Source organism: Gasterosteus aculeatus, chromosome 15 (assembly GCF_964276395.1).
Source record: "Gasterosteus aculeatus chromosome 15, fGasAcu3.hap1.1, whole genome shotgun sequence".
Lineage (NCBI taxonomy): Eukaryota > Metazoa > Chordata > Actinopteri > Perciformes > Gasterosteidae > Gasterosteus > Gasterosteus aculeatus.
In genome coordinates, this window is record NC_135703.1 from 9,504,628 (window position 1) to 9,646,999 (window position 142,372).

General features: G+C 44.6%; 6 protein-coding genes across 21 annotated transcripts; 4 read left to right on the top strand and 2 right to left on the bottom strand.

The window, feature by feature from the left end:
• The first annotated feature begins 16,207 nt into the window (after window positions 1–16,207).
• LOC120832433 (single-stranded DNA-binding protein 3) lies at window positions 16,208–44,140 on the top strand. 13 transcript variants are annotated; one of them, XM_040198694.2, is made up of 18 exons: window positions 16,288–16,645; window positions 22,384–22,456; window positions 23,041–23,102; window positions 26,655–26,739; window positions 33,922–34,011; window positions 36,222–36,305; window positions 37,452–37,511; window positions 37,630–37,696; window positions 38,300–38,364; window positions 38,482–38,543; window positions 38,704–38,749; window positions 39,065–39,100; window positions 39,189–39,243; window positions 39,471–39,541; window positions 39,903–39,981; window positions 40,091–40,119; window positions 40,211–40,312; window positions 41,141–44,140. In XM_040198694.2, exons 1-18 carry the CDS (start codon window positions 16,590–16,592, stop codon window positions 41,168–41,170), a joined length of 1,152 nt encoding a protein of 383 aa, XP_040054628.1. In that variant the 5' UTR covers window positions 16,288–16,589; the 3' UTR covers window positions 41,171–44,140. The 13 variants fall into 13 exon arrangements, with proteins under 13 accessions (XP_040054629.1, XP_040054628.1, XP_040054626.1 ...); XM_040198692.2 differs by having other exon boundaries at window positions 16,357–16,645; window positions 37,606–37,696; XM_040198687.2 differs by having other exon boundaries at window positions 16,357–16,645; window positions 37,606–37,696; window positions 41,430–44,140.
• On the bottom strand, window positions 43,436–48,397 carry LOC120832432 (ankyrin repeat domain-containing protein 34B). 2 transcript variants are annotated; one of them, XM_040198685.2, is made up of 5 exons: window positions 48,260–48,397; window positions 47,503–47,718; window positions 46,986–47,168; window positions 46,172–46,388; window positions 43,436–45,223 (listed from the first exon to the last, which is right to left on the bottom strand). In XM_040198685.2, the coding sequence occupies exons 2-5, from the start codon at window positions 47,713–47,715 to the stop codon at window positions 44,532–44,534; spliced, it is 1,305 nt and encodes a 434-aa protein (XP_040054619.2). In that variant the 5' UTR covers window positions 47,716–47,718; window positions 48,260–48,397; the 3' UTR covers window positions 43,436–44,531. The 2 variants fall into 2 exon arrangements, with proteins under 2 accessions (XP_040054619.2, XP_077945667.1); XM_078089541.1 differs by lacking the exon at window positions 48,260–48,397 and having other exon boundaries at window positions 47,503–48,220.
• A 1,148-nt stretch (window positions 48,398–49,545) lies between these two features.
• LOC120832435 (RNA polymerase II elongation factor ELL) lies at window positions 49,546–57,511 on the top strand. The gene is made up of 12 exons (XM_040198696.2): window positions 49,546–49,983; window positions 52,046–52,084; window positions 52,193–52,314; window positions 52,935–53,095; window positions 54,021–54,331; window positions 54,431–54,555; window positions 54,679–55,168; window positions 55,260–55,341; window positions 55,418–55,484; window positions 55,714–55,885; window positions 56,451–56,495; window positions 56,609–57,511. The coding sequence occupies exons 1-12, from the start codon at window positions 49,852–49,854 to the stop codon at window positions 56,711–56,713; spliced, it is 1,851 nt and encodes a 616-aa protein (XP_040054630.2). The 5' UTR covers window positions 49,546–49,851; the 3' UTR covers window positions 56,714–57,511.
• Window positions 57,512–57,729: 218 nt separating this feature from the next.
• Window positions 57,730–62,827, top strand: d2hgdh (D-2-hydroxyglutarate dehydrogenase). 3 transcript variants are annotated; one of them, XM_078089550.1, is made up of 11 exons: window positions 57,760–57,924; window positions 58,625–58,780; window positions 58,882–59,172; window positions 59,285–59,342; window positions 59,432–59,571; window positions 59,659–59,852; window positions 59,963–60,131; window positions 60,249–60,392; window positions 60,483–60,625; window positions 61,660–61,825; window positions 62,116–62,827. In XM_078089550.1, the coding sequence occupies exons 3-11, from the start codon at window positions 59,157–59,159 to the stop codon at window positions 62,376–62,378; spliced, it is 1,293 nt and encodes a 430-aa protein (XP_077945676.1). In that variant the 5' UTR covers window positions 57,760–57,924; window positions 58,625–58,780; window positions 58,882–59,156; the 3' UTR covers window positions 62,379–62,827. The 3 variants fall into 3 exon arrangements, with proteins under 3 accessions (XP_040054632.1, XP_040054631.1, XP_077945676.1); XM_040198698.2 differs by lacking the exon at window positions 58,625–58,780 and having other exon boundaries at window positions 57,730–57,924; window positions 58,838–59,172; XM_040198697.2 differs by lacking the exon at window positions 58,625–58,780 and having other exon boundaries at window positions 57,732–57,924; window positions 58,838–59,183.
• A 730-nt stretch (window positions 62,828–63,557) lies between these two features.
• acvr1l (activin A receptor, type 1 like) lies at window positions 63,558–71,327 on the bottom strand. Its single transcript, XM_040198699.2, has 10 exons — window positions 71,108–71,327; window positions 70,313–70,393; window positions 69,051–69,305; window positions 68,737–68,948; window positions 68,329–68,428; window positions 66,614–66,760; window positions 65,717–65,992; window positions 65,422–65,619; window positions 65,116–65,246; window positions 63,558–64,716 (listed from the first exon to the last, which is right to left on the bottom strand). Exons 2-10 carry the CDS (start codon window positions 70,380–70,382, stop codon window positions 64,585–64,587), a joined length of 1,521 nt encoding a protein of 506 aa, XP_040054633.1. The 5' UTR covers window positions 70,383–70,393; window positions 71,108–71,327; the 3' UTR covers window positions 63,558–64,584.
• Window positions 71,328–72,247: 920 nt separating this feature from the next.
• otomp (otolith matrix protein) lies at window positions 72,248–77,533 on the top strand. The gene is made up of 9 exons (XM_040198700.2): window positions 72,248–72,513; window positions 72,687–72,823; window positions 73,148–73,250; window positions 73,460–73,645; window positions 73,958–74,132; window positions 74,449–74,516; window positions 75,548–75,732; window positions 75,934–76,105; window positions 76,272–77,533. Exons 1-9 carry the CDS (start codon window positions 72,423–72,425, stop codon window positions 76,280–76,282), a joined length of 1,128 nt encoding a protein of 375 aa, XP_040054634.1. The 5' UTR covers window positions 72,248–72,422; the 3' UTR covers window positions 76,283–77,533.
• The last annotated feature ends 64,839 nt before the right edge of the window (window positions 77,534–142,372 follow it).

A 142,372-nucleotide genomic window follows, 5' to 3' on the forward strand; every position in this document is an offset into this window, starting at 1 on the left:
TGCTTTAACGCCAGTGGGCCTATAGCTGTGTAGGTGTGACCTTGGGAAATGATGACCTCATCATCCTCCCTGCCTGCAAAGCTAATCTGTTACATTCTGAAGGATGCTCCTACGATGGAGCCACCCATGAAGGTGACATTGGTGAGTGGGGCTGGTGGCGTGGAGGCACCGGAACCTCACCGAGGCGCGTCCAAACACATTTAAACGAGGATGCGTGTGCACGCATGCAAATACTCTGCCCTTATTTGACACAGAGGAAAGGATTCCTACGTGACGTTGTGACGGAGCACTGCCACTACATGGAACTTGATGTGAAACCTCCCAGATGCATGCAGCAGGTGTTGCATTACTATGGTGACAGATGTCAGCCTCTGGTTCAAACACACATGACGGTACCAACTTTCTGTGCAGCAGTTTTACGTACGATGGATCCGGTTGCAGGTTATAGCCAACGCCTTGCTCAAGAGTTGTAATCTGTCTTTCTCACCCTTAGAGCGGTTCTTGCCCCGGATGAACTGTTACCAATGGCGCTAATGTGTGTGACCTCTTCAGGTTATAGTGCGTGCGCGACTGTCTCCACCCCCCCCCCCCCCCCCCTCCCTCCGTCAACAGATGCCCTTGAGCAAGGCAGCTGATGCGCTGGAGCTGATCAGTGAGGAGCAGCAGAAGACAGACGGGGAATGTTTGTGAGCAAAATGAGTGGGAAGCAGAGCGGAACATGTGGGCCGCTCAGCCTATGTGCCGTTGCATAACTTTCAGAAGCAGTTGTGTGACAATGGTCCAGTTTACACTATTGATCCCCAGTAATCTATCCACCTATCTGTTTTGTTCTATATGTCCATGTGATACATGACAAACAATATGAAGTTCCATTTGAATTGGAGCACATTTGAGGCAAATACTGCTGAACCCGACTACCCCTCAATCATATTATGAGTCGCTTTTGCCTGATGGAAGATTAAAACGTGTCCATTCATCACATTCAAAGCGAGACGTGTGGTCTCCTGTAGAATAAAATGATACCATGTTGAACATTTCAAATGATTGAGGCTATTTTTTGTTTGTACAGAAAGAACACGTGTACTGAATTGACTGTACTGCTTTTACGGGTTTGTACAACGCGTCCGACTCTAAAGTGAGTTCATGGTGACCTTTACACTTTTAATGAGGATCTCGTATCAGGGCGATAATTCCCGCGTCCTTTATACCGTGACATATATGTTTCCTCAGATGACCGCACAGTGTTTTCGTCAAGTAACGTCGTAATTAAATGCAGAGGCTGCTGTTGTTCTTCGTTAGTGATCGGAGGCTGCCCGTTGTGAGCATGTAGCGCGGCCGACTGCTCTGTGTGTTCACTTCAACTGTGTTTCTCTCGGACTCGGAGGAAAGCACGAGTGGACGGTTTCAAGCTCCCCTCTCGCTGAATTGATTCTACTATGGGTCCTCCACAAACGCGCCGCTGCAACGCGGGGGAGCCCGGATTCAGTTATTCTTGAGGTGTTTCCATTTCAACACTTCGAGCGAGGTGCGTTTACGTGATTTGGTTTTAAAGTGCGGGCGTAGTATTTGTGATCTCGCAAAAACGTTTGGAAGTGTTAGTGACACCCGCTTTCTCGGAAAGGCACGTTTCCAGCACACCCCTGTACCCAAAGATGGTATATTCCACAATTTATTCCAGGGAAAGACTGACAGTTTTTTGGGTCATGAAGCAGCTGTTCAAGTCAGTGGTTCGCCCTCCCTCCGCAAGAATAAGGAATTAGTACATTTCAAATTAGATAACGACAAACGTTGGTGCAAGAAGAGAAAAAAAGTATGACATTGTGTCCGTGGCACAAAATAAACCATTTCGACGTGACCAAAAATATTTTCTACTGCTGAATAACAAAACTAAAATTGCCACGCTTCATTTCCACCACATTAATATGGACAATGCCATATGTTTTGTTAATATCGTTGCAGTCATGTTATTGCACCGGTGCAAATGGGTAGAGTAAATTCCATTTTTCAAATTCTTGTGGTATTAAAGATTGAGAGGTTAGATCTGCCTTACACACACACACATACACGCACACTTACACATACTGTAGCACTACAGTCGAAAGTGGAGTTGAACAATGGTTGAAATACAGTTGACCCTCCTTTTCAATAAATCCAGTCAACGTTAGGTTACGCCTTGGCCATCCGTCAGCCTCCTGTGTAGCTTTAAATGAGAGTTTCCATTCAGGCCTATGTGACAAATTCAAAAATGTGACCTGACTTGGCTACTGAATAGTTATTATAAATGTCATGATCATTACATCTTACACTGCCTTTTAGATTTATTCTGCATAGATCAACACATCGAGGGCATTCATTTACCTCAATACCATTTGTGTTTTTCAATGTGTTTACCAGGAGTAACCAAATTTGAGCGTATAGTGCAGCATTCGTGACATTTTTTTGTGTGTGCGCGCATGCAGCGTGGGTCAAGCCCCTTGGAAACAGCAGCAGAGGTCCTCTGCTTTTAAGTGGATTAAAACTCCAGCACAATCCCCAGGGCCTGCAGGCATTGGACAGACCGGGTGTAGTTTAGATGAGGATTTAAGACTGATTATCTCTCATGCTGCCTTTGTTTTTGCTGCTACGGCTGCATTTGCGGGTAACAGTGGACTGTATATGGAAAAGTCTACGCTGTCAATTTTAGCAGCGAGAGGGTTATTAGCTAGCAAGTAAGTCTCCAAATTAGTGTGTTTGTAGTTTTACCATCTGTGTTGAATCCTTTGCAGCCCAGCTCCACTCTGAACGCCACGCTGTTACCAACTTTGTCGCGGTGCCGCAGTGGAAAGATTCCTCCGCTCTGAATGTATATACCTGCAGTGTTTATGTTTAGTCTGCCGTCTTATCTACGCTGTAGCATGTGAGCTCCTGTTATGGTTTCACTTGGACCCAGCGTGTCACTCCCATACTTCTTGCAATGCGTCAGCACCAATTAACCAGGTCAATATTTCTGTGCTCCAGTTGTTGCAAGCCGGAGTCTGACACTGAGTCTCACACCACGAAAATATTTTATGTTCATCGACATACTTATAAAGTATAGTATGATATAGTATAAAGCGGCCCAATGTCTTGTGTAAATAACACCCTTTTTTCATCATTTTTTCGTATACAAACCCAAAAGGAGGAGTTCATTATTTAACACAAGGGTTAGCATACAATAACAAGGTTTCTAAAATGCATTATAGAACACATTTAATGTTATTGCCGAGCAATATGTCGTAATATATTGTGAATTGAGTTATTGTTTTTTTCTTTTTGTAACCCCACATGATAACCTCTATAATCTTTTTAGGATTTGTGAGGCTTAGAACCAATGAAACAAATTAAAAGATGCCGCTTTTTCTTTTACTTGCACACATGTCGGGACAGAGGTCTGCTTGTTTTATATTAAGTGAGCATAGGTTTTCAATATTAATAACAACATCAGTATATTAATGATAATAGTGAAGTGTGGATGTGGCTTCTGAAATCACATGATCTGCTCTCTCTGTGCCTCCGTCCTTCCCCGTTACTGTTACTCTCCACTCAATCCGACCCAACGAAGCACAGATGCTGTAAAATGAATGTTTGAGGAAGTAATGAGGGTCAAACTGTTTGTGTTCTCAGCCACACAGGCGGCAATGTGCTCTGCGAATCGGACTCAACGCTTTGTCTTACCGCTAAATGTGTTTTTGGACACGGATCCATTTTTGGTGTTTGTTACTTTGTGGCCTGAAAAACACAAAATCTGAAAAACTAGTGAATTAATTTGACCACAGGTTGTGTTCTAATTGGGTTCAAATATCGTTGGACACATATCAAAATAAAATACATCACAAACCTTCTCTTAAAGGCCAGTTTCATTGGTTATGTGCGTCTTTTATTTAAGGTTCCACCTTTATTGCCTTTATTGCTTGTTTGCTTACAAAGGTTTTCTCAAGGAAACGTATCAAAATGTCAGATACTGAAAACCAAGTATAGACTGTATTTATAACAACAATCAATTACAAACAAGCTCACATATGACAACAACAATATGCCGATTGGCCGATGGTCACATGTGTCATCGCTCCTGCGTTAAAATCACAGATTCCACCAGCAGCAATGAAAACTACTACAGACAGAGATATTAATGTAAATACATTGAACACAGTTGCTGAAAAAAAACACCTTACAGTTTATAACATTGAATCCCAATGAGAGGACTTTCCAATTCATTATTACTGACTTCTTATCACGGAGAGCACGATCCATTTGGACATTTCTTTAGACATTTCTCTTAATAACTACCTGCATGTGTTGCTGCACATCTGATCGAAAACTGGCGTCAGCTGAGCCGGTATTGAGTCGTTGTCACCATGACTCAGGCTCGTTTGTCATGTTTGCTGATAAGGTGATTCAGCAGCATTACGTGTTGCTGCTGTTTACTGTTTACAGCTAATTGCGACCAGGATATGACTTTCATTTAATGGTAATGTACATGGAATTTCTGACACTTAAAAGGAGGCAATAAGCGAAGTTAAAATAAGTTTCTTTGATATATATCAACACAGGATATGTGGAGAGGTGCTTTCAAAATAAGCAAAATAGTGTGTTCCACTGCTGTGTTAAATAAATGTGATTAGAACATTGGTTTTTAATGTAACCTTTGACTTGTCTTACCTACAAGGCTACAAGTCATTTAGAATAAAACAAACAGAGTGGCTCTAAAATATCTAATAATATCTCTGCTTAGATCGTGCAACATAATGTTATTTCCTTCGCTGCTGCTCTGTTTCAAGTGCAGTATTAAACATTACAAAATGCAAACGTAATCGCAACCCTCAGTACAAACACGACTCTTCTCTTCAAGCTATTGTCACATGTCAACCAATTCAAGTGCACCGACTTGTTCTACCTGTTCTACCTGTACGATTTCTGTGGTTGGGAGGAAAAGTGCTTACACATCCTGTTATTTTGAAAGTTAAAGAACGTGTTGGTGGAAACAGTGACTCAAACATGGCCGCCGGTATTCCTCATTCACTCTGCCTGTAATCTTTGACCACGGAATTGAGCCAATATAAATTACCTCCACTTGTTGACTATTTTTGTAGTGAATGATTTATTCCTTTGTTTTGTTCTTGAGAAGCTTCCGCGCTTTGACTTTCGCCACATTAAACTTGCGCGTCTTGAACTTTTCAGGCCTTCTCCAGAATGATGCTGCCAGCGACGCGTCGGCCTCCTCGGACCTCCTCATTTCCACCGAAACCAAGCCTCACAACTCTCCTTCCTGCTCGCGGCACATCTGGTTTCCTAGGACACTTGTGGTTGCCTAGGAATGATGTTAGTTTTTACACGGTGATGACATCACCCTGCACCGATCCTCAGGGCAGCGGCTCTGGAGAAGCAGGTCTAAGTGCCCGAAACAGGGTCGACTCAAACGTCTGGGAAACAGGGTTTTTATTTGCGATCAAATGTAAAGAAAATTGTTCAGAGACCGGTTCCTGCGCCGGTCCATGTCGCTGTGAGAGCCTAAAGGGGGGGGGGGGGGGGGAATGGGATCAGGCCCCGCAGACACACACACACACACGTGTGTCTGTATACCTGCGTGGACTTGTGTGCGCGTACAAGAGTGTCGCTCTTCATGTATATGAGTGCACGCATGAATTTGTGTGTGGGTGTGCATGAAAGCGTGTGTGTCTACTCCCGCCAGCCTCTAATGGGGATCATGTGTGGAGTCAGCAGCAGAGACACACAAAAACATGCTAACCCCCAACTCCCATGCACGTCCCGCATTAACACGCATGTGCACGCGCACACACACACACACAAACGCAGACATGCACACAAATACACGCACACAGAGTGTGCCTCAGTCAGCGAGTTAGGAACAACTCCTAGGGGAGGTAGAGCACCAGTTTGTGTGTACGTGTGTACGTGTGTGTGTGTGTGTGTGTGCGTGGCATAACACACACTCTGTTTCAGAAGGATGGAGGTCCGGGGGAGGGAGGTGGTGTAAGGAAGGCGGAGGGGGAAGGGAGGGAATGAGAATAAGGAAGGGGGGGAGAGAAAGGAGAAAGATATGGCCAGTGAGCACAGGCAAAAGGATGGAAGGTGTGTGCGTGTGTGTGTGTGCGTGTGTGTGTGTGTGTGTGTGTGTGTGTGTGTGTGTATGTGTGTGCGTGTGTGTGTGTGTGTGTGTGTGTGTGTGTGTGTGTGTGTGTGTGCGTGTGTGTGTGTGTGTGTGTGTGTGTGTGCACGTACAAGCAGGGGAAGAGAAGGAAAAGGAGAAGAGAGAGAGAGCGAGTGAGAGAGCACGCGATCGACAGGGAGGACCGGGTGAATGGCTGAGAGTAAGAGGAGGAGAGAGAGGTTGAGGGGCCCTGCACGGGGGGAGAGGAGGCCCTGCAGTTTTAGCCGAGGGGCCAGACAGTCAACAACACATGTATCCAAACCTTCAGAGAAACCCCTTTTTGCCAGACAATAGCGAGCTTAACAGTGGAGCTCGCGAACCTGCTCTGCATGGTTTGCGAGCTCCACCGCTTCGCCCTTTGTCTGTTCCTGCTCCTTTCTGATGTTGAGAAGGCTCTTTGTGTTGACCCCCAAAGAAAATTGTTTTATTCACTTGTGATACCTGGTGGAGATTCGGGTTTTTGTTCATGCACATTATCTTAGGCAAGAAAACAACAACAAGAGATACAGGTACAGTCAATGGTCTAAACAATGTGAATATAGGTGGAAAAAAGCACTTCTGAGTGTTGATCAAGTGTGTACGATTGTTGAACTGCAAACTCAGTCTCAAACACTTCATTCGTTTCTCGGTTGGCATTCACTTTTTTTCTGCATCTGCACATTGGCAGCGTACGCTGGTTAAGAAGATACATTCTTGTTTTATTCACAACCACTTAGTCAACTTTTTTCAAGCTATTTTACCAGCTACATGTTTGCATTTTATTTATGTAAAACAGTAATTCTCCAATAAAGCATTTATATAACGGACATTTATGCCACGCATGCCTCTATAACCCACAATGCACCTCGACCACTGAAGGTCTGGTGAGCTCACTTCTTTCTACTGCACAACACAAGATATTTTTTAATTTCAAAACCTTTAATCTTTAACCCCAAACAGAGTTGACTTAAGTGACATCACTGGAGGCAATTCATCAGATGCCCCTCCCTCTTTTGAGGAATGCATTCCACAACACGCCGCATGTCTAGCAACACTAGCAACCTGCTGTTTCGGCAACAAAACTATTTTATTAGGTTTAGAAAAAAAGATCGAGGGTTGGGTTATTATAAATGTTAAAGAAACTTTTTACATTATATTTTACATTAAATAGCTACGTTGGTCCTGTAAAAGTATTACACTTACATTTGGTTTCATACGGGACTCAAACAGCAGCGTCCTGTGTTTGTCGACCATCCACACCGACCTCCTCCCTGAGCGCTCGAACACTTAATGAGAACAACTTGTCACGTTAGGGAACAGTTTTTGATTTACAAATCCAACATACATGGAGCAAAATGATTAGCATCGGCGCGTAGCATCCCGCTGGGTTGTGTTTCTGTCCACCAGACCACTGTGATCCCAAAGTTTTAAGAAATGTAGAAACTTTATTTAAATGTATATTGGTACACTTTCTGATTTGGGGTTTGAGTGCAAAATGAGTCTGAGGCTTATGGTTGTTGTAGATTTTAGAGCAATAAAAACATGCTTAGAATGTGAATAGTTGCAGTAAAAACTACTTGCTTCAAAATAACTTACTTTGTGTTTATTTGGTAAATAGATATTCTTTCGTGATGTTACCATAAAGTATTCACATACTCATTTTACAGTAGCAGTTGTTAATATTCCAAAGGTCTTGCTTGACTGTGGACGACGTCACCACAACGCTCTCAATCTCACAAGGTGACAGAAAAACAGCATCTGAAGTTACTCTACTGGTTGAAAGAAAATAACATCTGTAGACTGTCTGCCCGGCCAATTATACCACCGCACACTCATGCTTGTGTCTCTGATAAAAATAAATAAAAAGGTCCTGTAACTATTCAAACGTTTTCAAGAGGACTCGCAATCTGGATCCAATTTGACATCCAAGTCAACATGTGTTTCTGTCGTGAGCTTTCACGCCAAATGTAAATAAAGGGCCGTGTGCATTTTGTGTTGTGAATTCTTCACACAAAGAAAAAAAAATTGTCTTAATCCAAACCAAATGTATAATTTATACCTCGGTGTTGTGTTTGGGTCTTTGGGTGTTTAGTCTTCAATGGGTTTACATGGTTCAAGGTACTGAATTCAGGTATTGTCAGAGAAACACAATTCAACTTTATTTTCGTCTGAAATGTTCATAAGTAGCTACATTTAGCAGAATATAAATTCCCATTTCAACACTGTCATTGTTAGAACTTCCAGTGTTTTGCTGGAATGAAGTAGAAACACTACCTTCAAGTCATTTCTTTTTTTAGTTTTGGCTTTTGTTGGCCACTGAAAATACTAATTTGAGCAGAAAAAAAAAATTGCAGTAAAACAGTGAATGGTTTTAGTGATCTTTAGCGGGAGACACGACAGGAAACTGAAACAGAATTAATATAAATTAAAGTTTGATTGCTAATTAATTGTCTCATCTCTGTTAAATATGCTGTATCTTCACAACAAACTCTCTTTAAAAGTGCAAACAAGGTAATTTCCCCAAATTCTTTCAGTGACATGTTGAATGTACTATTCCACAGAGAGTAAATATAAAAAAAGGTCCCTAAAGCTGAATAAGGTGTGAGGTCATTAACTTCCCTGTTACTGTGTAAGAAGTGTGTTTGTGTGTGTGCGTTTGTTAATAATAAAAAAGGCCTGTCGCTGTGAACGCTGGGAACTTGTGTGTCTGACTGTGAAGTCCTCAGTCCGGCCTTTGTCAGAAATAGGCCGGGTGAGGTTAGAAAACGTTTCATAAGCTCAGACTGACCTCTTTCCTCTGTGCTTCTCCCTCTCTGCCTCCCCCTCCCGCCTCTCTCTCTTGATGACGCCGTCTTCGTCTCACCCAAACGTTAAAACGGTCGACACGCAAACCTCTCGCACGTTACCTGTGAAGTCTCCTCATTTTGAGCCAAATCCCAAATTCTTCTTTCTTCGTTCATTAAATCAGTCAGAAAAGTCTCGGTTCTCATTAATATTTCCTGCATTCTGTTTGGAGAATAATATACTCCCTGATAAACTGACTGAGAGAAGTGACTAAAATACTTAAAATATGACACCACAGTGTCTGTTTGCAAAGATGTACGTGCGTGTCTCGGTGTGCAGGTGTGTGCATAAATGTGTGAGTCTGTTGCCGGCCTGCATGTGCATTTGTGCGTGTGTGTGCGTGTGTGTGTGTGTGTGTGTGTGTGAGAGAGCATGTAATTGCATGCATGTGTCCCCGTGCTTGTCTCCGTCTACCATTCGAATGCCATCTGAATCTGTGGCACGTACAACTGAGCTACGAGGTATCAGATAGACAGGACGGAAGGGGAGGGGGAGGGAGGGGGGGGGGGTGAGAAGGAATGAAGAAGTGGAGACGAGAACAAGTGAGGGTGAGGAGGAAGAGGAAGAGGGGGAGGGGAGGCGGAGAGAGATGAGGACAGAGAGCAGAGGAAGAGAGGCAGGCAGAGAGAGAGAGAGAGTTAGACAAATAGAGATACAGAAAGAGAGAGACTGGCTCAGGGGAGGGGGGTTGTGGGGGGTTGAGGGGGGTTGTGGGGGGTTGTGGGGGGTTGGGGGGGGATTGTGGGGGGGGGCATCAGCATACAGAGGCAGTCTGTGGTCTTCCAAGCAGCAGCAGCAGCAGCAGCAAGCAGTAAAAATAGGGGAGAAGAAAAACAACGATGGCTTGAAAGATTAAATTCCTGTTGGAATGGGAAGTGCAGAGAGAGGGAAGGGCCTCGGCGGAGGGAGGTAATGGGAGCGCTGGGTAAAGGTGCTGGCTGCAGTGCGCGTTGTTTAAAGGACAAAACAGCACTCAAACGCCGTTCTTCCCTTTGCAGCTTAATGGCCTTCTAGGGGTCTTCAAGTAGAAATCTGCAGTCTCATTTTTATAATTTAGTCATTTTAAAGTCCGTAAAGGAAGAACCCATTGTGGAAGACGCAGAGATGGTATTTATCATGTGAAATCACAACATAGCTTGTGATTTTAGTAAAGGACACACCTTGACAGGGAAAACAGGCTCATTTGCTTTCTTCGCGTGCACTGCATTTTTGGCAGGTTTAGACACAGTATCTACAAGTTGGCAAGGAGGATTCTGGGAAATAAAGGAAGACTCCTCAGTGGTTCCCACCCTTTTTTAACCAAAGAGAGATGTTTTTGATTTAATCCTGAGAACAAATGCCGAGGCCTTGGGAAGTAAGGTCATATAAGTCAGGGTTAGGATTCCATTTTGAAATTTTAATTTCTTACTTTTTTGTCAGATTCTTTCCAGACTGTAAAACCCCCTGAAAGACACTTTATATGATTATAAATAATTATTTTTTACTGACGCTTTCCCTGTTAATCACTTTGCCATTGTGAGATATTGACGTATGTATTATATCCAAAAGAGAAACATGTTGAAAGTTTGTGGCTGAATACTAAACTTTCCTATGGAGAAAAGTATTTCAATGAACCCTCAGCTGGCTCGATGGATAATAATCCTCCAAAATGTCAACATTGTTCTTAAATCATCAAATTTTCCATGACAATGGTTTGGAATTTTGATTTACACTTACAAGACACAAAGTGCATCTCCCTTTATTTAAATGCATTACTCGTAGCTCCAGTTTTTACAAAAGCACATGAAAGGGGAGAGGGAAGGAAGTGATTGCTAAGTGCTGGAACAGGTCCCACATCCCTCTCAGAAGCCAATGAGCTCTGATAGAGAAATTCCAACAAACTGACTGATTGGCGCTGCGAAGGATGCCATTCAATTAGAAACCAACATGTGAATGGAATACTTCTGAGAGGTATCTGGAGTGATGAAAAATACAGGTTTGGCATGATTGCGCTCGAACCTGTTTGGGAATTGCTCATGTGTGCCTTTGTGTGTGTGTGTGTGTGTGTGCGCGCGTGTTTGTGAGCACTCTCCCTGATAGGATAGGGGCTTCGTTAGGGTAATTACAGCTTTGCTATGTAAATAAGCCTGTCATAGAGGAGAGAGACACACCCACCTCTTTTTCAGACCCAATTAACCTAACTCCCCTGGAATTTACACACCTAACAATCTACAGTACACACACTCTCACACACACGCACACACACAACAAAATCAACTCCAACAGTTATCCATGCACACTTGTACTAAAGTGCAAATATACTAATATACTCATCTACGCATTCATGCTTTTCACTAAACTTTTGTTTCTCCATAGTGCAGTTTGTCAGTGTGTGTGTGTGTGTGTGTGTGTGTGTGTGTAAACATGAGTCATTTCTGTGTGTTTTCAATCCGGGTTGAGGCAGTAAATTACAGCTGGCCAGGTGATATCTGAATGCGTAAGGCATCACAGGGCTAACTGGCTGCTAGAGCTGTGGTGAGCAGCATCTACCATCTGAGGCCACTGATAAATGTCTGTCCTGAGTGGCTCTGTGGCTTAGTGAGGGGAAATGAGTCATGGTGGAAGGGAGGGGGAGGCAGGGGGGGTGCAAGGTGGAAAGAGGATAAAGCCAAGAAGTAGAGGATGAGTGAGAAGGGAAAAGGAGTGATGAAGGAGGAGAATGCCCGGGATAAAGATGGAGAGAGAAAAGCGGAGAGGACACAGAATAAGAATATGCAACGAGGCTGAAGGATGGAGATCCAGTGGCGAGGACATTCGTGGAAGTGTGAAGGTGCAGGAGAAAAGGAGAGAAGTGAGGAGACAGAAGAAGAAGGAGAAAGAGAAATAACAGGGAGAAGAAGGAGGGTGGAGAAGCGCAAAGTGGGAGACAAGGAAAGGGAGACCGGAAATGGTGGAGGAAGGGGAAGGAGGGAGCAGAAAGAGAGAGAGAAAGAGAGGGAGAGAGCGATGAAGGATGTGGGTGCACGAGGAAATACAGAGCGAGATAGTGGCAACAACGGCAGGGAAGTGGGTCAGAGGAGAGGACGACGATGTGGAAGAGGAGGAAAAAGAGAGTGATGAGGGAAGATGAAGAGAGAGATACCAGAGGGAGGAGCGAGAGAGGGATCTTAATGGAAGTTTGGAGGCTGAAAACCAAATAATAAACCAAACAGGAGTTTGCAAAGAATATGAGTCGGTGCTAAAGGTCTGCGCTGTGTTCAGGACGAAAGATGCATTTCATCAAACTGGGTGTTGAATAATATTCTGTATTGTGAAGCACAGCAAAGAAATCCTTAATGGAGGTTGTGAAATACAATCACAACGAGTTTTTAAAGAGGTTAGTGTCTCACAAGGTCCCAGCACAGATTGCATTATCAAGGGCAGATCCAGGGTCAGTAAATATACCTGTAATAAATTATTAAGAGAGTACAATGTGCAATGAATAATTGGGCTGAACCTGAAGCAGTTTCATGCAAATTCACTATTAGGCTGAAAATATTGGAGTCCAGGCTTCCATGTAAAAGTATTTCAAATTTGAACCAAATTTCCATAAAGAATTCGCAAAGGGAAATGTACGCTAAGAGGGGGGGTGGCTACAGCGGGACGCTATGGCCGACACGGCTCGGGGACCGGAGTCCGATTCCTTGGCGTGAGGAATTGTATGTGTGGCCGGAGTGCGTGACACTTGAGAACCCTGTATCATTTCCAGCTAAAAGACAGACAGTCCGACTGTCCAATCAGAAGGGTCCGTCCTCTACTTCTTGCTATAAGGCCCGACCCTTTCCGTAAGAAGTTAATGTCGTTGTGTTTTGCACTTCAGGGCCACCGTAGTAAATGCAAATTATTGTGCAATTATATATTAGGAGTTGAGATTAACAGCTTAAGTGTCATTGAACCACTGCAGAGGAAGAGGGCACAACAAGAAAATGTTAAAAAGGAGCGCCATTCAAACCTAAAATAGTGAAAGATGTAATAGAAATATAATATTAACGTTTTAATTTCATCGCTCTAATGCAGCATTTAAGTCACTTATCAATGTTAATACCTGCAACAGCTAGTGCCATTTATATTAATAGGCTGCTGCCACTTGTAGTGAACTTGTGTCTATTAACTATGTTTAGGAAACTATTTTCTACATTTTTTGGTCATTCTGTTTTAAGTGTAAAGCTTTTTTAAATTTCTAGTATTCACATTGATGCAATAGCATCTCCTCATTCATATTCATATATGAGACAAATAGAACCTCCTGACTTTCATTTCCATTTAAAATTATTTTGTGCACAAATTGAAAACGTGAATGAAAACAGTCGGACTGAAACAAACCTAACGTGTTCAACTTATTGCACAATTTCCTGAATCATTCATTGTGTTTGGTGCAAAGGTAATTGTGCAAATACAGTACAGTGATGCCCGGTGCCGTGTTTGGCTGACGGATGGACGGTGGGGAATGAAGTGCGTGTGTTTGCAAAGCGCTTAACAACTTGTATCTGTTCATCTGCATTGGACGAAGCAGAGAGGAAGAGAAAGCTCAGGGTGATGCTGCTCGTGTGCATTCGGTGTGAGGGAGGTAGAGCCCGTGTTTCCGGGATCATCGGGTTCTCGGATCAATACTGGTGCTATGATGAGACAGTGATAGAGTTTGTGGTCTAGAGCTTAAAAGATATGGCAACACCACCACTTTCTCTCTCTCTCTCTCTCTCTCTCCCTCTCTGCGAGTACGTACGAGCAACATTTCTACCGTCTGTCCGCACAGAATGCCGGTATTTTCACACACCCCCCAAAGAAATGCAGCTTCCGAAAGCTGTAGCTCAGACATGTCTGAAAATGTCTGCGTAACATTTTAGAGTGGATGAGAAAACAGAACTTTTGGATGGAACCCTCTGATCCTCAGTGGGAACACTCGTTGTGATTTGCAATCATCAAATTGTCATTTGTTCGACAGCGACAGGGACGCAAAATTCACTCACCTTGTTCAGAGGTGGATTTAATGTTTTTATTCTACAAATATCCAGAGGTTTTTTTGGCAACTGACAGTGTAATCGGACAAAGAAGAGGAAAGATAACCATTTTCTTTCACTGTTTGTAAAATGAGTGTGGAGGAAGATCATTACTGAAACATTCATCACGTAAACGCAAAGGAGCCTTTTTTAAATGGAGCCGGTTTGGAGGGGACGTAGCCTGAAACCCAAATATCAAAAGATTAAAATTACGCGATAATGCTCAACCAGACCAGTTGCTGCGTGTTGTTCATTTACTGTGTGTGTGTGTGTGTGTGTGTGTGACCATGCAGCTCAACAAGTACTTCCACATACAATAGCTTTAACTGTAAAAACAAATATGGCGGAGGCAAGAGAAAATGTCAGGGTGTTTTTTTGCACTCTGTCTTTCTCTTCATTTATGTTAAAGTGCATTTTAATGTATTGGAAAATAAACCACACATTGCATGTGAAACAGCTTTATTTGATCTTGGGTTTGTGTTGCATACATTACACACAACAGCTCAACCAGGTAAATTCTGGCCATGTGTGTGACCATGCAGCAGACAATGCTCCTGTTCTTTCATCATCTTCTTACTCTATTGTTGCTCCAGTCTTTTATATCACATCTGCTTATCATGTTGGTATTCTCATGTTTAAAAAAAAAAGACAAGCCCCACAACACAGAATGTATTTTCTCTCTCTCCCGCTTCCCGTCTCTTTCTCTCACGCACGCGCACACATGCACGCGCACGTACATGCGCTTGTCTCCACACACACACAAACACACACCACAGTGCGCACACGCACACAGACAGTCAGCTGTGCCCTTCCCACAACTAGTAGCACAAAACCAGAACACACCGCCTGTCCCTGCTTTCCACACACACACACACACACACACACACACACACACACACACACACACACACACACACACACACACACACACACACACACACACACACACATGTGCATGCACACAAACTCTGCAACTGCCCTCTACACACTCTTAAAGGGACATTACACAGAATTATGCATCGCTGATAAGAGCCGACAGCATACCTCAACAGTAAATGCACATTATCAACAGCTGCAGGACAGTATATAATAATGGTATTGATTAAAATTATGAACATAAACCTTGCAAACTATTTGAAGGCTTGACTAGAGCAGAATGTCAGGCGTTGTTGTTTGGGAGGAGATTACATTTTCGAATATTGAGAATGTAATCGTTCTAGTTTTTTAACAGAGAGGTAAAACAAGAACAACCTACACTGTGATTGCGTAAAGAATTTAACTGGTATGTATAACTCTACTTGTGCATCATTATTGCTACTTATTGTATTAATCCCTCGTTGGTCTAGTTTGTCTGAATGCAATGTACTACATTGGGAGACTGACTTATACAAAACCATGAAGATAGTGTAATGTAATTGACCGTTGGTTGTGCTGGAGTGTGATGTCCTGTATCCAAACCAGATAGGAAGATCCCTTTAAAATCAAGACAATGATTGCTGCTCCTAATCTGCTCTTTAATGAGGATAGAAACAGTTTGGAGCCACAAACAAAGATTAAAACATGTCGAGTGAGCCTTTGCAAGACTTTCAAATGATTTCAAGTCAGGATGAACTTAAAAAGAAAGATATTGACGAATCAAGAACTATTTTTGGTTTGTAATGTTCAGTTTCTCTTTAGGTGTTTACAGAGATTGAAAAAGGTCTGGGGACAGATTAAATAAAACAATGAAATACAGACATGGTAGTCCATGCACAGCAGTTTGGGAAGACAAACATTCATGAAAACAAACAATAAAACCAGTCATTGCTTCCCATTTGCAGTTCTATAATCTAGTAATTTAATAAAACCAATCAGTGGTTTGCATAGGCCGTCTGTGGGTCAAGTTATTTAGAGGCACTTTTTATTTGTGTGAAGTCAGGGGAAATGTTCAGCTGTCTTACGGGACCAAAAAAGTATTTGGGTTGAGCACAGGGGCGCCGGGAGGGGGGGCGGCACTCAGGTGATTATTTGGCCAATTCTACAACACCACTAGTGTGACATTAAGCAAAAATTGAAACACTCTTCATATACAATACAGGTACAGGGCACATTAAACGTTAAATAAAAATCTTTAAAATAGTAACAGCAATCAGTACAAGGGGGTCTGTACTGCACACCAACAAGTGATGTAAGGCAGAAACTTGAAGGGCCTCGAGAAGACAACTTGAACTTTAGCGAAGTCGACAAAAACCGAGACGCTGTGGCTTTAAGAAGCCCCCACCATCGCACAACAGGGGGGAGTGAGCTGCATCCAGGAACAGCGATTGAAAAAAAAAAAAGGAAAAAAAGCTCCACCAGTGGACGGTTTCAAGCTCCCCCCGGCTGAAACCCTGCCTGATTTGTGGGCAATGTTGGGGATGTAGAAAAAAAAAAGAAAAAGAAGGAAACCGGAGTGAAGAGAGCGCAGGGTAGAGACAGGGAGACAACACTAACCGGGTAGCTATGGAGATGGTAGGTTTTCCTGGTAGCTTTCTTTGACAGGTGTCGAGTGGGATAAAATTAAAAGTACCAGAACAGCCTCCAAGATGTACGGCAAAGGCAAAGGAGCCGTGGTCCCCTCCGACAGCCAAGCGAGAGAAAAGTAAGTAAATTATTGCACTGTCACAACACAGACCCAGTAAACAGTGTGCTAGGTGGCTAAACTTGCTAACTAGTGTGAGGCAGCCCGGTCCTTTTAGTAGGAGCACGCATGTTCGGCGAGGTCTTTATATTTTAAAATGTATTTATTTTTTTACCACACAAGCTTTCAAAGTGTGCTCGTGGTAGTTCCTTTGGGTTCTTTCTTTGCGTTGACCACTTTGCGTGTCGCGGTGCCCTGTTTTTGCATCCTCCTCAACTCACACGGGCTCGGATGCTAAGTTAGCTCCGGCGGCTAGCCCCACTTCCACCCCTCACTCCCGGTGCAAAACAAAGACTGGCTGCCTTTCTTTAGCCTCTGAAGTTGCACCACCTCTTGACGGAGGAAGCGTCGCCGCACACGTTGCTTTCGGGCGATAATTCATAACCGTGCACCCCCCTCCCCCGGTGGGGGGGAGGCTGAACCGTGTGTGGGGAGAGCATCGCCGGGGACCCCACTTTGGTCACCGTCTCGCCCCCGGTGTGAACAATGCATTTGCGAGCGAGGTGCTAGCTGACCCCCCTTTTTTAAATTTCGTATTGTGTTGCGCAGAAGCGGCGATGTTTAAAAACACAACAAATGTAGCACATCTGTTTGGGGCTCTGTGGTGAGATGGAGCCGTTCCACGGAGGCACCGGGGCTGTGGACGCGCCGGTTCCCCGCGTGTGCGGCGTGCGGGAGCGCGGCTCCTCACAACTTTTGTGGCCCCGCGGAGGTTTTCTCCACTCGAACCCCGACTTGGACAAAGTAGTGCCGGGGATGAAGCTGCTCGGAGAAGCTTCTCCCCCCACCTTATATTGTCAGGACGCTTTAGGCGCTGTTAGCTCAGCGAGGGAGGGAGGGAGGGAGGGAGAGGGGGGAGGCTGAAGCTCTCCGATCCCTTTGTCTGCACGCCGCCGTCTGCATGCCTGTTGTTCGCCGGGCAGATGCGCGCCGCGCGTTTATCAACTATTAAAACCATCCGAAAGGCTCTCAGCGGTGAATGTGTGCATCGGTTCGGGAACGGGCGTCGGCATCTCCCCGCCGGTGGTCACCGGCCAACAAAAAGCCAAACCGAGACCCGCACGTGCCTTCCTTAAACTTTGTTCCCAGAGCCCCGTGCGTCGTGACGGTAGTTCATGTTCCCCCACGGCGTGATCGACCTGGAGGTAAATAAGCGGTTAGATCCTCCCCAGAGGTGAATGCTCACGGCTTTATTCCTGCCAGGTGATGGGTTAAACCCTAGCAAAAAGCCCCCCACTCACTGAACAGGGGGACAGAGTTGTCAGACACCATAAGCTCCCGCTGCTGAGTTTTGGAACCCATATCATTTCTTTATGCTCCTCTATTGTCTTCCATCATCTGCTCCCTCGCTCTCACTTCCCATCCTTTCTGCTGCTCCTCAAAGTCCTCATCCCGCTGCTTCGGTGATGTTGAATTATTGAGACGGACTGAAGCAGCTGCTCTCAGTTTTGCATCAGAGTTTGGAGAGACTGAAGAGACGGAGACGGGGTGGGCAGACGTTCATCCATGTTTAAAGAAGGGGGTTTTGTCCCGAAGCCCGGGGCAGGATGTCAGGTGATTCTCCCTCTAGGGTAGCGTGTAATGCACGCGCTGATGTCCCGTCGCACAGCGTTGGAGGGGTCAGAAGGTCGCGCGGTGTGGGGGGGGGGGGGGGGGGGTGATGATGCTGGAGGTGAATTCTGTTTCCCAGTGAGAGAGGCAGGATAAAATGCAGAAGTCAAAAGCGAGTGAGTGGGCATCCTGCTAGATGTTGTCAAAAGTAACCTGGTTTCTCCAGGTAATATAACCGGGAAAAACTAGAAAATAAGGGTTGCTGGAGCTATCGTTCCGATTTGTTACCTTTTCCTATGAATATAATATGTCATTTTGGTTGTCAGAAACAACCTCTGCGTTGTCATTTCCCCCTCCATCCAGACTTGATATTCCCTCTGATCCCTTGTACCACCTTCTGTTTCTGCCTCTCTATATAAAAAAAGGTGGCATAACCCGTCTTATGTTCCAGTGAAAACTCTCCTCTTTATTTTCTTCCCTCTCCTACAGCTGCTGCTCCTTCTTCTTCTCCCCCCTCCTCCTCAAACTTCTCCTTTTCTATGCGCTGGCTTCTGAGCTTTAATAATGCAGCAGGCCAGGTGCACGCACACACAGCCCCTTTTCAACCTGCACAAGCACACACACACACACACCCATCAAAATTTCATTGAAGGCCTCTTGGGGGGGATCTGCAGTATGATCCTTGTATCCCCCGACACAAAACCAAGTCCTCTTACTATTCCCTTTTAGTCAAACTTCTCATGGAACGTGGCGCGTGTGTTAAGCAAGCCATCAAAATAGCAGTGACCAGGGAGATGCTGACGGCATCAATATTTGACACGTCAAGCCTCCTTCTTGAGTCTTTGCCAGACATTTTAAAAATGGTCAGACTTTGTTTAGAGGGAGGGAATCTGTTTTTAAAGTGTGTGTGTGTGTGTGTGTGTGTGTGTGTGTGTGTGTGTGTGTGTGTGTGTGTGTGTGTGTGTGTGTGTGTGTGTGTGTGTGTGTGTGTGTGTGTGGCCCCATACTAGACTGACCTGCAAATGCAGAGACTTACACTCTACACCAGCGGTCACACAGAGCTTTGTGACCTACAAATTGCCAGGAGCCGTACAAAGTGGTCAGGTTCCCTTGGCTAAAGTGGTGTGTGTGTGTGTGTGCGCAGATGCGTTTGCAGTTGAATAATGCTATTAACCCGTGTCCTTCTGGGCAGTTTAGACGTCGGGGCCACTTCTGCTTCTTTTGTTTCATCTGGTCTTGCCTACTTATTCAGGTTTTATCAGGGTGGCTATCTGGAAGAAGGGAACTCCCTCAGTTATTTATTACCCCCGACTTGCTGTACACGTACCGAGGCTCATGAGCTGCATCGCAGCGTCTAGCTGCTATGACTTTTATGAAGGCCGGGCGACTAAATGCACATTAGACTTGTGACTGAGCTGTTCATAGAAGACTGAAGTCACACTGAATCTGTGGTTCGATATAATGTGTATAAATGGAGTTAGACAAGTACCAGGCAAAGTTCCTGCACTCTAAATTTCTAAATAAACTTTTGTTCTTTTTCATATTTTTAACAGCATGGGGAATCAATTCAAATGTCAATAACTTTAAAAGAAACTCCCCAATAGCTGTTGTAACGAAACAGGATATTTGTGATTGCAGGTCGCCCATTCAGCCTCGGCGAGGGCCCGAAAAGTGTCGTTCCGTACAATGACCGGCAGTATTTAGTCCAGGCTGGTGCTCGATGCGCCGCCAGCCGCGGTACACGGGGAGTAAAAGCCGGATGTAAACAAGTCTATCCATAGTTGTTTCTGTGCATGTACCAAATGCCATTTGCTCTGTGTGTACTCACTGGCATGTGGGGTGGAGATTGCTTTGACATTCAAGCAGAACTGATCACGTGTCACACTTGAATAATAACTTTGTTCTTTCGGATTTCGATCTTCTGCTTTGTTAAAACCAAATTTGATCGCACAATTCTTAAGGAGCGCGTATGTAAATCTGCCAGCTGCCTCTCCGCCCTCCTGTGATGTTTAGAAAATGTCCCCTGACCATCGGCCCCGTACTACAGTTATTGTCTGTTTTCCTATTCATATCTTTTTACGGACGGCGTTTGCATACTAACAATGCATACTTTAAATACATTTGCATACTATACGTAGTAAGAACGGGTCTGACGTGTATCGTGTCTGCAGCGCACCACAGTCGCTGTTTCTGTTGCTCCGGTGTGCATCTGGGGCCTGATTTAATGCATCTCAATGGTTGCCCTCTTGCATTGAAAATGTTTTTGGGTTTTTTCGTAGCCATTTTTTAATTGTGGACTATTTACGAGATGGTCCAATCCTATTTACCATTGCATTAAAAGCGTCACCACTTAGATACCAACGTTCATTTAATTATCTATTTAACAGTTATATTTTAGGTCAAGAAATGGGGATATTTCCAAACATGTGAGGCGGTTATACGTTTATTTTTTTATGTAGTTATTCACTTTTGCCCAGAAATTGTATAGAGGAAGGATGGGTCAATCCAGCATGAGCTTTGTCACCTTATAAACACCTGATATCCTCCTCAAAGGGTCTGATCGCAGGAGAGACTTCCTCCTGACGCTGAGCAGCTATCGCCACATTTCCACTGCTTTGTTCAGCTCTGTTGAATCAACTCAACTGGCTTTTTTGCTACCAACTTCTTTCTACATTTCTGTGGTACCCCCTCTGTGCAGATGGGATTCTCGCGTCGAATCAAACGTCAGTGACTTTGCTGAATCCTTTCAGCGGTAAATGGAAGGATGTCATTGGGCGCAGCTTTGTGGGAGGAGAACTTCTGTTTTACTATTGGCTGTAGCTGTGGCTTGTTAAATCCGTCAGGTTTGAGCAGGATCTCTCTGACCAGCCAGTAGTCTGCAGGGTTTTATCTCCACCTTCCAGTAGTCGTGCTACCCACCCCTTTTCGCTAATGGAAAACCAATAAAAGGGGAGTGGCGATTAGTAAAGCCGTGCCGTGGAAACGCGCCATTGGCAGCCTTCTAGGAAGGGTTATTCGTTTTTTGAAACTGTGGTTTCTGGGATAGTGCGAGCCCATCAGCCTCCTCACTCAAACCTCTGTTGTCCAGCTATAAATCCCACTGGTCAACGATAGCAATGAAGTAGCAAATCGGCTGTCACTGCTGGAAAACCCCCCACAACAACCGTGTTATCTCAAAACCACGTGTCATTGATCAGTTCATTGGCTAATGATGGGGAATATGACACTGAGCCACCGTCCCTCTCATTAGGACCTCATTGGCCTGTCAGAGAAGTGTCCGCTCCGGGCACACGGACCACTGTCATATCCACGCCGCCGGTCGATTTGATGGTCCATCAACGGCCTATTAAACACAACTAAGCGACAGCGTTAGGAGCACGAGGTTGGGCCATCGGGTGTTCCCCTACTCCGCAGCACGCCGCTCGTGTCTGCTTATAGGCCCCGGTGGATCGGTGTTGTCAAGTGTAGCCCGTTATGCCCGTGATTAGAAATTCGAGGCGAGAGCTTCAGGCGTATCGTTGATATTCAGTGGGAATGCCGTTGGTGGTGGATTGGAGGTGCTTCAGCTGCATTTCAGCCAGAGAAACCGCTTCCTGCCAGTGTCCCAAAATCCCATCTTCTGTGGCGATTAGTTTCCGGCCGACTGGGAGCTGTCAGCGTGAAGGCGGCTGACGGGTCAAACGTAGTCCTCCAGGCAGCGGCGGCTTGTGTGCAGCACTCGTCCTACTGCGAGAACATCGGTAGCTTCTACTGTTAATATGGATGGGAAGATCTTTAATGTCACTGACGTTTAAATTAGACCTGTGGAGCCGACTTCTCTCGTTTATTAAGAAAATTATTTAGAAAAGTACTTTTCCACTGTTTTATTCTGTTATTTTATGTTTTCGTTTTTTTTAGATTTTGGTAAAAATGCAAAACACAAATTGTTTGAAAAACTTGAAGCCTCTGGAATGATTCCCGACCAATTAGTCATGCTCATAGTTTAATCTGTGGCTGTGTTGTTGTTGTTTTGTTGTAAATGATGTAGGCTGGCCGACTTAATCTAATTTTGCTGGAAAAATTGTGAGAATGAAGTGAAAATAGGAGGGATCTTTAGACTTAACCAGGCTAAATGTTGTGGCTAACCTTTTCTTCCCCTTCTATTCCAGGTTAGCATTATACGTGTATGAGTATCTGCTACATGTGGGAGCACAGAAGTCCGCACAGACCTTCTTGTCTGAGGTAAGTTGACATCAATCTCAGTAACCTGTCCATGAATCTGTGCCTTTTTCATGAGAGCTAAGGAGGACAGTTAAAGAATTGATGAAAAACCTTCAGCAAAGGAATCAAAACACATGTCGGAGAGATGACTTTTGGGTGTAAAACGGCTCGACTCGCTTCGTAGAAGAGTAGATGCCACAGCCCGGCCTTACCGAATGTTTACAACCACTTCTGCTGTCGGTGTAAACATCAGCTGTTGCATACATTTTTAAAAAAGGAAATCCTGTAAAGGTTGAAATCATGCTCCCTCTCCGCCAACAACGGCGACCTTCTTGTGTTTGTGACACGTTTTGCTCCTGACAGAGTCTAACTATGAATGAGCATCTGACTTCACTGCCTCCGAAGCACATTTTAAACGTGTAAAAAGTGAAATGGGGGAGATTCAGGACGACGGAGGTGGACGGAGTCAGAACGATGGGCATCTCCACGTCCGAGGCCATCGGCAGTTGGAGACTGACTGATTATATGTTCTTAACCCCCGGACCTGCACACATAATCCTCTCTAGTGGCCACAAGTGACTCCTCTCTCCTCTCCTCTCCTCCAGATTCGATGGGAGAAGAATATTACATTAGGGGAGCCTCCCGGATTCCTCCACTCGTGGTGGTGGTAAGCGTCACCTTTTATTTCTTCACTCAGCTGATCTGTGTGTGTGTGTGTGTGTGTGTGTGTGTGTGTGTGTGTGTGTGTATAAACATTTGAAGCTGCAGTTGGTAACTTTGAGCAAATATGTAACTTAGTTTCATTAATCTGCTGCTAAACTGCGGGAGCTTTACGTGAGGTATCTGTGATAATAATTCAGGTACCTCCAACTGCTTTTTAGTGCTCCAAATAGCTTTAAAGATTTCTGGGGGAAAAAAAGAGTCGAGAAGTCTCTTAACGCAGCTGTCAATCACCATCAAATCAATATGAATCAATATTTTAGATTTTTGTTTACTGTTAAGCTTTAAAATGGTACGGTTTGCTACAGTCGGCTTCGTTTTGACTAGACTGTTGTCAATATCCAACATTTAGCTGGTAAAATCAGAATTTTTTTTTCTAAAGATATTTGAGGCAAGAAATGGCAGATTACAATAATGGCCTTTTGATGGATATTTGATCACTACTGCTTTGATCAGTTTCAGAGCAGTGATTGACAGCTGCGTGACTCCTCGACTCTGATTGGTTGAAACCTTATTTCTTTTCGAAAAATGATCTGTTTTCTATACTTGTGTCTGACTGTAGAGACTCCTTCAGAAAATATAACAAAAGCAACTCTTATTGGTGTTGCCAACTGTAGCTTTAAGCACTGCATCCCCTCCCCATATACACACACACACTCATTGAAAAGTCTCGAGGGTCCATTGCAGCTCTACATTATTCATTACTTTATATGCACAAACAGTAGCTTTGTTTGAACGCCTGTGATCTGAAGCTCATGGAAGAGTTCAAATTCAACTTTGAATACATTAAATCCATATTTATTAGAAGCATCCAGGTGTGTGTGTGTGTGTGTGTGTACCTGCAGATTTTGATTTAATTGGAGGAACTCTCACGACGTTGTGATTAAAGATGGCTTCCGTAGGTGGGAGGTGTAGCGCAGTCCCAGCCTTGGGGTTGACCCGACTCACCGAGGGCGTGACCCCCCCTCCCCTCATGTCGTCTCCCCTCCTCCAGCTCTGCATCCTTCACCCGCGTTCCTGAAACAATAGATCCAGATGGTTCGGGAATGGACTACCTCCCCCCCCGGCCCCTCCTCACCCGCTCGTCACCCTTTGTGTGCCCCCAACCTCCCACTTTTCTCCTTTGTTCATGCAGGAGAGGGATTCTTAGCAGATTAACCCGTTGCATTCCATCTTCCTTTGTGTCACCTTCTTCCCGCTCCTCCTCCCCACTCCCTCCTGTCATTTCGGCCAGAGGCTAAGCTTTGACCCACGGGGTCGTCACCTTCAGCTCCGGTTGGCAGTTTCACTTGTTTCTGGACGTCACTGTCACCTTTAGACCAGTATGGACCAAAGAACCCAACAGCCCGATTACAGACGCTATAAATCTACGTTTCATTGTAATCCCCTTTTTATAAAGTCTCCACCTGGTTCAGGCTGGAATCCTTTTACGGATGAATGTTTCCACCATAGAAACCGGTTCTGCAAACTGTTCCTCTCTGTAAGTGTGTGCTGACAAGAACCTAACTTTTACGTTCAGTGTGATGCACCTAGAACCCAAACGGTTGGTTAAAAAAGCACATGGTTCTTGGCTGAAGCTGCTCGCTTTAGGAAGAACCGATGTGGAACCCTTATTTATTGATGTAACTGCACCGATGGACCCGTCTTGAGAAATATCTCATGGCTTTAAGGTAACGATACCGACTTTGAACCAGGCCAGCCGATGTTCTGACGAGACCGGGATTGGTTACATACTTAAAAATCAGCTCCCCCGCATACGTTTTATCCTTAAAATGAATTTTTTCCTTACTGTCAACAACGAAGAGGTCCAAACCAAGCCTCTTATAACTATTCTACACCTTGTTCTGGCGCACTACGGATTGAATAAACATTATTGGGGGAAAAAAACATGTCACCAAGCGCGACAATGTGTGTTCATTTATGGCAACAATGGAGATCTGTCACAGAGGAATATGGCATTAGACACACAGATAGCAAATGTTAGTAGAACCAATTGTTAGTTTTGATCTTTTCAGGAGATTTGTCTCCACTAATATGATATAGTTCATTGGCAGCCTTATCGTTTGAATCAAATAAAGAAATAAACTGACTAGAGACGTGAAAACCAAACCCCCTTATATCTGCTGCCAAAGTGCAATTTTACCCACAGCAGAGAACTTGAATGAATCACACTTTATGCCCCGTTTGTATCACATGGTCCCCACCTCTGTTTTTATAAACCTTTTTATGACGGGAAATACCAATGGTAATTGTTCATTATGTGACAATGTATTGATCCCTTTTGATGTCACGCCTTGGTACTTGCTGCTTCTCCGGAGAGATCCGAAAGTGCAGCTGCCGGAACCACCTCTGGATTCAGAATAGTTTCACTGTACTGATATTTAGTACATCACGCATTACATGAAGCGAATATTGAAGAACCTGTGGATGTAGAATTACAGACGTCTAAATATGCTCTTAAACAACCTTCTAGTGTAACTCTTGGATCTGCTGAGTCAGAAGAATGAACGTCAGGCTTATAGAACATCATCAGCAATATGAGACCGAGGATGTTTTTAATAAAAACGATACAATAAGGAACATAATAATATTAATAATTTGGAAGCATTAAATCTGTGGCAAATCTTGGGAGGAACTTTGTTCTGTTGTTCAACTTGGGACACAAACGATCATTTCTCCTTGTTGATGTGTCCTTGAACCACACGCTGGGATCCTTTCCTCCTGCAGCTCAACCATCCGACTTCGCCTTTTCTTGGAATGAGGAAGTTTGTAATCACATTTTTATAATTCCCTCTCAATGGGCCCTAACGACTCACAGTGGCACTCAGGATGCTGGGCCTCCCGCACACGACTGTCTTTTGAAGGCCAGAGGTGTGTGCAGAAGTCCAGATGTTTGGGCTACAACATTGGCGTGTGTGTCGCAGATTGCCAGGACATGTGGAGTGGCTGCCTGATTGGTCCTCCTCGTTAGCCACGTCGGCTTATTCCACTTCCACTAAATCAATGCACACAGACTGATTCGATGAAGGCCTCTTAGACAGTTTGCACACTAGCTGTAAGCTCTTGGCTGGCTTTGTTTGTTTGTTTTTTCCACTTGCACTATTCAAATAGAACTGAAACAAAAGCTGTCATGGAATGTGATTTTGTGAAAACGCACCTGAAAACAAATAATAAATATTTTGAACAAAAAATATGGTGTATTTTAGATTTAAATCTTTGTTTTATATTTGTATGAATATACTTCAGTGTTCGTTAACGTTTGGGATAGAAAGTGCGTGTGTGTGTGTGTCTGAGTGAGTGAGCGGTTGATTGAGGAGGTGACACTGGTATTGTGTCCCTCTTACAGTGATGCTCAAGTACATAAGCGGCTGTTTAAGAGCGCCAGGGAGATAGTGGGAGTGTGTGAATGGGTTATGAATAGCTGTTACACATGTGCTTGTATTGCTCTGTATGGTAACCTTTGACCTCTCTCCCCCCCGCCCCCCCTCTTGTATTTCAGTGTATTCTGGGATTTGTACTGTGCGGCTCCAGACCGAAGGGAGACATGCGAGCACTCCAGTGAGGCAAAGGCCTTCCATGACTATGTAAGTGACGGAGTATTTCTTTTCATTTTCACATGCAGAAAAACACTCACTCACCGTGGAATTAGTTTTGTTTACATGTCTGCCCGAGACATGCATGTAAACACTGCAAATCATGATCAGCCCCCTGCAGGGACAGACGCTTCACAGCGTGACGCACATTTTAGTTGACAAAATATTTAGGCATTTTTGTATTTCCAGGGACACAGAACGAACTCCAAGATAAGAGTTGTTCCCTTAGAACGATTTTCCACTTCAAAAAATTAAATAAAATAACTACTTTGGTGCCATGGGCCAAGGACTGCTGCACAGATCCTAAAGCGCCTTTAGGGATTTTTGTAAATCAGATTGATTTGACTCAAGGAACTATTTGGATACCTCCTAAAGAGAAATTCCTCGATGCTCTCCGAGCTCCGAGTCCAGGATCAGTTCTGAAATGGTCTTTTAGGACTTGGTAGAGAGTTGTGTTTTGCTGAAGCCCTCTTTGGTGTCTCTCCGTTAACAGCGGCACCACGCTGCCCATTAATCATAACAGTAATGTAAATGTCTTTCTCCAATAAAAGGGGAAACTGTTACTGTATCCACTTAAAAAAAGTCATGTTTCGTGATTGACACGGTCTGTGTGTGTGTGTGTGTGTGTGTGTGTGTGTGCGTGTGCGTGGTATAGTGTGGGGAGATAATGGAATAGAGTTCTAATCCAGTAATCCCAGCACTGGGCCGAGGCTAAGCCAGGGATTTATGTGTCCGTGTGTCTGTGGGAGCGTTCGTGTGTGTGTGTGTGTGTGTGTGTGTATTTTTGGACGGCGGGGAATCTTTGGCAACCGGCCCATAGATGGAGGTTGTGGGGGCTCACAGCGTGCGTGGTGCGTGTGTGTGTGTTTAAATGCAGATGGGTGTGCTACATGGTTGCTTGCTGTCTGCTCCTAACGGTGATAGAGCGAAGGAGACGGGACCGCTTTAATTTAGGCTCCGGCCCCCCCGATGCTGGTCTATGAGCACGGGTCCGTTTCTACTGGTTTCAAAAGAATGAGCAGGTCGAGGTATTGGAAGAAAAATAATATTTCACCGTACCTTTTTTAAAATTGCTGTAATGCAAACCAGCATTAAGAGGCGTTATCACTGTTCTCTCTGCTGGGAGTAGAGACGCAAAACGGGTTTATGGTTTAAGTCAAGGGAACTTTTTCAATCTGTTTGCTTAGTGTGCAGGTGCTTTACCAGAGAGGGAGTCGCCTTGCTGAGCATTTGAAAGACTGATAACGGCAACTTTTCCAACATATAATTCCTATCGTTATTTTTTTTTAATGCTCAATGATGGGCTTTTAATAAAGCCTTTTACAATACTTTTTTCACCTTTTTTGAATCGGCACTCGGTCAACTTGCGGTTATCATTTTCGGCCTTTAAAAAAAAACTTTTCTCCCGCTCCGGTTCTCCTCCCTCGCGCTGTACATGTCTGCCCACGTTTGTCTCTTCCACGCGACTGTCGCATTTGTGCGACTCCAGCACGTTCACGTCATGCTCCCTTTCTGCTGGTTTCTCTGCGACAGCTCCACATCCAACAGTCTTTTCCCCCACCTTCTCTCCTCGCAGCCTCTTGACTATTTCTTACGCTGTCCTTCGCACCGATAGAGCGGTCCTCCCCCTCTCGTCTCACTCGCTCACTCCCTCTATCCAATTCTCCTCCCCTTTTCCTATCTCTGCCCTGACCTCCTCCCTCCCTCACCACCATTACTACCGCTGTTCCCGGGAGAAGATTGATTGCCTAATCTAGCTGTTTACCCACAATGCCTAGTCGTGCCGAAGAGGACAACATGAAGAAAAGACAGTTACGGTATTTGAAAATGGAGCGAGTGGGCAAATATCAACATGACGAGACGGGGCGGGTGCTGGAATGGAGGAAATGTTTTCTTTTTAGTTTACTTCAAGTTACCACAGACAAACCTTGCCAAGAATCCAGCATATGAATCATGAACAAAATTATGAAATAAATCACTTTTTTGAGCAAGTTACGTGCAGTCGTCATTTTACGAGCACAAATTTCAGCGCAGGTTTTAGGGGTTGGGAGGGGGCGGGGTCAGCCAATCCTCACACTCGAGCGTTACTTTAAACCGGCGAATCGGCCAACCACAGCCGGAGTCAGGACAAATCCACATTTTGACTGCTCCCTTTTTCTGGTCCGTGAGGGCTTCACAAAGTAGTGTTCAACGTGAAACTGTGCATGCTTACTGTGCGCACACACACAGGGCTACCAGCCGGATCTGCTTTTGGCCTGATATCTCCATGTTTTATAGGACTTTGAGAGTTGTTGATTTAGTTTCAGGGGAAAAACACAAACTTTTTTTGTGTATTTTATAGATTTTATTTTATAATCGGTAACATATAAACATGTTTTTACACATCAGAACGCTCAGACGTTCCCCTTTATTCCCACAGAAAAACATGTCCACAGACAAAGAAGTTACAGTTATTACACGTTTTATCATGGGTATGCCATTTTTGGAGCAGAGGCCAAAAAACAGCCTCAGGGTGCAACTGTTGGACAAGCCCACATTATTCAGCGTGTAAACAACCTGCTATGACTGTTTGTCATGGTTTGTTACATCTGTTTCCATTGCTAGCTACCTGCTGTGGTTTTTACTAACGAAGGCCAAAGCAATATTTATTTCAGTTAAATCAAGAACTCTTATTTCCCCAAAACCTACTTGCTTGCAGGCCGCCTTAACCTCTGGTATGGAAACACTGCAGGACAGGCGTTGTGCTGAAGTTTCTTTAAATATAATGCAGGTTAAGTCAAAGTAATATTCTTGTTCTCATACTTGTATTATTGTCGTTCGGCCTCTCCGGAGTGTTGGCTGTGTGTTTTTTTTTTTTTTTTGTCACGTTGTGGTAGTTTTGAGGAACATCTGGGCTTTCAGAGATTGTGTGTGTGCGTTTGTTTGTGTGACGTGACGGTGAGCCTAGCAGCCCTATCCTGTCGCTCCAGAGCGAAACGCACTGTTTTGACTGGGCCGATAAATTAGCCAGATCGCCACAGTCAGCTACTCCTCCTCCCGTCTCCTCACTCACTCTCTTCTGTCCTCACTCCTTCACCCCTCCTCCTCCCGTCTTCTTTCCATCTCTCTGCGCGCTAAGGACAGCAGGTCAAGGAGACGGTGATGAGTTACATATCAGTGTGAACCAGAATGTAGATTAGTACCCTCTCCAGGCAGACACACACATGCACCGTCCCTTCCGTATCTCCCTCCATCCAGTGTTTATGTCTCTGTCTTTATCCCTGTGAAAGGTATCAGGCGGAGGTCAATAATGTGTTGAGCACTATTGATCCGTCCGGTAGGTCCTATGGGTGAAGGAGGGGAAATGGAGAGGGAGGGATCAATGCTATTCTGTACAGCCACCTGCATACTGTACTGTTCCAGCCAATCAGATCATTAGTCTTTTGTTCCCCGATAGATTGTTCATCAACATTGTGGGTTTCACTAAGGAGGGAACGCAAACACAACATGGCGTCCTCGCAGGGGGCCGCAACTGTGGATTAACACGTCACTGTTGGAATTGTTTTTGCCACAAAGACGCCATTGAGATGAGTCCGTCAGGGAGGTGGTCCAACTAATTACACGGTGCTTTGCGTTGTGTAAATGTGCACAAACAAGTCAGGTTGATTTTTGAGGTTGTTGATTTATGTAGCGTTTCTCGATTAAAATCAGGTGATCTCTTGGTTGCCAACATCTTCGTGTTGCTCGACCAAGAACTGCTAAGGGCGAGAAAAACCCCAACGATAAACAATTGATCATTTTAGATAAGAGATGATCTATAAAAGGTGAATGGTGCTTTTTAGGGCTTTTACTTTTCACAGTATTTTGGAGTCTCTTGAGACTGTGAGAACAGACCGAAACGGCTGCAAAGGTCACTAGCCAGATGTGGAAGTTGTGGTTACACAGCGTGTTATTTTGGTGTTTCTTATGTGTCATTGAAGTGAAAATGGGTGGAATGCTGTCTGAAAATATCAACCAACTATGGAGTGCACTCGTCAGAAAATCAGCCACACTGCGCTCTATTACAATAAGTTCTGTGTTTATAATGTGTGAAAGTCATTATAGATGTTGGTATATTTTCCACATAACCAATGCCAATAGCTCCATCTCTACAGGTTGAAGTGACAAAGTAGTTAAACTCTTATTTTAACTTGATGTTAATGCAGTTTTTTTTTTCCTAATGTTTTATGTTGAACAACATAAATCATTATAACGGCACATAGCTGGTGTGGCTTTTCTTTATATAGTGATCCAGTCTGTATATTATTAAATACAATTCTAGATGAGGATGTGTATTGCATATATTGCCATATTGATAAGCAGAAACACACTTTTTGTGGCTGCGGCGTGCTTTGGCGGCGTGTTTGTGTGCCGCTGCCGAGGAAGGCCATTAAAAGATGGCTTACAGTTTAAACGGTGTAAATATTCCCAGACATTTGAAAATGCGTCCCCTGGGTTTTTATGAACTTTCCACCAGCTCCAATGAAAGACCCGTATTCTTCCCCCTTCTCTCTGCATGTCAGGCATTAAAGCCCCTTTTCAAGTCTCGCTGCCACCCGGCGCTTCCTCCGCGCTATCCTCCCTTTGCAGAACCCTCTCCATACATTCAGGATGAATAATTCAGCTCAACTACCAAACGCTGTGTTCATTATATCATCTAATTAGTGCAGCACTGATGTCTGCTGTGGATTCTTCGGTCTTCAACTTTTCTCTTTGGACAAAGGTGCGGCCTGCCTGGGTGTTGTGAATGCATCAGGAATAACTGTGTTCCTGCACCAATGTCAACAAGGCAAATTCCTGTACATTTATCTACATTCAAGGAGGCGGTCTTATTTTTTTTGACGGTGTTGAGCGGAAAATGGAAAAGTAGATATAGACTATACTGCGGGCGCCAATAAAACAACTAAAAAAAGCTCTGTTTAATCCTTTTTGTTTTTCCCCAGGCCAGTTGGTTTTAATAAAGGCCGGCTGCATACTAAATCCACCTCTACCTCTACGCATGCGTTCAGTTTGCCTTCAGTCTGCAAAACGGGGCTTTCACGAGCAGATAGTTGATCATTAATAGTCTACGACTGTTAATGTGACCAAGTGATTGATTGTGAACAGAAATCTCCCTCCTTTTTCCCCTCGCATATCATTTCTTCCTCTCCGGCCTTCCTCTTGCATCTTCTCTCGCTCTTGTGCTCTCTCTCCCCTCGGTTTCGCTCTCTCTCTCTCTCTCTCTCTCCGGCATCTTCTTATTCTCTCTCTCTCTGCGCTCCTGGAGCGGGGGATGCCAGGGGGACAGAGTGCAGATAGGACCTGTCTCCATAGCAACAGCTTCTGCAAGCTGCTGACACCCTACTGGGGGTGGGTGGTGGTGGTGGGGGGGGGTGTAGTACAGGGGTTGGGGCAAAGGAAGGTGCGTGCGTGCGTGCGTGTGTGTGTGTGTGTGTGTGTCAGCGCTGGGAAAAATGAGTGAGGGGGGTCAATAAGAGGAGAAAAGTGTGCAGAAGACGAGATGATAGGGAGGAAGGGCGGGGGGGTCGGAGGAGGAGGAGGAGGAGGAGGAGGAGGAGAGAAAGAGGCAGCCGACCCGGCTTCTTCCCCAGGGACTCAGTGGCCTGCTCATGTTCACTAGCAGAATTAGCATAAAGATGGGGGGAGGTGTGTGTGTGTTTTCCTCTTGGTTTTAATTTGTGTTGGTTTTCAGATAGTCGGGAGAAGAAGGGCAGCGAATATGTTTGTGTACATGCGTGTAATTGGCAATGCGCTTCGTGGTCTATGCATACAGTGCGTGTCACATGGATGTTGTGTGTTGGTTAGGTGTGCGTGCTGGTGGAACGGTTTGTGTGTGTTTGGGGGGGGAGGGGGGGGACCCTCCCCTGGGTCTTAAACCCCTCCCTGTTCTGGTCCTGTAGCCTGTGGTTCTCCCCTGTCTGCCTCTCTGTGCTGCCGGGCTGCACTTTATGAGCCTGTGATGCAACTCTTTGTGTGTTCCTGTGTGTGTATGTTTGCACGCTTATGTGCATGTGTGTGTTTGTTCCGGCGTGCTTATGTAAGCACTCTGAACACGCGTCTTGGTCTGTGTGTTGACAAGAATACAGTTATATCATATTTAACTCCCGGGCTAAATCCTTCTCTACTAGTCGTCTAGTTTAATTCTTCTCATATGGTTTGATCGACCTGAAGGGGATTTGAAACTAAGTTAGTTTATGTGTTACTATGATCAGTTTTTGGGCCCTTATCTCAATCGGAGTCCTTTTTTCTAACATTGGACATCTGCCAATAGCAAGTCAGAGGCTATACTTATATTTACTTTAATGTTGAATCTGATACATTGAAATAAGAATTGGAGCCTTCCAAATTCCGCCCACATGATTTTTGACGAGCTTAATCAACAAAACAAATCACATTTCGAAAACTATAAAGTTGCTGAACTCTGAATTTTTGCCAGCATGTTTTTCTTGAGTTAGATGTGAAATGATCAGCTGGAGAGAATAAACAGCTGCATTTGTGGAAACTACAGAATCACTCTCCACTGTCCAATGTATTCCAGCTCACAGAATCTAGTTATTCGCTGATGACATGTTGCTTTATTTCTAAGTATTGTAAATCCATTGATCAATTTTAGTGTTGATGGTGTTTCCGCATCATCCAAAGATTTAGTTCTGATTAACCGTTTGTCGACTCAAAGTCACACTGATTTTATTTAAAAAAAAGAGAAATCTGCAGGGTTCAGTGAAAACCCCAAATATCAGAGGTAATACTTCTGCTACTTCTGGTAATACAACTGCCAACTTCTTTTCTTTTTCTTTTTTAAATGCGATGGGCCAAAACGGATACTAAATATAATCAGATGAATGTCATGGCTTGTAGATTCTTGAGGTTCTTGACTCGTATCGCTCTGTAGATCTCCGCTTTGTGGCGCTGAAACTTCATGGATGTTCCTTCCAGATGAGCTTCTCCTCACACTGGATGACACTTTGGGCAGAGGTTTGCTCCTATTGCAGGTGCAAACACTGCCCCCTATAGTAATATTTTGGCCAGTGCATCATATCACTGTAGAGCAGATGGAGGGGGAGAGAGAGACACACACACACACACACACACACACACTTTGACACTTTGACACACAAAAACACCACATTTAATCACAGCACTTGTGTGTTACAGAGCGCAGCTGCGGCGCCCAGCCCTGTGATGGGCAACATGCCGCCCAACGATGCCATGCCAGGCGGTCCCATGCCCCCGGGCTTCTTCCAGGTACGACTTACCCCCTTCTGTCGCCGTCCTCTTCGCCCCTCCATCCCCTCCGGTGACACCCATCTCTGCCGGTCGTTTGAACAGCATTTGCATTTTCTTAAAGTTCAAACTCCGGCACCTTGATGTGGTGTATTGTATCTGAAAGAACTGTATTCTTCTTTCACCCAGTTATGTTTTTAAAACAAAGAAGAATTTACACACATTCGAAACCATCAACTCTGAAAGAGACACACAAAGTTTAATTTTTTTTCTGTAAAAACACTCAGAAAAGGCAGAAGCTGTAGAACATCAGTGGATTTTTAATATATACACATCAATAGCCTGATAATACGTCACCTCAGTCAAGGTCTAGTAATGTAGTTCCTCATTCTAAAATCGACAATCGCGCTTCTTCAGATGTCCCCATCTCAATTCCTTTCCTCCCACTTGTTTTCCCCACATTCCTCCAAACATTGTTTATTCCACTCTCGCTGTTCACACCCACCAACGCCTCGGACGCTCACCCCGCTCACTCATCTGTGGCTCGCTCTTGTCGGGCCCGACCGACCTGTGATTCAACCATCCCGTGTTCATCGTCTCCCCACACCCCTGCGTCCCTGTCCCCTGCGTCACCGTCTCCATCTCTGAGCCGTCTCGGCTCTGTGAAGGGAAAGGTGTTTGTGTGGGAGACGGCTGTCTGAAGAGCGGAGAGAATGAGACGCCCCACAGACGCATACGCAAACACGGGCCGGCCTACCAGCGCCGTCCACAAACAAACCAACACACACACACACACAGAGACACACTCCTGTGAGGCAGTGGTGTGATGGACAGCGCTGGCATTTGGCAGGAGGCGCGATAAGGTGGAGAAGAGTTGGGGAGAGGAAAAAGCGAGTGACGCGATTGCGGGAGAGAGCGAAGGGTGGAGAGGAGTGAAGAAAAAAAAAGCAAGGGGGAATGTGAAAGATCCGTGGCACCAGGATCGTGGCCCAGTGTTTGTTTCTGTGGCTACCGACCACTCCATTGTTTGCTTGCTTAGAGAGCGAGGCAATGTGCTGAGAGGATGGGAGGAGGCCGGGGGGGGGAGATTAGTGAGAGTACGACTGTGAATAAGCACGGGGAAGGGCTGGGGGAGAGATGGTGAGGAGAGACACATGGACGTGCTATTTATAACATCGGTGGGGGAGTGAGATCGGGTTGAGGGTTTGTGTGTGTTTGTGTTTGCGTGTTGTGTTCAAGGGACCTGGTTGTAGCGGAAAGCTCTGATTGTTTGCTGCAAATGCGGCTCGTCTTAATGGTTCGTTGAGTCTTTTCTGTTGCCACACTGAAGGTGAGCGCTTGCCTCGTTGTGTACCGCAAACAACATATTGTTGGATATCCAATGATAACCTGTCGCTTGTTGCGTTCTTTTGAGAAAAGATGCTGCAGCATCTGTACAAAGTGACTACATTTTTATTTAAATCCAAATTGGTACATTCAACGCATGTTCTTTCTTAATCGATTTAAATGTGGTGCTTGCATTACTTGTTAAATTGTTCTTTTCTGGTTTTTAAAATTGTTGACATTTTATAGAAAAAGAGCAGCCGAGTTTACTGACCGCTATGAGGGCGGAAAAGACGCTGCTGCATAGTGAGTTATTTATTAGGGGTCGTTGACCTCTTGTCAGCGTTAACACAATTGTGTCAGAGGAGCTCGGGGGTTGCATTCTTTAACTGAATTCGTCTCACAACCACCAATAAAAAAAAAAGAAGAGGAAAAAAAAACTCCCGACTGTAATTTCATTGTGATCAGTAACATCTTTGTGGCCTTTTGGCCTGAAGTTGCCACTAGTGCCTGTCCTGCTGCTTCCTGTCCCGTTGCACTGAGGCTTTGCCAACACTGCCCCCACGTGGCCGATGAGCAAACTGCATCCGGTCTTTTGACCCGATGGTCCCAACGGTGATCTATTGCATCCGATCCAATGTCTTTGCAACCCAGCAAAGTAAACGTTTCTGTTCGGTGCTCTCGACCAAAAGGCAAATACAAACTGTTGGGCGTTGGCTTTTAATTCTGTTTCTTTTGTTGAGGAGTTGTTTAACTTGCTCCTCTTCTTCCTGCTGCGTCTAAATACTCCCCGCTGACCCCTCCTCCCTTCACTCTGCTATTTTTTATTTTGTATCGGGTAATTCCTCCAGGTGTAAAGCCCACTTTGGGGGCCCTCCCCGCTCTGATATCCCTCTTCTTTCTTAAAGGGACCACCTGGCTCTCAGCAGTCCCCCCACGCACAGCCCCCCCCACACAACCCCAGCAACCCCATGATGGGACCCCATGGCCAGGTAAGAAACTCTTTCTCTCAAACACCCTGCTCTCTTTTGTTCCCACTAAATCGCCCCTCCCCAGTCCTCCACACACACACACTTTTCCCTACTCTCACGCTCTCCCTCTCTTGCCTTCGAGCCCCATTAGCTTTACTTTTGTCCCAGCTAACTCCTCGTAAATTTGTAGGCCCCGCCGGTCCCTCCCAGCTTCTTCTTTCATGAAAGCCCAGCATCCAGAGGCAGCAGGGCCCGCTCCTCTCCCGGGCCAAGAGTCTGTAGCCCCTGTGTGGGATGAATAATTCACCCCCCCTCCCAACAGAGCAGCCTGTGGGGGGTTGTATCTGCTATCTGCTCCTCCTCCACTCGTAACACACACACACACACACACACACATGCTGAAATGCACAGTGTCCCTCCCTCTCCGCTGTTCACTTGTTCTTGCACCGTATAAATAAAGCAGGGGACAGGCGCTATGGCCACCCATATATGCATAGAACACAGGGGTACACGTATGTACTCCCACGACACACACGTATGGAAAAAGAGTTCCACACAAGCCTCCAACTAGATAAGAAAGTAATCAAGATATTCAGCAGTAATGAACTTCCATCCCGAGTTGGCGCGTGTTTCAGCGCTCGTCCAGAGCGGTAGCTACAGATGCCACTTAGGAGTTTGTAAAGCTAATCTCTGCCCATCAACTGCGGCGACACGGCTCTTCATTCTTGTGGTTTCTGGTTTCCGTCTTGTGTGCGCGGGAGAGTGTGGACATGCTTCCTCTAAGGCTCGTGGACGGTGTTGTTGGCCTGACCACAGGGCGAATCGGCTTACAGCGCAGCGAGAGCAGGCCGGGTGTGCGGGGAGCCCAGTGAGCGCTGTGTTACACACACACACTAGCTTTGTGTGCGGGCAGGTTAACGTGTATTGCACAAAATAATTATTGTAACGGCGTTGTAGAACAAATTGTATTGCTGGGCGGATCTGTTGATCTTTCAGTGTCATCTTCCATCCTCCAACTACACTGTGTCCATCTGTGTGTCCTCAGTGCGTCTCCGGTTTGAGAGCTCTTCGATTTACCAATAATGAAAACCTTGTTACCCCACCTCTTCCTCCTCCTCCTCCCTACACCCCCCGCTTCTCCCTTCCTTCCTCCATTTCCCTCTGCAGCCTTTCATGTCACCACGGTATCCAGGTGGACCACGCCCCTCACTCCGAATGCCAAATCAGGTACATGCAGTTTAAAAAAAAACATTTCTGAGACACTGTTATTGTTGAGAATCTGTGCTGAAGAAGTGGGAAGTTGAGTCATTTTTTCAATCAGTTTCCGCGTCTGGTCTTTCCTCAGCCCCCGGGGGGGATCCCTGGATCTCAGCCGCTCCTGCCAAACAGTTTGGACCCGACAAGACCGCAAGGTAATGCTGGTGCAGCTCTCCTGGTCCAAACCCCAGTTCCGTATTTTGAAGTATGTTCCTTGTTGTATTGTAGGGCTTGTCTATAATAGAGGGTGACTCTACAAGAGCTGTAACTAATGGTGCTCTTCATAATCTTGAGTAATTCTTCAACTAAGCGTTACTTCTAAAGTTTCACTTTCCTCCACACAGGACAGCAGGGAAGACCGTTTTATATAAAAAATGTATATTCATTTTCTATATAGAATTGTCAGACATATTGTCATCATACAGGTTTTTTTTTATGGCACTTACATTTTTTTGTTTGACACTGTATATTTAATGACTCCTATTATTTTGATAGAAATTGGGGGAATCTTTCCTGTTTGGGATGTAATATCCGTGGGTGTGTTCGTCTCAGTGAGGGAGGGGTCGTGGTGATTTGGCTGCAGATTACATCTTCAGGGTCCGGCTGGTTGCAACTAATGGGATGAGGATTAAGCGTTGTCTGCGGCCCGTCTTAATTCCTGCCTTTAAGAGAGTGGCCATATGTGGATTTACACAAACCGCGCGCTGTGTCATGTGCGTCACATTTAGTTTGTGACTTCTGTTTGTCTGCTCCGGCAGGACATCCTAACATGGGCGGACCGATGAGGATGAACCCTCCTCGGGGAATGGCCATGGGCCCACAGGTACAGACACGCTTATTTATTCAGCCTTGAATGTAAATTTGACTCTTTTGCTGCAAATAAAACAATCGGTTGTCTCGTTAAATGTTCGAACAATGCTTTTAACGTTTTGTCTTACAGAATTATGGAGGTATGAGGCCTCCTCCTAACTCCATGGGCGGCCCGATGCCAGGAATGAACATGTGAGTTAAAACGTCGAGCCTTTGTGTCTCATTGCAGTTTAATCTCTGCTTTTAGTTATTTATGTCCCCTTTTCACTTTACACCATTTTATCTCTACCCGTTTGTCTCATTTGTCTCTTCCCTTCATTCTTCTCTTCCTGCGCTTGTTGCTTTGCATCAGGGGTCCCGGAGGAAGAGGGCCTTGGCCAGGACCTAATGCTAACTCTGTGAGTCAGAAGGCCTCGTCCTTTATACATGATCACATGAAGATTGCAAAGTAAAATACAGATAGAATGCAGTAGATTTCACTCTGTAATTCGTTGTTTTGAGGCATATTTAGTCCATTGGTCAGTTTTATCAAAGGATACTTGTGACTACCGTTCCTCCTTCGCAAGCCAGTCAAGCGGCACACTTCATTGCCGCAGTTCGCAATTGTAACGGTTATTACAGGCGTGTTGTGTTAGCGTGTAGTGCAGCCTGTATGTGTTCCCATTCAGCATCCTCTGAGCCTCGGATCCCATTCTGTTTATTTCCCCCTGCAGATAGCATACTCCTCCTCATCTCCAGGAAACTACGTGGTGAGTGCAAATCTGTCCAAAACGAGAGCAGTTCTCCCGCATACATGTAGAACTGAACTCATGTTCTGATAACTGATTGTTCCCCCAGGGCCCCCCAGGCGGAGGAGGTCCACCTGGAACTCCCATCATGCCCAGCCCAGGTGGTGCGTCACCAAACTGTGTCCCCAGCACGAACACTATTTTCATAAATGGACATCTCATTTCTTCTCACAAAAACAAGCATGAGCCCCATCAGCCAATTATGTTTTCATGTCTATTTTGCATTTCACCATTTTATTTTTTCAATATTATCTTTGTAATTACTGATCAACATCATCTCTCTGTATCGTCCAACTAAAGGTTTTGTTTTGTCTTTTTTTTTCTCCTTAAGATTCTACTAACTCGAGCGAAAACATCTACACAATGATGAATCCTATCGGACCGGGCGGCAACAGACCCAATGTGAGTCATCATGTTAACAAATGGCTCCGTGACGGGGCTTCAATGATAGAACTTTCCAGGCTCGAAACGGTTTCAGAAAAGTGCAGATTGATTTCAGGTTTAAAATTATGAATGTTGTTGAAATGATTTGTTGCCCACAAAAACGAATCCACCTTTTAAATGATGTTTCAAACCACATGATCACTGGGCTGGTCTGCAAGTCTGCATTAGAGAAACAAAATGCTGCCAAAATCGACAGGAAATAACCCGGGAAGAATAAATGGAAGAATGTACTTCACCCCGAGCCGAGGAAACCACCGACATCAAACACCAAAACAATATTGCCCTCATTTACAAGGCTCGCTCTCCATCTTGTCACCAGTTCCCTATGGGACCTGGGCCTGACGGGCCGATGGGAGCTATGGGAGCCATGGAGCCGCACCACATGAACGGATCACTAGGTGGGTTTAAACGCACTCGGCTATCCAGCTAAAATGAGAAGAGCTAAAACTGTGTTTTATTATTCAGCAAGTAAACCTTGAAATTGAGCTGTTTGTTTCTCCTCCTCAGGGTCTGGGGATATGGATGGGTTGCCAAAGGTGAGTAAAACTTTCCATTTCCAGAAGCTTCCTGTTTGCCGACTGTTCTTGTATTTATAATCGTTTTTGTTTCTACACTTCACTCCTTCAGAGCTCCCCGAATAACATGGGGGGCATGAACAACCCTCCCGGAACGCCGAGAGATGACGGCGAAATGGGCGGAAACTTCTTGAACCCATTCCAAAGCGAAAGTGTAAGTAGAGCGAATGACTGTCATCTCACGACCCTTAACAGTTACCCTTGACCCCATGACAAACCAGTGCAAGAATGCAAGCAGAGGGTTCGCCTCATTCTCTTCTCACCTGATCTCAGAATAGTCGTAAAGCAGTTGGGACTAGAAGTCTTCAGTTTGTACAAAATATGAATCCAATTTGTCACTGAGCCATACGAGCCGTTCCCATCCAAGTCATTTTGAGAAAAGTAGACTCCATCAAAGGCACAAATCGCACTTGTGAATACGGACCTTAGCAGACTTTTATTCCAAGAGCGGCACTTCTTCTGAAAGTGGTAACAATCTAAAGAGAAAGTTCATTGTAAAAAGTAGAGCTGTAACGAACATCTGATGTTCTGCTTGCATTGAAGCCATTTACTAATCACTTAAAATGCATTTCACATGCATTGTATACCCTCTGTATCAGTGATCAGCTGATGGACACAAGTGCCTAGTCTGCTTTGTTTATTCGTTGTATCCCAGGAAAGGGCTTTCCAGCTTTACGGCTAAAGTAGTGGCTGAAGTTTTATACGCACAACAGGTGGAGGGCCGCGCTGTGTTCCTCCACCGGGGCCACAGCCTGCAGTTCAACCTGAGCTCTAATGACTCGATTCAACGAGTCAGCCGTAAAGCTGGTAGCCATTCAAAACATTTCAAAATAAGAGCTCTTTCTATTTCTGATGCTGTTGATTACTTGTATTCAGTGTACTGGAGCCTTGTTGCGCCCCCTGGTGTTTACATGTTGTCAGTTACATATCCACTCATCTTTTCCCTCCTCCCCCCCCCCCCGCTCCCTCTCTCTCTTTTCAGTATTCACCCAACATGACGATGAGTGTGTGATTTTATTTTTTCCTTTTTTGTATTTTTCTTTACCCCCCTCTCCGCCCCTATTTTGAATCCCTACACCTTATTTTTTTTATTTTGTATTATTTCTTTTTCCCCTCCAAAACAATCCTTATTTCACCTCGGATTGGATCCGCTCCCCTCCTCACGCACACACACACACACACACACACACACACACACACACACACAAAAACCCTCTGCCCCCTCCCCTCCCCCCTTCCTCTTCTGACTGGGGAACTCTATGGCCACTCAGCCCTCTGGCACGGCCCTGGAGCATGCTGGGACTCTAACCAAGACGGGCCCTCCTGGAGCATGCAAGATGGCCTCCGGTCTGAACAGGAAGCAGTCACAGGGCAACAGGAAGAGCCTCCTCTCTGACTCCGGCCCCGGCCTCCCTGGCTTCCTGTCAGGTTCTAGACAATGAGCGAGGGGAGGAGGACAAACTGAGAGAGCGGCGGGGGGGGAGGAGGAGAGCGAGAGAGGAGACTGGACAACGCAGCTGCCCCGTGAAGACGCAGAGTTAGTTCTTTTAGCAGCTGCCTGGAAATTTCTCAACCACGACTTTGGACTTTTTATCACGATCGTTTTAGTTGCCGTTCGTCCCGATGGGTTCAGTTGAGGGTTGGATGAAACGACCCCCCCCCAACCCCCCCACATTGTTTACTCTGTGTGTACATTTTTACCAGAGATGTTGTGATGATCAGTGAACTTTGTTCCCCCTCATTTTTTTGTGTATGTATTGTATCGATGCTATTTTTATTATTGTATAATTGTTATTGATAATAATGGTATGATTATTTTAAGGTTAGGTTCTAATTTCTGCTGTTTCTAAGGGCACATTATTATGATGAAGACAGCACATGTGCAAACAAATCAGAAATCATTTGCTGTGTAACATGCGGCTCCGTGTGAGCACACTGCCCCCTGCAGGTAAGATCTCATCATCTCGGTACTGATTGGCCTTCTTTTTTTCTTTCTCTGTTTTAGCAACCGTAAAACATATTTTTAACTCCTTGTTCAAAATCCAAACCAGAAGAAGCGCCTCCTGTTTTAGTAGCTTCCATGCAGTGAAATGCACAGCTCTATTTATTTATATACTTTAAATTTGTCTTATGAATAATTGTTACTTTTTTTAAAGTGTTATCCCTGTTATGTTTTTTTTTTTTTTTTTGTTAATTGCAGAACTAGTAGCAACTGTAAATATGCAGACCAAGTCAGCAGCGTCGTCTCATCTGTTTGACATCATTAGACACACTTTCTGAGCCCTAAAGGTGCTGAAGTCCCCCCCCACCTCCCCAACACACACACACACACACACACACACCGATTCATGCTGCTTCCACTAAAGCCGCCCACTAAGGTCCGCGTCCCCTCTGACATGCGCTCGGCCTGCGTTCTCATCTCTGCTGAGCTGTAGTGAGCAATTGTTTTCGTTGACAAGTCCTCAACACACTGTGATGTATGTCTGTGCTTTATGGAAATTTGCTTTTACACACCTGATGATGGGTTTAGACTGCAGACGGGCTGTCACTCATGCGGTGCTCCTACTGAAAGGTCGTCTGGCTCTCTGCTGATCAGTTTGTTTGTTTTTGTGACGGAGCAAAGCAGGAAGAAGAGCGGCTCTGTAGACTGTAACCATCGTCCTCCCTCTGCCTCTTTCTCAGCTTCCCCGACGGGCCAGCACGCCACCCTCTCCGATTTATTTTTTGTACAACTCTCACCTTCTTCACCATCTTGGGATTTCATTTTCTTGTAAATACTGTAAAATGCATTTTGATATCATTGACATGTTTTGATATTTTCAAATCACGGCAGCAGTTGATCAGAAACGTGCTGATTCGTGGCTGCGTGTTTGTTTGTCCAGAGACGGTGTGTCTTTTGATAAGCATCAGAAACTGAAGCTGCTATAGACTATTATGCTATTTCACCTCGTCACAGACGGACGCGGTCGCGCGTGTCAGAGCAGGATGGGGTCACGCCGGCTGAGGGACGACCATTTCTGAAGTGGGTGTGTTTGATCGCCTTTAGCTAACTCACTGTCACACACATTTCCTCAAGGAATCGTTTAATTAAACACGATTCTCGTTCAGATGTCTCTCTCTCTCTCTCTCTCTCGCAAATAAAGCCCCCCCCCCCCAAAAGAAGGGGCATATTGTTCACTGTTTAACAGGATTTGCAGGAACCAAACCAGAGTACCGTTTTTCGTAATCAAACTCACTCACGTCTCACTCTGATAAAAGTGCGTTTATCTTCCCTCTTGACCTGATTGAAAGCGACACACCAGGGACCAGAGTAAAGACTTTACTAATGAAGGATTTTTTTTTTTAATCTATTTAAAATGGGCTGAGGAGGAAAGTTTTTGGAAAGTAAAGCAGGGACAGGTGTGTTCTGGTGGCTGAGCAGAGGTAGAGAGGAACAGGCCTTTCCTTCCCTGTACTTTTGAAATACTGTTGTATAAAATGCAGTCAAACTTCTCTCTCTTTCTGTCCTGTAAGTAAAACCGTCACAACGTTGATCATTTCTGTATTTCTATTGTGCTGATGTATAATACTGTAACATTCAGGGGTAGGGAGGGTAAAGAGAGGATTTCTTTTGGGGGGAGTAAAGAGTTTTTCTGTTCAGTTCCAAATTTTTTCCTCTTGATGACAAAGCAGTATTGAATATGAGGCAGTCTGTCCTTGGGGAGTTGCTTTGTATCTCATGTTAGGGTAGTTTCAGATCCTAAATGTCTCGTGTAGTAAAATGAGAGGTTCCTTCTTCGTATGTTTCTTTATATTGTAAAGTTTCTTTAGACAAAAAAATGTTGCTTATTGGAAAAAAGGTGGGAAAACTGCATTGGTAATGTATTTTCTTTTTGCTTTTCTTTTCATTTTCATCAAGTTGTCAGTTGTTTTTGCCTGTGTCCCCCTTGTTGTAGATACATATTAAAAACAAATAAAATGACTTCACTCCTTTTGCCATGAACATGCACGTCTCTTACTGGTTCCATTGAAGTTATTTCTCAGCATGAGAATACAGACTATAAGCGCTCAATGTCCCAGAATTTGACCTTTTTAAAGACAAAAATTTGAATAAGCCTTCAGACTGCTGGGATATGAAAGCTCTGAGGGGTCATAGCTTACGTGCTTAAAGGTCACAGTTTTATGAAGCTGTTTACTTTTATTTATGCCCTTTTTAAGATTACAAATATTTACCTATTAATCAGTCAAAATGATTTAATCTGCACTTCTGAAATAGCATTCACAATGATTTGGGGATCTTTGGGATCTATTTGAAATCATTTCTTCAGCTGGAGTTTTCAAACCCGTTTAATGCTTTTGCCTGTCAGAGAACCACATTCTTGAGGGATGAGGGCCTAAAGGATTTCTCCTACTCCCATCTGCTCGAGCTGTACCGAGTGGCGACGCAGCGCTCGCTTGCTCCGGTCGCTGCCGGCGGAGGAGGTGAGCGACAGCCGGGGGAGCACCGCCGGTCTCGCGGACCCTCTGGAGGAAGAGGAGGGTGGGGAGGAGCCGGGAGGTTGAGGCAGAAACACCATTCTCCTGCTTTCGGAGGTGGAAACCCGGGTCGGGACCCGGAGGTGTGGGTGGTCGGCCAAGGGCGGCAGGTGGAGCGCAGTGACTGAAGGCAGGGTGTTCCTGCGAAGTTGGGAGTGATGGAGCAGTGTCGAACCTCCAGGTGCGAAGGACCTCTGGGGGTCCGGCCTGCTTTGGCCGCCCTGAGGCGACCTCCCCTCTGCGGGGGAGAGGACCGACTGAGAGAGCCTGGGAAGAAAATCCTCCCTGCAGGCGTCCTCTGTCTCTCCCTCAAGTCTCTTTGGCCTCCTTTGAACCCCAGACCGAGGACAACGTGGCTCCTCGTCTCCTCTCCTCTCCCTCCTTGGATCTTCTCTGTCCGCCTCCTCCTGCAGCCTCCTCTCCCTCATTCCCTCCTCGTAGGTCCGGTTCAGACAGGCCAGGTTGTGAACGGCCAGCCACGGTTCAGATAACACTCTGTGTCTGGCCGGTGGGAGGCTGCTGCTGCTGCTGCTGCTGCTTCCTCTTTGGCCTGGGTAAGGTGAATGAGACACAGGCAGTGAGTGACCGCATCATGCACATCTCTCAGTTTATTTACAGTATAAACCATTTAATGTAAAACAAGAAGCACCACCAACTAAAAGAAGAAAAACATCAGTCTGTATTTCATCAATATCGTTATATCAAATGTTAGCGCTTTCAGAGGACTGACTATTCCATGACCTGTAACGCATCCATGCGATTTATCACAAGTAAAAAAAAAAACACTTCAAATTCAAATTATTTTCTTGCCATAAAAGCTCCCACCAGTCAATCTAAGCGAAGGGCGACACCCTCATCATAATTCAGCACCACGAGTTGGCCGCACCTCACCCCGACAACACGTTTTCATCTCGTCTCCTTGGGACGGAGCACTCAGCTAATGACTTCAACCACGAGGAATTAATTCTCATCTGTCTGGACTTGTCTTTGTTAAGCATTGCTGTGGCGTATCCAGGAGGGGCACGCCGTCTGCATACCGAGTAGCCTGCTGTTGATGGTGCAGATCACACAACCCCCCCCAAAAAAAGAAAACCGGGCACAATGTTGCTCACCAGGTTCTTACAGGTGTTGTCCTTTTAAAGGGCCTTACTCGTGTTCTCTATGTAGTCAGTTTTCTGTGGTTTTGCATGTTTTAGCTAAATGACTTAAGTATACTTTCCAAGGTTTTTTGATTTATTTTTTCAAATGTTTTTCTCCTTTCTGATTATTTAGTACAGTGTGAAATTCAATAAATTCAATAAAATGCCTGCTTTTATTTTTCCTCAGTTGTGTGATTCAGGCTCTCAGTGGAATTCAAATCACGCAAAGACGGTGGGACTTGTACAAAAATGAAAGTGAACGTTATATTCACTGCGATCCGTTACATAAAGTCCCAAGTACCTCAGTTGGCAGCGTACTTGAACGGATCGAAGCCATACCAACAATCAGCATCGCTCACCAGCTGCTCTGAAGTTGAAGACGCTTTCTCCCTCGGGTGAGTTGGGCGATCCGGTCGTCAGGACGACGTCCGACGGGGACATGCAGGACGCCGGCGAGTTGTCCGGACACGGAGGAACGTTCAGGTAATGCCTGGTGACCGGCCCTCCGTTCCCCCCGATCTCTGTGGCGATGATGATGATGTCACGACCTCGGGCCCGGCAGGCATCCACCAACACCTGAAGCACACAGTGGATTTGGGGTTTCATGGGCCAAGTTCTGGTAATGAAACTACTGTTTGTATTGTCGAGTACCTACACATTTGAACTACTTTCATGTTAATCATTTGACAAGATTTTTCTTCATACCACTCAGGAATCAGGAATCAGGAAACATTTATTAGCCAAAATATGTCAAACATACAAGGAATTTGTCTTGTATGGAGGAAAAACAGTTTTTTTGAAAAGAGATACTTTAGTTGAGTTTTTATGTTACTTCGTACTTTTATCTTAATGTATCTCAGAGGGGAATATTGTACTTTTTACTGCATTTACTTTTATGATTTTTAAATATAAAACTCAGTTGATACACTGCGATGCCTTGGTCCAGATTGAAAAACCCCAAAAGCACATAAATAGGTTGAAATAATCTCCTTGACGTACTTCCCTAATTGAAACATTCCTAACAGATGAATGTACAATGTACCTCTTACATCACTTCTGGATTGATCCTGAATTGTTGAGTATTTCTGCGACATTAACATGCATGCAACATGCATCTTTATTTTGCACCACTTTTATTCTCCATCTCCACCCGTCTCCCCCAAATGCACCGACCTTCAGTGTGGGCCGGTGCTGTGCGTTGATGGCGTACACCAGCGCTGAGGCGCCGGAGTAGTCCTCCATGCCGGGGTCGGCTCCTGCTGCTATCAGGCAGGACGCCACCTGAGCTCCTGTCCGCTGCACGCATGCGTACATGAGGGCAGTGCGTCCAGCTCGGTCCCGTGCGTTTGGATCCGCCTGATCGGTCCACGCGGGAGGTCAGTCGATGGAAGACGACAACTGAGCAATGCCTCGGTCTGTCTCTCAATTTGGCTTGTTAGTGAATCATAAGCTACAGGTTACGAATAAATGTCATCTGGTTATATTGACGCTTTAATCGCACATGAGATATGAAATGATAAAATCAATAATTATATTGCCTTTGTGTGGTATTCTACAGGGTGGAGCACCCAAGCAGAGCTGGAAACATCAGGGACCTGTTTACTATGCACCGGTACCGCATACCTCTCTTACTGGACGATCACATTTATTATGCATTCGAAATTGCAAATGTTCCTCACTGCAGACTGACCTTGTTGAGGAGCAGATAGGTGAGGAGTTTCACCGCTTCACGCCCAGCAGGCTCCCCCCTCATGGCTTTACAGGCAGCCAGGAGAGGGGTCTCTCCTCTGGGGTTGCACCCGTTGACCTGAGCTCCACCTTCCACCAGCAGGCGGACCAGGCGAAGTTTACAGGAGGCTGCCGCGCTGATGAGGGGGCTGCTGTCGGAAAGGGGGTCTGCCATGGCCTGTCAGGTGAAGGAGAGTCCGATCATCATTGTCAACAACAACAACCATATTACATTATTCAAATCGCAACGGCAAAACAGCTTAAACCGCTGCCCTGGGCGTGTTTTGCCTGCTGTGTAAAGAATCAATAATAATGAAATTCTACTGACATTATTCATTTATCAGTTTTATACAATTCAACTAATGAAAAGACATGTTTAGGAAGACTGTCCGTTGTCTTATTTGAACCGGCAATAAAAAGTAAATGCATCATTATACTTAACAGGACTGGAAGCAAATGTGGTTATTTGATATAGATCCAAGTCACATTTATTGTGTGTCTGACGGGAAAAAAAACGTAAAGGCTGCAGATGTTGTTGAAACGTTTGTATATTGGAGACTTTATCATACCGTTACTGACATGGCAATAAAGACTCACATACACATCACTAGTAGTGAACATTGAACTCACCTTGTCAGTGCTTCCTTCTCTACAAACAAGAAGCAGTAATCCTGAATTTATTCCCATGAAGCCATTATCTTATTCTGTGAAAGGTTTACCTTTGCTCTGGAATGAAGTGTCCTGATATCGGTGGCCTGCAGCAAACAGCAGAACAGAAAGTAAGAGGATAGTAACTGTCATCTTCTCCCCCTGTCTCTTTGTGTCCCTTTGTCCCTCCTGTGTCCTGATCCGTCCCTTCCGTACCCGCTGGGTTGAGGGGAGGTTCAGTCCCACGGCGGTGTGTTCAAAGTGGAAATGGATTTGAGCCCAAAATGTCACCTGTTGCAGACGCGGCGCTACAAAGACCCAGACGCCCTTTGATATGAGTCAGCTTTGAACAGTTCTCATCTGCCTTGTGACAAACGTCAGCTTCAAACACTCGCAGATGACACACACACACACACACACACACACACACACACACACACACACACACACAGACACAGACACACAGTTCATTTTAAATAAAAAAATGGTGTATTTTTTTTTCTTTCAGTTTATACTTCTCTGCAAAGCACAGTCATTTCTATATATACATTAATACATCTGACGTATCAGGCTCCAAGCTTATATGAGACCAGGAAAACACTTCAGCAACCCTCAAATACCAGATGTGCAATTGAGTCAAATGTCAATTAGTGCTTAATCTACATCCTTAAAATGACATAAATGAGCATGAAACAAAGCCACAGCCACCTTGTATTCTGCAATTCTGCTACCGTGTTTGTGTTTTTGAAAGCACGTTTTATATTCAGTCATTTTACTTTTAGCTGAGTAAAGGTTTACTGTGGTGAACTGAACTATTTTTATATCTGTGCTCACTCTCATCATCAGAAAGTAATATAAAACATGAGTCCCACCTGTGTATAGCTTTCATTACAGTTTCCACATGGACATATAAGTAATAAGCAGCTTAAATGTAGACAAGATCATTCTTTTTTTCTGCATGTAAACCAATTAATCAAGTCAGTTTTTGTTTTTTGCAAGGAACACCATGAACAGGGAAATAGAATCAGTGCAATTGAATGTATGAATGAAGAATCCCAATCGGAGAATTGTGTTACCTCCACTGCATTTATTCTAATGCTTAAATTACAGATTGTGAACGCAATACAATGGTGTTGTGATAAAAATACATTATAAATGACACTGCACGTATATGATAAAGTATAATGAACATTGACGCATCAATTATAATCCCATCATATAATATTCTGCAAAGGATATTTGGTTTAAAGACCATGGGAATTTTAAATACATTTTTTATCATAAAGCTTTTGTACATTTTAAATCAATGCCTCATTCCTGTAACTGCTGTTTGTCAGATCAAATTCTTACTAAAACCCTTCACACTAACCAAAGAAATCCCCTTCCTGTGACAGAGAGACACTCCGCGCAGTGAGAGGAGGCCAGCGGGCCGCTGAAAACTTGAAGTGGTGACGTCAGCCCTACGTAGCCGTTTATTTACGTCTCTCTGCCAATCACGACTGCTCAGCCGTCGTGACGTAACCAGACCTACTCCAGAATAGCGCGCGGCGGAGGGACCAGTTGAGCCGTGTTCTTCCCCGCGTCCCCCGCGCCCGTAGTTCCTCCGGTTATGCGGCGTCGGTTCGGTCCGGAATAAGCCCGGTGGGCGGGTATCTGCGGCGGGATGTCGCTGCTGGAGGAGAACCGGTGTTACGGACTCAACGGCGGCGAACTGAACGGCGGGAACGTCTCCGTTTTTCACGTCAAACTCACTGACAGCGCGGCGAGAGCCATCGGCTCCTTCGCTCACTGGGAGGTAGGCTGCCGGTTTTTTAGTACAAAATGATCTTCAAATAACTCCCGGGCGTCCGGTAACGGGTGTTATTGTTACGTCGCTTCGTCAAGGGGACCTCCGCTTCAAAAAATATCTAAAAGTGGTAAAAAAAACAGGCGAAGGAGGAAGGGTTTGTGATTCCTTCTTTTCAGCCCGAAGTTCGGCAAAATCTTCCTCGGTCGTTGTCTCCCACGAGCCTCCTCTTTTTATTTATTTATTAAAGCCACTGGATGGAAATACGTGTTGCATAATTCAACATGGAAACCCCTCCATGTGCGCGGCTGCGTGCAGCGAGCTGCCGGCCAAGTGGTTACAAGCTGCTGGGCGAGTATTGTGAATGTTAACCAGCCGGGTGGAGAAGAAAGAACGCAGGCTGTGGGGGATGGAGGAGGAGGAGGAGGAGTAGCAGCAGCAGCAGGAGGAGGAGGAGGAGGAGGAGGAGGAGGAGGAGCAGCAGCAGCAGCAGCAGGAGGAGGAGGAGGAGGAGGAGGAGGAGGAGTAGCAGCAGCAGCAGGAGGAGGAGGAGGAGGAGGAGGAGCAGCAGCAGCAGCAGCAGCAGGAGGAGGAGGAGGAGGAGGAGGAGGAGGAGTAGCAGCAGCAGCAGCAGGAGGAGGAGGAGGAGGAGGAGGAGGAGGAGGAGGAGGAGGGGGGATTGCATTTAGGAGATGCATTGCTTCTACTTTTAAAAAATTGTTTTGTTTGTTTTGTTTTTGTTTTCCATGGTGCAGGCCCAGAGAAACACATACACATATTCAAACATTTGACCCACTTCTCAAAGGGATCGTTCACCGCAGGGAGTCTGAGCAGAGAACATGTGTCATGTCCACTTCCTCTATTTGGTAATTCCAAGTAATCCGGTTTGAAAACTCCTCCGGTGGAGAAAAGAAATCAGCCACCTATTTTCTGGTGAGAGGTGAAAAAGCGCACCGCCCTTCTCCGTCTTTTTCTCTGAATGAGAAGGACAGAAGGGAGAGAAAAAAGCACAGTTTTAACTAGCGCACAATATTGTTCCTCTGCGTGTATCTAGCTTATTCATTCAGCGTTTAAGTGTATTTATTTATAATGCACCTGGTCTGTTCACAGAAACCAGAACAACCACCTCTACATTAAACCGAGCTTAAACCGACTAAATGCTGGATTAACAAATCCTCTCCATGAACAGGGCGTTTTGATTTGAGTCATTGTTTCCGACCGAGCTGCTGACTTGTTACTTTTGGGAGTGTCATTTCTTCCGTTCCCCCCGTCACCGTCAGAGATGACTGGCCTGTTTTTTTTTTTTCTTCCACCCTGTTCACCATATTGTCACGTGACAAGCTGCTACCCTTCAGCAGCAGGTCGTGGTGACCTTGCCCTCCTCATATCAAATTGAATTTATTTAAAGGCACATCACTGGCAGGAAACACAAGAAGAAGAAGACGTTTCCGCTTTCTATTTTTTGTGTGTGCAGAAAGTATGATTTTTGGTTTAAAAAACTATAACAAAACAATAACAATGACACATTAGAGAGGAAAGACGGTCTCGGGCCGGACAGCAAACTGGTGTGCTGATCGGAGGCTGATCGGAACTATTCATCTTCATTAAGGATCCCCCAATTTCACACGCTGAATCAATAGCTATGCAGCTACTGAGATTACTGAGTGCGTCAGGTAAAAATATAGCTTGCATCAACCAAAAAACTACAAATTGATGGAGGAGAAAGTGAGATATTGTCTTTATTTCATTCCACTAAAGCATGTAATGTTTGTGCAGTAGTAGTAGTCAGAGTAATAGTGCTCTTTAATACCCTTCAATCTACTTTCATGTGTAAATCTGACTTCCCCCTTTTTAAGTTCACTTCAGACAACTCAAGCCCTTAAATACAAATCATTCCGATGTAGTTCTTTAGCAGTTTACAGACAACGAGTCGGGGCAATGAGCATCCTCTCTGTTATATGTCCTACAACGGGCTGCGCTGGTCTGCCCTCAGATCTGCGTGTGTCTGTATCTGCACGTCCAGCGGTGAGTCCATGCCGCACTGTAAACAACCATCTGTCTTTTGCTTCAGGGTTCCCGTCCCACCATCTGTTTCAATGGCAACAAAGGGGTAAGAGCAACCGGTCGACATACTAACTGCACAGTCTCATCTTGTGCGTGATTTTGAAAGGTGTGTAATTGAACCGCTCTGCTTGTCCCTCTCTCCCTCTTGTCCTAGAAAATCAGCGTCCCTCGCTCGGAGAATAAAGACGACCTGAGGGTTTTCACCTTTGCCGTGACAAACGTAGCCCGTGATAATCCGCACGGAAGCTTCAACTGCTTCCAACAGCGGGCCGCTGGGTAAATAAGCAAATACTACTCACAATACATTTACATTTTAGTATCAATTACATTTTTCGTTTTGCTGAGGCTTTTACCCAAAGTGACTTACACTAAGATTACATCAAATTAGGTCATTGATGGTTAGTTCTTGAGGAAAATGTTTGCAGTTGAAAATGTCATTCGAAAGCAAACCGGAAAGCAGTGATGTAATAAATATAGTGAAGATCACACATTGTGTTTGTCCCTAAGTGTACTGTCATTACATTGTTAGATGTTTACGAGTTAACTGAGGGCCTCAGTTTCAATGTTTTAAAATGTCTCCGCCCCCCCCCGCTTACTGCTGTGTGAAAATCCCCCTGCTGCTAACATCTCTCCGTCAGGCTCTTTAAATGCCAGAGACACGGGGAGTCCTGACTGTACAGGTCTACCAAGTCTGTTCTGCTGCCGTTTTGAGGACAAAAGAATTGAGAGCTGTTGCCTAAACAACACATGGGGAAAAAATAATCTATGTGTATTTGGTAGCAAAGGGGTCCCACCCATAGAAGATAATCACAAACAATCCATCCTTTGACATAGATAATGTATAGAAGACATCCTGAAAGCTCCTTCAGGTCCCTGTTTTCATGCTCTCCTCCCAGTTCTGCCGAGGAGCTGTCATGTCTGGGGGTGATTCAGAAAAAGATGACGGTCAACGCTACGGATGAGTCGTACGATAAGGCTCGCCAGAGCATGGCCCAAGCTGAGGAGGAGACGCGCAGCCGTGGAGCCATTGTCATCAAACACGGGGGACGCTTCCAGGGTAAGAAAGCGCCTTCCACGTGCAATCCGCTTTCTTACACAACGCGGAACCCCGGCTGAGGAACAAGACGAGCCTGCAGGCAAATTTGTACTGTGCTGTTTACATCCAACAAAAAGATAGTCAGCCATGTGGCATTGGTTGCCATAGCAACGCGCATAGTAACCAATGACATGGTAACAGTCAGTCTCTTTGGTCCTGTCTGTTTTCTGCTAGACTATACCTCTATGCTGCACGCACAGGCCCATATAATGTACGCAATGACATCTTTTAAAGGGACCGCAGTCTCCTCAAAACACGGCAAACAGGTTTTATTCTGGACGACCTGCTCACCAAAATAAACATACGCACAACGAAACCAGTGATTTAGCTTTTTTTTGTGGGGCTCTGTTCTCTTGCTTCTAACCAGCAAACCGCTTCCTTCTAAACAGATATTTCAGTCACCTCATCTTGTTTCAGTGAACATGCGTACATGCAGACACACCAGTTTTGATGATTTTGGCAGCTCAGAGGAAGCTTGTGCAAAAAAACCCACTTCCTCCCTCTCTGTTCTTGTTCCACTGTGTGGTTATTTCCTAAATTAGATGGCAGCTTTTGCTCACTGATAGTCGGGTGAACGCTTGTAACCGGAATGAGAAATTCTGAAGAGGTGAAATTAGGTATTTTCTCATTTTATTCACAAGTTTGACGACTATGTTGATCCCTGGTGTCTGACCTTGACCGATGTAGCCTTGAGAAGCACACTTTTCAAGTAGTGTTATCGCACATTAATAACTGGAATTAATGTTCAAACGAGGCACCTGTTCTAATGTGCAACAATTTAGAAATATAGAATATTGTTGTTGTTGTTGGATACCTTTTGCCAAGCATATGTTTGCTTTACATGGCAAGTGCTGCTTTCAATGTGAGATTTCCTGCTGCCTTGCAGGCAAGAGGGTGACGGTGCGAGCCCCGGCCCCCGCGCTGGCCGCCCTGACCAAGCCCCGACTCACCGACAAATCCCCGTCCCTCCTCAGCAACGCAAAGAGGGGAGTCCAAGTTGGCGTGTCCAAGCCGAAGAAGGGGATCTGCGCGTCGAACAGTAAGAGCGTGGGCGACGTGCAGGACAGACCGCTTAGGGAAAGAGTAACACACCTGCTGGCCCTGCGGCCGTACAAAAGGCCGGAGCTCATCTTGAGGCTGCAGAAAGATGGACTGACGGCAAGAGACAAAGACATCCTGGACTCCGAACTGCTGGAGGTACTGAAAACAACTTAAACGGATCAAGGAAATTGATTTGTGCTCTTGAGTCCCAATTGTTTTCTCATCTGCTTTGTGTGTGTTTGTACCTGCGTGCAGGTTGGCCAGCTCAGTAGTAGAGACAACACGTATGTTCTGAAGGACAGTCTGTATAAGGAGCTGCAGAGGGACTGGCCGGGCTACTCCTCAGGAGACCAGCAGCTGCTTAAACGAATCTTTGTCAGGTAATACGGACGACAAGCTCGCTGCCGTGTTCATATTACGACAGCATCTCAACAACATCCTACACGCAAAAAAAAGGGTCGATTTGATGAAGTTGTTTACTCATTCATTTCCCGTAACTGCAGGAAGCTGTTTCAGCCCCAGCGGAACCTCCTCAGCGTCCCGGAGGCGCAGGTCAGTCCCCTGCGAGATACTCCCAACACCTCTCCAGCGCACCGGCCTAAGCCTGCCCTGCCTGAGGAATACACCGACCCTTTGGCGTGCAAGAAGCTCAGGATATCGCGCTTGTCGAGCAAAACAGCCGGAGACAAGCCAAGAGTGAGGCCCGCCGAACAGGCGGCTCAAAAGGCCGCCACAGAGGAGACGGCGAATGGCAGTAAAAGGGACTCGCTTGATCCTCGACAGCTTTTCGAATCCTTGTCAGCGGTCTGTCAGCGGGAGGCAGAAGTGGCAAAGAGGCTCGAGCCGACTCACTGTGTTGAAGAGAAACCCCGAGTCACGGCATCCGACCGCCCTCTAACCAACCCCGATCGCCCCGCGGCCCCTCTGATGGTGCCTGATCTGAACAGACACACGATCAAAAGGAAGAAGAGCAAACACAAACGCCGAGATCAGGTGAGAACACCGTTTTGTATTCAGAGAAGTCTTTTTCTGTTTCGCGCGGTGCTTCGGTAATCTGGATTTGATCTGTTCTGATGTGGAGAAGGAGCGGGTGAGAAACCGGAAAGAAAGGAGAAAGGATCTCGGTTCAGAGGATGCAGACAATAAGGTCTCCTTGTTCTGCATAGGTGAGTGCTGACACTTATGCAGCTTGACAGGTTAAATATTCTCTATTTTTAAATGGTCTGACTTTTTTTCTTTCAGAGCCAAGCGAAATGTTCTTCGACTCAAGTGTGCTCAGAGTAGACAACGACATCGCAGACTATCTATTGTGAGTATACGTTACATTAGTTCTCCACACAGAAGCATCAAAGTCTGCTCAGAAGTGTTAACTTATTTTTCTGTATCACACATTCAGTATTTTTAGATTAAAATGATTAGTTATGTGTATTTTCAGTTTTTTTTTGCAGTCCTAGACGTCTGCAACTTGTTAAGTTCTCTGACGTTGGGTTCTTCGCTGGTCTGATCATAACGTCCCTATCATTATGTTCTCTGCACAGGAAGTACGGAGAGATTTTCAATCACGACCAGAGACAGAGCTACAAGCAAGACTTTAACACGGAGTACAGCGAGTACCGGGACTTACACGCTCGCATTGACGGAGTGACGCGGCAGTTCATGGAGCTGGACGCGCAGCTCAAACAGCTCCACCACGAGTCCCATAAGTACAAGGCACGGTCTGGTCTTCGCTTCCTAAAATACTAAATATCATAAACGCCGTTGTTGCACCAAGTTTGGGGCTTGAAGCATTTGTTTGTAAGAATAATCACTGTTGAGTCTACTGAGCAGAAGAACACATAATCCTAATCCATAACGCTCCGCTGGGAACAGTATGTTTCGCCACAGTTCACCTTTTTGAGGGATAACCAAAGAAACGGGGAAAAGTTTTGTTATTACATTCTGAAAATGTCAGCATAATAGTATATATATCAGTATTGGTCCATAGTTAATTCATAAAAGGTGCCCTGTGATTACATTTGGTGTTACTCACCAATACAGTGTTCAATCTTGAGGTCTAATTATGTTTCATGCATTTGCTTCCTCCAAAAATCATTTTTAGAGGGAAATGTTTTTATATAATATTTAAAGAGATGGTGTAGGTTTTTCTTTTTTCTTTTTCATCACATTCATGTTATTTAGTTTTACTACATTCAGCAAGCTTTAACATATTTAACTAACGTGATGGAAGTCCTGTAAACGTCTATCTGCTTTAATTAATTCTAGTCTTCTCTTACAGACGGTTCGTAATCAAATTCTTCAAGAGTATCGCAAAATCAAAAAGGTAACCAGTTCCTTTAAGGATATTTATCCCAAGGCTGCTCTACGGGGCAACTCCAGTCCTCCTCTCTATTGCTGATAAGTAATCCAAGTCTTGCATTTCTTTTGTCCCCGTAGTCCAACCCCAACCACAACCACGACAAGACCCGCTGTGAATATCTGCACAACAAACTGGCCCACATAAAGAAGCTCATATCGGAGTACGACCGGCAGCAGCTCTGACTTGAGCCACCCGGGAACCTGCAGAGCACAGAAATCACCCCGGGGCGGGGGAGGCTCGCGCTTTCGAGCTGAATGCCGTCAAGCTGCAAATCTGTTGTCTTCATGGCTTCCAAATGGCGTCTCGCAAGACCTGCTGGAGACGTCACCGAGGTTATGCGACATCTGTGCGCAGCAGCTGTGGACCCATGGTAAAAAAAAAACAGATGTCTAGTATAAGCTATTTTATTTTAAGAAGGGGAACTTGTGAAGAAGACCAGGGGTCTGGACACAAGTTCTTTTAATTGTTGTACATTTGTAGATTCCCATCCCTCTTCATCCTTTTGTTGGCTGTGGATGAAATACATTTGGCCATGTCAGCATTTACGTTTAAGCCGGAAGCTTGAGGTAAGAGCTGGCTGTATACGTACCCAGGGGGCTCACAGGATTACAGATGTGGACGCACTGAGAAGACATCTTTCCTCTGGGTTCCTACACATCAGTGTAGTGTTCTCGTCGGTTCAGCTCTATAATGACCTCTGAAAGGAATGCCGGTGCCTTAAGGGGTTTCTAATCTGGACTGGATTCACAGAATTTCATGGTGTTATGCCTGTTGTTCAACACGTTTTCAGCTTGAAGTTGTATTCAGAAACGTTATGTTCTGCGCTGTAGTAACAATGTACCTGAAACTGGATTTAATTGTTAGTCATTTATACTGAAGAACAAAGAAATAAAAAAAATGATCTGCATGCTGTGTACTTTACTGAATGCATGAGGAAGTTTTGTCTGTTTAAAATAAATTTCCCCTTTTAATACTAATAATAATAATAAGGCTTTTTTGTGAAGTGCTGGGAAAATCTCATGAATAAATTGAACTTTAAGTAATAAATAGGTAGAAACAAACTATATGCTTTAATTGACTGAAAAAAAAGTGTACGTTTATCTCTTAATTCATATATGAAGCGTCTTTGTTTTCCACAGTCGAAATTGGCTGAAAGTGACAAGGCGCTCAGTTTTGAAAAAGAAGGCTTCGGATTGGCCAGTTGTCATCTGCGTGACCTTTAAACCCCGGAAGTACCTCCGTGCTAGCTGCAGAGTTGTTGCTAGTTGTAAACACTAGCCTGCTTAAGTAACCAAATATTCTCTTAAGTCTTTGTAAGGGAATCTGCTCTGAGACATGACGTGAAAGAAGACACACCGTTATAACGATGCGGGTTATTAGCCGGGCGTTGGTCGTGAGTATATTAATATATTTAACGTTAATTCACGTTAGTTATTGTTGTGAAAACAGCGGTAAAAAGCAATGCCAGTGTGCTAGTAACTCTTAGCGTTAAAGGTTAACATTAATTGCTTCCTCATTCTCAGTAATGTCTTGACAATTGTATTTCATTGCCAATTGTATTAACTATTAACTACCCTAATACAAGGGCGACGTGACATTCAGAGATCACACGAGCACACAAACACAACATGACTGTTACCATTGACTAGTTACTTCAATGTAAAACATTATTAATATTGTGGGGAAGGATCCATAGACATGGAAGGATCTAGTGGTACGTGCCTGATTTGATCTAAAGGAATTTAAATGGACTTTTATGAGATGTAAAAAAGGTGAAATCCCACCTGCAAAAATGTACTTTTGTATTGTCTGAATAGAATACGAGGTATTAGTGACTTCGATTTAGAAATGCCTTTGAATATTGTTCAGGCATCTTCACGAACACACTCACTGAAAAACTAGCTTACTGTTGAGAAAACCCAAATAATGTTTCACCTCAGGTTGTTCAAAGTGGACTGTTGATCATTAGACTGCACAAATGAATATCACAAAGTTGACTGCTGCCTAGCAACTGAAACAAGCACTTTCCTTATGAATCGGGGACACCTGCGATTTTCATGTTGACACCAGGTTTCTCTCTCTTTTGATTCAAGGTTGTTCAAGCTTCTCAGTTATTCCTTTTTTAGTGGATAAGTTTCCCATGGACATGGATATTCTACAGGAGGGCAGAACTTTGAGACGACATTACAGCAGTGGCTTGTTAGCTAACAATCATTAGTCATGTAGTTCAGCCAGCTGCTCCATACCAGGTAAATAATAACTACAACACAGACCGATTTTAATAATTCAACATGTCTCCACTGCAGCCTGTTTGCGCCTATTCTCCAGTCATGATGGGGTTTTTCCTAAGAACATCGAGCCTGAGGACGGCTCTGAGACATCGGAGCCCTCATCGCGCCTTCTCATCGGCCGGCCCGACAGGGGGGTCCACTGGTGACCTCGGCAGTTCGTTTCGTACCGCCACCTCACGAAAGCTGCACTCCGGGGCGAACGTGCCCGAGCCGTCCCCTGCTGCCGCACCGACGAGGCTGCCCTTCTCCACGGTGACCGGGGACGATTTAGCCTTCTTTGAGAAGATCCTGCCGGGCAGAGCCATCACTGACCCGGACCTGCTGGAGTCCAGTAATGTGGATTGGCTCAAGTCAGTGAGAGGTCATGACTAGAAATGAATTCACCTCATTCCACTTTAAGATGGAAGTTGCACTGATTCACACATTGTGTCTTTCACATCTCTGTTCTCACATTCTCTGCAGGTTCCAGTGAAGTCTTACTGAGACCGCAAACCACAGAGGAAGTTTCCCAAATTCTCAAGTAAAGAACATATGTTGAAATGGAATGACAATCACACAAGTGCGGGGTGTAATACGGCGTCTTAACTTTTTGCGTTTCCCCTCCTGCAGGTATTGCAATGGTCGTAATCTGGCGGTTAACCCCCAAGGAGGAAACACTGGGCTAGTTGGAGGCAGCGTTCCTGTTTATGACGAGGTCATCCTCTCTACTGCCCTTATGAACAAGATCCTTACCTTTGATAGTATCTCTGGTAGGTCTTAAAAGGCTTTAGTTTCACCCAGAATTGGCCACAATCTCAGTGTTCTAATCCTTGAGGATTTTTTTTCCCATCTGTCAGGCATCCTGACCTGTCAGGCAGGTTGTGTCTTGGAGAACTTGTCCAGTCACCTGGAGGAGAGAGACTACATCATGCCGCTGGATCTGGGGGCAAAAGGCAGTTGCCACATTGGGGGAAACGTGGCAACAAATGCAGGTGGACTCCGGCTCCTGCGATATGGTTCCTTACGCGGCACCGTGCTGGGTCTGGAGGTGGTGAGTGTAGTAAACAAATGTGGAACTTTGAAAGTATCTTATAAAAAAAGACAAACGCCCTAATCTAATATCTCACATGTCTTGTGTGTACATCTATGTGGCATGTACAGGTATTGGCAGATGGGCGAGTACTGGATTGCTTGACCACACTGCGTAAAGATAACACAGGATATGACCTCAAACAGCTCTTTATAGGGTCAGAGGGCACACTGGGGGTCATCACTGCCGTGTCCATTCTCTGTCCACGGAAACCGAAATCTGTTAATGTGGTTTTTCTGGGTATGATTTTCTCATCGCTTCTCCCTTTTACAACCCGGAATCTCAAACTACTTTATAGAATTTCAAATTGTGTCCAGTTGATAAATGTTGAGTTTGTTTACATTTATTTCTCATTAGGTTGTGAGACTTTTGATCAACTCCTGAGGACATTTCAGCTCTGCAGAGGCATGCTGGGAGAAATTTTGTCAGCCTTTGAGTTCCTGGACAGTGAATGCATGAGGCTGCTGAATACGCACCTCAAACTCCCCAATCCCATCTCTGGTAGTCCAACACCCCTATATGCAAACAGTTCATAACACGCACACACACACACACACACACACATGCTGAACTCTTTCCTCCATCTTGCAGACTGTCCATTTTACATTGTAATCGAAACATCTGGATCCAACGCAACACACGATGAGGAGAAACTCCACAATTTCCTAGAGGAGGCGATGGCATCATCATTGGTTACCGATGGGACTGTGGCAACCGAAGACTCAAAAATAAAGGTCTGTTTTCAGTTTAAGTGTTTTTATATTCTAGAAATCTCCCAAAAAGCGAACTCACAAATTGAGATAAAGCTTATTCCTCTGTGCATCGGGGCTTCATTGTTGTCCAATATATTTAAAAAGAACATTAATATGCGACACCCTTTTACACTAAATAACATGTCCCTTTATTGCAATGGTTATAATTTATAGTCAATCCCAAACACAATCTGCTGCTGTTGAGACGCAATACAGAAAAAATAGTCTCCAACAAGTTTAGTCTTTAATTGATTTGGTAATAACTGCTGAACTTCAATGTGCTTTTTGTTTTGGGGAAATGACAACCTTCTTGAATAACATCATATAGGTGTGACTTGTTTTAAAAGAGTAGGGAAATTATTTAGAGATGGACAAAGACATTGTTGGTTCTTGTCTTTCAATAAGATTTATTGACAATGTAGGATATCACCTGCCTTAAATGCAGGATCGGTTTTATTGAGAAACTGGCAAACTAACACCAGATAAAAATGATTGTCGAAATGAACGTTCAATCCTGTGTTGCTCTTTTCCAATAAAAGACCAAAAGTCTCTAAATCTAGCATTGGCAACACTGACATTCCTTCCATTCGTGCCTCACTCCAAAGTCACTCCCCAAACGTATCGATATGCCCGTCAACAACGAGAATGACTGTTGTTGGTGCTCACAGCTGCTAAGCTAGAAGATTGTTGAATGAGTGCGACGTGAACGTCGGACCAAAAAGAAATGATTGGACGAACACCGGACTGTTTCTTGTTTTATCAGAGCATTTGAATAGTCTATTACCGTCATGATGTATTTCGAATTTCAACAAAAATATCAAATGTTTTTGAAGAAGATTACTGTCAGTTTTTTTTCTTAATCCTAAAAAAAACAAAAGTTGAGCTAAACTTAATCACTTTTACTGTGGTTGTTTTTAAATGACTTGCCTCTAGAATCGAGCTACACTGATTGGCAGCCTGAACTATGTCTGAAGTCCTGCTTGAGGTGATCTGGATGTTGTAATCTTCCCTTTCAGGCCCTCTGGTCGATGCGCGAACGTGTCACCGAGGCGCTGACTCACGATGGCTTCACGTACAAGTACGACATCTCTCTCCCGGTGGAGCAGATCTACCAGCTTGTGACCGACATGCGGGAGCACCTGGGGGGCCGAGCCAAGAGCGTGGTGGGATACGGACACGTAGGTAAGACCAGAGGTGGAAAAGGTCGTAATATGGGAAGCTGATATCTCTTTTATTACTGTACCAGCTATATTCTTTATCAACAGCTTGATTGTGTTGTAGTGTCCAATGTTATGCAGCAACCGCCATGTCAAATTCCTTGTCTAACATACTGCAATAAATGTTCCTGATTCCTGATTGTCATGCTGAGCTACTGAGCCAATTATACCCTCTGAGCTGCTGTCGCACCAAAACAAATTAAATAAATGCCTCAACACAAATTGTACTCTTTCTCTTTCCATCGGTACTTCTAGGAGACGGCAACCTCCACCTGAACATCACCTCTCCTGCCAAAGACCCTGGTCTCCTCGCTGCCGTCGAGCCTTTTGTCTACCAGTGGACGGCCCGCTGTCGGGGCAGCGTCAGTGCAGAGCACGGCCTGGGGCTGAAGAAGAGGAACTACATCTACTACAGCAAACCGAGGCAGGCCGTAGCTCTGATGGGGGACATCAAGGCCATGCTGGACCCCAAAGGTATTCTCAACCCGTACAAGACTCTACCAGATGACCTGAAGTGAACCGAAAGGTCTCCGTTGTGGGCGGAGTTCAAGCGGGAGCTCCATTGTAGCTGCACCGTTATTGGCACTGGTCTTTTTATTTAAAGCAGCTCATGCCTGTTCCAATGAAGCTTGTTTAGTACAGTAAGTAATGTCTACATATATTATAGTTTTAAAGTTGTTGTACACTTTGATGTTGTGTGGATTAGCTACCCACATATGAACTTGACTCTTGTTTAAATATATACTTAAAAGATTGTACTCGAACATCCGCTTCTTGCAGGTCTGTTTTTTTTAGACCTGCATTAGTTTGAGTGTTCGTCTTTCCAAACACACAATACGGGCTGGTTCATCACAGAAAACATACTAAAGACTATTTTTCCCTAAACAAACCAAGTTTGTAACCAAATACCCCAAAATGTTTAACTCTGTTTTGATTCGAATCTTTAATAAACTGATTTCCAAATGAAGATCGTTGTCTTTTGTTATTCAAGCAACTTGTGCAGTGTGGCATGAAGGCAGATAATTGAAGCCTGCACCACTTATTATCTCCTATTGACAAAAAGGGTACAGACAGTCCAGTTGATGCCAATTTTCAATTTTTCCACAGAGCCGTTTTACATCTACTGGAGATGTGATGCATTTAAAATGTTGCAAAACATTTCCCAAGTCGCACGCAGAAAATGCGTTCTTTGCTAGACTCCAATTCGACTTTTTATGGGCCCCCAATACTGTATTTCTCAATGCATGCTTCACTATGAATTATGCTAACTATAATTGCTTTTGGCATGTGAAACAATGACTTCTGCTGACTTTTTTTTCAACATACATGACTTGTCTTGAAATATTTTTTTAAAACAATCCTGTTCATGATTTTAGGACTAATTTCTTTTAAAACATTACTTTTAAAATACTGTTCTTCTATGACATCTGATTTCTTTAACATGGTATATGACTCCAGTACTAAACAACTTCATTTTGACGTGGTCGTGACTTTCCATATTGTCCTATGAATTTAATATTTCTGGAACTTTTATTATACAACTTTGCTTTTAGAATATTTTTGGAATTGCTACACTGTACCTTTTGAGCAAGGCACCAAACCCCAACTGCTTTGAGCGCCTGACCTTGGCAACACAATTGCATTCCTGTGTGTGCGAGTCTATTTCAGGCCAATGTGATGAACGAGGGAGTCAAAGCTGGCTAATCGCTATGCAACAGTGCGGTTTTATTACATATAAAAAGACAAAGTAATTTTTTTTTAAACACAAACCCAGCAATTGACAAATTCATTTGTAACCACACACAGAGGCCACTTACAAAAAAAAAAAAAGATTCTTGAATATGCCACTTTCCAGGTGAAGATTGGAGTGTTTTCTTGTCATTCAGGAAGCTTGTACAATGTGAGACGAGGAGGCGACTGCTTCTCTCTGCTTGCACAGAAGAGCTGCAGCCTTTTGACAGTTTACCAGGCAGGAGCATCATATTGCAACAAATCTATTGGCAGGTACTTTGTGCATCTTTAGTGTTTTATCCAACAAAAAATGGGAACAATTTTCTACTCTTTTCGATTCCCTCACAGTATTTCTCACGGGCTGCAATGGCGATATGGGTGCAGAGTTCAGTAGAGTTAATTCCTATGTATACAATCCTTTTCACGCAGTATCAGTGTTTGGTATTGGTGGACATTTAATAAATATAAAAAAAATGTAAAAGTTCAAAACATTTGATTCTATTGGCTGTTTTCCTTTAAGTGACCATATCTGTGTGGCTTGTTTGAGTCTTCGTAGCGATACTTATCACGTTCTATTAAAGCTAAATGAGTGAAACACTTGATTGTCTCTGAGCAGAATGCCACAAACACATGCCCAAAAACACCGGCTGGGGAACAAATGTTGAATTCTAAGAGAGCGGTCTTGCATGGGTATTAAAGCATTTGGATACAGTACTACAATATACCATCCAGCTCGGTAACAGTCTACAGTTCACGCCATGTGCGCGTTGGCAACCGGTTACTGTCCCGTGATAAAGGCCGACTCCATTCAGACCGCACAAGTCCAAACAAAACGCCTGTGGGCTTCAAGTAAGAAAGGGATGTCATTGGAAGGCAACCACAGAGAAAGTGAGAGGGCAGGTGGAGGGATGAGGCCGGATGACACTTCAAGTCTTTCATTCACTGGATTCTTCTCTCAGCCTGACGGCAGGCAGCTTCGCCCAAAGGCTCCTCTCAGGACTCCTTGCCCTTCTCCAGGGAGCTGTGAATCTTGTCCAGGGTTTTCTTGATGCGCAGTGCAGTTAGCCTCGCAGAGGGGTTCTGGTACCAACACTCCTTCATCAGTTTCACTAGAGCAGAGAGTGTCTAGGGAGGGAGGCAGTTGTTTTGCACATCATTGACTTGGGTCGATAAAATTGCCATTAGAAATGTCTTAAGACTATCACAACAATTCACACAAAAAAGAATATTACGGAGTAAAGCAATAAGGTACGAGAGGCTGCACTTTATCGTCCAATAATAAAAAATAGTCCCCGTACGTGCGCGTAAACCGCATCGGGTGCCGCAGCATCTCGTTCATTCACATCGCTGATGACGTCCACCTTAATTGTCCGGTTGCGAAAGCTCGCATTGCCCGAAAACCGATCATTTGTGGGATTTCCTGGTCTTATTTCCATAAAAATGCCATTGTACAATGCTTTATAAAAAGAAGCATGCCTTAAATAGATCCAGTGCATCCAGTACGGGTAGTAGATTCATACTTACAGGGTCAGAGAACCAACGATTAGGAATAAAAGGCCTCTGCTGCTCCACACACACCACCTTCCTCATGTCCTCGAAGCTGGGGTCATTTGGCACCTGATCGTAGAACGGCGGCCTGTATTCCTCAACAATACCTGCAACGTTCAACTTAGTTAATGAAGACATTGGGCCGAGTAACTGAATCGATGGGATGAATGAATCTCCTGAGTCCTGACGCTTATCTGAATTATACAATGGTATACAAGCGTACAAAATGAACTGGAATTGTTTATTGCGTAAATTTCCCCAATAAAACACACCGCCGCTCACCATTGCTGTATGTGCGCCTTGCGATCTCCCACAGCACCAACCCGAAGGCCCAGATGTCCACTCTCTTATAGGCGTCGAAGCAGTCCGTCTGGATGCTCTCGTCCAGCACTTCGGGCGCCATGTAACGCTTGGTGCCGACCTTGGGATTGTTGCCCACGTCCAGCAGGTTGTCGGCCTGCGAGTGGGTCACAGCCAGCCCTGTAACAACCAGCCACACGCAGCGTTTTAGTACGACTGCATCCGTCTGCTGATTTAGAACAGATCCTCGTTTCGGACGGACGGACAACAGACTGACCGAGGTCTGCGATGCAGCAGCGCAGTTCTTTTGTCACCAGGATATTTTTGCTCTTCAGGTCGCGGTGCGCGATGGCCGGTTTCCCCTCCGTGCCGAAGATCTCCGTGTGCAAGTGGACCAGGCCGCAGGCTATCGACGCCGCCATCGCCAAGCCCTCGGACGTCTCCACGGCAACTCGTTGCAAGTAGTCATAGAGCGAACCGTTCTCGTGGTAATGGGTGATGAGCCACAGCTGGGTGCTGGAGTTTCGAGAAGTCATGTCGGACGCCATGAAGCCTGGCAGAGGAGAGATAAGAAGTGGAATTAAAAATACAAGGCAGACGACTTGCAGTGGATCTAAATCTAAAGTCGGGAATCTGTTTTGTTCATTCATTATTTAGATTCATTTTCAGAGAGATTGTGCTCCCTGAGGCAGCTCATTGTTTTTTATTACAGAGAATGATTTTGCTGTTGAAGCAGAAACAAATTAAGTTTCAATTGTTTAAATCCGGTTCTGCTTTCTGGACTTTTTGTAATGACAATCATAATGCGTGTGATGCAACCGTTTAGCTTAAATGATCTAAATTCATCTAATTAACTATTTGCTATTCTGCCGGACTGAATTATTACACCAGGTCCTGCATGACTGCATTCAAACAGTAAAGGTTTAAGACATTTGAGTGTTACGTTTAACATTCAAAATGTTAGGATTAAAAACGTTTTACTACAACAAGGTGAGTCAAACAGCTTAATATTAAACAACTAAATATTACACCAGAAGAGCATCAAGTCAAAGATAAATCACAAACATGTTATCTCTGATAAGACGTCATGAATTGGAGACAATGGGGACAATACACTTTTATACATAGACATTATGTGTTTTTCAATCAACCGTTTTGCTTGTTAAACACTCACCCAGTATGTTCTCATGTCTTAGCAGCACAGTATTGTAGATCTCGGTCTCTCTGAACCAGGACTTCTCATCTCTCGAGGAGAAGATCTTTACAGCTACATTCTCACCCTGCCACTGGCCCCTCCACACCTCCCCATACCGCCCTTTGCCTGCAGAAAAGAATCAAGAGACATCCACATGTAGACATCCACACCCTACGTTGTGCGCAACCACATTTTTCCAATTGGAAACCGGTACAAACTGTTCTGTGTAGGGCTGCAACAACGAATCGATAAAATCGATTAAAATCGATTATTAAAAGTGCAACGAATTTCATTATCGTTTCGTTGTGTCGCGCGATTATTACGTCACTCAATGAGTTGCGGAGATGCGCGCGGAGCAAAAATAAAAATAAAGGCGCCGAGCCGACGTAGATGGAAAGAGCGGCCGGCAGTTGTTGTGAGTCACATGACGCAGGGAGAGACGTCTGTTCGACTAGTCGTCTAAGGTGTGCGAGCGTGGGGGGTCCCGGTCCACGTTGTCCCGTTTTCACGTGAGGGACGTAACAAGCCTCCTGTTTACTCGTCATCCAGCTGATCAAGCTAGCGTTAGCTCGCTAATAACAGCAGTAAAGCAGTTAGCAAGACTAAGACACGTTTTTATTTACTCGCCTCTATTGGACCATTCATTTTTCAATGTGTTGACATTTTGTGCTTTGTCCCATATTGGTTATTGTTGACAAATATATTTGTGTGTGTTGTACTTTTTAATGCTGTCATATATGGTAGTCCAGTGCGCTTGCGCATATACTGTGGGTTATACGGTAGTTGATGTTACGCCTGTAAAGGGAGACACATGGTGATCCATTAAATCAACTAAGAAGCCTCTAATGCATTTATTTACAAATGCCATTTTAAATTCATCTCATAGCACTTGGTTGTTTTTTAGCTGTATGCATTTACTTAACCTGCACTACAATGATGGTAATAATTTAATGAATATGCTTTAAGTGAACATGAGGGTGTGTTTGTGAGTGTAGTATAGAGAACTAGTTCTGACGAATTTGGGGTTCTGTTTTAGAATAAAGGGTTGGAAATTAAAGCTTTTTAATGCCGTTTTTGTAAAAATCTGATTCATCGATTAATTTGAAGAAATAATCAACCGATTAATCGATTATCAAAATAATCGTTAGTTGCGGCCCTAGTTCTGTGTGCTACAAAACAGGATCTCAACCCATGTGAGCTAGATACTTTCATTTGAATGCTCAAATAGAAAACAGAAATTGATATTGAGTAAACCATCCATCACCAACCTGAGACAAGTGATACAAAAATGGAAGGACAAAGAAACACATGACTTCTGCTTTGACAGTTGCTGTAAACAAATCCAAGCACAATCCAAATCCAATGACCTCCTGCTATTGTGTCCCTCACATCCTGTGTTTGACATTGCGGTCAGATCTGTATCTTAATACGGGTTACATCCCAGAATAACTAAGCGCAATCATCTATTACACTGATGGAGCCGGCAAACTTCAAGTGAGCGAGCGCAGGACTCCATGACAACAAGATCATAAACTACAATTCGCGTTTGCTCTGAACCATTTAGCTGAAGGTGCTATATGGTCCATACATATTTTCTTTGTTGTGACATACATTTACACCACGGATCTAAATCGATAAACTCGGTTGCTCATACAAAGAGAGCTGGCTGGTGGACTGTGAGAGGCTCAACGTACCGACTAACTCCATCAGGCTGATCTGCCTGGCCACAGTTCTCTGGACTAGAAAAGGAAGTCCGGAACCACTGCCTGATGTACACGACTGGTCCAACAGCTCCTTGAGACAGACACCAGATTAGATGCTTATAACATAATCATCAGAAACGACACACACATCACCTGAAGCTGCAAGGCTATTGGAATTCAGCATTAAGATCTGATAAATGGGCTTTTAAATAAAAAAATGTCCTTTGGATTCAGAGATTAGCCGTTATGTCCCCTTTGTCTTTATTAACAAATTGTTCAGCGGTACAGACATTTCGGTAATAGAGGAGTACACACTGTACACACTGTTAAAGCCGGGTGGGAGGAACACGTGTTCTCCGTGTCGTGAATCTCTTCACCCAGAACCTCTCTCCCACTTACCGCTAAAGTGCTGTCTCCCACGTTGGAGGTGATGAGGCCGTCGACGGCCCCCTGCTCCGTGTCAAACTCCTGCAGCCTCTGCAGGCGGCCGCGGTGGAGCCTCCTGCAGGCCAGAACCGACACCGCAGACAGCAGAGCCAGAACCACCACCGGGCCGAGGACAAAGAGAGCCACGGTCTCCACGCGGTACCGAACGGGCTCGCCTTCCGGGGCTGTGGATGAAAAGGGGAAAAATTAATAGCGAGACCTTTTTTGGACTAATTATTTAACAGAGAATAATTCACCACGATTAAATTAACGCCGTCACGCCAAACCTGTCGGAAGCAGCGACATCAGCGAACTCCTGGTGGTGTTGCCGTTGCACATCTCCTGGGAGCAGCAAAAAATGGCCTGGTGGAAAGATGGAGCCGTGGAGCAATGCAAACGGATTTTGTCCAGCCCCTCCAGGCAGCCGTGCTCGAACACCACCCCACTGCTGCTGACCTTCACGGAGGAGAAGCACCGAGTCCCCTGGCACTTTGTGGCCCGCAGGGACTGAGGGGTCTCGCAAAGACACTCCAACTTCCCATCTGTGGATGAGACGATAAACAGTTCAGCAGACACTCGTGTTGCATTGCTTGGAAACACAAAGCTGTTCACTTATTTAAGGCAGCAAGCCAACAGAAAGACACTCCTATCGAACGGAGACAGATGTAGTACTTCTAGTCACCCTCAAGTAGTTGTCACTGGGAAGGGGGGGGGGGGGACTTATATTTTTGAAAAGTAAAAATGTAGTAGCTATAAATATGCAACATTAGTGACTAACAGACAAAAATGACCTCTCTCGCTAACTGGCCTATTTACATGAAGTGGAAACTGAAATTTTATTTAATATGCATATATCCTTTAGAAATTAATAAATAAAAAAGGAACAAAGAAAATCCTCCATTTTCTACTTTGTACGCCAGCCAAGATTCATTTACATTATTAAACTGCACTTTTCCTTCAGAACTTCAGCCCTTTGGGGAGTCGTCACCGTATGAACAAATGGAACAAAGCTTAAGAATACTGGAGTGTGCCGAGATGTAGCAAATTTGTCACCTAAATCTACAATTTTACTGAGAAAAGATAGTCGACTCAGCGAACGTGTTATTTGGCGCCGATGTAACGGATCTAGCCAATGTCAGCTGGAGAGAAAAACAATTATATTTGTCCAAAGTAACTTAAGTTACAATCGAGATACAATCAATCAAAATTATTAGAGAGAGAAATTAGCTGAACAAATACTGCAAGAGGTTAGTATTTAAGCATTAGTTCAAGCTGTGTAATAAAAAACAAAACAATGCTTAAATTGTTGTACTACTTGTGACACGTGTTGTGATGCAAGTATTCTTGTGCCGCAGTGTAAATGTGCGTATGGTTTAATAATTTCATTCAAGCGCAACTAAACCCACGTTCAGCTCTGAACTCTATTCATTGCGACACTAAAGGTGGGGAATGTCAGCCCCTTTTTCAAAACAGATCCCACTAAAAATCAATCACATTACAGACAGAAAACAGTAAGACTTGACGTTTAAATGCAACAGCCGGACAGTACCAGAGCCCTCGGCGGATGTCTGCAGGCCCTGCAGAGACAGCAGCAGGAGGACGAGGACACAAGGACCCATGTTTCAGTGCACTGAGGGAGAGGAAAGGGAAGAGGAGACTTCCGATGAGTGCTCCCATGCAAGGATAATTACATTTACCCCCCTCGGTGTTCTCTGATTGTCCCCGAAAAGGCTTGAGAAAGAAAAGGGATAAAACTACTAATGTAATGGCTACATGCCAGCCGTCATGTTTGTCTTTGACTTTGTCAAAGCTTTATTTAAAACATTTGACCGATTGCAGGGGGAAAACACTCACATTTTAGAGACAACCACTGATAACATAGTTGGACTGTTCACTTAGAAAGTTTATATTAAAAAGGTCTTTACTATGACCAAATATATTCATAACAGCTAAGAAAACATAACACAGCAGGAGTAGCGATAGTTACTTTGCAGATCAATAACTCGCATCAGAATGCAAACACCGCTAAAAGCTAACTTAACACCTTTCATGTCAATGTCACAGCCTACGGTGCCATAAAGTTCACCACCGAGCTAAGCTATCTGCAATACCCCCCTGGCAAACCTAACGGGGGGGGGGGGGGGGGGGGGGGGGGTCGTTTGCTGCAGCTAACAGGCCACTAACGAGCGGTTTTATTGTCCGTCCACAGGCGCCAGTCAGACGGACGTCTGCCCGGTGCTGCTGCCGTTAGCCCGCGAGCTAACGTTAAGCTAGTTTACCAGGCACACGGCTCTACCGGGCGAGAACCATCAGAACAAAGAGATATAAAACAATATCAGCCTACCTTGCACGTACACAATGACGCCTCTAACTCATTATGGGATTTTTGTCTCTCTCGATATCGGGGTTAAATGATCGTAGCGGCGTTGTTTGCGATTTAAGCAGCAACAAACAGGATAACAACCCAGCCCACCCACTGGCTGGCTGTCTGTCTTCCCGTCCGGCTACGCATGACGTCACCACAACATTATCCTCGAGGTGCATTGTGGGTCAGCAGAGTCTTCCTACAGGTTGTTGACCAAAATAACCGTAATAGTGATATATTTATCTGCGAAAAATGACCTCAATGTGACAATTCTTTGTGAAGGAAACAAGTCGATCACTTAAAGACTCTTTTAAATTTACATTTTAAATTTTAAAATTATAATCTCGTTTTTCTGTCCACTTTGTGTTCTTACTGAAATGGGATTTTTTTTCTTTTGATTACTGAATTTCCGTTTTGTTACTTTTATTTGACAACGAGTGGAATTACTTAACATCACGGTTGCTGACACTTGCTGGTATACCTGAATTAAAGGTTATCACAGGGAAGTTCGGGCTAAATTTGGATCAAGGCACAATTTGTCATGAATCATAAATAATAACATCTGGCAATATGATCCGCTGCTTGTTTGTTGTTAGGGCAAAATGACTCACATCTCACATTACATGTTTTGACACTGTCTGATTGTAGTTAGCAATGTACAGCAGTTGGCTCTGTGGCTCTTGGGAAAATGTATGTCTTTGAGGGTGTCCAAAAAGAGAAAAAGGGACAATTGTATGCGGTAGATACATTTTCCCTCACGGGTCCCGTGTCTGCGAACAATAGCCAGTCCTGTTTTGTTATATCCTACCTGGGGCTCCACTACCCGGTGAACCAGAGCAAGACCCAGCCGGTGTCTTTTCTCCAACGGCACGGCACCAATACAGAGACACATTGTCCAGAGCTTTTTTAATTAAAGACATGGGTCAGGACTCCGCGCCAGGTGACACGAAGTGCTCCAAGTCTATACGTAAGTCTACTGCTGTCCTCTCCACTGGATAATTCCCAGTGGATAATTGGAGGTGAAATGCAATACTACTACCATGAGATGCAGGAAGGATTATCCACTGGAACTTCACCTCAAGAGGAGGAGATTGTGGAATAATACAACGTTTTCTTCTTTCCACATCCAGCTCTCTGCTTCCCTCTCCCACCTCTTAACCCCTCTCCTCCTCTTCCCCTCGTTCTCTCTCATAAGCAGGTTACAAGACATTTTATTCTTCAATGAACTCCACCTGCTCCTCATCTCTGTTGTATTAGAGCGATATTTTGGAGCAGGAATCCCACCAGAACCACCATGGAGCGCACAGAGGGAAGACTGGCTGTAGCTTTCCTCCTCCTTCTGCCCCTTCTGTCTGTCAGCGGTGTCCACAATGGAAAGACTACAGGTACATCCCAGATTTATTTAAACCGACTTGTTATTAATTCTTCTTTGGTGTGTTTGAGTGATGTTTTACGTGTCTTAGAGGGTGAAGTTCGGGGTGCAGTAATGACACATTTGCAAACCTATCCCAGCATTCATTATTTTAACTTAATTTGAAACTCTTCCCCACCGCTGCAGTTTCCTGGTGTGTGTTGTCTGACGCTGAAGAGCAGAAGTGTCTGGATTTGGCCGGGAACGCCACAGCTATGAACGTTAGAGGAACTTTACTGTGCGTCCGTGGACTGAACACCAGGGACTGCATGAATAAAATTAAGGTACCTGACGAGCAAAGGATGGGAAAGTGGACTGCCCAGTTTGCATTACATAATATGACTCTTTTAACCTCCATTAATTGCTAAAATAAAATGTTTTTGTTAGCAGGGGTGTAATAAACAGAAATCTTTCATCTTGTCATCAGCAGTTCTTCTGGGGGATTTATTGGTACACCATGTCAATGTTTTTTTGATACAAAATTTTAAAATTCGGCCCAAACAACATAAGATTGTTTTGTGAATCGTCCACGTGTGTTGCCTCGCCATATCTGGCACTTTGTATTAAGGCAGATTAGAAATTGACTAAATAAATTGTATCTTTGTCAGAACGGGACAGCGGATGCAGCCTCCATGTTTGCCGATGACATCTACGCCGCCGGCCTCTGCCACGGCCTGGAGCTGGCTGCAGGAGAGTCCCACAACGGAGTTGGTAAGTCACAGGTTTCAGCTTCAGCAGCTTAACTCATGTAAGTATCTGAAGACAACGTCACCATTATAAGTAAACAAGTATTTACGCAACATATTCAGATGTGGGTACAGAATAATGTGTGTCTTGTTCATTTATTAGGCCTTCTGTATTGCTTTCTTCCCCCTCAAGCATCGGTGACTTGATAAACGATTCCCACATGCTCTGTTCAGATGGTCTCAGCTACTACGTGGTGGCGATGGCGCGCCGTTCCTCCTCAGACCTGTCCCTGCTGGAGATGCATGAGCGCAGCTCCTGTCACCCCGGCATGCGCACCACAGTGGGGTGGACCGTCCCTGTCGGCTACCTGGTCAACACGTCCCAGATCAGAGTTGGGGAGCAGTGCAACTTCCCCAGAGGTGAGACGAAGCGCGCGGCTGATGTGTCGAAGCCACTTGAGGAGTTCAGTGGTAAGAAGGAGGAAACCGTGAAGTGAAACGAAGAGTAAAGGGCTGATGAGCGAGAGTCAATCAGAGAGCGTAAGTGTGAGAGTGTGACAGTGGACTGAAAGAAGAGCTCCTCAGAAAAGGGGGGCCGGCAATATTTAAATGCCGAATAAGTTAGTGGCTTATTTCAGAATTCACCTTTAAATCAAAAAGGAATTCACCTTCCTCCGACACCTCCTGTTCATCCTCCTAACGCGCTCTTTCTTCGTTTTGTTTTTGCACCAGCCGTCGGCAACTTCTTTGGTTACAGCTGCGTGCCGGGCGTGAAGGACGTCCAGCACGACCCGAGAGGCAACAACCCCAAGAACCTGTGCGAGGCCTGTATAGGAGACGAGGACGACAGACACATTTGTGCCAACAACCACAGAGAGCGGCACTACGGGGAAGCAGGAGCCCTGAGGTACGTCACCGAAATATGCCATAGAAGGAGTATTTAAAACCTCTTTGTCTCCTTAAATGAAAAAGAATAGTGATGATGGTAACAAATACAGTGATGATTAATGAATCTGATGATTCTTTAAAACCGACCACAAACAGAACATTCACATTTTCACATATACGAGTTTTTAAGTGCGTTTAACAGAGCGAATATATATATGGTCTCCAGAGTCATGCTGTTACAAAAGCACATTCCCAAGTGTACGAATTTCCACTTTCGTCATCTATTTACAAATTAAACGTGTGGGGTTATTCATGTTTTTGTGTTTTTCTCCCAGGTGTGTGGCAGAGAACCTCGGTGACGTGGCATTTGTCAAACACACAACAATCTTTGACAATCTGGACGGTGAGTTTTCAAATGCATTTTTTTAAACCACCACACGAGGTTGAAATGATTGAAATGGCGCGTGACGTGTGCGAGTACTTATCCGTGTCAAGACACAGGGTGTCAGTGTTTCACAATGTTTCTCTTAAGACCTGAAATGAATCCCGGACGCAAACACAGATCATATGTGTCATTGAGACTGAGATAGACAAGGAGACAGGTGGATAGCAATGAGCATTAAAGAGGATACGAGCGAGAAACAGATATAAAATGGATGTTTGTGGTTCAGACAATGTTTGTCCAGCAAAGAAGTCCTCGTTGGCTGCATCTGCTTCTCCGCTCGGGGCATCGTCCCAGATTAATGGCGATCGTTCTCAGACACAGATCCTGCTGGTGCGGCCGAGAAGGAGCAGTTTGACACCAGCTCCACAGTGTCACAGTGTGGCTGACTGATGAAGCGAGCTTTTTCATATGGTCGACTAGCGTCCGAGCTCGTAACAATTAACGGAGGCCAAGAAAACACAGGGCGGATCTGTGCAGTTGCCAAGGGGGAGAGAGAGAGTAGCTTCACGGACGTCAACCTTTTGTCTTCATTTTGTTTGGCTAAATGTTTTCTTTGTGTGGTTTAAAGGTTATTAGGTTGCCAAATCTCTCAGCATTCCAAAAAGTCTCGTTGGACTGTAAATTCCCCCCATTTTGAGCCACTAATAATGGCCAACCTTAAAGGTTGAAGCATCTTGACTCCCACCTGAACAGATCATTTTAATATAATAACCGAAACATTGGAAGCTAATTACATAAAGGTCTGTGGTTTATGTTGGTGCAAATTAACATGCTGTGTAAGCCATTCTTCACACTTGGTTTTGAAGAGAGCTAAATAAGACGCCCCCCTCAAACTTCTTCCCACAGCCGCCACATTATAGTAATAATAAAGCCCAGAAGACACTGGTTTGGCATGTGGACAAATCGAAAGCTCGACAGGCCTAAAAACATCGAGGGACAAGGTGTCAATCTGCTATTAAAACCCGCCTCTACCCGTCTTACCCGCCCAGGTAAGAACCAGGAGTCCTGGGCCCTGGATCTGGAGCTGGAGGACCTGAAGCTGCTGTGCCCCGACGGAACCGAGGCCAACCTGGACGAGTTTGGCCGATGCCACCTGGCAGCCGTGCCGGCTAACGCCGTGGTGGTGCGCATGGAGGACAAGTGTCGCGTCTGGAAGTACCTGGAGCGTTTACAGGTGGGTGCGAAGCATGAGCGCCATCGCCGGTGTGTCAGTTGTGTGGTCATGTCTGTGTTATTGATCAGCACGTCTCAGAGTGCAAGTATCTGCTAAGCTGTCGTCCTTCTTCCTTGTTCTTGTGTGTGGGAGACGCCAGCGTGACAGCATCCACGCATAACCTCATGCATTAAGTCCTGTCACACACTCTCATTCCTGCAGAATGCGTTTGCCAACTCCACCGAAGGCTTCCGCCTGTTCAGCTCAGCAGGCTATGGTGAAGCCGATCTGCTCTTTAATGACGCCACGCACCACCTGCAGAGGGTTCTGGGTAGCTACGCCTCCTGGCTGGGCCCCACATACACCACCATGCTGCAGGCCTTCGAGTGTGAGGGTAAGAGTGATGCTGTTCTTTTGCTTGTGTAAAATTATGTTGATGTGGATTGGTCACTGAAGAAGAGTGGCCGAGGGGCTGGTGGTTTTTTTTACTTGTGTGTGTGTGTGCGTGTGTGTGTTTGTCCACTGCAGCTGTTCTCATTATTGCGCTTCCCCACCTACAGGCTTCTGCTGATGGAGCCGGAGGATAACATCCAACATATCAGCTTCCAACCCATCCCTCCGTCTCCGTTCTGCCTTCCCTCGCCGCCATCTGCGCCCCGCTGCTCGCCATCTTTCCTCATCTTTGCTTTGTTCTGGTGTTCGTGTCTTCCCCGCATTTCACCACCCGTTCTCCGATGTCATGTCGTTGTCCTCCTTCAACTTGGTGCTCCCCTCTAGCGTGCTGGCTTGCAGGGTAATCAGCTAGGAAATACGACAAATAAAATAGATTTTAAGACAACATTGGGAAGAAAATGGTGGGAAATAGAAAAAAGATAGAAAAAATAATTTGAGTTGACACGTTAAAGTTCATGGTTTCCACAGATTGTGTGTCTTAAAAAGATGCAGACTTTAATGGAAATACCACATAAATAGGAAACATCTGTTCCAATATTGATTTATTTATACAAAAAATAGTCCCATTAAATGTTCCAATACTGTATGTTTAACAAGAAACAGTGTTTTGTTGCATTAAGCTAAGCATCAGTGCCATCCATTCAACCCAAACCCTCTTCCCACAGGGTCCGTCTCTGGCACTGAACAACCCGGTGCTATTAACTCTGAGCTTAGACGTCTCAGTTACTGTGTGTGTATTAGTGTGTGAGTGAGTATAGACTTTTTTTTCCCCACAGCCATTATTGCCCTATAATCGGCATGCTGGCGTATCACACTGAGAAAAAATGTGTGTGTGTGTGTGTGTGTGTGTGTGTGTGTGTGTGTGTGTGTGTGTGCATGTGACTGTGTGTTTATGTGCCTTATTGTGTTGGTGGGCTTGTAGCGCTGTTCTTCGGATCACTGCTTTCTCACGTCCGGTATGGTGGACTGTGCGATGCCAGCTCACAGTGTGTTGTTACACTATACCGTCAGGAGAAACTGGAATAGGGTTTGGGCTAACTAGGGTGCCCCCCCCGAGTGAGTTCATTTGGTCTAAAAGCTTTGATAGTTTTCTCGTCTGTGATATTTGCAGCCACCAAAACACCCAGTCTGTACTCTTCATGTCTTCTTGTGTGTCCTGCTTCTACGCCTTAAGGAACAGGTGGACGTCCGCTGCGTTTTTCTCATCATTTATACTTTGCTCATAATAGCGAGACCTTGACAACTAATTACTCATCGGAGGATGGTTTTAGAGGAAGAAATTAGTCAGTGAACTGTGTGATTTTATCAAAGAATAAAGAGAGTATTGCTGAATTAATAAACTTTAAAGAAATGGTGATTCTCAAAAAAATTCATTTAATTTTTTGATATGTTTAAGGAAGTGCAATTAAAGAATCAAAGTTAAGCCTCACTTGACCCACATCACCACGTACTGTGAAATGTATACGGAGCGTAATTCTGGGCTTCAATCCTCGTCTCCATCTTTATTATTCGTTTTAAGTTCTGCACCACAGAGCTCAGCAATAAACCGAAAAACCAGAACAAAGTTCTCCCTGTCAAAATGTTTTTTTTTACCTCATCAAAAACCCAACCAGAATAACAACAGATACAAATGCAGGATGTATTCCTTCTCTTTGAAATGAAATACTGTCACATTTCATAAATGTACGGGTTACATTTTTGCTTCGGCAAAAAAAAAAACTGTGAATGTGCAAGATGAAATGTGTCACATTTCTGGAGGGAAGCAATGATTTGCACCTCGTCAAGGGTAAAGGCACGACTGTGGCGCGGCTGATTCACTTCTGGTTTGTAGGTGCTGTTTCTACTGATGTCCTACGTGCTTCAAATCACAGCTTGAACGTTTTGCAAACCTTCCTTTTTTCACCCAATTAAATGAACAACTATAAAAAAAAATATCTCTTGTGTTTGCTATTTGACCAATTATCCCGAGACAGCTTCATGATACCTGAGTGAGAATGAATGATGATCGATCCCATCTCTCTTGGTACATCCATCACTGCCTCCTCTCAGTCTCTCTGCCTCTTGCACACGTCCCATCAGCACCAGGCTGCTTGCTCCGTCTCGGCCAGAGCCACACAAAGGCCTGCATTCAGGAGGAGAACCAGGTGTTCGCTCAGGTGTAGAGGAGCAGCCGCCAGGTAGACATGTGAATCGGGGACACAAAACCGTCATAGGTGGTCCCCGCGCAGAGACAGACACCAAATGCCCCTGCTGGCGATGCTTCAGCGGATTTACAACACTCCCCATAGGAAGTCTGTGTCTGTGATGGACGAGGACCATTTAGCTGCGAGCAGATACTGTAGATTAAACTGCATTGCAGCAGAGCGCTGCGATCGCTCTCAATCCTCAGCGCTCTCGCTGACCATTTGGCAGTAATGCCCTAATAAAAAGCAGTAATGGGACCTGAATGCAGCGCCTTCAACCCCGAGATGTGGGGCTTGAGAGTGTAATAGTGCTAATTGGCTAATTTAGTATTGTAGCACTTTATAAACTGCATCTTGAATCTGACAGTTGCATATTGAGATGTTACACCACCTATTACTCTCAAATTAAATATAATTCTTTTTCTTAGATGAAACAAACTGTATTTAAAGTAAAGCTAAAAGGAACAAGCTGAAAAAGATTACAACCTGTGAAAGGTCATTTTTAAATAGCACAGGTTGTAATGCTGCAAACCATTTAATGCATTAATAGTATATGACACTTAATGCATTAATAGTATATGACACTTCTTATTAGCAACCTTTATTTGTAATGTGGGCATTTTGATATTGTAGTTAGTAAACACTTAATTTAACATTAAAAACATTAATTTGTTGCGATAACCTTTGGGTAACCCACTTTGCCTTAAACCTCAGTACTAGTAGTCTTTCACACCTTGTGGCCAATGTGTCCGTCTGCGGTGAGAACACCGTGCAGAAGTGTCATTTTACTTGTTTCAGGGCGTCTTTATCTCCCCGGGAACGGGTGAGACGGCACAAGACAAGAGACAATTTGACCAAAGGTTGCGAGGCGCGAGCGGCAGAGAGGAGAAGGGACGACAGTGATGGAGGGAGTTATGAGGGGAGAGTGACAGGTAATCCATCAAATGTGTTACTGTCATTATTCAATTACCACCCATCCTTAGCACTCGCGATAACTCCAACACACACACACACACACACACACACACACACACACAAGCACACACACACACACACACACACACACACACACACACACGCACACATACGCAAGCAGTGGGAAGTTGCATTGAAGAAACAGATCCTCTAACAAAGGTGGGTGTGTACTGTGTGGGTGGCAAGGTGAGTCGTGACACAGGGCCTGGCGCTGGTTCTCTATATGCTTTTAGTGCAGCAGACCCTTAAATCCCCCCCACACTCCCCTCCTCGCATCCTCCACCTTTTTCTCCCCCACATCTCTCTTCCCCTATCGCTTCTTGCTCCCACTCCTTCTTCCTCCATCTCTAATTCCCCTCCATGTCCCCGTTCCCCTCCTCCTCCTCCTCGTCTCTCCCCTCTCCACAGTTCATGTCGTCTCCTGAGTGGGTAGCCGATAAGGAACATGGAGTATGATTAGACGGCGGTGACACCGGGCTTATCGCTCTGCTCCCACAGCGCTCCCCAGATCACTTGCACAATAAAAGTAAAAAGCAAAGCAGAACAAACACACACACACACACACACACACAAAGCGAGGCTCACGAGGCTTGATTTAATATGTATGTTTTTGCACCGCGCATGCTGCCTCCATAATGACACACAAGGTTGGAGAAAAAAAAACGACCTGCCAGCCGGAAGGCGGTTCTTGTGGAGCGGCGGGAGGAGGAGGATGTTCATGCATCACACCGCGCAGGTGACGGCGAGGGTGACACGAGGGGTGAGGGCTCAGGGGTGTGAGAGAGGTTTGGGTGACATTCACTAGGTGGCACTGTCTCCTCGCTCCCACCTCCATCCGTTCTGATGGGTCTGCTGTGACGCCACAGGGGGATCCATAGCACACTTACTGAGACCCCCCCATCATCCCCCCTTCTCATCTGGGGGTGGGGTGGGGGGTTCTGCATCCTCCGCCTACCTCCTCTTTTGTCATTTCTACTCCTCCTATCTACCCATCTTCTCCTTATATTCTTCCTTTTCTTTTCTGCAACCGTCCACTAACAATTTCCCTCTTTCTGTCCATTTCTCTACTTAATCTACTTAATTCCTCCCTCCTCTTTCATTTATTCCCTTCCTGTTGTCTCCTCTTTACATTTTCTCATTTCCTCATGTCCCCCTTTTGCCACCTCAGAATGTATTGCTTTTTATCCTCTTCCTCTTTTCCTTTACTTATCTCTGTAATATCTGATCCTCCTCTCATCTTTAAACCATGTATCCTTCCTCCTCCTTCTCTTTTACCTCCTCCTTCTCTTCTAAACTCTCATCTCCTCTTTTTGTAATTTCCTCTCCTTGCCTCTTTTTATCATTTCCCCTGCTCCCTTTCTCCTTGGGTCTCCTCTCCTATTCTCACTCATTTCCCTTTTTCTCCTCATCTCCTCCATTTTTTCTTGTTGCCATTCTCCTCGGCCGTTTATCCGTCTAGTAGTTTTTTCTTTTTCAAATTTCCTCCCCTTTTCTTTTCTCCCCTCCTTTCTCCTCTACCACTCTCTGGACCATCTCATCTTATTTTCCCCACATACCTACTCCTTTTTTCCCCTCCTTTTCCCTCTGTCCTTCCCTCATATTTGGCTTCCCCTCCCCTCTTATCTCCTCCTCCCCTCCACGGGACAGTGGCTCTGCAATGTTGTTAGGACACGCTCTCATTAATAACCTACACTCTGAGAGTCTTTGCTGGTGAAGCGTGAATCCATCGTATACGTTTGGGGACGAATAGAGGGTGTTTCACGTTGCGTGTGTGTGTGTGTGTGTGCGAGAAGACGGACATGGGTGCCATGTAGAAAAAGCATGTGTTTCCTCACGTGGTTTAATGGAGTCGGATCAGCTCGCAGGCTGCAGCACCGACGTGTTCTATGTGTGTGTGTGTGTGTTCTATGTGTGTGTGCGCTGTAGGCACACAGATCAGTACCAGACGTCCTTGAGTCTGACCCTGGTAGGGAACCTTGCCTTTGGGCATCCCACGGCCCACTGCTCATTACTGCCGTAATCGCGCAGACACTCACACGCACACACACACACACACACACACACACACACTTGTGTTCACCTGCTCACACACACAAGCACCCTGCACCACACACGCCGCCACAAAGGCGTCGCCTCGCATGCTAACCCTCACACCCAGTTGCAGGTGCGAGCGGCTGCAGTCCCCGAGGTGTGTGTTTGTGTGTGATTATCTGTGTACATTATCTCATAAGGTCTCGGTGAAAGGGTCAATTTGTCTGCAGCTCCTGTTGACCCTCATTAGGAAAAAGGGTTATTTTAAGTGTCACACACAAACACCGAGGGTTAAGGTAATGGCTGCAGTCAGGTGGTGTTATTAGTAGGAAGGGGGGAGTCAAAGGAAGTTAGAAAGTGAGTGTAAGTCAGAGGGATGTGTGCGGGTGTGCAGTATGCGTGCGTTAGATTTATGCTCCGGGCCCCACCTCTATCTGTTCCATGTGCTCCATAACGAGCCGACAGGTGTACGAGCCAGCAGGCTGTACGCTGACTGATGCAGTGACAATGCTCATGCTCACACACACACACACACACACACACACACACACACACACACACACACACACACACGGGTAATGTATTGTGCAATATTGTCCAACCTCAGCAGGACACTCGGCAGAGGCAGGAACAGAAAGGAGGGCGCAGGATAAATAGTCTAGTTAGTCCGCAGAGTGTTTGAGACCATTAAGAGCTCGGCCATTCATCAGTACAGCACACACAACACAACACAACACACACACACACACACACACACACACACACACACACACACACACACACACACACACATACACACTAATATTGATTAGACAAGTTGGAATTGTCTGAGTGGCGAGGCAGTGAATACTCGCAAAACAACGCACAAATTCCCCAAATTCTCATCTCCCCTTCCCTCTCCCACTTCCTCTCCCCCTCTGTCTCTGTCTCTCTCTCTCTTTATCTCTCTCAACATTTTCTGTCTCTCTTCATTTTCAATCACATAACCATCCTTTTATAAGCGTGACTATTTGCTCATTAAAACTCTTCAAACTCCCTCCCACGCTCCCACAGCTCCCCACCCGTCTCCCTCCCTCTCATAAACGGAGATGAGTCCACTGCTACGGAGCTGCAAATATACAGGGAGGTAAAACAAATGAGAGCCTGGAAGGATGAGTAAACAAGAAAAGATGGGTGAAAATAGGTGGCTTGTCATTGAATAAGTAGAGAAATTTAGGAGGGAGCAGGGAAGATTCCTACAAATAGGAAGACTGGTCAGATGGGGAAAGGACAAACAGTCGGGAATAGTATGTTGGGATGAGCAATACGAAGGGAACAAAAACAGAAGGGATGGGAAGGAGAAATTGGTGGTGTTGAAGAGGAGCAAAAATATTAAAGTCAAGGACAAACAGGGGAGAAAATTAGCTTGAAAAATGGAGAGGAAAAGAAGAAACAGGGAAAATGAGGAAAAACGAGGAGGACAGGATGATGAATAGCAGGGTGATGGGGTTGAGGGAGAAGACAACAAGAAATTATGTAGCAAAACGAGGCATTTAAACTTGGTGATTAGCAAATAGGATGAACTGGGAGGTAAAGGAGAGGAGGCAAGGACATCATAGGAGGGAGGAAACAGCGAGGGAGGAAGGAGAGGAGCGAGTTCTCCTGCTCCCAGTAATTACCAAATATGCAGTCGCTTGTTATCACTGTTTAGTATTAATCTTCGGCCTAACAGTCTTTTTCATCACCAAAATGATGCTGGTTATTACCTCTTCATCACCAGGAATATCATGATGGATGTGTTCCAATCAACCCCGGCATTAATACCATCAGCGTGGGCATTAGCACAATCAGTCAGCACGCCGCTGATAATAACTCATGATTGTTGTGGTTTAGTCTCAACGCCCCGGACAGCTGGAGCTGCATTTAAGGACCATTAGTTACAAAGAGATGAGATGTGAGGGAGGGAGGATAGTAGAGGAAAGGAGACGAGGAGCTCGAGAAGGAAGCAGTTCAGGAGGAAGTAATGGAAAAAGGGAAGCGGGGAAGGAAGAAAGGGGATAATGAAGAGGGTGGTGGTGACAGGTGGTAAATACAAATTAAAGCTGCAATCAAAAGTATGTTTGGATTCAATGTCTGCTTTTAGTTTGTTGATATGAGCAGGTGGGAAAATACAGCTTGTCTTTCAATAGAAAATGAACAGTGGTGAACTTCCTTTTTAACAGTGCTCAGTAATCTCCCCGAGCTGTTTGTCTGGGTTGACATCTGGTGACAGTGACGTTCATAGCAAGTGATTCTCTTCATTGTTATGCTCATCAAACCGCTGAGTGACCCCTTGTCCCCTAAATGTCCCCCCGCCCATTTAATTTAATCATGATTTTCCCTTAATTTGTTAGCCATCTGTACATCTCAGAGTCAGCATTTACTCCTGCAGCACAGGCGTAGTAGAACAAAATGAATCAAGGACATACTAATGTGCATATTCAGCTATTTCCTTATGTGTTTTACATCGATATGACGACCAGTAAAGGTAATTATAGCAAATGCTGTACTTGAATTACAAAAAATGTAATTCAATTGGTTTCGAGTCCACTGTATTGCCTATAATTTCCAGGAAGGCAGATTATTAAAACTGCTAAAATATGAACTATTTGTGCTTACAAGCCCCGGCACACAGCTGTCATCCACCATTGAGGACATAAAGGCAGATTGCAGGAATACAAATAAGGGAACTTTGGTCTATAAGAAAGAAAAGCAATCACTGCCCATCTGTACGTCTATACACTGGAACGTGTGTGCGTGGACGTGGAAGAATAATACTGTAGCTCAGCAGGAACAAAGCCTCCCTGCAAAGTACACCCAAAAACTTTTTCTCTTCCCTACAGCTTCCAAGCCCCCTGCTGTGAGATACGACAACTAACAAGCTCCCGTCCTTCCGCTCAGCGGTGACACGGGAGAGCTGTAACGCTGCACGTGCGAAATGGGGCAGAACAAACAACACAAGTTAGAAGCTATCTCACACATCTGGCATTAATAATGTATCAGACCGCATCACCAAAGGACCTGATCAGTGTGGCTCACGCACACTCGCCAACCTCTTTTACGCAGTAAGTGGAGCACTCCTTATGAATATTACACACTTCTCTGTGTTAAAAGCTTTCCATCTGCGTGACATCGCCGGCGAGCCGCAGCGCAGCTGTCAAACCGGTGTTGGAGAGTGAGGGAGAGGGTGTGGAGGTGCAGAGGGTAACGGCGGATGAGTGTTTGTATGAGACGGCGGAGGGGTGGGGGGTGTTTTCTGGACGTATTTCGTCATCATCGCACAGCTGCGAGGGACCGGGACGACCAGAGAGCGCTTCAGGGGGAGAAACGGGGGAGCCATCTCGTAGTATGTTCATGCACATCTCACATGCTTTCAATTGAGATCACGTGTGATTATTCAGTCATCGGCCTCTCCCATATAGACGATGTTCACAGATGTGTACAAAACGCGTGTTCCATGAAATAATGAACAGAAAAGCTATGTTCATGTATCAAGTGGTGTCTACCAGAATTTTTTTTTACATAAGCTACAAGCAAGTTAGATTTTGAAAGATAATGTAAGTTTCCCTTTTTTGTAGCAATGGAAGTGCTACATTAATGTACAAGTGAGGGGGGGTGATGGTTGAGGAGGATTGTGGGAGTTCAAGGACCTACATAAAATAATTAAACAAAACTATAGTCATTTGTCAGAGTGTAGATAAGAACATTGATACCACGTTCAGAGCAAATAAGAGACTATCATAACTTTTCTGACAAAAATATGGAAAGAAGTTCATATATTTATGAGAGCAACAGTAAGTTAAAATTTGTTTCTTTATTATCATGATTGAAAAGGTAATTTATTACTTTTATTTGCATTTCATTCATAACTTGTTGGTAAATGTAAATTGGATGATGATTTTGACACAAGTTTGCACCCACACACACACACACACACACACACACACACACACACACACACACACACACACACACACACACACACACACAACCTTTGACTATATCCCCAAAACTTTAAACTTTAAATCAGCTTTTCACTAATGAGGTCTTGAGCATAGTCCTCACCAGTGACTCACCCAAGAGTTCTGTTCTTGCAGGGTCTAAGTGTCCCTGCGTGCCTGTTAAAAACACCACTTATTCAGACACACACACACACGCACACGCACACACACACACACACACACACACACACACACACACACACACACACACACTCTGCTCCTCACCTCTCCCTGGCACTGCTCCTCTGAGGCCTCTGAAGGCAGCTGGATGTGAGAGCAGGTCTCTGCTCTATTAAAACCAGCCGAATCTCATCTGCCATCTACTCCACTGTAAATACACTCTGTATTTTCACACTGTGCTCTGCTCCCCTGGAGTGTCCCGACCCGCCGTCCTCTCTGCACTGGCAGCGAGGCATATATTAGGTTCTTCAAGGCTGAGTATCCTTCAACCATTATAAAGTGCCGTTTTAGTGCTTCCTGTGCACATATGCAGCAGCTCAGTTCACTGAATGAAATACCGGCCATAAAGGACGCGCAACTCTTTATTAACAATTCTTATTTAATAATTTTAAAATGTCAGTTTTATCACCTTGAATATTACAGTAATTTTAGATTCTTCAAATTAATTTTTCCCCCTTCGATAGATGTCTCTTAGAAATGCTTTTACTCCATTAGCATTTCTAGTGTTAAAAACCTTATTTCATTTTAAGGTTATTGCATGTTTCTTTTAGTAGATTCCACGGTAATGCTTGCACCACTGTTACACCTGTTTCATGTTAAACCTCATAAACCCGAAGATCCCTACAACAAAAGGACGTGTCTTTTTTGGGACTGTAAAAGGAATGCTCTACATTAAACAAGTCATCTAGTATGACCGTCAGATTATACACAAGGATTAAAAGGATGAATAATATTCAAAGCACATCAAAGTCTGGTTTGATGCGCTGGTTGCTTCTAGTTGCAGATGGATATCCATCAACATACATGCAGGATAAGTGTTTCCCAAAATGTCAAAGTTTGACATTTCCATTGTAAGATTTTATAAACGATGACGTCATGACTGCTAAAGTTTGAAAAGGAAAATTGGGACTAAAGGAGTCAACTAGATGGTCCAAAATGCCAAAGTAAAATCCATGTCAGGATGCACCATTCGCCATCCCTACAATACATCTGACAAATACCCACCATGTGTACTTTCGTAGCTGTTTTAGCAGTGCGGATTATATGTATATCAGTCTGTTGTTCACAGACTGAAATAACTCAACAACTATAGGATAGATTAATCTATTGACATTTCATGCCATGATGAGATTGAAATGTTATCTTGTCTAATGTGATCGTTTATGAGCAAATATCTGTAAAGCTAAAGGCATTGGCATCATCTTCAGCTGTGCTCTGTATTTTGTGTTAATAAGCAACCGTTTAAGTGCAAAACGAGTATTTGGTAGAGTTTTTTTCCCTCTCATTGCCTCTCAACGTGGCGACAGTGTCACGGTTGAGGTGGCGGAATTAGGACCCAAATGAAGACTTGAAGAACAAAACTACTTTATTTAACAGAATATAAAATGGCCAGGGGGCAAAACGTGGACCAGGAACACGAGCAAACACAACTCACCGACATAGTCCACTTAATGTACCGACTAGAGGGGACACACATGGTTTAAACACACTGGAAAGGGGCAGGTGATTGGACACGGCAGACAACCACAGGGGAGAACACTACAGGGCAGGAAGAGCAGCTAACCAAGGTCCAACTAGAGGCAGGAAACTACAAAATAAACCTGGAAACAAATCCAGACCGTGACAGCCGGCCGGATCAACTCTGAACATGGCAATAGATAAAATGTTGAAACAGGGCTAACAGAGACAGTGTTTACCGGTGGGGAAACCCGAGGGAGGGCAGACTTTAAAGACGGCGCTGTTGGATCCGCAGTATGAGCACGGTGAAGATTAACGGACCCCGCAATGTAAACACAGCAGTGAGAAGCTCAGAGACACAGAGGTAGAGCTCTCTGCTCAGACCGCTCTATGCTATCTTTACATAATAAGTCATTGTTTGCTGCCATTGGAATTTAGCAGCTACAATATGATCCTATCTTTGACTGTTTTTATGTAAAACAAACAAAAATCTCAATGTTTATTAATATGAAAACAAAGGGAGTAAAAGGGAGTAAACTAGAGTACGCGAGAGGGAGAAGCTGCAGCCAATTAAATTATACTAAATTATGTAATGTGTTTTCCCTATATTTCAGTTTAGGAAAACATCACACTAACATGCCACATTTCGGTTGTTAGCAATCATAAAGAAACAAGGAGCAGATTTTCTGAACATCTGTTCAGAGTAACTCACTAATAAGAGGTTCCCCTGGTTGGAAAGACTCATTTTACAAACAGGTGTTTACACGAGGGAGAGGGGCTGGATATTTATTTAAGGGCGTTGTGTTAGCTTTGCTGAACGAAAAGAAAATGTTGGCGTCTATTTAAATAAGAGGCAACAGTGTTAGTCTTGGCACACGGTGATTAACATTTTGAAAGGGTACAAAAAGAAAACGTAACACGGCGAGAAAACAGCGCAACGTTTTTATCCTTGAACAACAGAATGTGTCCGATTTTTAATGCAGTCAAATCCATGTTGAAATGCAACACATGTTTTGTTCAAAGCAGGATAATTATTACACATTTAAACAGGGGTATTGGACGTTAGTTCCTCTTAAAGCTTCTCTATCGGCTGAAATAAAAACAACCACCGTGGCAAATTGAAGCTTAGAGTGCTTCAGAGAGATTGAGACTAATCCTATTTTACTAGGGGACGTAAACCCCAGAGGTCTGCGGCCGTTCCTGGACGATTTAAAGTCTAAGAGCCCCCTATAAAAAAGCAGGGCGCCGCATTAAGTTTCCGCTCAAGATGAGGATACACGAGACCCTTGAGCGTTGTCGGAATGTGTCATGTTGCATAAATTCCCCGACTTAATTGACAGCGATTACTCCCTAATTAGTCTGCGGAGACAAAAGAGGCGGGATGAGAGTGAACCATTTCTGTCACTTTTAACACTGCGGTGCCGTTGTGATGCTGCGAGGTGCAACCTACTTGTGTCAGAGAGCCTACCACTTTTTGTGTGTGTGTGTGTCCTCGTCGGAGCACAACACAAATTAGGTAATAATTTCACATTTTTGCTTCACGCAGCCACTATGCGTAGAGGGTCTATGTCGTCATTGCATCTTTCAAATAATTCTGGGAGCAAAATATTCTCTTTGTGGGAGAATTAAACCACTTCCTTTGCCACAGTGTCGTTTTGGATATTACCCCTGGGGTTGTCCTTTTACTGATTAAAGGAAAATTAGTTAAGGCTGGTTCTCATGTTTGTAGTTTTTGGCAATTAGCTGTTGGTTATGATAACATTTGACAACCAAAAAAACGTGGTAATGTTACTACATTCTCAACAGGCGGAGAACCACAGGTGGAGGATGAACAAACCATCTGTTCTATTGGGGAGAGAAAGGAAGGCAAATTTATTTGTCAAACAAGACAACCAGTCTAAAGTTTTGCTGAGAATTTTGTAATTTTGAAAACCATCCTTTGGGGTGAGCATCATTCTTTTCAGTGCCCTCAGAAACCTTTTACGACTGGCTGTTAAAACGGTTTGTGACTGTTTTCTGATACGGCTCTCGTAAAGCTGGAGCAGTAAAAACAACATTGCTAAACATGAAACAACAGATTTGTGCAAATGGGAGCATACGCAGCACCGACACATCGTCCCCTTTTAATTCATTCCGCATGCTGAACAAGTGCAAAAGATTAATGACCTTCTTCTGGCATTAGTTAAACCAGGCATGGTCTTCCTCGTGTGAAGTTAGAAAAGCAAACTCCTGCATCTTCATCAGTCTTTACAGTAATTCTAACACAGCAAATGCAATTTGTTACTTCCCACTTTTGGGCACAACATTAGCATTCATTTGTGGGTGTGTTTCTGGCCACCTGGTGCTCGACAGACCAGCTGCACTGCTGCTGGAAAACTCTTCTCCTGTGTCTCTCCGCATTTTCCTTTAACTCTTTCAGGCTGCAACCCTCACAAATGTTGCCCATGACAAAGGGCCTTGAAAACAAACAGTGTGTGATGAATTGAGTTCTCATTGGCATCGTCATTTTATTATTAGAATAAATATTCAGGCACTCAAACAGACTTGTAAATGTGGAAAATACGCAGACACATATGCAGTCAGTAGGTTTCTCGGTAACAGACACAAACACAGGCTTCCAGTTCCGCTGCTTCTTCCATCTCCCTGGTGGCGCCATCAGAGGGTTGATTCTGTATTTGTTCCCTGCAGCACCACAACAGCTACATCGCCCTCGTAACGTGCAGCACACACAGAAGCCTTCACGGGAAGTGTCTGTCGGACACTTAGCCTCAGACGGACGGAAAATCTATATGAAGAAGAAGTGAAGGGGAGTGAAAAAAGAGAACGCCCTTAAACGCACTGGAGGCCATCTGCTTTGCACAAACCACACACACACACACACACACACACACACACACACACACACACACACACACACACACACACACACTGACACAGAACACACTGAAAAGGGATGATGATTATTATTATCCTTCTCCTTGTAGACGTTTGGGTTGACCTTTTTTTGTCCGTCCTCCAGTGTGCTGCTGCTGCTGGGGCCGCTGGGTTGAAGGAGCCTGAGGGCAGCGCGGAGCCCTCTGAGGCCCCGTGATGGATGGACCACGCTTGTTTATGGGGGGGGAGCTACTGTACTGCTGTGTGCTGCGTTTGGTTTGTTGGATGCAGGTAAAAAAAAAATCAAAAAAGAGTGCGACGGAGGAAGAAGGTGTCTCTAACCTTGACCTCTGTTGTGGACAGGGGGAGGCTAAAGTGTGAGTGTGTGTATGTATATGTGTGAGTCGTAGCAGAGCTGACCGGGTTTTAAAGGCCAGAGGATTGTCTAACCTTGGCAGGCTGGACTCCAGCCAGCCTCATCTTCACCTTTACACCCAGAAAGGGCTCACTGAATATCGCTTAGAGCCGGTCAGCGAGCAGCACTGCCCCGCCTGCACCTGTTGAGGGCACTATTGAGCTTATGTGTCCTCCAGCCATCAGCATTCAGATGAAGGCAGTAACAACCACAGTGCAGCCCCCTCATACCAGGATCCTCCATCCCCTCTCGCCTCCACCCGCCCTCCCCCGGAGCCCTGATGGATGTGCTTGCCTGCAAAACTACTTATGAAACACTTAACAATAATAATGTTGTTTCTCATTCACTATCCTGCAAAGCTTCCATTTAGCCACTTCACCTGAAGCAAAAGGTAAAGGATAAAAACCTGCACGTCACAAAATGTCATGCAGCTAATATAGAATGTGGAAAACATACAAACAAACCGATTTACTGTGTGCTTCTAAATGGCAGCCTTGGATGTGCACAGTTGAGTGTTTGGATATGAGTAGAACTCAAGACTGAAATACATACATACATTTAAAAAAGAGCCGGCTACAGCTCAAGGGCAAACTATATAATGTCTTTTTTTTGTTTTTCTCTCCGTCAGGTGTAGATGAGGAGATTATGTGTACAGTCGTGTGTGTCTGTCTGCATGTGTATCTTTCTGTCCGTCCCTCCGGGGATAATCTTGCATGCTGCTGGACCGATCAGTCTTATGTTGGAAGGAACTAAACACACAGCGGCGCTGAGAGATTTTGTTCAGAAGAGGCGTTCAACAGTCAACGCGAAACGTTAGCTGCAGTTTAGCCGCATGCAGTCGGCGACAGCTGCAAAGATTAAAATGAGAGCGCATTAGTTGTGTTTGGCGTGAAGGTAAAATACTGCTGAGAGGCGCAATTGTGGTTTGAATTGTCGTTCAATCAAGGCACACCTGGCCAACATCTGCATTCTACTGATTGCACTGTTCTAGTGGTGCCCGTTTGATCCATCCAAATGGGCCAAATTCATACATCTACTTTTAATGTTCTGACTAGACTTCTACATTAATCAGCATGTGCAACATTAAACATGTATAATTTTCTGGAAAACACAAAGAACAAGAAGAAACGTTAGCTTTACCTAAGCAGTGCAAAGGAATTCCGTTCCCATTGCAGCCCAACTACAACAAATGACCTGATCTAATTATTGGAAATTCTGCTGCATTGGTGCGTATCAGAAGACTGTTTTGTCTGGTGTAATTATATAGATCCGCCCTGGCAGTGGATGCCAATGCATTATTAATATCTCCATATTACAGTGTTCTGTCGCGGTAACCAGCAAAGTTCCGCCGCAGAGAGGAAATCAAATCTGACAAATATCTTGTTTGTCACTGAGGCGAGCTCTCAACACTGACTAATAAAAGATGCACGAGGCAGAAAAGCTGGCTTTCATTCCAAACAGGCAATTTTCCCTTTGCCTTAACCCTTACCCTGACCCTGCGTCTAACCTCCACCCCGTCCAGCCCCACGGACAAAGAGCACATATTTCACGTGTTCAATCATTGCCGCTGACGTTATGGCCATTGGCTGTGCTGTCAGGCGTGACTACGGCATATACTGGATAACCCTTAGGTCCCTGCCAGCACCGCGACAGCAGCTCCTCAGCCTCCCACGGTGACGGCTGCCTGGGAAATAGAAGTACAGCCTCCCTGTGATCATTCCAGGAGCCATCCTGCCTAACAGCTCTGGGCTTTATGGCTTCGCTGCTTCTGATGATTCACACTCTGTCGTATAGTGCAAGCACAGCTACGCGGACGGACAGATTCATGGGTGCACACACACACACACACACCAATAAAGCTTATTTACAGATACGCTGGCAAACTAGGCACATTCCTGCACACACAGATACACACACACGCCTACTCAGGGAAAATACACTGGTACATAGTGTACACCGGTATAATGAAACTTTCTGCCAAAAACACATTTTGCTTATTAACAACTTGGGTCTTGTGTTATAGGTTTGGATATCGTTCCTACTAGTTTTAATTGCTGAAATCTGGGAACTTGGCAACAAGCTCAACAACACATGAAAATCTACGGATCTATTTCCTGCGTCAACTTTAACTGTACTTTCCCATCTTTAGGTGTGCACACAGTTTTGGTTTTTACCCCCAAAGAAAGTTGTTGATCCTTTGTACATAGCGTGTCTAGTGGTCTGACCATCGTCTGTGTTTCCTGCCTCTTTGCACAGCAATCTTGTTTCCCGATAATCTCAGGTAATGATCTAATGAGTTTAAGGTTATCAGAACCGATGGAAACGATGAAAGCAGCTTTTAAATTGACACCCAATTTGCAATAATCATTTGATGAATCAAATGAGTTTGATGAGTTTAACCATAAACCTTAATTAAAAGATATAGAAGTGGGTTTACATCAAATTGAAACAAAGGGTTGAAAGTGTTTCAGTTTAAAATGTGCACATAGCCCAGGCTTTTTGAAACAGCACCAATAAATAGAAGGGTGGTAAAGTAGAGGCTGGAGGGAAAAAACCGGACCAGAACAGCTGTCAAATTTACATGAATGATGCGAGGGAAAATGGGTTTTGCTTTCTGTCTAAACCCCCTATACAAGAAATAACTCTCAAACAGCCCTTTGACCGTCTAAGAACTGTCCAAAAGGTCCTCTGCTCACAAAACAATGGTATGCTAAAATGAGTCCTCAGAAAGATAGAAGTACAGGAACCACACACACACACACACGTCTGCATAACATCATAAAAACAACGCACACACCTCTTGTCCCACGTTCTTCCAACACACCCACCACACACACACACACACACACACACACACACGCGTCTGCATAACATCATAAAGACAACGCACACACCTCTTGTCCCACGTTCTTCCAACACACCCACCACACACACACACACACACACACACACACACACACACACACACACACACACACATCTGCATAACATCATAAAGACAACGCACACACCTCTTGTCCCACGTTCTTCCAACACACCCACCACACACACACACACACACACACGCGTCTGCATAACATCATAAAGACAACGCACACACCTCTTGTCCCACGTTCTTCCAACACACCCACCACACACACACACACACGCACACTGTATGCATTGACAGATGCAATGGCAGACAGACAAACAAGCCACACGCCTGCATTGGTCTGTAAACACACACTGGTGCTCACACACACTCACATAAACACACACAGAGCCGGATAATCCCCCTGGCCCTTCTTCTGCACAGATAACAACGTCCCACCGCCAGTCCATCAATGTATTTTAGTTGCCTAGGTAACCTCACACTAACTTTAATACCCCATTAAAATCATTCAGCATGGAATAAAAAAACAGATCTAACAAAATCCCTCTTAACCTACCCCAGTCCTCCCCCCTCATCCTCTCTCCCCCACCTTGTCCTCTCATCCACTGTCTCCCCAGACTGCTATTCAAATCCAGATGTACCCTTTCATCTTGATTAACCTGCACATTTTCCTCTGTACCGAAGGACCGTTATAACTTCTCCCCTCATTTCTTTGCTTCCCTAATCCTGTGGCTTTGCCCTCCCCCCCCCCCGCTCCCGTCCTGTTAGTCCCTCGGCTCACACTCTCTAAATCACAGCTCTCTCTCTGCTCCCTTTTCATCTCCTCCTTTCCTCTTCATTTCTCCACATACTCAGAGATGGAGTTGATGGACCTTCCGCGTCTATCAACCCCAGCACTGACATTTTATCCCTCTCATCCTCTCCTCCATCCCTCTGTATTACCATCCCTCTCTCGCTCTCTGTCTCTCACTCTGTGAAGCCCCCCCCCTCGGCCATTTCCCCTTTGAATGCAGATGTGAGCCACTGCATAAATATATTGTTACTGAAGCTCCCGTGATTGAAGTCCAGCCATGACCAGTGCATCACTTATCCCCGGCATCCCTTATCTCATCCTCTTGGCTGTAAATGAACAGTATCCTTCACTTCTGTGTCTCTCTGTGGATGCAAATGAATATTGCATGGTGATCCACAACATCAAAGTTGTGTTGTTTTATTCATACATCTGTATCATCTGGCTGCCCTTGGCGTGGTGTCAGCAGAAAGTGCTGCGGCGTCTGAGAGCGGTGCCGACACCCCGGCCACTGTCACGCTGACGTATGGCGACAAATTACACCAATAAAAGCCTGACGCTGCGACTGTTACCAGCCGCTCGAATGCACTTACTGCGGATTACTGAACGCACGCATGTGTTTCTTATTTTGAGTTGGAAACTGTTCAGTTGTCGCTGTCCCCTTCGGGACGCCACCGGGACGTAAATGTATGTACCTACAGCTGTCAACGTGTAGTTGCAGTTAGTGTGTCGTGTGGTGGGGAAATAGGATGGTTGCTTGAGTGAACTTTCTACCGTCAGTGAGCAGCGTTTTGTCAGATGTTGCTGATTTGAGCGAAGTGTAATTCTCAGAGCGATGACAGCACAGACCGGGAAGACTTTGAAGAGATGGGGGAGAGGGGAGAGAAGACGGAAGGGGGAAGACGGAGGACAGGAATGAGACGGGAGGGACAGACAGGAGGGATTCACGTTGGAAAACGTGGAGCTGAAGGAGTGGATGAAACAGGGAAAAAGGGAAATAAAGCTGAATAAAAGACGCAGGCATAAGTGAAAGAATAAGAAGTCCTCGTTTGAAGGGGCAGGATTCATGGAGCAGGTTGCCAGGCCCCTTGTCCCCCTGAAGGGGCCTCGCTTTGATAGAGTTCAACACAAATGGCACTTCAGGAGCTATTACACTTACAACAGCCGCTGTCTGAAGGGGAAACCGTTTTAATTGTTGTAGAACCTTTGTGATTTGGAAGATTCTATTGAACAGAGAGATGCAACAAGTCCTCCAACCTGAGCGACGCGACAGAGAGATTGTGAATGCAAATATGGGTCATGATTAAGCTTGTTTTTAAAACTACTTGAATGATGGTGGTTAACAGCTACAAGAAATGTGAACCTATAGGTGGAAATCGCCAGAGCAAGTGCTATAAAGAACGACTAAATCCATCCAGGGAGGCGAGTGGGATGGATGGATGTGAAACCAAAAGTCAACTTTGACTTATTTAGGTGGACTTTTCAACCTATATTTGGTTCATAACTGGATTGAGCTGCCTTCAGTCTTTATATCAAGGAGGCTAATCACCATGCAGACCCACCATTGATGCCTGATCAGCACAGAGATGCAGCCTTGTACGTATTTGGCGATCAATGCTGCATTTTCTACCAGTACAACGTAAGAATTAGTAGCTATATTGTTTCCTCTTTTTTTCCCTCCCTGAAGATCCCTGAATAGATGGAGTCATTTACCCAGAGATTCTTTTTCTAGAATGATAATTTATCCTCTGAAGAGTGTGTGAGGTAGTTCTGCAAACTTCTATGATTTCTATGTTTTAAAAGTGTCTGTCTGCATTCATGAATGTCTGTGGCTGTGTGTGTGTGTGGGGGGGTGTGTGTGTTTGCAAGGACGCATGTATGTGTGTACACTATTTTAGCCTTACCACAGTCCCTGACCGTTAAATTGATTTTTCCTGGCAGTCTGTTGGGATCCTATCTGGGTTTCCAAATCGTTTAATTTTGCTGAAATTACAGCCTGATCCCAGAGACAACAGCCAGAATGAAAATAATCCTCAGGATAAACCAGGGTCTTTCAACCTAAACACAACTTGGAAGCAAACAGAATCCATTTTTCTGGGGGACGACTAACAGATAAATCTTACGTTCATGGCACAGACTGCTTAATGAGCGCTTCCTCGGCTAACTAGATATTGGACCTAATGGTGTGGTGGCTAATTGTCTTTCTATATGTAGCGGTTCTTCATCTGTGGAATATTAAAGACAGTGTGTCTGTGTGTGTCTGTGTGGTTTTGCTCTACAGCAGCAAAGCCATTTCTTCTTAATGGCCCGTGTTCTTTCTATTTTTCACTTGTTGAATGCACGATGGGTCTATGTGGCAGACAGGTGCAGAATACCAATGAGAAGAGACGTTTCCACAGGAATGGTGTTATCAGGCCACTATACTGCAAGCTCACAAATCAACCTCTATCTCTGTGCAATTTTAATGTAATGGAATCAATTGGAATGAAAGGAGCAATATTGCCAGAGCAATTATAGTTAGTGTATCATTTTAATAATAATGAGATACGGTAACAGAGAAGGTTTGTGTTTGACGTAGTGTGCGTGTGTTAAGGGCCAAATTACAGGGGAACATTTGAGGAATCTGAACAAGTCGCTGCACATTGTAGGTATACAGATTACGTAACGTTAATTTGTTAATGTGTACAGCACTTAACATGGGACCTGGAGAAAAAAAATGAAAAAGATGATTGAGAGTGCAATTAAAGACGTGCGTTGCTGAATCTTTTTTTTAATGTGTGCCTTAACTTATGATAAGTGTATGTGTACAAAGTTCTTCTTTGGATATATTTCTACTTACATGGTATACATAGCAGTACGTGCTCAAATGTATGTTGCTGTTGTTGAAAAGAAGAATTTGCCCTTGCCTGCACGCAGTGCAAGTCCAATGCAACTGTGTTGTAGGAGACTGTGGAAATGCCAAGGCTGCTAGGCCGTTTGTTTGTTTGTTGTTCCAAGCAGTCTGATATCAGAATGTCTGTAACGTGGCCATTGGCCCCCACCGTTGTGCTGCTTCTGTATAAAGACGCTACGTCCCTTGTGCGTGCTGCTCCTTCCTCACTGTTTGCATTGTGTGGGAGGTTGGAGCCTTTTCTGGGCATAGGGTAAATATTCCAAACAATTTTTCTCTATATTTTGTATTTCAAAGGACTTACACAACGCGGGTTTGAGGCTTTTCAATGCAACAGTGATTGGACGTTTTTTTTGTAAATGAAGTAATATTTACGTTCTCCACCTCACGAAAAGAGAGCTGAGCCGGAGTCTGAGTTCAGCATCAGAAAATTGCTGGACATCACGTTTTACTGTCAGATCAACAGATAGAATTCAGTATCGTCTGAATAACAATGGAAGTTTATGCAGTGTTTTCTGATAACATCGCCTAAAGGAAGCATATACAAGGTAAATAAAATCAGTCTGGCCGCAGAACCTTGTGGGACTCCGTGACCATCGAGGATTCACCGTTTACAAAAACTGGGATCGATCTGATAAACACAACTTAAACCGGCCGAGTGAGGTTCCTTTAATACCAAACAAATGTTGTAGTCAGCAACAGGACAATGATCAATGGTGTCAAACGTGGCACTGAGGTCCAGCAAGACAAGAGAGACGAGCTAACTTGAAGGAAAAACTTAGGCAAGAAGGTTTAGACTTAGAAATTGTAGAAGTCAGTTGATCTAGGTTGATGGAAGATAACCGCCGCTGCATCCAAGGTTCCTACATCCGAGGAAGGCAGGAGACCATCAATCTTTTCTCTAATAGTCAGAGGCATTAAAGAAGTTTCTAAAGTCGTTACTACTGAGGTCCAACCGAATACACGGCTCAACAGAGCTGTGACTCTGTCAGTGTGGCTACAGTGCCGAAAAGAAACCTGTGGTTGTTTTTATTTTTCTCTATTATTTTCGATTTTAGGTCAAATGAATGAACTTGACTTGAGAGAATAAATGAACTGCTCATCAGTGGAATAATTTGAATTGTCAAGCGGTTTTCTCTCTCCGAGAGCTGCATTTCTGACTCACAGACACAAACAAACCTTTACTCTAAAAGCTTTTAAAGCACATTGTATTTTTTTGCCAGGTAAGAGACAGCTTCTCAGAGAGAGAATCTTCTGGGAGCAAATTAAACCCTCAACAAGGAGATTTATTAAAGACTAGACAGCTGACGGAGGTCCGGGAGAGATCTGACTCCATCGGCTGAGAGACACAGGAACAGACGCACACACACACACACAGGCGTGCGATTCTCCTTCTATGTGTCTCTCTATTCCTCTTCCCCTTCACACTCGTTGATTGCTTTCATTCGGTAATAACCTCTCGGTGCCACCACCGCCAGCTGATTGCCATTGTCTCACTTTCTCTCTTTGCTCTTCAATCCTCCAATAACTTTCTTTTTTATGCCTCCGGGTGCCAGCAGCAGCCACGGACAGAGGCATCGCGTTTGTGCGTTGTCCTTCTCTTCATCCGGCCTCGAGGGTATTGAGGCACACCACCTCAAACATCTGCTGAGTCTCCCAAGGATAGTCTCTTTCTTCAGTGTTGGGGGTCCAGTCCAGTCCCTGAGTGGGCCTCCTGCTCCTCTGTACTCCACCACTAGATCAGGGTTTTGTTGATTCTGTTCTTTGGGTGATTGTCGTTGTAAAGCTCTCTATTAGTCCATCTCTACTAAAAGTAGTTTCTGTGTGAAGATTTCTGGGATCATGTGGCAATAAAGGGATATTCTATTTTGCTATAAAAAAAAAACTTAATACCTCCACATTTTTTATCATCTGGACAGACATTGATGTGAACAGCAACTTGACGAGTCCTTTGCTGTGGGTTTCCCTCTCCCACTACCTGCTTCTCCACATAAACCTCTCCCTCCTCCTCCTTACCGTTCTCATCCCCTCAGCTCTTTAAACCTCATAACCTCCCACCATTTCTTCGTTTTCTTCTCTTTTCCATGGCCTTTTCGACTATTCTCCTTTGGTTTCCATCTCTCCCTCTGCTTCTCTCTCTGTTCTCGGTGTTGCTGTAAAGGTCAGGTTAGCTCCATGAATAAGCTGTGGATTTATGATGCTGCCATCTACCAGGAATCACTGTGACCAGGGCCAAACAAAAACAACGCTGCAATAGAGCGCAATAGATCGCTGGAGCCCCGTTCAGCAAACACAGGGGTTATTAATGAGGCCACGGGCCAATGCTCTAGAGGTGGAGCAAGTGGGTAAAGCCATTGGTAGGCGCGCACACACAGGGATTCACATACAGTAGACCTTTAGAAAGAAAATACAGTATACAGGTGTGATTTTCAACCAGCATGCAGATCTGCCAAAGGTTACCTGGAAAGCTCATTGGATAAAATTGAGTAGGAACAAGCTATTATTATTTGAGACTTTATTATTTGAGACTATTCAAGACTTTCTCATTAGTATGTCATGGTTTTTAGCAGCCTTTTACGGACACTTATTCCCCTGAGCAAAAAGCTTTGGGTGTTCAGAAAGAGAGGCGAATACATCGGTGAGTCAGAGGCCTGCGCGTGGTTCAGACCTGTCTGTAACCACAGCATGTGGTATGAACCACGTAGGAGAACATGCTGCCAACGGTACCAACCTGCCTGATGCGGGATTGCATTGCATTACAGATGCTGAAAGAGCAAAGGTTTGAAACAAAGTAACAAAGTAAGATAAAAAGATAAAGCAGTTAACACAAAATGTAATGAATGCATATTTGAAACCGAAATACAATAAATAGAAATCAATGGCTAATAGCTACATATTAACAGTTAGAATGATGATGGGTAAGTTTAACATCACTAATTTGTTAAGCAGTGAAAAATGTGCTGATTATAACTGCTAAATGTTTGAAACGGTTACAGTGAATGGAAGCAGAAGACAGTTGACTCCTCCAGCTTCTGCTACTTTCAAGTGGTTTGCAAACTGGCACATTTACAATTCAATTGTATAAAGGACTACTGTAACAATATCCACTTTATGGTCAAATATCATGCAGTTTAAATCCATTAGAGTACACATTTTAAATAGAATGGGTGTTGTCAGTGAAGGGCCAATTGAGCTCACTTAATAGAACTTTGTGGGAACATCAGATAATAAAGGTTGAGAAACAGTATAAAGTATGTTTAATACCTGCACACAATTTATTTTAGGCCTGCAAACTCTCAAATATATTCACATAAACACAGACCCCCTGTTAAAGTGCAGTAATGAATACCAATACGAATAGGGACACAATGTCAAGCATCAGAAACAACTCACTATAAAATAATAAAGAGAAAAAACATACAAAAAGCATAATTAATATAAATGATCCTTTTCATCATGTGCAGTCAAATCATTGTCTGAAAATATCAACATATTTCCCCCCAAAGAACACTCTGTGATAGGCAGAGTTGTTAGGACATGGTCGAATGTTTAGCTTGCTATATGCACAAAGGGATTGTGTATGCGTGCATGTGTGTGTGAAAGCTTTTTTTTTATCATAGCACAACAGATTAAAGACCTGGTGCTGTTTTCAGGCTTTGGAAGATAATTGCTTGCGTTCCCTTTGAACTTTTCTCACTGAAAAATATGTGATTTTTGTGGACATGATTCCCCTTCAACCGGTGCCAAAGTGGAGTCGGCTTACACACTCCGGCACGTGTCTTAGGTTGTGTGTTACGGTGTTTATTTCAAGGAGAGCTTTACAACATGTTCTCTCTTCACATGCACCATATGTGGAGGATATTCTTTCAGATTAATTCTAAAGAGCTCTTGCAGATTCCCTGCTTCTTATACAGTTAGGGGCCGCTTAGACATTCAGACAGGCAGCTAAAATTGCCTGTCTAACCCTCCAGCCAGCCAGTCATTACTCCATTCTCCCTCACAATTCCTTCCCCTGCTCCTGCACCCCCCCCTGCACGTCCCTCTGTGGATATCTTCCCTCCTGCAAGTGTCGGGTCACTACGGGGTCAATCTCCAGTCAACAGTGTGGATTAACATTTGATGCGAGGCCTGATGTATATTTCATTATTCGGTGCCCTGTATCCATCACGCTATATACCCTTCTGGCTGCCCTGTTCTGTACATTTCTCCATCTCCACGGTCTTAATTATACTGGTTAGGTAGCGGTGACTGACATGCGGGTAGCCATTAAGAGACCCTCACTGTCACAATCTCAAACTGTTGTCAGGAAGATTTTCTATCCTTGTTTAAAAAACAAATAAAGCACCAGATCTTGTAGCAACAGAAGAGCTCAAGAAGAGAAACTGATAACCGTTGTGAAAGTAGTGCTAACTCCCATAAGTGTGAACTTTAAATAGAGAAGATGTACTTTTGACATTTTGGAGTCAAAGAAAAAAAAAATCTTGTTGAGATGTTTCGAGAAAAAAAAAGAAATATAAATCATGTTTTTAATGATCAAGTGGGATATGACCAATCCCACTGTCAAAACATCCAGAATATATGTAAGAGTTTGGTCAGTGAAACTGCATTAAAGATTTCAGGCCAGGGGAAGGTGTGACGACTCAAAGAGACTTCCTGTTTTATTCTTTTGACCACACATCGATTCCTCAAGAAGCACTTTATTTCCTGTCTTTGTGCAGTTTCCCGCCCCTTTTCCCCCACAGCTGAATTCAGGTTACCATCACGCCACCTATGTTTAAGCCCCAATCCCTCACTCGTTCAACTCTGGGATTGCATGTATCAACCAGTATTCCCAGTGTTCCTTGTATTTATTTTTGGTCTTTTTCTCCCTCCCGCTACCTTTTGATTTGTTTTGTAAAGTTGAGTTTTTTGCCAGCAGGGATCCCAAACCTTGAAAGAAGTATTTTTAGTTTCATTCCTCTGGTCCTGATCCTCTACAGAAGGAAAAACAACTTTGAGTAAAGTAAGTCTGTAATAAAAGAAACACCAACAAAATGTTTTTCCATTCAGTGTTATTATAGGTGCACAAAAACGGTGGGATTGCAATCAATAGCAAGTCTCTCGGTCCCTGAGTTATTCATCAACTTTCACGGCTTCATGGTTGCAGGTCACATTTAAAATACAAAGCCAATCAGTCAATCAAGACAATAAATGAACCATCAGTCCCATTGAGCAGAAGAAATACGCTGTGGTGCTTCAGCAGAATAGACAAATGATATCGGCTGCGGATTTTAAAGGTAAGCAGCAAGGCCGACTTGATATTTCATGTAATCAATAATAGTCTCAAAATATATTACTCATGGTTGCTCAGAAAGAAAAACAAAAGAATGAGGGTCAGAAGACATCAAAGCCCACATGCCAATGTTTTGTAGGATTGCTGCATTCAGAATTTACCGTTAAATGCATTAAGCAAAAAGAAACGCATGGTATTAAAGTAGCAGCCATTGAAACAGTAGATGACCGCGAAGATTCACGCATCCAGAACTAAGAAGAGACACAGAGGAGTTTTTCTCGTCTCAATTGAAAAACTGAAACGACGGAAGGAGCTGTGAAACGAAACATTGACGACAATCAGCCTTTTCTCATCGAGGCTCAGTAGGAGCTGGTGTCTTCACTTCGCTTTTTCCACAGGTTCCCATGGCGAAGAGAATTTAATGTCACGCTGGTAAAGAGCAATGTTCTGCTTTGTTTTGCCGTTCCTAAAGGAAGCGGTCATCTTTGTACTTTAATTTCCTAGAGGATTAGACTTCCCATGGATTTAATTGCCATCCCCCTAAACCCCAGCCTCCTGTCTAATTCACAGTCTGGGGAAATTCCCCCTCGGCGGTCTTGTCCGTCCGTCTAACTAAGTTTGTAGCGTCTACCTGACCTGCTGCTGCTGCTTTCTATCTTCTGTGCTGCTGAACTCCGTCTGACCCGACAGTAGGCTGGTTTAACCCAGCGGTAACCCCACATCCACTTGTCTCATCACCCCCACCGGCCCCACTCACCCGTACCAAGCGCACACATCCACGCAGCTCATTCCCTGGAACGCCACGGTTGGCTTGGTCGCAGCGAAATGCCTCACACTAAATAAAGTTCTCATGCAATTTTAATCGCGTTTCCAAAAGCAGCAGAGGGGAAAAAGGAGGCAGGTCGTATGAAAGTTTTCGAAATACAGTACGCACGCAAACAAACAAACATGAAAGAGTTTGTATGCGAACGACTACCTCAAAGCAGCATGAAGCGACTGTATGTGGCTCCAGGTAAACATAACACATTCTGCTGCACTGGGGGCAGCATATGGCTCCTTGGAAAGTGAAGGCTTATGAATGGAAATGGAGTCTGTGTGGTTGTGCACAAATCACTGCATGGAGAGTGTTCACTGGACCTGTAATGTGGTCTTGTTTCTGATGAGCAGTTATTATGGTGTCACAGATTCAGTCCTCGCCTCTTTGACGAAAACGTCCAGCTACGTTTCTAAACATTCAAACACTTCATGCATCTGCCAATCACAGCTTTCGCTAGGTCGTCCGTCAGCTTCCTATAGGAGGCTACGTTTTTTTTCGGTGTTGAAAGCCCACGCTGGAAGGTTAAAACATAATCAGTCCATCAATCCGTCACAGTTCGCATTGAAAGTGTGTTCTTTTCAACAGTCGACCCACACATTTGTCACGTCGGGGTGACGGAAGCAGAACTCAATCGTGTAAACAAAAGTACTTTAATCAAAAGCCGACAGGGATCCGGGACTCACAAACAGGGTGACGACATTCAATGACGCGACAAGGGACAAGACACATGCATTGCTTAAATACAATGGGACGGTGCAGGTGCATTGGACACAGGTGGGGTCAGGCGTCGGGGTGCAGGAACCGGCGAAGGCAAGAATCGGTAAGCCGGAGTCGGGGGCAAGAATCGGGTGCAGGCGTCGGGCTCGAGGAAAGCTCTTCGTTACCTCCTTGGACCAAAAACAAAATCCGTCTTTCGCAGCCAAAGTAAACAAACGTAAGTTAACTACGTTAAAATATTTTGTTGCATTAATCTCGGCCACATTAATCGCATAGATTAATGCGTTTGTGTTGACAGCCTTAATTTTTTTTATGTTACTGCGCCTAACTGAGTAATGTCTTTTTAAAATAAGCCTTGTAAACACAGCAAATCTTTAGTTTATGCTTATTCCATGACAACGTCTCTTTTCAATATAAACTTTTAACATAGGTTTACTTCTCTATTAGGCATCAAAAGAGCTTGGCTATTGGTTCATTGGTTAAGTGACTGGAATACATTAAGTGACAAAAGAACGTCACAAAAAGGTAACTTTTTTTTTCCCAATGGAGATCGTTGTAAGACTCAGTCTCATAGAGACAATAAAAGCGTTCTTTACTGCATCGTTATACGACAGTGATGAACACTGACTAAACATCAACCGTGGACCACGTTAGATCTGTAGATAGAAGAACATAATGCTCTGCAAACAACACAAAAGACAACGTAATGGCACCAGAGACATGCATTAAATAAACATTAAAGCAAGATGGCTTTCAAGTACAAACATTAATGTGACACATGACAGGAAATCTGAATGAATCACCCATTAGTTGAGTGCAGCATTTGCTTCCTCTTTATCAAATAAAGGGCCCGGCAGAGGAGAGGGAGGACAAATGATTGCTGCGCAGTAATGTGACGCAAATAATTTGCTGCGAGAGCACTGTAGTAATGGTGTCTGAGTGTGTGTCTGAGTTCACAATTTGTGAGAGGCATTTGTCAATTTTAAGAATAGGAACTGCATCATCTGGCTTGTCTTGGTACAGTAGGTGTGTGTGTGTGTGTGTTGTACTAAAAGCATTACATGGCTGACTGTCCACTGACTCCCAGCAGGGCTTTTAGACAACTAAGTGTCCATTGTTTGGTGTTGTAACACAAGACACACACACTGACACCTTCCATGGGTCATTGTAAGGTTACCGTTGTGATCGTGTGTGTATTTGTGGGATTGCAGGCAGCCAAATATTACGTTTGTAATGATGTCTGTATGAATGTCTGCACAAGTCAGAAAAATGTGCTGTTTAATCAACTCAATGAAATAATTGTTTTACAGTAGTATAAGAAAAATAAGTGGTCCATTTCATCCACATAGCAAGCTTCAACAGAAGGAGTGAGACCTGCTCTGCCAGACAAGATAACTCACATAAATAAATTGTTGTTTCAAACGATAGAAGGTGACGGCTTTGGTCGCTAACTTTATAATATTCTGCAATTATCTAATAAAGAACAAAAATATCTTTTTACAAAGAAACCAATGAAAAGAAGATGCGAAAGAGCAATGTACAACCCAGGATTACTATAATCAACTCATGACTTGTTGCCCTGCACCCAAAAGGGACCGAACACAATAATCCATGCGGGAGCCACATTTAAAGTTTGTTAAAGTGTAAAGTAATAGTAGGAACAACATTTCCAAAGTCAAGAATGCACTGAGGGATGCAGCTCAGAAACAGAAACTTCTTGTTTACTCTTTTCTTTATATGATGCTGTCACCTTTCTTCCGCCTGCCCGATAAGAGATCGCTTCTTTTCTGAACTGTGGCCCCAGATGTTAGTTTCACTAAATACTGTGGATGAACTCTTCTCCAGAGCTGTCCATAGTTATTCTTCAAACCGATTTTTGATAACAAAAGTGTGTTCATAGTGGAATCGACGGTTTCTTTCCTACCTTGTAAACAACTTGGAAGCAACATGAGGCTGAATTTCAAATAGCCGAGTTTGTAATATCGCTTGAGGCCACAGATAACACCTAGGGTCAGAAAAGCCAGTTTCACAGTGAAACAAATGGTATTCAGGGAACCTCCGAATGATATTTTATGAATCCTGCTCTTTAATCACAGCACACAAAAAAACACCTGATCATCTGTATTCAGAGCCATATGAATATATTGATGGGGCTGGTTTCAGAGGAGTTAAACTTCCCCATCTTTGTGCGTATCCCATTGTGAATTGATCTGAGATCCAACAGATACTCTGTGAGCCAAAACATGCTCTCTGATACGTCAAATCCACAATTATATTCATTCCCCACCCTGAAAAGCATCAACTGACGCCTAATGAAATGGAATACTCGAGCAATGCGGCTGTCACATAAAGCAGGTGGCCCCCTACAGATGAACCCCCACCAATTACCGATGGCATCAAATGCAGATTATAACCCAGCGAGACTCCTCTGTAGCACAGCAGTCAATGCAGGGCCTGAGAATGGTCCTTATTATAATGTGCAAGCCAGAATAGAATGAATAGATAAAGCTTGGCCTTTGAATTCTGAATAAAACAAATACGGAATTGCTTCTCCGAGCGCGCAGAGTAAAATCCTCAGACTGTACCTGTTAATATTTAAAGGCAGCTGTATGAAATCCAGATCCGTGGGTTGTTGAGGCAAAATGCTATGAGATAGCAACGGGGGAAGAGGCGGGGGCCAAGACGGAAGCAAACGGCACAGAAGATCACGACTGCTACAAGAAAGAGCCAGAGTGATACTTCCAGCCGCTCTTATTCGTTTTCCTTTTAACCCCTGAACCCCAAACGTCGTCCCTCGGGTACAAACGGCTTGTCAGCGACGTGTGGGCGTTCGCGCGCTCGTGTGTGTGTGTGTGTGTGTGTGTGTGTGTGCACGAGAGTGAAGGGAAGAGTGTGTCCATGCTTACATCAGCACTTCAAACCCCTCATTTTACCGCCTCAGCACCCCTCACTATTGCACCCCGCTCTCTTCACGCCCGATCACTTCCCCTCTATTTCGCCTGCGTCGGGCCACCGCCCCTCTGTGTCACCAAGTTTCCCTTTAACTCTCCTTGGTTCCTCTCAAAACACATATTGCTCTCTTTTTTTTACCAGTCAGCCTCCTTTGACTTATTTGACTGGTTTCTTGACCGGCTGTCAATCAGTCAGCGGGTTGGTTACTCAGTCTGTCCGTCTGTGTCACATCCGTCAGGCTGTCTCTTCGATACCTGCTGGTGACTCCCCTTGTTGGTTTTCCTGTGATTTTGCCTTGTTAAACGCACAATGGCAAATATTATATATATATATATCTTTTTATTTTTTTCTTCAATTGGATTCTTTGTTTTGGCCCCTCGTGTTTCCATCTACCTGAATGGGCCGATTAAACACAAGTATATATATATATATATACCCAGAACAAACAATACTAGCTTAACTACAAATAAAACTAAAATTAGACACGAAATCATTTAGCAATATCCAAACTATTTAAGTCTAAACAACTCACTTCATATTAGTTGTTAATTGTAAGACCTCTGCTGTATCTGCTGTGTGACGCTGAGACACATTGATATAAAATATTTCAATCTGTTTGTTGTAAGTCAGAGTTAATATTGAGTTTACAAACTATTTATTTTTAGTTATTTACATGACTATTTTATTCACTTTTTGCATCCGCAACTGAAGCAATGCTTGCGAGAAAGAACTGCATCCCAAGGAGAGCGTATCAACCCGACCTCCGTTAAGCTCAATCCACACTGGGTAATAAGGAGAACGCTGCCCTGCATCCGTTGATCCACTTACATTACTGTTATTACAGCGTTTCAAGGTCGAATCCCAGTATTTAGAAATTACATTTGCATTTCCGTGTTAATGAGGCTCGGAGAAGGCATCTTTGTTTCAGTTCAATAATCCTTATTATGCACACAGCTAAAATGTGTTCTCTTGATGAGAGTTCCCTTTTATTAAACTTTTTTTCCCTCATCATACAGCATGAAGTGCTCTTTAAGTGAATCGGTTAACTAAGCTGCTTAAACTGCACAGCTTGAGATCTCTTGTTGACGCAATCCAGGACGAGTCGTCAAAGACATTCCTCCGATACATATTAATCAAGCTCCCAACAGCACTCTATCTGTCCATAGTCTGAGCATTCGACCGTCTGAATAATTGGATTCCAAATGCTAATGTTTTTCGAGGTGTTAGCCGATGCTTCTGCCTTGTGCGCGTTCCTGCTTCTGCTCCTCATACGTCTTTATTTTACACTCATAATTAACAATCTGGCTTCATGGATGTTCATCCTCTGTGACAAATGAGGTCTGTGTTGGCCTTGACCTAACCAAGGTCTGTTGTCTGCTTTAATGCTCCGGGGGACAAGCTGAGAAATGTGTCGGCAGAGAGGGAGAGAGAGAGGGGAGGAGGGAGGGAGGAGGGGGGAGTGCTTGTGCTGACCTGTGCGGGTTATCAAGGCCAGGATTCATGTCGGTGTAAACCTCAGAGAGAAAAAAGCTGGGCTTTGATTCAGAGGACTCTCGGCAGGTAAAGGAGGCCCTCAATGTTTCATCCTTTGTCAATGTTACATGTGCCAGTAGACAATATGGTAAGTTTTTTAAATATGCGTTCTGACCTCCCGTCAGGTTTCATTTAATCATTTATTTTTATCTTCCTCGTAAGCGAACACCGCTTCAAACATGCTGTGTTTGGCGAACACATCCAGGGCCGACGAGTCACGCCGCGCTTCTCCTCCGCCACATTGATTGCTTCTTAATGCATCGCAATAATGGCGAATAGATGAGTTTGTCTGCGTTTGGAAACACAATGCACCACCTCACAGCTCCTGCAGGCCTCCCTGTTCCACTCAGCGATGCCTAACTGCGCGTTGTGAGTCGCTGACCCTCACTAATGAATGTCAGAAGATGGAACTTATCATGAAAAGGAAATGTAAGACGCGGGGACGTAGAGATAACGGGGGGCACTTCTCTCCCCCGTCGAGAAACGTGTCAGTCTGTAAATGAGTCTTCCTGTCTCATATGAAATGAAAGCGGGGCCATTATCACGACTCCATCATTCTTGCATTACAAGTGAAATTACAGCGGGCCCCGAAAAGAGGGAGAGGTGGAGAGCTGACAACATGAAACCATCAGGAGAATACCACCCAATTCCCGAAATATTGTCCCCTTAATGTATGCGTATTCTATATGATCTCCAAATAGAAAGGGGATCTGATCAATTATATTTCAATTCTTTACAGCCAGAGTCATTTCATGGGGGGGGGCGTTTCTCGTGTTTCTTCACAGTGCGAATGGAAAATCCATTATTAGCAGCAAAACTTTCGTCCTGGCTCCCACGAGAAAGATCAGGAGGGGAGATGAAACTTTGCCACGTGTTATTACCAGAAAATGTGAACTGTCATTCACTAAAAATAGGTATTGTCAAAGTAAAAAGATATGGATTATTTTTTTGACAGCCCCAACTATAAGTGGAGGGAACATCGGGTCGGACATTGTTTAGCTCTTACGCCTGGCGGACTCTCCTCGGTCACCACATCATGGGTGTCAACATGATTTGCGTTAAAATAGCGGCGGGCTTTGATCACAGACGCACTTTCTTTAGCTCACGATGATGGAACCTACAAGAAAGTCATCAGTGGGACCGAAATGAGCAGCTGTAATCACAAGGTCACAGAGTGATCTTTTTTAATTTGACAGAATTTCTTTCCAGCTAATATCATTGGACAAAGACATAAGAGGGGCTCACCCTTAGGGAGGGGGGGGGGGGGGGGGGGGGGCTTGTTCCTTTCATGGTCTTAAGACAAGAAAAAATGACAGAAAATGTGTTGGAGAACAAAGAGTGAAGTGTATAAGTCTATTAAGAGGTGTTTTAACACAACTTACATCTACTGTACATCTGTAGTTTTTGATAAATAAAAAAAGTAAAGGTGCAGACCTCCCTGCCCCCGCCCCCTCCCCTCCCCCAAAAAAGGGATTAGCCCTGAGTTTTGGGACACTGGTGATGGAGCCAGAACCCCAGCAACTGAGTTCACACTCCAGCAATTAGCCCAACCGCTGTGCATTCCATGGGAGGCCATCAATCACGGCACTTAGTCAGAGTCGGAGTGTGCCTGTCGCACTTCGCCTTATCGAGCGCTCACGCTTATCAATCAAAGATGTGTTTTTTTGTGATGCAACCAGGAGACAAGTTTAAACTCTGAATCACTTATCACGCTGGCATCTACCTTGATGCACGGCAGCGCTTGGGGTGGCGATGCATCACTTCTAGCTGTGTTTTTGGCGTCCCGTTGCGTCTGTGTTTGTGTCATCGAGCACACAGACAGTTCGCTGGATCGGCGTGCAAGGAATGCAAATCCGCACAAACTACATTCCTGCTTGTAAAGGGGGGGGGGGGGGGGGGGGGGGCTTCTCTGCGGGCTTCAGAGCTGGTTTAGCTCTGTAGCATTTCACTGCAGACCGAAATGGAAGATGAAAACCGACTGAGGCTGAGGGGCTCCAGGAGTTGGTGGTGTGTTTAATCAGGTTCCTTCTTTCTTCTTCCCCTGCTGTGATGAGCGGCGGGCTTAAATCCTGCTGCTCCCGTCTGCTCTGGCATTCGTCTGTTGCCATGGCGAAGACACACTTATTCTCATTCCACTGGCATTCTGCTTATCCCCCCACCCTGCAACAACAACTCATGGACGTTCGCACATGCACGGATGCGACCCCGCGTGAATTCTTGAACGCATGCCTGCTGAACCGCTGACTCTCAAAATGCACGATGCAACGTCCACTGGAGCGCATGCACATTAACGCACGCTCACACGGACCCAATAAGCACGTCTTCTGTTTATCATGTGCAGCCACGAGGAGCGTAAAGCCTCGAGCCCTCACCGACTTGAATGCAGATTCGTGCTTCAACCATCTGTCGGGTAACAGCCCTCCGTGTTGGCTGCATGTGTAATATAGACATTCGCAGGCTATTATGGCATCATACATCTCACAGAGGGAATGTATATGTCCAATTAAGTGGACACATCCGGGGGACAGAGCTTCTGCCATCCGCACCCTTGGATTCTGAAAAATGCTGGCAGCAGCAGGGTTGGGAGGAGAGGGGGGACGGGTAAAAGGCGGGCACAAAAAGATGGAGAAGTAAGGAAGAGAAATGGCGAAGTAGAGATGTGGGATTTGTATCAACTGTGTTGCACAAACAAGACGAGGTGCAGAGATGAGATGGAAAAGGCCACAAGAAGAAAGTCTTAAGGGGACCCTCAAAAAGTGACTACAGCCTTCCAAGATGCCGATCTACAAAATGCATTCAGGTGCAAGTCAGACCTGTATACGTTATGTCCGATGAAGAGCACAAAATAACAGGATGAAACTAAGTGAGATGCAGATGATCGATCGATGTTCTGCAGACTTGTATTCACATTGTATTTGAATACATTTTATGTAACAGGATATTTTTATTGATTTGTTAAATTTATTTTATTTTATTTTTATTATAGTCTATTTTGATAAAATAATAATTATGTGCCATGTAAAATAAATAATTGCTTGCTGAAACTCTTTCTCCTTTCCATTCTTTCACATCCTTCAGTGTGTCACCCCGTCTGCTGAGAAAATAGCGTGCAGGAAGAAAATCTAGCAGCGGACCCTCTGCCTCCGTTGTCACCCAAACATTTGACATGCATTACAGCAAATGCACAGTAACCCGTATTGACTGAGGGAGAGGTGCTTTGGGCTCCTGTAGCAGAGTGTACGTGTTTTTAGAAGCATTATACTATCTGAATACTGAGAGCTTTTCACCACTTTTTTCTGCGGGCTCAGGATAGCCATGTGCCAAATATACAGCGTTCGTTGTTGTGTAGATATTTACATGAGCCGAGCAGATTGGAAGCTAACTGCCAGTGTTTGCTTTGAAATTATTTACCAACCGGCCATTAAATCTAAAGCTTTTGTGGGTGGCATCCCAGTTCTGTGTGATCTCTGCTCCTTTTTCATCCAAAACGTTGGATGTGTTATGCTGCGTGAGTGAAGGCAGGAGATCATCATCATCTCAGTTGTGATTATGATGCCTATTATTAAAAGGAATATGAAATGCTGGATCCTCATATATAAATGGTAATGTTGAATAGTTGTTTGGACCTGTACGGCGCGTAAAGCACCCTTTGATTCTATGTCACTGCAGCGGTTCCGGCTGGGTGATTTTGTTTATCTGGCTATTGAGCTCACTGAGGAAATTTGCGCACCAAATTAACATGATGACTTACCGTTGTTAACAAGCGCCATGTTGGCAATCAATCTATTATCTTTTGTCTATACTCAACAAAACAAAAATCAGAGAATGCAGCAGGGGCTCAAAAGACACATCACGTTCCTTTGATTGGATATACAGGAGTCAGGTAAGTGTGTGAGTCTGAAATAATACGAAAGAGGAAGTACTTGAAAAGATAAAGGACACAAAGGGTGAGGAGCAAAAAACAAGGACAGAGGAAGATGAGTCGCGAACAGGAGCCGAGACCAAGGGATAGAGAATGATGACAGTGAAGACATAATCGTTTCTTCATATTATCTCTTCCCTATATGCTCTCCTCTATAGTGATTATCTGTGTTGAGACGTGTCGTGCACCTTAACTGTGAACAACTTCAAATTCTCAAAAAATCCAAGCCCAAAAAAATCCCCTCAGGCGAAACACTCACATGAAGCTGGGACTCGTGTGAAGCGCTCGATTTGATTCAATGTCTAATATAAATCCACGACGTGATGTACAGCTTTCCATAAGCGTGGGCCGTTTGTGTCCAGGGGGCCCAGTTATGCCCATGTGAGGTTATAAATAGCTAATGTACACGCGCTCTGTTTGCCTGCTGAGATGGATATTCTTTAAACAAACGCACACTGTTGTCCTGACCCATGCTGCTGATGGATGGATGCACGCCACAGGGCGCAGCGAGCAAACAGGCGCCTTCCACAGCCAGCTTAACCACGCTTACCATATATAATCTTACACAGCGAGTCAAATTACATTAAAAATTCCCGTTGACCTCCGGACACTGACAGTTTCCGTGCGAGTGCATTAGTTCAACGCAAACACGCGTTTGCTTTCTCATTATAGATTGGTCGATTATTTGATAAGCTGAAAAAAAAAAAAGAAAGCAGGCAATTTATACTTGTAATTGCCAGCAACACGCACAGTGAGCCGATATCTGTAACAGGTCTGTCAGCTCATGAATACAATGATAATTTGTACCACTAGAGGCCTCGGACTATTGAGCGGACACTCATTTACCCTGCTGCTCTGACCGAGAGTGTGTATGTGTGTGTGTGTGTGTGTGTGTGTGTGTGCAATCACGCATCTGTGGGCAATAGGGACTCACTCATCTGCCAAGGTCAGAAAAGGCAGCAGTATTCATTAGCCGGAGCATCTAATGAGACAATTTAGATGAAGATGCGGGCGAAATGCTGGAGATTGAAGACCATCAGCGAATCCATTGAGACCCAAAACGTTTTGTTTTTCAGTGCAGACGCGAGTCTCTGGAGTCGAACACAAAAAGGAACGAAGCTGTAATTGTTGTGTGTTTTCTTTCTGGACTTAACAGGAAACCAAACCAGAGCAGTGACCTGACTCCTAAATTCTGTGCCAATATGGCGCCCGGGGATTTCACGGGGCACATGTTCAGCTCCCTTGTCAGAGGGAAAATTGGCCCATCCAGGAAATTGTGATGTGAAAACTACTTCTGTAGAACGGACTGTGCCGCATTGCCGTAGGAATGGATGGAAGGGGAAAGAAAGCCTTATAACAATCTATGAGGTCCATTGTGGGCAGGAGAACGGGATGAGAGAGAGAGCTGCTATCGGTTTATCAATCTGCAGCTGCACACGCGCACGGAAATACCACAAAGTTGAACTAAACCGAAACAGGGCTCCGGCAGATTAGAGATTGCACAAGAATCTGGGCAACGCGATAGAGAATTGCTCGTTCTTTTTCATCAGTCTTGTTCGCCGCTGAGTGGGACGGGGGGAGGTTGGGGAGAGAAAGAGGCGACAGAAGGAGCCGGGAGAGAGAGGAAGGGTTGATGGGAATGAGGCCAGGGGCCGACAGACGGGGAGGTGGACGAAGGCAAAAGAGATGAATAGGGCGAGAAAGAGGGACGGCGTGCACTGCTCGATCTCTACTACCAGATACGGAGATTGGATGCAGTTGAGGCGCCTCAAGGTCAAACTAACGGAGGGGAGGGGGGAGTAAATTACACAAAAATCTTTCAATTCAAAAGTAATCCCATCAAGAGTTGATTTCAAATGAAATCTCCTTTATACACTCCATTGTTTCTCACATTTTTCCCCATCACATATCTCGTTTGCTATGGCGTAACTCTTTTTCCCACACTTCTGGAAAAAGCGTCTCTTCTAACCGGACTCAATGGCTCGCTTCACTCTTATCAGTGTCCTTTGTCTCTGCCGTGTCTCCGCTGTGAAAGCTCGCCGCTGTTCTGCTTCGTTGGGACCGCAGAGGGGGGCGCGGTGGGGAGATCCCAGGTCCTCTGTGCCTTGCCGCCCCGTGCTGCCCTCGGGGGGTAAATAGGCTTTCTGCCGCCCAGGCTTTCAAACAACGCCTGCAAACAACCAAGGCCAGAAAGAGCCCTTTTTCACGAGGCCGCTTTGGCCCTCCATCAAAGGAAAAAGAATATCAGTAAATCTCTTTTTTTTTCGAGTGGAAGAATGAAGAGCGCTTTTCTGTTTTTGGTCCGTGCGATGGACTGATGTTCAGAGAGCGGGAATGAGGGTAGAATGGCCTCTAATGATAAGGGTGTGGGGGGAGTGCGGTGGCGGTGGGCATGTTGAAGCTGATTACTTGATTACGTGACGAAGGCCATTTCTGAGCAGTCTTTAATTTTCTCAACCGGAAAAGGAAAAGTAATTAATCTCCAACTTGCAAGACCTCTTGGGGCCTTCAAGAGCTCACAACAAACGGCCTTATTGTAAAAATTGTTTTTTTTAGCTAAATTGGTTGATTGTCTGAGAGGCTTAAAACTGGGATTTTTCAGGCTAAACAATATTGAGGATTTTCTTTTTCTTCTCCTGAAGCCTTTATTTGCCTCTGCTGCTGTTTTCACGCGCAGTCAAAAACGGGAGCTCTGTTGTAATTTCCACAAAAATGTGTTTGACATTTCCACAGCGGTTGATAACTTGTCAAAAGTGTCTTTTGATCAACTGATAAAAAAGTGGGCTTTCCGCGGGAACTGCTCGAGTTGTTGAGATGGAAATAAATTGCAGGCATCTCCTCCTAAATTGTCATGCTCTGTGCTTCCCTGCCGGTTACAAAACAGTCAGTGTCTCTGATCGTGAATGGCATGAAGGAAAAGAGGAAAAAGGATGAGGCGGGAGGTTGCGAGACAAAAAGATGGTGATAGTAAATTGTGAAGAGAACAATGATCTGCGTTAGAGAGAGGAGACGAGATGGAGAAAGGTTACAATAGGGAGGGACGGAGCAGGACACGAGGGGAAGCGTGCCCCCCCCCCCCTCCCCCCCGTTGTTTCTGACCAGTAAAGGTTTCATTACGCTGCTGCGCGATAACAGCAGCTGGAGATCGTCTGTGAAATCTAGACCGCTCCTTCGTCCGTGCGCTTCCCGTACGGCGATGCCGTCCCCCACTGTATCGCTTTACCCCGACAGGAACCCACCTCTTCAAATTACACTCAGCAGGACACAGGCCACAACTGATACACACCAACAAGCACACACGCACACACACACTCTGGAACACACACGAGTGCGAACCGTACTATTAACTATTACTATTGATCAAATTCAACAGCGCAATGCTTCATAAACCAACACTTTTATCAGTTTTATGCTAGCGTAGCATTACTGTAAAGAACAGTGGAATTTGGCACCCGCTCTATGAGCAATGTAACGTTGGCTTGCTAGCTAGCTAGCAGAAGAAAAATCATTAAATCATATGTATATGTTTCTTAGGAAGTCTGATGTTTTAAAAAAACATTTTAGTAAAATGAGAATATAGTCTTTTATGCTGTTAGAAATGCGTGAGAGATTAACATATAGGCAAAATAATTTTGGAGTTGTAGCTACAACAATTTTGTGAGGTCAAGTTGAGCTTTGACCAGAAAGTTCTAATAAAAAAACCTGATCCCAATGAAGATTCGGACCAAATTTGAAGCATTGTGGTTTACATTACATTAAATGTCATTTAGCTGATGCTTTTACCCAAAGTCACTTACAATAAGTGCATTTCAACCATACAAATACAAACTCGGAAGAACAGGAAACAAGAAAGTGTAATTACATTAAATAGGCGATTTACAACTTGCTATAGATAAGAGCCATTACAAGTACAATTTAAGTGTTACAATTTGTAGTGTTTTTAGTCAGCGTAGAGTCTTTAGTGTCTTTAGTTTACGACGGAAGCTGTAAAGACTCCTGGTGTCATCGAGGTTGGACCACATTCTCGGATGGACAGACAAGTCGATGCCTCGCCGCCTGTCAGCCGGTTTCCCCGGCTCCGGATTTGAGCCACAGATCCTGATATCAGAAGCTTTGGCTTTCACAGTCTAACCGCCGTCACCTCACAGCAAAGATGATCTCTGCTCCAGACTTCAATAGACGCTCATCTCCTTCCCATTCATCACGCAGACACACAGAAACACCTTACGCATGGAAGATTTGTCCGTGTGGGCGAGGATATCTTCACATGCACATGGCTGGGAAGCTCGCCCGCCATGTGTGTGCGTGCCTGTGTGTGTGTGTGTGTGTGTGTGTGTGTCGGTGTGTGTGTGTGTGTGTGTGTGTGTGTGAGAGAGAAGTAGAGACAGGATGAAATGGCTTTGACTGCATTTTCCACACAGCAGATAAGGATCAGAGGCGCCCTGATAGTAGGAATTAGGAGCAGGGATCCCATTGATCTCTAATGGACCGCTACAAGCGGTCTGAGAGCCCATCAGTGTATCCAGGGAAACGCAACCCCGGGCACACGCGCGCACACACACACACACACACGCACAAAACAAATAGGACAGACACACTCCCTTGTGTTGCAAATGTAAGAATTGTTACCGCTGTTATTAGGTTACATGGCCAAAACGCTCCCAGAATCAATGGTGGAAGCTTAATTACGGAGGGCGAGAGACGAGACTGCGTTTGTGTGTGTCTGTCCATGCAGGACTGCGCTTGTGTGTGTGTGTGTTTGTGGATGTGTGTTTCTTGCACTAGTATTTTTTGCCGCAGAAAAAGAGAAACGGAGAAAAAATGAGAGAGCTGGTGTTTTGAGGCTGAAAGTTTAAGTGAAACTGGAAGCTCAGTGGACTAGATTGCCTGGTCGTCTCGATCGGTTTCCAGAAGATGAGGGACAGAAAATCAAATTACCCTTTTCAAACACACACACACACACACTCATGCACAAGACCTTTGTAAAGAGACATTGAAAGATGGCCTCCCAGACGTCTTGATATTGTGTCTCTTGTCTTTCATCGCAGCTGAAATGAAAGCATCCCTGCTGCCTCTCTCCTCCTCGTCGCTCGTCGGTCCTTCTTGTTTTCTGGCCTGCTGGGCACATCTATTGCCCTCTGATGAATGACACCGAGAGCCGTATCTGTGCTCACTGCGCCCGCAGAACACTGTCAGCAATTCATCCCGCGCCTGAAGCTCCGGGGCTGTATGATCTGCTTGAATGGGACTCTGTTAATCTCTGCCGGACCAATTAAAAAAGCATTACCAAAGTGTCTCTTCATGGGAATGTTGCCGCTTGGATAAGTTCGGGTGATTTCAATGGTAAGGATGTTCAATTTGAAATGGTATTCACTTGATAATTAAGTTGTTGTTGTTGTGAAATGACCGGGGCAAGAAAATAATCTTTGTTCTCAACTATAGTGGCAAAATTTCAATTTTTCGACTCAATTTTCTATTTAAAACGTTGTATCTTGTATGTTTAATGTGTACAAAATCAACACAAAGCAGTTTTACAGGGATTATACTAGGCTAGGTTCTAGGCTGGAATTTCATTGCAAATTGAACATCCTAGAAGATTAGACTGTCAGATAAACAAACAAATACTTGTTTTGTAAAATAGCCATATGTTTCCACAGCTTTATTGTGTCCTTTAGACCAAATAATGAATTGATTTAAAAATAATTGTCAGATGCAGCGCTAAACTATTGTTATTTATTTCAAAAAAATCCAGTCTTTATTATTTATTTTCCTTTGTTAAATACTTATTGCGCTATGAGACCCAAGTTGGTCTCACTTCAACAGAAGGAATTTACCGGCCACCATGTAAATTACGTCAGCGCGTCATAATGGATGTTGGAACCACTGGCTGGGATCAAATGCGTCTGAAGGACCGGAGTGGATTCCCAGCTAAGCCTCTAAGTGCTACTTTTCAGTTCTAACTCCACTTTCTTTCCACTTCGCCCCCACTTCCCTCTAAAATTGCATTGACACGACATTGTGAACCCCGTACTACAAAAGAGAAGGCTAATTATGAGTGTTTAAGCTCCTTTTGTAATTAGCTAATCTAGACTTTCTTACATTTCATCCTCGGAAGTTTTTTTCTTACTCACTTGAGGCGAGTCGCAGCAGCTGAACCACGATGAACTCAAGATGATGTTCACATGCTTGTTCCAGGCTTGGATCCCACACTATTTATTCCGCACTGAAGGCTGATCTAACTACTGTGGTGGAGGTGTTAAGGATATTAACAGTTTATTGCACCCTGGGTCTTATTTACTTGTGAAGTTTCCAATCACTGATAAAGAAATATAACTTTAAGTTCACCAGTTATTTAGTGCAGTCTTGTACAATCATTAATTACAATCTTAAGTGTTGAATTTGTCTCAATGTGACGACACGTTCACTAACCTCTCTTTGCCATGTATATTTTTATGACTTATTCCATATCAGTATCTGTTTAACCGAGATGTAACAACACATTATGTGATCTCACTATTACTTCAGTGAGCACGGTGTTGTAATAACTGGCAGAACGGCCAAAACAATAAATCCTAATTATCCTTAAAGATCTGATATTGAATGATCACATCATTTAAACACCGTGTCTTTATTTTTACTGTAATAACTATGCTCATTTATATTCAACCTCCACAAGCTTTATGTGGTTGCTTCCTTGCCTGTGATTCTCTGTGATGTTACATATCATCAGTACACTGGGATTTACTGTATGTTGCAGAGTTATTCTAATAAGTCCATGTCGTATCCGTCAGCCATCCTGAGAAACTGCCTTTGACTCTGCTGGACTTTGATTGACATCCATCTACTTCATCTACGCCTCACTCACTCTTTTGTTCTCAGTCTTTTGCAAACCACTTTTTCTCTGTGAGCGCTGCCTTAATTGGACGCGGCAGTTGTCTCCTTTTAATTTCAGAGTTTGCTAATGTCATTAATAATGTATGTCAGCCCGCGAGGAAGATAGGAAGCAGGCGCAGGGTTCTCAGGTAGGAAAGGAGATCTTTATTTATGCAGCGAAGGTCCTCCAGACAGAGTCTAAAGCGGGCTATGAAATTATCCTAGGTCATACTTCTTCCGATAAAATAAACCAGGAAGAAGTGTGGCTATAAAACTATCAAAAAACAAAATCACTCCGCTCTAGGAGGAAAACAAAAGGCTTTTAAATTTATCAAAGTAACCAACGCACTCTATTGACGGAGGCCACGTCTCAAAACAAAATCACTCCTTATAGGAGGAAAAACAAAGAACTATGAAAGATTAATGTTGCATCTAACCTAGGAATACAAAACTTAAGCAAAACCAAAAAACAACCTGCGTGGAGGTGAAGGCACTGGGCCGATCGAAGATCCTGAATAACAACAAAAAGGAACCTGTGACGTGGCAGAACGAGGTAGAACACATGGGTAATGACGAACACACTGGCACAGGACAAAGGGAGACGCAGACTATTAATACACATGGAGGGGAATGGGGAACAGGTGGACACAATCAGGAATCAGGGAAGACAATCAGACTGGTGACACATGAGGAAGGGTAAGTGACCTGAAACGAGAGGAGTTATTATTTCAAAATAAAACCGTAAATGACAAGACAAAATGCCCCACAGAGTAAAACAACAGACAATTTCACCGCGGTGTGACAGAACCCCCCCCTCTAGGACCGACACCTGACGGTCCAGGTAGCTCAGGGTGGTCTCTGTAAAAGTCCTGAATAAGTGAAGGGTCATCTATGTGGCGCCGCGGGACCCACTGTCTGTGCTCAGGACCGTATCCCTCCCAGTCCACTAAATACTGTTTACCCCTGCCTCTATTGCGTACGGCCAATAGTCTCTTGACTTTATAGAGTAAGCCTCCGTCGGCTGCTTCCAGTGGCGGCGGGGGCTCAGCGATAGGAACCATGGGGCTTTCCTTGGTGGGTTTGACCTGACTGACGTGGAATGTGGGGTACGCCCGAATTGACCTGGGCAAACGGAGACGGACGGCAGCGGGGCCAATTACTTTGGAAATGGGGAAGGGCCCAACGAACCGCGGTGCTAGTTTTTTGGAAGGGACTTTGAGGTGCAGATCCTTGGCTGATAACCAAACCCGTTGTCCCGGTTTGTATTCTGGTGCGGGACGGCGTCTTCGGTCGGCTGCCTTCTTTACTCTGTCCCCCTGTCTGATGAGCACTTGACGGGCGGCGGCCCAGATGCGATGACAGCGACGAACCAGGGCATGGGCGGAGGGAACTACAACTTCCTGCTCAGAGTAAAAAAATACAGGAGCCTCGTAACCGTATACACACTTGAAGGGTGAGAGACCTGTGGCAGAGGTGGGCAGCGTGTTGTGGGCATATTCCGCCCAGGCCAGATAGGAGCTCCACGCCGTCGGTCTTTGTGACACCAGGCATCGGAGGCTTGTCTCCAGCTGTTGGTTGAGCCGTTCGGTCTGGCCGTTGGCCTCCGGGTGGTAACCTGAAGTCAGGCTGGCTGTGGCACCGATGAGCTGACAGAACTCCCTCCAGAACCGTGAGATGAACTGGGGCCCCCGGTCTGACACGATGTCCTTGGGAAATCCGTGAATTCTAAAGATGTGTTGCATCATGATTTGGGCAGTCTCTTTAGCTGAAGGTAGCTTAGGCAAGGCAATGTAATGTGTCATCTTGGAAAAGCGATCCACCACGGTTAAAATCGTGGTGTTACCTTTTGAAGCCGGGAGCCCCGTGATGAAGTCCATCGAAATGTTCGACCACGGCCTGGATGGGATGGGTAGGGGTTGCAGCAGTCCCATGCGTGCCCCGGTGGCCGTTTTGTTCCGAGCACAGACCGGACATGCGTCGACGTATTCCCGGACCCCTGATTCCATGGATGGCCACCAGAACCGCTGAGATATGGCGAACATTGTTCTCCGGACTCCTGGATGACAGGTGAGCAGCGAGGTGTGGGCCCACCGAATCACGTTTGGGCGCAATTCCACTGGAACAAACAAACAATGCTCTGGGCACCCACGAGGTGGAGGCGCCCCCCCATTCGCACGCTTCACCTCTTGTTCTATCGGCCAGGAAACTGTTCCAACCACACAGTTCTGTGGAAGGATGGGTTCTGGTTTTTTGGCCACTGGTTCCGGGTCGTAGATGCGTGACAGGGCATCTGGTTTAACATTCCGGGACCCCGGCCTGTAAGACAAGGTGAAGCAAAAGCGGTTGAAAAACAATGCCCACCTGGCCTGGCGTGAATTTAGTCTCTTCGCTTGTTTGATGTACTCGAGGTTCCTATGGTCTGTCCACACGATAAACGGATGTTGTGCCCCCTCCAGCCAATGTCTCCACTCCTCCAAGGCCACCTTGACCGCTAGCAGCTCCCGGTTGCCCACGTCATAATTCCGCTGTGCAGAGTTTAGTCGCCGGGACAAGAAGGCGCAGGGGTGCATCTTGCCATCGGCCGCTGACCGTTGCGATAAGACGGCCCCGATCCCCTCATTGGAAGCGTCAACCTCTACCACGAACTGGCGCTGTGGGTCTGGCAGAGTAAGGATGGGCGCCGAGGTGAAGCGACACTTGAGGTTCTGAAACGCCTCCTCTGCATCTGGGGACCAGTTGAACCGCACCTGGGGGGATGTCAGGGCGTGAAGGGGACCAGCTATCGCGCTGAAGCCTCTGATAAACCGCCTGTAAAAGTTAGCAAACCCCAGGAATTGCTGAACCTTCTTGCGGCTATCGGGCGTAGGCCACTCAGCCACCGCGCTTACTTTAGCCGGATCCATCTGGACTCTTCCAGGGGCTACAATAAAACCCAGGAAGGAGATGGTGTCGGCATGAAACTCACTCTTCTCTGCTTTCACATACAGGTGATTGCAGAGAAGACGTTCAAGGACTTGGTGTACATGGCGTTTGTGTGTGTCTAGATCTGGTGAGTAGATTAAAATGTCGTCGAGGTAAACATAAACAAAGTGGTCAAGAAAATCTCTGAGGACATCGTTAATCATGGCTTGGAATACGGCAGGAGCATTGGTGAGGCCGAAAGGCATGACTAAGTATTCGTAATGACCGCTCGGTGTATTGAACCCAGTCTTCCACTCGTCTCCCTCTCTTATTCGGACCAGATGGTACGCGTTGCGCAAGTCCAGTTTTGTGAAGACTGTGGCCTGCTGGAGCTGATCAAAAACAGAGGTCATCAAGGGAAGTGGGTAGCGATTCTTTATTGTGATGTTGTTAAGTGGACTATAGTCTATACATGGTCTCAAAGACCCATCCTTTTTTTTAACAAAAAAGAACCCGGCACCCGCAGGTGACGATGACGGCCGGATGAGCCCCGATTTCAGAGATGCATCAATGTACTCAGTCATCGCCTGACGTTCGGGTCCCGACACAGAATACAAGCGACCCTTAGGAATGGTGGAGCCGGGGATGAGCTCGATGACGCAGTCATACGGTCGATGTGGAGGGAGAGACGTGGCCTTTGTTTTATTAAAGACCTCCTTGAGATGATGGTAGCAGGGGGGAACGGAGGTCAGATCTGGGTACTGGGGCTCTGCGACGGGGTGAGCAGAAACAGTGTTTATTAAAGTGGTGATGGGTCGGTGAGGCTTCTCCCGCAAACAATTCCCTTCACAGTCTTTTCCCCATCCCATGATCTTGCCCGTAGGCCAGTCTAAGTGGGGGTTGTGGCGAACAAGCCATGGGAATCCCAGTACTAGGGTGCTTGTCGGTGAGTGAAACAAAAAAAAATTCATCAGTTCTGTGTGATTGTCTATGGAAAGTACAGCAGGCTCAGTGACATGTGTGATGGTGAATAATGCTTCCCCACTTAAAGCACTAGCCCTGATGGGACGTGCGAGAGTCTTTGTCTTTAACCCCAGTCTGTTTGCTAGTCCCCAGTCCATTAAGCTCTCGTCAGCCCCTGAGTCAATTAAAACATCCAACGTCATGACTGTGGTGTTGTGTTGTACCTTAATGGAGGTCAAAACCCGTGTCGATGAGCCTGGAGCCGTGGGTCGGTTGCCTAACCACGGCGTCTTGGCCGTACATGCGGCTACCAGGTGACCGAGCTCCCCGCAGTAGAAACACCGACCTTCCCTCAATCGGCGCTGCCGTTCTTCCGGGGTGAGCCGAGCACCACCCAGCTGCATAGGTTCGTCTCCGCCAACCGGGGAAGAAGACCGGCGCTGATCTGGTGGCGCCCGGCCGGGAGCCCACCCGGAGAGGGCGGGGTAGTGCTGTGAGCGATGTGGAGCGTCCAGGCGTTGTCCCTGGAGAGCCCTAAATTCCAGGAGCCGATTATCCGTTCGGATAGCGAGGGCGATGAGGGAGTCCAGGTCTGGAGGAAGGTCCAGAGGCAGCAATCGCTCTTGGATGGGCGCAGCCAATCCTTTAAGAAAGACGTCATAAAGCGCTGTGGTATTCCAGCCGCTCTGCACCGCCAAAGTCCTGAAGCGAATGGCGTAGTCACAGACGGATTCTCTTGTCTGCTTCAGCCCACTGAGCTCTCTTGCCCGTTCTCGCTCTGTTGTGACCGGATCAAAAGTTTTTCGGAGCCCTTCTTTAAAATCCTGAATGGAGTCGCAGATTGAGGATCCGCTTTCCCATTCTGCGACGGCCCACGCCTTCGCCCTTCCCGACAGGTGGGAGACTACGTAAGCCACCTTGGCTCGATCTGTGGGGAAGTGTTGAGGCGAGAGTTCAAAATGCATGTCGCAGTCTATGAGAAATGCCTTACATTGTCCATGGTCTCCCGTATATCGATCGGGAGGTGCCAGCCGAACCCCAGTTCCTGCGTAGGGGAAGGTGGGAGGGGGCGAAGGTTCAGGTGCAGGAGGTGCCGGGTGCCTCCTCTCAGAACCTCTGAGAAGCTGCTGAAGCTGACCCGCGAGACCCCCTATCTGGTCAAAAACAGCAGCCTTGAAGTCCTCCTGACTACGGGCCAGGCCTCTGAGTCCCTGGCTCAGTGAAGTCATCTGCTCTTCCTGCTGGAAGAGACGCTCCCCCTGAGAGGCTAGGGCCTGCGCGAGAAGGTCCTCCCCTGCTGCTTCCATACTGGCCAGTGTGTACTGTCAGCCCGCGAGGAAGATAGGAAGCAGGCGCAGGGTTCTCAGGTAGGAAAGGAGATCTTTATTTATGCAGCGAAGGTCCTCCAGACAGAGTCTAAAGCGGGCTATGAAATTATCCTAGGTCATACTTCTTCCGATAAAATAAACCAGGAAGAAGTGTGGCTATAAAACTATCAAAAAACAAAATCACTCCGCTCTAGGAGGAAAACAAAAGGCTTTTAAATTTATCAAAGTAACCAACGCACTCTATTGACGGAGGCCACGTCTCAAAACAAAATCACTCCTTATAGGAGGAAAAACAAAGAACTATGAAAGATTAATGTTGCATCTAACCTAGGAATACAAAACTTAAGCAAAACCAAAAAACAACCTGCGTGGAGGTGAAGGCACTGGGCCGATCGAAGATCCTGAATAACAACAAAAAGGAACCTGTGACGTGGCAGAACGAGGTAGAACACATGGGTAATGACGAACACACTGGCACAGGACAAAGGGAGACGCAGACTATTAATACACATGGAGGGGAATGGGGAACAGGTGGACACAATCAGGAATCAGGGAAGACAATCAGACTGGTGACACATGAGGAAGGGTAAGTGACCTGAAACGAGAGGAGTTATTATTTCAAAATAAAACCGTAAATGACAAGACAAAATGCCCCACAGAGTAAAACAACAGACAATTTCACCGCGGTGTGACAATGTATGGATATTCTAATTAGAATCTGCCCCAGTCGCTTTACACTGTAAACACTATTGATCATCTGTTAATTAAGTTTTAAACAGCATTGACAGGGACACGAAATCTGAGGCAAATATGAACATTCTAATCAAGCCTTCCACGTGCAAGCGTTCAATGCACAAAATCTTACACTGATTAAAAAATACTGCCGATCCATTTTCTCATTTCCTTTCAGGCTCTCACTGCAGCCACCAAAGCAAAGCCAAGATCCCAACACACAAAACAAGAAAATCAGTCCGGATTGGTTATTTAACTACATGCATTGCCACTTATCATTTCCATGATGAAAAACATCCAGGCAAAGTTGCACACATAGCTGAGAGACATATGAAGCTTCTGAGACGAGTCGGTTTAAAGCACAGCAGCTGGTCTGCCAACACTGAAGGATTAGTCTCTGATGCTACAAGAAAGTCTGCGCCATGTGAACATCCACACAAATGGATGCAAACAAACGCACATGCATTCACAGAGGAAAAAAAAGGACACAACATAATGTAGAAAAATATAGACCCAAACGCACAAGAAGATACAAACAACCAAGAGATTAGAGGCTTCTCTGATTTTGTGGGCAGAGCCCACTGCATAACAAACAGGCAGGTACCTCGGGGCTAAACACACCCCAAGGGCCTGTGTGTGTGTGTGTGTGTGTGCGTGTGTGCGTGTGTATGTGTGTGTGTGTGAGAGAGAGTTTCCTGCTAGTGAGGTAGAGCAGCATGTAGTGAAAAATAGAAGCGGGGGAAAGGTCAAGTGCTTGTCCAATTGCTAACTGCCACCCCCTCTCGGTCTCCATGTCTATATTTACATTCTTCTAACCATTATTCGCCCATGAGCTCATACGTGGAAATACATTGATATGCATGCAAATCTGGCCAGAGAGACGACCGTTCCATTCAGAGCTCCTGCACTTAATGTGTTCCTTTTTCCTTTATTTCCATAAAGGTAGCATCTTCGATTGAGTAAACACTGCTTCATTAAGGAGACGATGGACTCGACTTCTTGTCTGCAAGGCGGGGGATGTCCCACACTAACATCATTGTCTGCCACTCGCAAACCCCGGCCATGCATTATGTTCACTTTGTACAACAAGGCAGTTAAGTGGCACTGATTAGTCCGTCAAAAGAGCTGAGGCTTCGGGCACCGACAAAAGCATCAAGGGGCTTTAGAGACACGCCAGTGGTTTGTTGACTGCGTCTGTGAGGACCACACAGACACCTCAGTCCTCCACGCGCAGTCTTTCAGCACTAAACTCGGCAGCGCATGCTCACTTCTTTGCACATTCACGCCTCGCTGCATTTTAAATTGTTTTGTAACCACTTGCGGCATACACATTTGTGGCTGGTGCAAATCATCCTTTAACGCTGACGTTACTTTGTCTCTTCGGCGAGTTTCTTTTTTTTCTAAAAGAACACCAAGCTGAAGGTTTGATCACTTGCCGAGTACTCAGCATCTGGATCAGGATCCGCTTGTTTACTTGTTTGTAATTGCCGACCCGAGGAGATGACAACTTAAGAAGAGAACGCCGTGACCATTTAGAAACACCCACTATCTAAGAAGCCATCAGCCGTCTGCAGTGATAAATGAGTCATTAATTAGAGGTTGTTTGAGTTTCTTGTGTTGTGATAATTAATCAAAGTGAATGAAAGAGAGAGCAACCCTGGAGATGTAGCGGGGGTTTTTTGTCACTAGCTGGAAATTTAAATATTATATAATTTCCAAGAAAATGTTCACAGAACAAATGTTATACAGTAGAAACAGTAGAACAGGTGCATGTGGTGAATGATGTGCATGACGGCTCTCTTTATACTGGCACTTTCCACAACAGAAAATTGAACACTGGATAAAATTGTTGTTTTATTTTGTTGACAATTTGTGTCAAAGAATTTTAGCAATGGGAACAAGGATATGATACTATCATTCCACGAATCAGCCATAAGAAAATCCATTTTATCATATTTTTTGTAATAAAATGTTCTATAAATCAGGTTTTGAATGATATGTGAACACAACTTTAGAATATATGATTGGGAATGATTATAGGAAGGGAAATGGGAGGTTTGGTCTTCACTAGTGCTGATGGTGATTTCTTGGCAATCTGAGGAATGTTAACATCCATACATGCAAGACACCAGTGATTGAAACATTTTCATTGATAGATTTCACCATGAAACATCTCTTGTTGATAATTTGAGATTATATATTACATATTCAGAAGATATTCAGAACTTTTTATTTACACACGTAATGGATTATTATAGAATGCTTACTTTTGACCCAAATAGTCTAAATAAATACCCACGTATAGAATTTGGATTTTTTTTTTCACTGTCAAACTAAGACAGATTATTGAAGCAAAACAGCCAAATCTCTTAATATTGACCGCAAAGACTATTTTATAGTATGTAGTGCCTGTGAAATTAGAGAAAAGTAAAAATGCTAATGGAACGCATGTGACAATTTGAGGCTAAATGATTGGTGAATTTCCTATTGTCTTGAGTTTTCTGTCCCTTCCCGTATTGCCTCCGATCTCTGAATCAACTGGAGCATCTGCTTAACCTGCCAGATTCAAACCTTGCTCGTTCCCTTGGATGACAAAATCAATAATGGTGAAAGGAAGTGAAGGAAACATATTGCCAGTTGCAGGGTGAATGAAGAGATAACAGCTTTTCCTCCCTCCGTTTTTTCCGTAATGACCCGTTGGACTAAGGTGTGAGTGTCTTATTGATTGGTGATGTCATTTAACCGCCGCTGCTTCACCCAATGGGCTTGTGTCTATGTTTGTTGTATACTGATTGTGAGGTCACACTGACATGGGCTCCATCGACTTCGCCCTGCTATTTTCCTTTATGTTATGTTAAATTAAAATGTCTGGTTAGATTTTCTGTCTAATCTTTATTTCATTTTTACTCGTACTCTTTAATAATTAGCTGTTTAATCGAGTACATTTTCTTCCAACATTCTGCCCCCTCATGTATTTAAATGGAAGTTCATCAGAGTCTATCTGTTACTTAAGTTATTGATAAAGTGGTTATAATGTAGTGTAATTCTATATGCATTTTTCTTAGGCAGCAAAAACTGCTCGTAAATACTTGAACAAAGAAGGAAGCTGTCTGCGCCGTTAGCTGCGAGTCGCTGGCTCAACTGTCGCTAGTTTGAGAGTCGCCCATCTCTGATCCTGCAGCTTTAATATGAATCTGTTTCTGTTATGCTGTTCATTTCACAATGCCATATTTGAAATGTTGTTCTTAAAGGTTAATTGCATCATTATTAAGGGGCATATTAATATAATTCTAACAAAAATCATCAGGGGATTCAGGAGAGTGTACAGTTCTCACACAAAAAGGATTAAATTAACCAATTTTGCTCCCATCCTCTTCATTAGAACACAGCATTACTCCCTAATAATATTTTTTATTTGACTTTATTATTTAACTCAAAACGCACACGAGTGATTCAACCAGCATCTTGCTATTTGGTTGCCCACCAGTAAGAGGGGCTGTTGCTGTGGCAATAATGAAATGCAACCTGTGCCAGCCGAGCGTCCTTCCCCCTGCAGCATCACAAGATAAGAAATGTTGATTAGGACTTCCTCTACAATCCACCGGCTCAATGTTCTCTGTCCAGTAAACGTCTTGTTGTGGTTCCGTCTCTCTCCTCCTGGATCACAAACACTCGTGCTAAGCAATCGGTAGCTTCTGTCGGTAGCGTCTGTGTGTTGGTTTGGGGCGGCACGTTGGGCCTCGCCTATTCTTCGGTGACATTGTGTGTTCGTCTGTCAGTGTGTGTTGAGCGTTATCCTTCTGCGTGGACGGGGTCGTTGACGGGGGCCTGGGACGGTAGCAGGTTGACATAGTGCTGAGTTGCGTGGGAAAAAGAGAGCGGCGTGCTGTGTGTGTGTGTGTGTGTGGACTCGGACAAGCGTGGGGCAAACCGGGCTGAACGGGAGACATTGTAGGCTAAAAAACAACAGGATTAGCCAGCGGCCCCCTCTCTTCCTCTACCCCCCCCCCCGCCCCCCAACACTGCGGCCCATGACCTTTTTTACCACCCCAGTTCTTTCTCCCTCTCCACCTTTCTGCAGCTCTCAGCGTGTTAGTCAGCACCACCTTCCCTTCTTCCACGTCGCTCTCAGAGACCTTTCTTAATTACAATTAATATTTTCAGCGTCACGTCGTCTGTTTGCGTAGTGCTCGTCTGGCTTCTTCCCAAACAGATGGTTGACTGGTTACGCAACACTTTCATCCATGTAAGCGTGAATATTTCAGGAGGGCCGTGCACATGTTGGGGCTGAGTTCAGCATTTGCTCTCTCCCGGGGGAATCACACTGATCCCTTTTTGTGGGCAGTGTAAAAGTTTTATCTGCCGTCAGAATGCAATGCCGTTGACATTCCAACAAGCCACTGGCATTTCATTCCCTTTTTTTTATGAGGATTTTTATTTGAGGGTTGATAGGGAACAAATATGTGACCTAAACCGAACTGACCATGAATACTGAGGGAAGGTCTCAGTGTGAATACAAATCTCTAAAAGTGTCCCTTATGCGTATTTTCCCATCATAAACATTGATTGAAAGTATCGTTCTAGTACAGAGTGTTTTCAGCATCTTGTTTTCATTGAACATTTCCAATATATGAGAGGAAACCGTAGGAATTTTAAAAACACGTTGGAATATAACAAAAAAAGATTTCACTGAGGTGGAAGAGCTGGTTGAAATAAAGTGTTTTTAAGTAATTCTTTAATGGAACCAAACTGGATAATTATTGCCACCGACTGTTTCTGTCTCAATGCACTCAACTCAACCAACATTGTAATTTATTATGCTGATTTTCTGGAAACGCACCGGTTAGCCCAGTGCAAGGTCGCATAACACGTGGTTAGTGTTGCAAATTCAAGCAGGAATAAATCTTACGGTTTCTGAAAAACATGATGGTATAGACCATAAAAGTGCATAAAACACATCACACACACTACGAGCATAATCAACGGTTATTGTCCTCAGAAACTCAATTTCAGCCATAAATTTAGTGTAAAAACTTTGGCTTTGACAGAATTTGTATCTAAAGATTAATTACTTGAGCCTCAATTTTAACTTTATCTTAATGATGCTTTTTTTCATTTATGAATACATATTAATCTTTGGGCCACTGAAGTTTTTAGAGAGGTTTAGCTGTTTAGCGAGCAAACTGTATTTTTCAAAATACATGTTCAAAGCCGTAATAATACCGTATGTTCATAATTACCTTGCCGCGTCCTTCCTCCCGTCCTGACCTCTCCCCCTTACTGGCTAATGACCTTTCTCTCTGTCAGACAGACAGATTACTCCATTTTACCCCCATGTGTGCACGTGTCAAAGAGATGATAAAAGAGAAGAAAGAAGGATGTGATGAAGGGACGAGGAGCATAGCGGGATTTGACTAAACGCTGCAGGAGCGGAGCGGACGTTGAGAGAATGAATGCATCAGAAAAAAGGACTTCCGCGTCGGTCAATCTGAACCGGTCTCAGCGGCTCCTTTCACACACATTAAAAACAACTATTGTCTGCCCAGCTTTTTATTTGTTCTTCCTTCTGACACCTGTAGCTCCACTAGTCTCGTGAAGTTAAAATAAGCATGTTGGACCTAAAGAAAAGAATGAATTAAAAACACGGCTCTAAATGTTATTAATATGGACGTTGTAATTGTAAATATCTTAATGAAAATATATTTTCCTACATTGGCGATATCTTTAGAAAGGTGCCCAGTAGAACCTCGATCTCTTGACGGTAGAGCGCGCCGCTCGCGGCTAACAGTGAAAACAGTGCTGGCAGGTCTCATAGTTTAAACCTGAGAGGGAGCTTGTGTTATAACACACACAGAGAGACTTCCATCTCTGCTCAGCTCGACCTTCTCTACATCTTCACGTAGCAAATAGTCGTTTGCTACTTGGACGTTGTGAATGTTCTATAGAAAACCAGAGGAAATGTTCCCTGACACTAATGTTGACTCCATTTCTCTTTGAGACGATGCTTCTGCAGATCATTTTCATAATATTCAGTACAAAGCTTACGGGTGTGAAACCTTAATTTAATATGAACTGAAAGGTGCCCTCTGTTTTAGATTGTAGAATCAATATCAACGTCTAATTTTCTGGGTTTTCCATTTCCCGTTACCATAACAGTAGCAACTTAATCGGCAGTTCAAGGTAAAACACTTTTGCTCCTCTGGGTGACAATGAAGGACGATGAAGACGGCTGCCGTACCTTTTGCCGTGTGACTCCAGCTCAGCGTGAGCCCGTATTTACATTTCAGTCAATAGAGTATTCACTCATCTGTTTGAATGACCTTGTAACGTCAGTAATCCCCGCTTCACAATGAATAAATACATAAACAATGAATTTTCATCCGCTTGCAGTTTTTGAAAGGAAGTGAGACAAGAAAAAAAAAACACACAGAGCCGCGCGACTCGGATTTTACAGCAATTCACCGACTTATAAGCAATTGCACTCTCATAAAGAGTGCCGATTCTGTTGTTTGCTACAAGAGGGTAGTGACTGTGGTAATGGCCCAATCCATATTGTACCTGTGCAGCAAACAGCGAGGCAATCAATGCGTCTGACCAATTCCAGTGTGCTCCCTCATTGCAGGGAGCACACTGTATGTTGCATATTCTTGACTCTGAGGTAACAGAGAAACTCCAAAACATGAACTGTGAATGTAATGTGTATGAGCACTGGGCTTTTTTCCACTTCGGTGTTAGTTCCAGCTCTGCAATTCAGAGGGAGAGGGTACAGCAAATTTCAAAGAGCAAAAGAGAACCGCTTCCAGTGTCTGAAACCTGATGTTTTATTCAGAGATGAGTTCAGTTCACTTCACTCTGCTATAGTGATTTATATAGGGCCTGCTTCAACAAATGAGGGTCCCCCCCCCCCTCCCCACACACCCCCAACGCAAAGACAAAGACAGAAGGAAGAGAAAAGCTATTTGCAATTTGGAGCATCAATAAAAATGCAAATAGTGGGAAACCATTTCTCAGCTGTGACAATGGAGGCGTTGTCAATGAGGGGCCAAAGACAACGAGACGGATGGACCTGCAAATTTCGACCCAGAATTCTTTATCTTTAACCTGAAACAGACAAACTCACAGAGAGAGAAGAGAGAGAGAGGGGGGTATTTCTTCATGCAAGTGCTGCTTTTTGTGTATAATCATTTTTTGTGCGCTGCCGTGGCAGTTGCTCTCACTGCACCGGAGCAGATGTTGGGCTGACATGCATGGCGGTGACGTGGGGGGCGAGCCGAGGACTGTCAGCATAAATTGTCCTTGAAGAAAAATCGTGACCGACTGGTGTCAGGACGTCAACAATTTTGTTCAGAAGTACAAATGTTTTCACTTCTTGAAAAGGATTTGTTCCCTTCTCATTTTAGTGGAGCTCTAAGTCAATATGCCAATATGCAGACGGGGAGTCATGAATAATTCTTTGGAAAAAAACAGACTTGATTAGTAGATATTTTATTTTATATGTATTGTTTTTCCCTTTTTGGCCTTGGGTTGTGTGACACTGACATTTGCGTAGTCTGTTATTGGAAAGAATAATACACACACATAATAGTTTGAATTCACAGAGACATTTTCTTCTGAAATTAATAATCGCCTAACACCCGACTAACGGGCCCATCATCAGCAAGGTGTCGCCCAACAGCACACACACTTTTTTTAAAGCTTTTTTTACTTTCATATGGTGTTTTAAAACAAAAGAAACAAACTCGTAAAAATATCTGTGCGGAATTAGCCGATATTAGCTTAAAGAGCTAATTTTAGCTACAACCGATAAAAATCTGCTCGCAACAGTCATTAAGCGGAAAATATCAACCATGAAATGAGAAGTCAAGTCAATTTCATTTACGTTGCCGAATATATACAGATCATATATACCACAAATTAGCCTCATTGTGCCTGACAATGTGAACACTTCAGGACATCCTTAATTCAGATAAGGCCAAAAAATAACTGCTGGGGAAGCCTGTTTTCTGTCAAGGGCCAAACGTTTGAAATCAAGGGCCAAATGTTTTTTATTAAAAAAGAAAGAATCTGGAGCGATAAATCTTCCACTGATGTCATCGTGAACTGCACATGTGCTGTTCAGGACCGGGCTCAGCCTTTGAGACAAGCAAAGTCTTCTACCATCAGTCAGACAATCCATCAGCCGGGAGCGCGCAGGCCTTTTACTCACACCTTCCAAGTCCACGAGCAAGTGTCCACATGAGCGGCACCTGTGTTACGCACAACAAACCTCCACAGCGCCGGCGCTGCTTTGGCTTGCGAGGGCAGCAGGCGCGTAAAGCGAGCAGCGAGTTTAGGACAGCGGGACCTTGAGGCAGAAGCATTAAGCATTAAGAAGTATGTGAAGTCAATACGAGTTTTTTTTTCTTTTCCCTGACTTGGTGTTTCCATGCTTGCTGATTCTCCCTCTGAGTGGAGTAAGTGCACAGGTAAGCTTCCAGTTTATTGGTCCAGACGGAGATGGAAGAAGTTCTTCATCGGTTGTGACGTGCAGCCCAACAATTTATTTTCTTCTTTTTTTTTTTTGTGCGACTGTTCAAACAAAGAAGCAAAACCTTGTTGTTTTCAGACACATACACACACACACACACTCAGGTGTTTGTCACGTCTTGCTGAGATCAAAAAGGTAAATTCCGTCCTTGGAGAGCAAGAGTTCTGCTTTCATCCCGTTATTCTAAACCACCCGCCTGCAAAGTTTTCTCTGAATATTAAATCGCCATAAAGACTTTCAGACATTGACAGCAACAAAATCACGTTGTTTTATATAGTAAAACCTAAAAGACACACTGGAGCACTCTTGCTTGGATTTTGGGGATTAAACGTAATCTCTTCAATTTCCCACAACTTCCCGATTCTTTCTTATATTTCGGGTCTTTTCCTTCCTCCACCCGTCACTTCTGCTCTCCCATCTCCGAGTGCATTCATGAAAGCAGGATTTATTCATGCAAAGGTTTTCCAACGTGCCCGGACTGCAAAGTCCCTCAAACCTTTTCTGTTGTCACAACTGCATGTGTGTGCATGTGTGCAAGAGAAATTGTGTGTCCTCACTGGCTTGGCGTGTAATGCGGTAGAGTTTAGGCAGAGTGAATGATCACTCTGTTTATAGGGATTTGATTGCAACCCAGAAACCAGCCCACATTCTCCGTCTGTCAGCGCCAGCGAGCAGCCTGGCGTCGACATTTTACTCCCTGAAACTCTGCCTCCCTCTCTCTCCCGCTGCCTCTCGCTCCTCTCTTCTAATTCTTTCTCCCGCTCCCCTCCCTTTCAGTTTTTTCCTCATTTGTACCTCCCACCCTCCCTCTTTCTCTTTCTGTACATGCTCTGATTTCCCTGGGAACTCGGCAAAACAGCCGACGTATGCCTTCTCTTTTGCGTAAAATACACAACATGCCCCCTCACTCGAGCACACGTGATACATGTGCAGAATATGTGCACCTGCAGGCACATGCCCCCGCGGGATTATTCCATGTTGACTACCTGAGAATGAGGACGTCTGGGTGGACAAATTTCAATATTTGTTTTTACTCTGACCCCCAAGGCCAAAACAAAATGAGCTCCCAGAGTTGAAGCCAAACTCAAGGCTCATCACAAATGTGTACAAAAGATTGAGATGTTCGTCCCCTTCAACCTGAAGAAATGACGTGTGCCTGCAACTACTTCTGTTTCCCTTTTATTGGGGGAAATCAAATCGCTGTTGCACGGACGCCCCTCTGGTATCATAGTGGGTGTTTCAATTACTTTTCATTTTGAAAAACACTTTGCTTTTGAATGACTAAACATTGGCTTAACAGCCTCACAGTAGATCTACTTGTTTGGAAATTGATTGCCACCTAATCCCAATCTTAATCCGTTTATGTTTGATGCATTTGGGTTGAGCGTCCTTTGAGGAGGTGAAATTATTCTCATCCGTTGCACTCCTCCTAAGCACCTCTGTTAACAATGCCGAGGATCTAATGACGATAATTATGCTCTATGCTGCAAACCAAATAGTTAAGTGTTTCCCCAAAGTCTAAAGACGTGAAAAGCCTGCGAGCAGCGAGAGAGGTGAGACACAGTAAACTGCGTGAATGATGCCGCTCGTGCCCACTTCCCCTTTGCATTCAAGGCGTTGCACTCAGTAAAAGTGAGGAAGCAGTCGTGTAAACCCGAGTCGTTCTCACCTCTGCACCGCTGGCTAATCACTGCATGACGAAAGTTTTTTTTGGATTCTGCCAATTTCAATATTGCAAATGTGTGGAGCGAGATTCAGATGCTCTCTGACTATGTGACAGGCACTTTGTTTGAAGCATACAGAACGCCTTTAGATTACAAAAGCAACTGATATAACAGTAAACCCTTTAATCAATCTCACAATTATAGCATCACTTTGTTTATATTCCTGTCCGCTTGATCTTGTTGTATTTCAAACTCTTCTCTTATCCTTAATAAATCAACATTCATTAATCCAGATGAAGCCAATAACAAGTCTTGCGATACCAGTCAAAGATACTTGCTTATTGGACGTCTGGGGATTTTGTAAATGCAATTTTCTTGTTAGAACGTTGAACGCGCTTCTGGAGTGAGACTGGCCAATCACAACCGCTGTTATTAGTCATTAGGCTAATATCATATAATATTTAGATTAAAAAATATTGAAACTTTATTTGAACATGCTGCCCATGCATCTGCACGATTGCACGATCATGTGTGTGCACACACGTGCTGCGATGTGACTCGGTGTCTAAAAGCTGAACATGCAGCGCTTACATAGTGCTCATGAAACATACACCTCCGCCAAGTTCAGGAAGTCCTCTCACACACACGCGCGCACACACACACACACACACACACACACACACACACACACACACACACACACACACACACACACACACACACACACACACACACACGCAGACCATCATCCACTCCTACAGAGCCAGAAATAGACACGTATCCGTTCTCCGCTGTCTCAAAACAACATTGATATACGAGTTAGCTGTGATGTGTGAGGTTAAGTACAAAGACGGTTGACGCTGGCGGCGGCTGGTGGTGGGCGCGGGGAGGGAGGTCGCAGGTAGGTAGAGAGGGAGAGGTTATGAGAGTGGGAGTCCTCAATGATTCATACAAGCTGCTCCCAGAACCGCTGCCTCTGTACTCAACTTCAGCAGTGTGGGGTACGGTAGCGTCTGTCGACGTAAAAGAGTTTCTCTCTGTGCTGGAGAGTTCAAAGTTATCGATTGGGCCAGAGAGCTCGCTCGGAGAAGACGTTGCAAACACCTGGCCCACTCGCTCATTTTATTTTTTTCCGCGGCAAAGGGGCACCATCCCTCCGCCCGCTCGCTGGGATCTCACAAAAGAAAACTCTTCTCCCTCGGATCTGCTGCTTCATTTCTATGCACCTACATTGTTTTCCATCGCTGCTGGCCTTTCGTGCTGTTGTTCTCTCCCTCCAAGGCCGTGTATAGTATGAGATAAAGAGTCAGGTACAGAGGGAAGGCTGGCGGGATCGCTGTTTATGGACGTTTGAGCGCAGTCTCAGAGAAAGGTAATTTCACGCTTGGTGGCTCTGACTCTTTCCCAACGTTGTCCCTGTGATTAATTGGGCTTTTTAAAAGAACAAACCGGGAGGCAGGTGAAGATGTTAATTATCCCACTGCTATGCAGATAGAATAAAGTCACGGCCCTGCAGGGCTGGTTAGCGTACTCGCAGAGATGCAGTACAAAAAGGTAAGTTCTACACAAAAAAAGGCTTTAAATCAGGACCATGAGCAGTCTTATATCATTAGGCGAATGGAAACGATGCACTGACGTAAATAATAGAAGATATGATCCAGACACACACTAGAGAGTGCAATATTCAATCCAAAGAGACACGCGTTGCATACCAAGCAAACAAGCATTCTTTTGAAACAGAGACTGAAAACCTTGATCGTCCTCTCACAGTCATCCTCATTATATAACTGTTTATTTTTAAAAGACCAGCATCATAGTTTGAAGCCAAAGGACACTGAACCAACCAATATCTGTATTTGCTGGAGTTGCTGGTGACAACATGTTGCTTTATTCTGCCTCTGCTGTGCGGTGAGCTAATTCCAATAAGCCCCTAACTGTGAAACAGTGAAAACAGACAAAAAAAATCAATAATATAGATAACAAATGTGGAGATACCATATACAATAGTTGTACCACAAGTGTTGTACCACAACTGTTCAATGACTTTGACTGTTTACTCAGGAAACTAAGTAAATTATCATTATTAAAGGTCCCCTTTTTTTACCTCTAGTAACACCGCGTGCTTTCATGCATGGATCCCTGTTGTTATATTATTCCACTAACCTGCAGGGCTGTAACAGACCAGCATGCTGTTTTCCCGACTGCAACAACGAAATGTTGTGAATTCGATGTCACTCTGATTCTCCTCCTTTACAAAATCCTACGATGCAATGTGCCACATTTTACAGATGGGGAATTTGACCACTTTGTAAAACTATTGTGCACAGGGAGTAGTGAAATAGTGATTTAAGACAGTAACCTATTTTTATTTGTGTTCACTTATGAATATTTACTTGTGTCGGCGCTATAGTTTTCTGTCTCTTTTATTATTTTAAAAAAAAACTTTATTTTTGCGATTAAACAGTTGTAATGAAAGAACAGTATTCATGACTTTGTGTTTGTCAAGATTGCCGCATGGGAGTATAACTTCAATACATTCAAGCATACTAGAAGGAATGAACACAGCTTTATGGAGCAGGTTTCCATTATTCTCACTGTGCATTCAGAGCATCCAAGCAAATAAGTATAGATCTTCCATTGCAAAGCGGCAACTTGACCACAATAATTTACCTACAGGCACTGGAAGAAACTAAATCCTTTTCGCTCTGTTAAATGAAACGAACAACGCGTTAATGCCGTTGATGCAGCCACGTAAGAGCGACCTTTGGAGGTCCAGCTGGTTGCGACGTGTTGTTTGAAGTGTGACTGCGTCTCTCTCAGTGTGAACTAGCGGCGAGCAGACATCAGACAACCTTTTAAAGACTCAATTAGGCTGCCTGAATATTGGATTCCTGTGGTTATCTGTCCCATTGAAATACCATTACAGAGAGATGGAGAGGAGGAAAACGGGAGATAAAGAGCAGAAGATAGAGACAAACATGCAGAGGCGAAGAGAGAGACACGGAGAGAGGAACAGATAAAGAGACAGAGGCGGAGGCTGAATGAAGCGCCTTTGGCATCTAGGAATGATTAGAGCTCGGCCAACATAATGTGATCTCTCACACACATAAGTTATGGCCTCGGTTCTTCTCATGTCGCTGTACAAAAGCTGACATTACAGATATCTGCCTGGTAATTCCGGTAATGCACTGTTAGGAATGACTCTTTCAATTCAATAAAAGCCTCGCAGATGTATTTTGATGACTTATAACAAATGACTTTTATGAGAAAGGGCTTAAAACATGTTCAGCACATTCTGTCGCAGGGAGAAAAATGTGAATTTAATATCAACAATAATAGGAATACGTATTTTCAGAGTAGATAAAGTGACAACGTCTGTCTTTGTCACTGTTTCTCGCTGCTTTTCTTCTGCTCACTTTGTTTCTATTTCTGCCCCCCTAATTACAGGAAGTCTATCACCCTTTCCTCACTCTGTTATGTTGAACTCCCCTGTGGACCTTTTCATGTTTTATTGTTTCACAACAAAGAGTCACAGTCACACAGGGTGTCTAAAAATAAGTATACTATTTTATTTAAATAAGGTGCGAATTTACAACACAGAATAATTAGTCACGTGAATATTTTTCTACATTTGTGTCGATATTTAGTTGTTTCATTAAAGCTGTGGGGGATTTAAAATCCTTCAGCAAATTCTGCATCAGGCCCTGGACTCTTATGTCAATTTAGGATGTGATTTACAATCTTTAGTATTCTTGGCATTACAGACTGCAAGAAAATTGCATTTATAAAAGGTCTGTTTTCTATAGGGAGAGGAACCATTCCTATGTCATGATGTCATAGACCTTGTCCTAAAATCTAAGTAACGGCCAAAAGTGGGCGCAGTAGTGTTGTCACGTCTGTATGGGAATACGGTTAGGGAACAAATTTAGACCAAAATGTAATGATTTACTATACAAACCACATGAAGACTCGTCCAATTCCCTGTATCAACAGGTAGTGACTGACAGCATTCATTTGATCAAAGTGCTATATCTAAAAATCTGCTGTCTCTCTTCCAACTACATGATTAGTCTCCTCGTAGCTAAAATATAACGCCTAATGTGTGTGTGTGTGTGTGTGTGTGTGTGTGTGTGTGTGTGTGTGTGTGTGTGTGTGTGTGTGTGTGTGTGTGTGTGTTGCTGCAGCGCCTCGTTGGCAGCTCTCACTGCTTCCTTAGAGGCGGACCATTCAATTAGCAAATTATTTTGACATAAAAATCTCCCAAAACCACTCTCCTTTAGTGCAGGTTTATCTTCCGGATCAGGAAAAAGGTGTCAAGCAAACATTTGTCCCAGGAAGGGAGGACGGGGGGGGGGGGTTCATGCATACTAGCGCACAAACGTCTGGCTCCCTCTGGATGTCGTTGGCCGCAGTATCCAACGGAAGACAAGCCACAAGCAGCCTCTCGCAGGCTGAATATCAAGACAGTCTCAAAAAATGTACACTTCATCCAAAACGTCGTCTGTACCCATATTTTGGGAAACCATATTCACTGTAGGAAACGCACTATTACAGAAGACAACAAAGACGTTTTTGGGAGGCGCAGCGCCGCCGTTGCAGCGGCGCCCCCGAGGCACAAACAACATTGGCGAGAACTGCAGGCTTTTTTTCACACAATATTCCGGCTCTGGAAGTTGGAGAGGAGGTTGGAAATCTGCTCCATTTCTCTTTAAGTGTAAAGCTGCAAATTGTTTCTGCAAAAAGAAACGATTTGCTGTAAATGTTGGGGTCCTTAACGTGAGTATGTTTGACTGGAGTAGCAGTGGGTGTAATCGTCTGCCAATAGCTAGAAGTTCCTTGGCCTTGGAACTTCCAGTGACTTGGAACTGTTCTTTCCCCCTTCCTCTGACTGGTACGTTTGACTCACAGATCTTTGTAATATTTTCCTTTGACCTTTTGATCTTGTTGTTGGCAGGAAGTTAATCCCTTTACACACAGCTGATCTACTTTTAACTTATAATAAGGCCTCTGAAAAAAAAAGGCTGTTGAACCAATGATGATTAAAGTTGGCAGCACTAAGGAGTAAATACTTTCTCAATAATTGTTTTCCCGTTTTAAAATTGTACTTCATGTTGTTTAAATTGCAAAGATTTGTTTTCAGTGACGTTAAATAGTCCCCGAATAACATCCACTGTGATTTATTGTTAAATAGTTCTTAGGGACGCTCAACCTTTTCACTCTCCCCCTCGTCTATTCCCCTCCTGCCCCCCATGCATTACCACATTAGGCCTTCCTTGTTCCTATAGCAACCCGTCCTCATCTCTCCATCAGGCTGTATATACATAGCCAGTCTCCGGGGTATTCGTTCTCCAGCTCAGCAAAGATATTAGCAATTATGTGCTTGTTAGGAGTGAGCTGGAGATAAGTAAGATGTGTCTTGTGTCTGATTACTTTTGCTGTGTGTTCCTGGGACGCCTGGGAGTCCTCCGGGGGGACACTACCAAAGCCCCTCGCCTAATATAGCCACGGCCCTGGTGGAAATATTGCACTTTTGCTTGTATAGGATTATTCATGCATGAAACATTGAGTAAATGGGACTGTGGGAGAGCTCTTATGTAAGGTAATAGTGGCAAACATTTAGCACACCCAGTCCTCTTAATGTCTTTTTATTCCCCCTTTGGACAGTTTAAACGGGCGTTTATTGGCATGCACACCTCCCGTCCTGCATTGTGCGGCAAATGTCGACAAGATGAGTTTGGTGCAAATCAGACCTCGCTATGGGGAAAGGTTTTTTTGTGGGATTTTGGTAAAAATGTCAAGGTCAGAACCTGACTTTGACTGCTGACAGTAATCACCAACATAAAGCACCTCAGCCTGTGCTGTGTGTTGATGGGACAGGAGCATGAGAGCTGCATGTGCATCCCTAATGTAATTCCATCTCACCAGATGGCCTATTTTGCAGAAACACCTTCTTTTTTTTTTTTTAACTCTTCCCCCATCTCCGCTCAACCTCTCCCTCCTTCCTCCTCCTTCTGCACCTCTTGTACTATTCCTCTCTTCTGCTCCATCCCTTACATTCACATCCTGTCTTTTACTCTGCTTCGTATTTTACATCCCCGGCTCCTACTAACACCTTCCCTCCTCTGCTTCGCTATTTCTCCCCTCTCCCTCTTTTACTTCCTCTCTCATCCCCATCATGCGATGCTAAGCGGGAGTCATTATCATCAATCAATGACTGAAGTTCTTATACAGCAACTCTGGCTCAGGCCAAGTGTTCTGCAATGCTGATCCGCTCACACACACACACACACACACACACAGAAACGCACAATGAGGCCTGCAGCTCTGTTGCTGTCCACACGGCTGTTTGTTCAGTCGGATGGTGTGTGTGTGTGTGTGTGTGTGTGCCAGACATTTGGCTGACATGTTTCCTATGCTCAGGGCTTTCCCTCCAGAGGCTCAAAAGCTTGTTTGATTGAATTGCCGCTGCGGGCCCGTGGAACGGGGCCCGGCTGAGTGACGGGGAGGCTGATTATAATGCGCCGCAGCATGTGTCAAACACGTCAGCAACACATTGGAAACTGGATTCGAAAAAACCGGGGATATTGTACGCCGCTGGTCCACTACCTGCTGCCCCTGAGCAAACGCCCGTGTCAGAGCTGATCATCAGAGAGCCAGTCAGGAGAACTGCCTGTCAGGGTGTTTTCTGTTCCCCGCCTCATCATCAAAAAGGGCCATTAAGGTTGCAGCGTCAAGGGTACAGGGAATGAGGTTTTTGTTTTGGATCGCGGCCATGCAGCGGCGTATTCAGAGGAACTGAGAGATTTAACTTTCCATTACAGAGCACAGCGAGGCAGGTGATAAAAGGTGATATAAGTTTGCCTTTTTCTTTTGTTTCTCATTTTCTGAGCTGTCTAATTATGACTCCAAATGTGTTCTGGTGGCAAAGAAAACAACTCCTGTGTTGTTTTCGTTTGCTCAGGAGGTTTCCAAAATAGATGTCGAGCTCTCGTGGTTAGCTTTGAATTGGAACTCGTTTCCTCTACATCCCAGCTGGATTTATTCAGTACAAGTGCTGATTTATTCTAGTGTTTCAGCCTCCTTCAACAACATGAAATCAGATCTGCAGATTTGGATGTCTTTAAAAAGCTTTATTCTTCATGCCGTTAAATGCATATACTGTTTGTCATTCCTTACAGCTGCTTCACATTGCCTACTTTGCTTCATTAGAGATGCACCCAGAAAAAACATTGATTCATTGAACATGAGCAGAGGGGGAAACACAAAATGTTTTAGGGTCAGCTTTAAAAGCTTAGCACAATACTCCCTCCATAAATCTGA

What these genes read in the sequence shown, in the direction of transcription:
- otomp (XM_040198700.2), top strand. Translation starts at nt 72,423, where the DNA reads ATGGAGCGCACAGAGGGAAGACTGGCTGTAGCTTTCCTCCTCCTTCTG. An exon ending in AGAGTCCCACAACGGAGTTG is followed by an intron (nt 73,251 to 73,459) that starts GTAAGTCACAGG and finishes TGCTCTGTTCAG; the next exon opens with ATGGTCTCAGCTACTACGTG. An exon ending in AATCTTTGACAATCTGGACG is followed by an intron (nt 74,517 to 75,547) that starts GTGAGTTTTCAA and finishes TTACCCGCCCAG; the next exon opens with GTAAGAACCAGGAGTCCTGG.
- LOC120832433 (XM_040198687.2), top strand. Translation starts at nt 16,590, where the DNA reads ATGTACGGCAAAGGCAAAGGAGCCGTGGTCCCCTCCGACAGCCAAGCG. An exon ending in CCGATGCCAGGAATGAACAT is followed by an intron (nt 38,544 to 38,703) that starts GTGAGTTAAAAC and finishes GCTTTGCATCAG; the next exon opens with GGGTCCCGGAGGAAGAGGGC. An exon ending in CATCATGCCCAGCCCAGGTG is followed by an intron (nt 39,244 to 39,470) that starts GTGCGTCACCAA and finishes TTTCTCCTTAAG; the next exon opens with ATTCTACTAACTCGAGCGAA.
- LOC120832435 (XM_040198696.2), top strand. Translation starts at nt 49,852, where the DNA reads ATGTCGCTGCTGGAGGAGAACCGGTGTTACGGACTCAACGGCGGCGAA. An exon ending in TGGACTCCGAACTGCTGGAG is followed by an intron (nt 54,332 to 54,430) that starts GTACTGAAAACA and finishes ACCTGCGTGCAG; the next exon opens with GTTGGCCAGCTCAGTAGTAG. An exon ending in GACATCGCAGACTATCTATT is followed by an intron (nt 55,485 to 55,713) that starts GTGAGTATACGT and finishes TTCTCTGCACAG; the next exon opens with GAAGTACGGAGAGATTTTCA.
- LOC120832432 (XM_040198685.2), bottom strand. Translation starts at nt 47,715, where the DNA reads ATGGCAGACCCCCTTTCCGACAGCAGCCCCCTCATCAGCGCGGCAGCC. An exon ending in AGCACCGGCCCACACTGAAG is followed by an intron (nt 46,389 to 46,985) that starts GTCGGTGCATTT and finishes TGTGTGCTTCAG; the next exon opens with GTGTTGGTGGATGCCTGCCG. An exon ending in CTTCAACTTCAGAGCAGCTG is followed by an intron (nt 45,224 to 46,171) that starts GTGAGCGATGCT and finishes CACCTTACCCAG; the next exon opens with GCCAAAGAGGAAGCAGCAGC.
- acvr1l (XM_040198699.2), bottom strand. Translation starts at nt 70,382, where the DNA reads ATGGGTCCTTGTGTCCTCGTCCTCCTGCTGCTGTCTCTGCAGGGCCTG. An exon ending in GACATCCGCCGAGGGCTCTG is followed by an intron (nt 69,306 to 70,312) that starts GTACTGTCCGGC and finishes TCTCATCCACAG; the next exon opens with ATGGGAAGTTGGAGTGTCTT. An exon ending in CAGCCTGATGGAGTTAGTCG is followed by an intron (nt 66,761 to 68,328) that starts GTACGTTGAGCC and finishes TCTTTTCTGCAG; the next exon opens with GCAAAGGGCGGTATGGGGAG.
- d2hgdh (XM_040198697.2), top strand. Translation starts at nt 57,898, where the DNA reads ATGCGGGTTATTAGCCGGGCGTTGGTC. An exon ending in TTATTAGCCGGGCGTTGGTC is followed by an intron (nt 57,925 to 58,837) that starts GTGAGTATATTA and finishes TCTCCACTGCAG; the next exon opens with CCTGTTTGCGCCTATTCTCC. An exon ending in ACTCCCCAATCCCATCTCTG is followed by an intron (nt 60,393 to 60,482) that starts GTAGTCCAACAC and finishes TCCATCTTGCAG; the next exon opens with ACTGTCCATTTTACATTGTA.